The sequence below is a fragment of the Falco cherrug genome, chromosome 9 (assembly GCF_023634085.1).
Source record: "Falco cherrug isolate bFalChe1 chromosome 9, bFalChe1.pri, whole genome shotgun sequence".
Classification (NCBI taxonomy): Eukaryota; Metazoa; Chordata; class Aves; order Falconiformes; family Falconidae; genus Falco; species Falco cherrug.
In genome coordinates this window covers 29,970,085-30,114,263 of record NC_073705.1, presented here as the reverse complement: position 1 = coordinate 30,114,263, position 144,179 = coordinate 29,970,085, and the positions used below count along the sequence as shown (strand labels likewise).

Below are 144,179 nucleotides of genomic sequence, written 5' to 3'. Positions count from 1 at the left end.
CTCTGCAAACTGTTCAGATAGTCACTTTTAAAAGAAATAATGGGGGTGTATGTCTTTTATTATAGTTTACTAGATGTTCTTTTTAAACTACCCACATGACAGTTACAAGTTTCTTTTAGGTGCAGTTGATTGCGTTTAGTAATGACCTTTAAAAGTTCTCATAGTACATTTTAGTCACTGCTTCCAATCCTGCAGAAAAAAAGCTAAGCTAAAAATGTCTGGCTAAAAATACACCTAATATTATTATAAATAACATGAAAGATAACTTTGGCCTTTTTCAAAGCTCTTAACCTGTGAAGCCGTAAGCTGCATGTGGTATTACTATTTAGGAACTCCAGACTTTGCCAGAGTCCTTGAGGAAAATTAAGGAAATAAAGAACTGATATTCTTGGCACTCAAAATTTAGGAGAACTTGGACAGATTATGTTGCTTCTAAAAGGCTTCAGCTTTTTATCTTTGTCAGACAAGAGCAATAAAGAATAAATTGTTCCATTTTTTCCTATTTATACTGCTTATTGATACAGTGTTTTCTGAAATACAATAATAAATAGAGAGGCATACTCTGCTGAGAAATATTCTTGATTATGGTAAGAAGAACATTTCAGCTTATTTTATTAGTTAGAGGTAATTGAACTATTAATATGAGTAGCTAATATTTTCATATCTTTCAGTTGGTAGGCTGCCAATTTGGCTCTTCGTTCTACTTTAAAGTGCAGTTGTTTCATCAATTTGAGTGTCCTCTTGACAACAGAAGGGGTCAGGCTCAACTAGTTCAAAGCATCTTGACACAACACTGCTTCTAACTCAGCTTATGTTTGAAAAGAAAAACATTTCAAGGCCCCTATTTTGAATTCGGACCTGTGTGGATGATGCTTGTTAGGGTATCTGTACTGTGCTGTTTTGCAGACAGAAATCCAGGAATAATAACCGAGAAAGATGTCTCAATGAGTAACATGAGCAGTACAAGTGATGATTGTTATTGAACAACTAAATACAAGTTCTCTGTTTTCCATTTTAAAAGGTTCCACATTTGTGCAATCTGCTTTTGATGATATCATGAAAAAAAAGAAATATGCAAAGTGAACTAAGTTTTGGTTAAAGACAACTGTGAATCAAGTTCTTAGACAAAAGATTTTTGAAAAAAATCTGCCTTGCATTTGATAATCTTAAGGTGTTTGGGGCTTTTTTCAAATTGAAGTTAACAAAAGCACAATTAGAAGTAAAGCATAGGAACAATAGCACCATATATTAGAACAGTATATCTAACGATAAAAGGAAGTCATTCTAGGAAGTGTGTTGAGGATAGGATGAACTTGGTATTACTGGTAGGAGAGGAAATAAGCAGTAGGAAGCATTTGTAATTAAAAGATTCATTGGCAGAACGTTCTTAAGAACATTCTTATGATGGATATTGTTTCTAGTATGCAGCAACCTTGTATTTGAAAAATGATCCAGAGCTGAAAGTCAAGAAATTGAGCAGGAAAGGGGTTAGAAAGCAGCCATGTCTCTTGATGTCTTACAAATCAGACTGTGACCTGTGTATCTGTTAGTAAAAGCAGATGTACAGATGTACAGGCCTGATAGGGCTTCTAATGAGGTAAGTGATAAGGCTCCATTGGTTTCAGTTTAGTAAGGAAGGTTTGGTCTTATACTTGATATTCAGAAAGGTTTTATTTGCAAAGTGTAATTGAATTCTGTCGATACAGTTTCTCTGAACTTTCACAACAAAATTTTTGCCTGTCTTGAGGAAGTTGGGAAAGAAACAGTCCTGAGTCAAGGTCCTGACTGGGTGCTATAGATGTAGTTCTCTCCTGCTTAGGGGAAAAGGGTTCTCAGTGTTTATAACTCCCCATGACCTGAGAAAGACAAAATATTATTTTTCATGCTGTAATGCCTAGGATAGTATGTAATTGGTGTTTGTTTTCAATGTCAGCTCCTCCTTCCTTTTTGCTCCCTCCCTGAAAAGTCTGAATATGCCCCTTCTTTCATCCTGCGCACATTTTCCCTTGTCCTGTTGTAGTGAACAGAATAGATGGGATATCCTGCATTCTTTGGTGTGGTACAGTTTGAAGCCATGGGGATGCAAATTCTTTTGAAAAGCATCACTGTTTTCAAGGGTTACAACACAATGTGAAATTAGCAACTGAGTCAGCTCTGATGCTCCCAAAGAGCATGTGGAGTATTAGGCTCTTGTTATTCCATCTCAACCTATTGTCAGGCAATAACAGGATATGAACAGCTACTGCATGTTCTCCAAATGGCAAACTGCAGCTGCTCTACACGTGGTCAAAGCACTCTTTGCTTTAACTAAAAAAATTAGTAAGCTGGAAGCATGGCACACATGACATCAAATCAAATCAAAGGTGTGAATGATGTAATAAGATTTAAAATTCTTTTCTCAAAATTAAATTTGGGCTGAATTTAGGCTAGGAATGAATGACATAAACGCCATTAACATGAATGGGATAATTTTTTTTCCTTCTTTATCGGCTAGAATTTAGATTTCAGGATCTTATGATCTGCTGTTTCTTGATTGTAACTAATTTTCAATTTCTAGTTATTCACCAATAAAGGCAAATTTATTTCTACTAATGAAAACTCTCAAATCGTCCTTCACAGGTTTTTACTGTAATTTCTTTTTTGGCCTTGGGCTTTGGGAACCATAGACCAAACTGGCTGTAAATTAGCTCTAGAGTAAAGAACAAAATCCTACATCGAAATGTGACCCTGCAATAATTAACAAGATGCCCCAGAGGGTCCCATGTATTGTGATACTCTTTCCTCTTCACGCAAATTAGTGGGCCTTCTGATTCCTTGTAGATTCCAGTATTGTTTTTATGCAGATGACTTTGCAACCTGCATTAGTGGGCCATCTGTCACAGACCTTCCAGTCGAAATACAACATGATTCGAACCTTGTTCAATAGATTGCTTAAGAACCAGATTTAACAAGCTGTTCCCATTTCATCTTTACTTTGAATCCTGGAATGGTTGGGGTTTTTTTTGTAAAATATGTCATTTGAGCATAGACCTTTTAGAAAAATACTTTTGTTTTCTTCTAGACATTATTTTTTAGCTTTTTATGTGTTTGCTTGATTACTATATCAATGAATATTGAATAGAATAAATTTATTTCTCTACATTATTAAGAGATTATGTTCTTGTGAAAGGCACTTATGGCTAGTTTCCTGTTTTCCACTGCTACAAATTCATTCCAGTGATTGTGTATGTAGTGTAACTTTTGGTCATTTTTACTTCAAATTCAAACAATGTGCCATACTTCTGTTAGATTTATTTTGATTTTTAGTTTCCTCAGGGAACCATGCGTAGACTGAACTGATTGTGCTGAAATTAAGATTTTTCCCTCCGTTAGTTTATATTTACTCATAGATTCATCTACAGAAACATGCTTACTTGTAAGACCCCAAGTCTTGTATTTTACATATGAGCATCCTAAAGACATTGTTACACTTAGACATTCAAAATTAAAAATTTCTGAGTTTTGGCCCTAGTTACAATTTGTTTAGATAGTAACTCACTGGTGTTCAGTGATCTGCATTTTAGTTTTTATTTTTATAAAGTCCTAGATATACCAAAATGGGCATAAACCATTTGCACACTGGATATACTTTTGTAAATTGTTTTTTGGTTTGGGTAGGTTTTGGGGTTTTTTCTTTTCACTGCTTATTTTACTTCCTAAGTATGGAGGTTGTCATTTAAATGAATGCATGAAGGTCTCCTCAGAGTTTTTGTCTTGTTTAAATAAATTGAATTGAATTGATTTAGTGTTCGTATTCCAATTTGTTAAACTTACTCAGGCTGTTGGGGGACATAATGTCACTGGGCTTTATTATGGATTAAAAAGGGAAAGAAGAGAAAGAGAACAGCTCAGCAGGTTGTTCTGAACGTTAATTCATCGTTGTATAACATGCACAAAATTCTCCCTTCATAGCAAAATTTTTGATCCTCGGTAATAAGATCTTATTTTTATATTTTTTTCATAAAACAAAAGATAAATTTGTAGTTTTCATACATAGTTCTTACATTTAATTCAAGACTCTTCATTGAGTAATTGTAATAAACATTCTTATTGTAATAAACAATTATAGCATCCCCATCAATAAACTTCTATGATATTTCTTAGTCAATCAAGAGAATCAAATAATATTAATTTCTTCTGTCCAAATGTATAGTCATATAGAAACCAGGAATGCTGGCCCCACCTATGACATTGGAGATGGTAGGCTGGAAATTAGTGACCTTGAAAGTTATTTGGAGCTAGGGTAGAAAACTAGTTGAACATCATAGTAATGCTGAAGTTAAAGGGCTAATGTGACCTAAGACATAAAAGCAGAACAATATGAAAGAGAGGTTGAAAGATGGATACTACCTTGGTACAAACAGGACAATAACAGTTCTTGAAATACTAGGTTTCCTTTTGGAACCCATAATTTGAGGAAAATGCTAAAATATTAGAAAGGTTCAGATTCAAAAAGGTGGTGATAAGATTGGAAACAAAGGACTTTGAAGCCCTAACTGGAATCAGTTCAAGGAAATCCTGTCTATGTGATGCAGAACAAACTCTCTGATTGCAATAATCCATTCTCTGCTAAATAACTTTGAACTATTGATTATTTTTATGATGAAATGTTAAGCTATTCCTGAAAATTCCTGAAGAATGAAACCTTTGAGATCTGATGCAGACATATTTAATCTATTAAGTTTAAAAATTGCTGATTATTAGACTTTGGTATTTTGTGGTTGATAATCTTTCCTGGTTTCATTTGAAGATACCTTGGGTTACAATATTTTTTTAAACTCCTTTTAACTCTGTTACTGTGTTGGAATTATCTAAAAGGCTTTCATTGAGTAATTTTTTTTAAAAGGGTCTAATTTACACTAAATACAATACAAAATGCTTGTTTTGAGTATAATCTTGATAGCATCACCCTGATGCTTTACCCCTACAATCTATTATCACAGCAACCATTCTTTGATAATGTCCAGAATGGGAACAATAAATCTTTGGTATTTGTATAACATCTGAAAAACTGATACATTCTATGGATTTTATTTGGCGGTGTGAGAAGGGTTGTGTGTTGTGTTGGTGTTATGAATTTACTATGTTACATAGTCTGTGAAGAAACAGATGTTTTCAGAAGACAACTGAGATTATGGATGGGCCAGCTTACAGAGGGAAGGTGTCTTTCACAGCAGGCCTTTTGAAGTCCTGGGTAACAAGTCCGATGACTTTGAAATTTGAATTGTAAACCTAAGTTCAGAACCCTTATCTCAGAAGTATTTAGGTAACAAACTTTCATTGATAGATTTTCATTTGGATTCAACATCTCTCTACACACTCTACTTCCCACTCTGCCCCCCCCTCCCACCCAACCCCCCCAATTCTTTCTAATATCTTGTTCATCTAAGAGGAGGATTGTAAATAACTTAATGGTTATGAGCTATTCCTGAGAAAGTATTGCTATCAAAAGGGTTTAGGGATCATAGTGTGGAGCCAGAAATACAAGACCTACCAAAGTAATGCTGTAACAAGCAAAGATCCATGATTTACAAGTAGGCAAATAATGAGTAAAGTAAGTGATGCTGTACTACATTGCATTCATGAGACCATTATAGCTATGCTCTCCATGCTTTAAAACAACGCTGGAAAACTGAAAAATGTTCCTGCAGGAACTACAGCAATGATTCAAGGTCAGGAAACCTGACTTGGAATGAAAGACAAGAAGCTCTGTCTAGTTACTTTATTCAAGAACAAACTGAAAAGCAATTTAATATATCTATTGATATTCCCATGAAGAGAAAACTTCTGATAGTAAAGGGCTCTTTAATTTATCTGATAAAGACATAAGAAGATCTGGTAGCTGGAATCTGAAGCTACAAAAATACAATTATGTACTTTACACACATTACAAAGGGAAATTTGGGAAAGCAGAACAGTGGGTGCATTTTTCACTGCTTCAAATATTTAAATCTGGAGACCTTTTTCAATGTTTCATTTTGATTTTTCATTTTTTTTAATAACGTACAGTAAATTCATAAGGTTATAGCATTGATTATGGGTATATTTGTGTGAAACTGTATGCTATATGATGAAGGTGACAGGTGACAGAATGCTCCTTTCTTACCTTTAGAGTCTGTGACATTCATTTTTTACTGTGTGACTTGCAGTAGCATCTAGAGAAGGCAAACTTAGATTTTTGGGTATTACCCTGTTAGACATTAAACATGTGTATTGGAAACATTGCTTTTGTTCTAGAGATTTTTCAATAGTTAGTAATGAACAAGCTCTTTGCTGCAGTTAAATGTACTGACTCCCACATATTTGGAAGGTTTATCTGTGGAGAAAGAGGGGCTGAGTTTGCTCATCCGTAGCAACAGTAATTCTGGCAGAAATGAAGAGTGCTTGAAAGAAGATAAAGCGTGTGCTTTCTTTAGAACACAGGAATTGAACTCACTCCGAACTGCTGCTTTCTTCACTTAGGTTCATTTGACAGTGATCTCGCTAAGCGGTCTGGTAGATGTAATGTTTTTCTGAGTTCCTTAAACAGCCCAAGGTTTTAAAACTTGCAAATGATTTTCAGTGATGTTGGATCTGTCCACAGAAGGAAGATAGATAGAATATAATATAATGGTATTTAATAAATATGCTTATATCCCACATTATCTAATTTATGGTTTGGAGTATTCCAGCTATTCAGATACTAGGCTACAGGTAAACACGTGTCATTTATATATACTCAACTACCTGCAACTATGGACTGAATTCACAAATTCTATCACTTTCAAAATTCACAGACAATTGAAATAATGCAAATAGAAAGCCATGAATTTCATAATGTTCATGCTGAAATAGGTTAACTAATCATGCAAATCACACTGAGTCCTTAGATGATACTTATTAGAGTACACACAGGCTTAAATTGTTTTCTGTTTTTTCTAGTGAATTGAGTTGTTACTTTTGCAGATCTTCAAACGTTATCTCAGTAATCTGCGAATTATACTGTTAAGTGGCAAACATCATGGGGGTTTTTCTTTCTTTTAGAGTGATGTTGTCTTATGGTTTTGGTAGTAGGAAGAAAGCAGTAAAATTCACCAAGGGTGAAATTCACTTCTGGCAAAAAGACAGAAGAGGGAACGTGTTCCAGTTACGCTGTGTTTGAGAAATGTTATGACATGGCATTATTGAAAAAACTCTGGGACTAGAATTCTTGAAGAATTATTCTCAAATGATTTCTGGTATGCTGTGCTGATACCACTGTAATATCAGAACATCTCAGAAAATCAATTAATTTACAGTCTGTAGCACTCATGAGGAACTATTATTTTCCCAGACAGAACTGAGTGAGATTAAAAAGTTTTCCCAAGGTCACACACAAAGTTACTATTGAGCTAGGCACTAACTAGAGCCAAAAGGAAATAAAAATTTTATTCTATTAATTCAGACTTTTCTTTGTGGAATATAGAATAAGAGCAATTGAGAATTCCTATGAAAAGTTGTTGAAAACTCAGATGTGGATAAAAAGCGTTATGCTTTGTTAAATTTACAGTGTTTTTCTTTGGTCTTGGGTTTTTGCACTTATTTTTCTTAAAAGTACAAAATAAACATGAAAATTCTTATTAAAAAATGGCAAAATTGATGTCTTGCTAGTATATTTTTCCTAAACTGAGTTTGTGCAAATTCATGAAACCTCCAAATATTTCTGTTAAAAAGAAAAATAGGGTTTTTTTCAACATTTTGATGAAACATTTGTGATGAAACTGTTCTTTTTACAGGTCTTTGTGTTTCACGGTCCAGTTCCTTGACTAAAAGTTTGTTCTTATTTTTTACAAAGAACACAGTAAGAGGTATATCATTTTAAAAGAAATGAAACTTGTATGATTTAGGAGGAGAGACTTGGAAAACTTTGGTTTACATGTCATTTTATAGCTGTTGTGCCTATTCCATTTTTCTTTTTATTACCTAAATTCTAAATACGTTAAAGCTGCAAAAATAGGCAATCCTACTGCTCTGGTACAAAGCAGTTAATTTTACATTTAATTTTAAATTATCAAATTAATTTAAAATTATCAAAGATGCGTTCTTTATTGTGGAGAAATAAATTCTTCATACTTAGGTAAGGCAGAAGTGAAAATGACCTATTCGGTCGCCGTTTTCCTACCAGTGCAAGAGGTTTCCACTGAACTGCAACCTGAGGCATATTTTCTTTGTCATTAGAGAGATGTATGCATGCCATGTAATTATTTCAGTCCAGCCCTCTGGGGTTTTATAAATTTTTGACAGAAAAATCTAACAATGCTTAATACAATAACAAGGGATATGCTGACTGTCAGATTACAAATCCTTAAAGAGTTCTGACGATATTAATCTTAAGGACATTGGATTTTTATGCTAATGGAATGCTAAAAGGTGGCAAAGAAAAGAATGCTATGTGATTCTTTGCATCACCTTGTGCTCAAGTTTCTTCTTTGGAATGGAGGTGTAATTCTATGACAAACTAAGCACAGAATAATAAACAGACCTGATAAATGTTTGCCCTATTTTTACTCAGTTCTGAAACACCGAAAGAAGGCAATTTTAATCTTGAGTACATCTTTTATAAGAATCGATCAGAACTTAGTTCAAGATGTTTGCAGACTTTGCAAGCCTTTCTTGTTCCCTTCAAATCCCATCATTTTTTTCTGCAAGTTCACACTGTTATCTGTACAAATCAAATATGTGTGATAATTACAGCTGGAATTGGGAATGCATTTACATTATGCAGTGGAATATAGTTATAATGTATCCTAATTTCAGATATAATGCTGGCTATCTATGATGCATCAATAACTATGAAAGATCAAAAAAATAATAGATGCCAGAAAAAGTGGTATATAAAAGTCTGCTGGGCTTACATGTCTGTATACAAACTTTTTTTTAAAGATCTTAATTACATTCTCACATTGAAAGCATACGTATTTAGCATTGTTTTGCAGCTTTCACTGTGCTACTTTGAATTTTGTACCTATGAACTTAGAGATTGTGAAGGTATTCACAGATAGCAAGGTTTTTCATACATTTTTAATTGATTTTCTGGCAGAGTTCCAGAAAACACTACAACAGTGGTTGACAGGGAGACTGAGAATCTCCTCGTTGGTTAATATGTGCAAACTTCTGCATTTGTCTTCCTGCATCTATTCTCAGAAACGAAGCTGAAGTTCCTGCTCCCATCTCATTGCAATCACAAGGAAAGAGGACAGTGGTTTTGGTTTATACTCCAAGCGACACAGAAGCTAAAGGATGCTGCAACCTAAATGTAACTTTAGCCTGTAAAACGAACCTTTGAAATATGAAGGAACAGATGAGTGAGGTAATGACTAGAAATATGGATATTTCCATGGTTTGTCATTCAGTGCCAATATATGTGTGTTACTGTAGTACATCATTATGGGCTTACTACTGAATACTTGCATAGTGGAAATACTCAAATCCACCTAACTGGATAAAAGTTACTCTTTTTCTCAGAAAAGATTTTGATGTTCAAAGAAGAAAAATATATAAAAATAATAGACATGGTCATAGGACCATGCAGGCAGGAAAAAAAAAAAAAAAAAAAAGTGCTGAGCCAACTGTCTGCTCTCTATCAGCTTTGAAAAATTGTGGTCATCAAGGAAGGTTCCCCATGACTAGAAAAAAGTCAAGTGTCATGCCCCACCTTCAAGATAAAAGGGCAGAAGGCATGGAATTACATACTTGCTTCAGACCACAGAGAAATCCTGGAACAGGTTCTACTCTAATCCATTTCAAGGCACATGAAGGACAAGAAGAAGACAGTGAACATTCAGTGTGCATGTCCCAAGGACAAATTCTGCCTGACCAACCTGATTGCTTTTTACAATGGGAAGACTAGCTCTGTGGGTGAGGGGAGAATATTAATTTATCTTGACTCTGGCAAGGCTTTTCTGACAGTCTCCTGTAGGATTCATCTAGCCAGCTAAGGAGATACAAGCTAGGTGGATGGACTAAAATTTACATTAAAATCTGGCTGGCCTGCTGGGTTAAAAATATTTGACTTCTGGGTGGCCTATTATGAATTGTTTCCTTCAGGGATCAGTACATGGGCTGAGACTGACATCATTTATAGTGGGATGATGTAACGAAGTGCCATTGTGACCCGTGGAGAGCATCAGACTGGGGGAGCAAATCCTGCACCTGGGAGGGAACTCCTTGTATCAGTTCAGGCTGGGAATTGCCTACAACTCTACAGAAAAGGACTCTGGGGGTCCTGGTGGACAAATGGAACATGAATTAGCAATATGACGTGTTAGTAATAGAAGCTGAACATCCACTTGGCTGCGTTAGCAGGGAAGCAGCAGTGGGGTTAGAGAAATGAATATTCCCCTCCCTTCAGCACTTACAATGATATGTCTGGAACACAATGTCCAATTTTGGGGTGTGTGTCCCCCCAAGAAAAAAAAAAAAAAGGAAGAGATTGACAAACTGGAGAGGGGGCCACTGCAAGACTTTAATGATACTTAGGAGGCCTGGAGGATATGACGTATGATATCAAAATGTGTTTGTTTAGTCTGGGGAAAATCTAAGGGAGATCCACTATGTAAAGGTGGATAACAGAGAAGAGGGAATGATACTCCTCTGCGAGATGCAGTGAAAGGACAAGAGGCTACAATTGCAAACTACAGGGCAAATTCCAGTTGCATTTAAGGGGGGGTGGGGGGTGGGGCTGGGCAGAATAAATCACAGTCAGAGTGTTTAAGTACTTGAGTAGTTGCCAAGAGAGATTGTGAAATCCCCATCCTTGGAGAAATTTAGAACTTAATCAGATAAGTGGAGGAGCATACACATTGTGTGTGATTCTGTGATTGGTTATTCTCTGCTTTTAATATCCCTTTACCACCGCTTTTGGTTAAGTGCCAGGTAATTTAACAGAATAAATACTAGCAGTAGTAACTACTGAAAATTTATTTTATTTTCTTGAGAATATTCCATGGAATTGACTGTTACAGATAGCTGATTTTCTAAATTACAGTAAAACCAAATGCTTGAAATAGCTTAGAAAATAAATTGTCAGGAAAAGGTTCCTTTCACATAAAAATTAAATAAGACGGATAGGACTGTTCATATTCAAATACAGCATATTGTAATTAGCTTACACTGTCTTTCTCAAGGGAAAGAAGCTAAAGCACAATATTTCAGATAGATTTAAATTCTCTATGATGAACATAGCTATTCAGTCGCTGACATATAATGTCCAATATTTTTTACACAAGCTTAGCCTGCATGCCTAATGTTATTAAACAATGCTATAATGCTTATTAACATTAATGTACTCATTTAATGCATTGGAGTATTGATCTGTCTTTTTAAAAAATTTCAGTGGAGTTTTACTATAAATCATTCTGCATAAAATCGTAACTGAGTTTTCACTGCATACAGTTCTTATTCTTGATAGACTTAGTAAAATAGTCTGACAAAATACAGTATACTTTCAGCAGTCTTTCAGTGCACTGACCCACATGCTTGGGCTGGAAGTTCACTACCTATATTGTTTTCATGGACTCCTAATAAAGTAGCCTTTATTATTTGAGAAAGATGTTCAATAATAATACTAATTCTGTGGGAATATTACTTGATTAATATTTGTAAAACCCTTTTAGGATTCTTGAGAGTTTTAAAAAAGTTTCATTTGTCTATTCTTCCATTTCCTCTATATTCTTCTATAGCCTAAAATGAACTTTGTAATGTTAGTCAGAAAACAAAATTTAATTAATCCAAAACAGCAATTCTTCTAGATGATTACCATATAGATAATAGATTGGTTCCTGGGTTTGACTGACTGGTCCCTAGACTATCTTGCATGATAGAGTGTATCTAGACAGTTTATCTTATTTTGACGGATTTGATAACTTATTGGAACAACTAGTTTTACAAATACGGGTATAAAGAAGGTGTTCTCCCATTTGATATTCAGAAAATATTCAAAGCACAATGTGTTGAGATTAGGGGGAAAGTTAAAGCAGAAAGGTTGACCAAGGTTTATGTAATAATCAAATTGAATGTTTAACAGTGTGCTAAGTGTCCTTCAATGAATGGCAGCAACAGCCAGCAAGAATGTGTATTTCTATTCTACATCATGTATGCATATGATTCAACAAAGATATGACATCTGGTTTCTACCTGCCCTAGACTAGTCTAGGGACAAGTTTTTATCTAGTGTAATTTTTGTGTGCAATTTTTATGCATTAAGTAAATTCTGTGTAATTTTTATATATTAAATTTATAGATTGTAACATCACATGTAACATTAGAGGTTTTGGAACAAACCTTACATTGAAGTCTTTTATTTGCTAATTTCTTATTGGTTTCTTGGAAACTACCACTTTACAATACTAAGGGAATTCTCTAGGTGTGTATATATTTGGCTCAGCAGCTGAGATGTGTAATATGGCTAAATTAATCCAAGTCAGGAAATTTTCACAGGGTAAGTCCTCATACATAATAATTCTTGTAAGCTGTAGTTTATCCAAATGGTTCAAATACATTTAGATGATCAAGCAGAGCAAAAGGACTTTGCTGTTACAAAATCACTAGTGAAATTCCAAATCCTACTGTTGATCATTTAAGTTGTGCCTTTGAAGTCAATTGTACCTTAATCATAACACTCCATTATGCAGATCTCCTGCTACTCAGACATGGACAAATCCTAGACTGAGGTCTGGAAAGTAACTTAATTTTTGTGTTATATTTTATAATAGATTTGTTGAGAATTAAAAAATGGCATTGATGCAAAGCATAGTCTTTGTTGGGGTTTTTTGTTGTTTTTTTAAGCACTTAAGAATACTCATGAAAATAAAAAAAATAAGAATGTTAAAATTATTGAATAGAGAGGAAAAGTAGTTACATAAACACTCTTAAAACTCAGAAGTACATATTTCTAGAATTTGAGCTTAGGACTTTCTTGAAACTTGTTTTGCTGCTAGGTAAACGTTGAGGCTTTTTGTCTTATACTGTAAGTCCCTGTAAAATTATTATCTTATAACAAGATATCCTGGATTACTGATAGATTTGATTTATATTTATTGATTACCTTTAAAATTATGTCAAATGATATGAGGATTGCCTTTTCTTTCCCTGATATCAAATTATCTCGTTTAAGAATCATACATGCACTTAGTATTTTGGTGATGTGTAATAGAGGAGTCAAAGCTCCTGCAGAAGAATTAGAACATTTTTGCTCTATTTCTAAATATATATCCTTACTGCTCTTTAAACTTCAATTTTAAATTTTAACATTCCCCACATCCTTATATATTGCTACAAGACCTTGAAAATGAAGGATGCTAAATGAATTTAAGGGATTTTTATTTTTATTTTTTTTTACTTTTACCAGTGTAGATACAACTTATGTATTTGCTTTTCTATTTCAGTGGTAAAGGAGGAATCTGACTACAATAGTAGGGCAGAAAACCCTCTAATTTGGAGAAATAATTACTTAAACCCACATCTATTATTTAATTGAAAACTCAGTAATATTACAGGAAAAAAGTTTTATATCCCATGTGCTGTCCTCAAGGAACTCACCAAATTGGCTAACTCGGTATTCATGTATTTATTTGGGCTACATACTAAGTGGTTTTATTAAGAATTACAAAAAATTTAGATATTAATTTTTAAAAAAACTTACAGCTTTTTAACAATACTTTTAGAATAGTATTCATACAGAAAGTCAAATGGATTATAAATTGTGATTAAATCTAAAACTTACAAATCAATATTTTTCTCCATGTATGATATTAGTATATCTTTTGTTGATATAAATAAGTATAATAGCAGAAATCATACAGACTGTGTGATCAGTTCTTGATTGAAATTAATCATTTCAATTATTCAAAATATTTTAATTCTTGAATTAATTGCATCTCTCATGTTGATGTAGAAATCTCTGTGCAGCTGATGAACAATTATATTGAAATGGTATAGAAATGGAATTGCAACATTTTAAACTGATATCAAGTTCTTAACGTTTTTCTCTGGGTCCCCTAAAACCTTGTACTGATATGATATTTGTAGATTTGTGGATGCTGTAAATTACAACAAAAAAAATCAGCTAAGCTTTATGACTTCGTACTTCTGTTACTGACATTCCTCAAGGTCTCTTAGAGCATTAATACCAAAATCTTAACTGAAAATTTGAGGAGGGTGTCTCTAAATTTGTTCTTTTCATCTTCTCTTAATCTGTCCTTAGTCTGTTCTAGTATACCCATCATTGCATTGTGAGGGTTCACTGTTGGTGGTATTAGTAAAGTTTTTCAGAAAGTTAACAGTTCAGGGTATGTTTCTACTCGAAAAAAAATATGGGCTAGATTCTGACCTCAGAAGACTAAGCCTGTTACAGCTAAATTAATTATGTTTGGGCCCCTGCAATATGCTGTTGTTAGTGCATCTTCTAATAGATAGCAATATACCATGTAAAAATTGCAGTCATCTTCACAGAAATGAGAAAACCTGACTGATCTTGTCCCTTTTAAGATAATTTTTAGGAGTCCAGTCTAACAACCACAGATATCAAGTGAAATTTCTATCAAATCCAGTGAGTGCTGTAGCACTCCGAGCTAAGAAATAACCCATGTAACAAAATACAGAATTTAAATGAAGAATTTACTATGTAAAATACAGCCTTAAATAAGTCACAAAACTACCAGAAAATTCCAGGCTTCTCTTTAACTATTGGAGCTGATGAAACTCTTGAGATGTTGGTCATCATTTGATCAATAAATCATTATCTTCTTTTGAAAAGCATGTTGTTCTTGTGTGTCTGAGCTGATGTAAAGTTTCACCATCAGAAAGACAGAGAGGAAAAGATCAGGGATTACTGAATCCCAAGAGGGCACTTTCTCCTGCATTTTTTTCTCAGTGATGTTATTTTGGATTTATATATCTGTGACCCAACAAATCAAATACTTGACTGTGCTTTCAAAGCAGAGTGAAATTCTCAACAGCATGTTGATGTGAATTTTCTGATTGTACTTCAGAAGATGTTTAGCAATTCTAAGTAAGAATAAATCACATGCATATTTTACAATTCTTGAAACAGAATTTTAATGTATAGCTTAAATACAGACATCAGGATATATTTGCTATGTGTTGGATTTATTTTTCAGATATCAATCACAAATTTCTGTTTGGAGAAAAATTACTCAAACATGTAAATGGAGTAAGTTTAGAAGAAAGTATCACATGTCATTCCTTGCTTAAAGAATGAATGGTATTCTTGTTTAATTTTGTAAATCTGTGTATTTATTAAACACAGTTGAATCCTATTGCCATAGCAATCAACCCTCCATAGAAAGAAACTCCCATACATTCCTGTTGTATTTCTTTAAAGTATTTTTGCTTCTTGTTTCCTTCATCCTGATACATTTCAGTTTGTACAAACACTAAAAGTGTTTAGTAAACAAATTCTCAGATAATGTGTCTTAATTTTGATGATGATTACATAGAGCAGCCAAGTTTGCTTTCCTGTTTTCTTTGGGAAGGAAGGGATAGGAATATGGGGCTTTAAAACAACAAAAAGAAATAGGAAATAAAGTCAGTTTAAGAAATGAAGGATAAACATGCAAGATAAAAATACCAAGAAGGAAGTGATTAGAAAGATATTGTGATGAATGAACATAGGAAAGAAACACAAAGGAATATTTTATTAAACAAGAATTTGTAATGTGTTATGACAGGGTAAAAGTAAAAGGGTTTGGTTTGGTTTGGTTCTGGGTTGGGTTTTGGTTTGGGATTATTTTTAGAGTAAGAGGGCTACATGGGAAAGGCAGGCAAATAATACTTTTCTACTGCTTACATTGCCATAGCTTGTAGAATAGTGAAGTAAGTGTTGCATTGTTAGGAGATAGTGCAACATAGGATCATCCCTCATGCAATACTAAGCTTTCATTGTTTGTTTTTTTACATGCAGTGGATAGTGCATTTTGTGAAAATCTAGCAGAGTTGTTCTTAGTGTAAATGTCATGCTAAAATCAATATGGAAAAAACATTACTTCTTATTTTTTTATTAGATAATTCCTTGTGATCTTAATACTGCTAGTAAGTACATTCTCTACTTATAAGTAATAATGTTTCATATGTATCAATTGTGCCTGAAGTCTACTGTCCTTGGTATGTCAAAACTTTCAGTTGCCCATTTCAAGAAATAAGCGTGGGAATATCTATTTAATTAAATCTGTTTATTTCAGTAATGGAACCTCTGTTCCATTTTTTTCTGCTTGCTGTATAATTCTTTTTGCATACTGTTGACAAACAAGTCTGTAATTGCCTAGATTTTTTCTGGATTTTTTTCACCTGTTCTTAAATATAGGTCTCTTATTCGCAATGCCCACACTGTTAGACACTACACTCTTAATACCCTAATATGAGGAATTTGTGTTACCCCCACTATTCAGCTGGAGGTACTGAGCCTAGTTTTGCTTTTATTTTATATATAAGCGGTTTGTTTCTTGTCCTCATTTCTGCTAGTCATCTTCCCTTTGCCCTTACGTTTATAGCAGTCTTATTGGAAATTAAGGTAAGGAATTACTATCCCAGATTATAAGGAACTATTATCCCAAATTTCAAGGGTTTTATTGAGCTGTGCTCTTTTCATCTTCTATCAAAATCCTTCTTATTTCCTTCTAGTTTTAGGTTTCTGCCTGAAAAGCCTCTTAAAGATATGCTTTAATTCTTGGTGCATACTCAAATTTAGTGTGATTTCTAACTTTTTTCTCTGCATTTTTTGAATTCCAGGGTACAGTCCTCTTTGGTGGTAATTCCTTTTCTTTCATCCTTTGTTGTGAGCTATCTACTTCTCAGCATTTGGAAGAGGTTTTTGATTAGAGCTGAAGCATTGTAACACCATTTATAGTACAAGTTTCAGGTTGCTTTTTTCAGTTTTTAAACAAAGCTTCTCCACATTTTAAATTCTTGAGCTTTTCATTTCAGAACACTTCACTAATTATTTCCAGCAATTTCTTAAAGTAAAAACTAAACAAAAACTTAAACTTCAGAAATACAAGAAATATAGTTATTGATCTAGTACCAATTTGTGACTTTAAAGAAAGCTGTTAAGGATATATTCTAGCACCCTGTTGGCTAGTACATTTGTCTTGGATTCTGTATGACACTTCACTGAGTAGAAGAGAACAGTGTAAGAGAAGTTTCTATTTCTGGCTGGTAAATTGTGGTCTTACCACACATACAGTTTCTGTGGAAACTGCTCTGCAGAACCTCAGCAGCTGAGGTTGCTTATGCTGCCTCTATACAGGCATACCAGGCCTTCAGCGACAGGGTGACTTTGCACCCATACCCAGATTCATTCTACCTACCTTTAGACATTAAAGTAAAACCCCTAAACAGAAATCCTTGTTGATGCTTGTCAGCAAGACACATGCTACTAGCAAGGAACCATCTCAAAGGTAAGCACACCCACAAACTTATCTCGGAGCCTTCTCACTCTCTCTTTCCAGCCACAGCGGAAGCCTAGGTTTTCTAGGCTAATATTGATGTCTCAGATAAATCCTTAAATTAAGAAAAAAAAATTATTTATTTCTTTCCTACATTTCTTCCATTTTCAATATATAAGCTCCTTTTTTCTTGGAGGACTAATTGTACAGTTTATGAATATTAGAATCACTGACCAAACTCCTAGTGTTTATATAGACACATATCTCAAACCATTTGCACAGTATAAAAATATAGTTGATGCTTTGTTTACACTACACCAGGGCCACCGTCCAATAATGAAATTACATGGGAACTTCGGAGTCATGTAGTGAAGCAGTGAACAGTTTCTCCTGGGGTCATCTATGCTGTATCAAAACCTTATTTGACTCTATTCCATGAAGAAGATTACTTATCCAGTCCATATCTATTATTTGTATCTCAAAACAAATTATATCTACAGAATCTAGATTAAAATTTCAGGCTTTTTCGTTTTCCAAATAAAATGCTTTTGAGTATATTTTGATTAAATTTTCAAAGGATATAGCTATAAAACTTTCCAAAGGAAACAAAATGGTTTAAAACTTTTAAAATTAAAATAATTAGAAATGTTTTTTGTGACTATCAACTAATTTTAACAGAAGACTGTACAAATTATTCAATTGAATAATGTTTATACCATTTGTCAAATGATATACCAACTATTTTGTCATAAGTTGTCAGATGGATATTACTCAGCCAGATCCAGATAGCTCCAGATTCTAGGTAAATCACTGTCATCTTTGGACAGTGGCTGATTTTAGAAAATCAGCTTTTTACTTGGAGGTAAACCTGGTTCTAAAAATTCTTTATACTTACTATGAGGGATGGAACAATGTCTGGGCAAATTTCTGAACTTGGATTGACTTCAGTCACCTGCAAATTACAGATACCTTCTAGATGCACACTGAAGTGCTTCTTTATGATTTTAAAAATATGTAGCATAACAGGAAGCAGGATGACAGTTCAACTTCACAGTGTTGTCATGAATCTGACACTGCACAAACCACAAGATCACAACAGTCCTTATACAAATGTTCTGTATGCAAGCACATATCTGCACATATTTAAGTGTAAACATGTTGAAAAAATTATTTTTCATAATTTTTTCACTGTTTTTGTATGACAGTACCATACCATCTTGTTGTTTTCAAATAAAAATTCCATGTTTTTTACTTTTCTACACTTAAAGAAACCAAGCAGAATCATATCTCAGTGATTTACATGTCTTGCAATAAAGTTCTGTGTGTTATTAGGTTACTCTTTTATGGTGTAATTAACACCCAGCACTGCACTGTGAAATGTCTTCTCATTGAGGAGAAGGGCTTACCAGGCTCCAAAGAGTGGTATGGCTTTTGTGTGAGTAGCTTTTGTAGTTGGTTGTTTCTTCACTAAATGCAAGACAGAAACAATAGGCTATCTTATCCTCCTGAAATTAATTTCTTTTAGTCTTACCAATGGCGCCATGGAAGTTTTTTGTGTGCTATTGAAGATGTACCGCTGCCTTAACACCTGCTGGTCTAAATTACTTGGAGACACTGGGAGTATGCTTGCTTTCACAGGTATTTCTAACAACTAATTGCCTGTGAAAATTCATTTGGTTATTTGCAACTTGAAATGACAGGAAGTGTTATGAGAGCAGTAGGTGAAATATATTCCCAGCTCACCCACCTCTGGTTTTTAATCATGTTGATGGAACTTTAGTATATAGACTATTTCTGCTCCACTGACTACTATATCAATAATTAAATAATTCAGATTTGATCTCAATATGAAAGTAACTCTATGCTATATTGTATGTAACACTCATGGAATGGTATTCAATTTTATGGTGGAAAAAATTATTCTAGTTAATTGGAAGAAATAATATTAGCATATGCTATCCTGAACTTCCATCATTATCCCTTCATATAATCAAAATTATAGTCTTGTTTCAATTGGCTTAGTTCAATACAATTATTCCCCTGCAAAAAACTCCTCTTGGTTTCAGGTACTTTGTGGCCATGTGTTTCATGTCATCAGATTCCACCTCACAACTTTTGAACAATTAGCCAAGGATCCAGAGTACACAGAGATATTTTTCTCAGTCTGGCAGCAAAGCCACATAGATCTCATTCTTTTCAATTCACAACCTGTGAGAATTAATACCACCTAAGAAAAACACAGAAAAAAACCCAGATAAGATAAAAGAATTAAATTATACAGCAATGTTTAAAAATCTTGAGGACATAAAAAGACTTGATTACCACTGCAAAGAAAAGCCCCGGAAGTGGACTAGATTTGCCACATATGACTCAAGCTTTTCCCAGCAGAGCACTTAAAATAAATATTTGATTTAGTAGAAGTTAAGAGACTTGAGATTACCAGTATTCTCTGTTGTGTGCAAATTACACTTGGCTCCATGCTTTATAAATTTATGCTACAAGATGTTGCACATCTTTAGCATTTATTTGTCCATGAATATACAGATATAGACAAGTTGTTTATTTTCTGCTAAGTATTCTTTCCTAATACCATTTGTGAATTAAATCAGGCATTTTAAAAAGATACTCCAAGCATGTTTTAAATGATGCACAAAAGACTTATTTTCATATAGTGTACTTTCTATTTATATTCTCATTTCAAAGGTGTGTTGATTGCCTGAACTTTACCGTGAATTACCTACTTACTATTCATAGTGCAGTGTTTAAGTAGGCTTTTGGTGTTGTACTAGATCAGTATTTTGGAGGAACTACTTTTGCCATTAAAAAAATTGCTTTCACTCTTATAAAAATTGCCTACAGATTTTTTTTAATACTTTGTCTTACTTTTTTCACTCGGTAACTTTGGCTAGGCTCTACCATCCCTAGTCACAGGGCTTTCATCTGTTCAAGACCACCAGTTAGTCATGTGCACAATTTTAAATTAATATAAAAGTTTCCTCTGAAATGAATCATTCATTGTGACTATATTTCTTCATAACAGTGTATAATATGTGCTACATCCAGGTGTCTTGGTTAATATCTAAACTGCTGGTCTCAGCAGCACCTCACTGCAAATGCAGACATCCATTATAGCTCACCTGCCTGTTTAGGTAAGCTCAGGGTATACCATCCATTTTTCATGCACTCTACTTTCTGTGGAAACATAACCTGCATAAAAGGGCCAGAAAGCAGCTGTGGTACCCTCCAGGCAATTCCTTCCTTGAATGGTTGGCAGGTTAGACCTATTGGTATGGCTGTCTGCCTGTTGTACTATTGAAATGTAGTCCAAGAAACTGTTTTCAAAAGGGTATAGAATATTCATGGTTACTCTCATAACTCTGTCCTGCTTCCAAATCAGAGGTGGTGAATCCATACTGAGCTACACTTTCATTTTATAACTTGGCTTTTTACTGTCTAAAGGATCTTTGAAGCATCATTTTTTATTTTGCTACATAGATATGCTTGCAAACATACATGACTTCTCAGATAATGTGGTCCAAATCTATAGAGTGCTTTGAAGGTGAGCAACCTATTCCTGAGTTTGCTGAATCCATGTATTCAGAGGGAAAACAGCAAAAAGCAGAGCAGTGAACAGATGTGTTGTCATTGTCCTGTCTGGCTTGCTTTGGATTCCAAAACTGATTGCAGCTCAGTTAAGGTGAGCAATGTAATTCTTAAAACAGGGGTTTATAATGGTCTTGGCTGAAGTCTAAGATCACAACACCTGAGTTCACTAACAAGGGTTCTCATATAGATGCTTCCCTCCCTTTTCCCTTTCTTACATAAGTTTGTAGATTTGGCTTGAATTGTTTTCTGTGTCTTTCCATTTTTTATTGCAAAATACATACATAATTAAAAATATCTCCAATTTCATACTTTGCTATCTTTTCTTTTTACCTTATCTAGCTTTTTCTGTACATCACCTGAAAATGGAATTTCTGGAAGCTTTTCAGTGCTCATACTCATATACTCAAAAGTGTATTCTTTGCTTGTTTTCATTACTGATTTCTTTATTGATCTACTATCTTCTTTGTCTGCCTTCCATTTTTAAATTCTCACAAAGAATATCTATCTCTTTCTTTTACTAGTTAGATGACAACGAGAAAATTGTCCAAAATAAGCACAATTGATGCCATTTTTTTGCTTGGAATTACTTATTTGATCTGTCAGTCATCCCACCAATTTCAAACACAGCTAGAAATAAAAGTTGGGCTAGAAAATACAGAATGAGGATAAGTACTTTTTAGCCTTATACACTCTAGGATAAGACTATAAATACAATAAGACTTCTGCATATCAATTCTGTCATATTTTTTTAATACTGAATTTAAACACAATTGATTTATGTATGGTATTTTTGTTCAGTTGCTAAATCAATATCAGATTTGCTTTATTAAAATGTTTAAAAGGCAAAAATATTATTGTATGCAAAGAAAGAATGATTCTGTAAGGAAGAAGTTAGAGACGTTTTAAGGAATATTTAAGCAATATTTAATAAATATGTGAAAGGCAAATAAAAGTTTCTGGTGCCTCAAACTAAGCAGATACATTGTAAATGTTTTGTTAGCTATTTTCCTGAACAATTCCATATTTTGCACCTAATTAAATGCATTTATAGTTTTTAAATGCTTTTTCCATTCCATGTAAACAATAAGCTGGATGGGATTGCAATCATATTAACAGAAATGGCTGTGTCAGAGTTCTAATTTTGGAGGAAAAACAATGGTACATCAAAAAATAGTGAGACTGAAGACAAACAGCTCACCTGTTTGAGCATGTACAGCTAAAAACTTCTATTTTGGTTGTGTCTGCACACCAACTGGTATCATTCAAAGAAGAGGGGTAGCATTAAAAAAGCTAGAGGAGAAAGGGAATAATTATATTTAAAGTATCTGAAGCAATCATTAAAACATGCAAACCATGACACCATCTATCATTCTTGTCTTCAGTTTTCTTCTTTGTCATTGTGTTACCCTGTGTAATATCTAAAATTACACTGTAAATGCCTTTGGGGCAAGTTTTGTGTCTTAATTTATTTTGCAAACTTCCAGCAGTCTTGGGGTGTTGTATAATAATGTGCTGGATCTCGTTAGTTTGTGGATGTATTCTGATACAAATAACAGCATGTGTTTAGTTTGCTGACAAGGTTAGTAAAAAATCAGTTTATTTCCCATTATTTCCTGTTACCTGCTTCTCTCCCTGTGTAAACCTGCGTGCACAGTCACACAAATACCTCTTTGTAGGACCTAAGTCTTGCCTATCTGTTAAAACGTATAGGTTCAGGGTTCAAATGGACAATACTTCCTTTTTGTATTTCAGTGTGACGCCAGCCTTACAAGGAGACACAGATGCTTAGTATGTCAAAGGATGTTCTTAGGGATAAGCAGGCTGAATTGTTAACTCGGGCACAACTTCTGATGAAATCAGAGCACCTACAGACTGGAAGTCCATGAATGACTGCTGTTTCTAAAGTCTTAGATCTCAGCTGTTGGCTCAGTGGGAGTCTTACCTTCTGTGGTACTGAGTTTCTTCATCTCTTATTGTTCAGTGAGAGCTGAAAGGTGCTCAGCAGGTGATGGAAGGTACTAGTAGAAGTTTAAATGTTCAGATCACTTTGAGTATCCAAGTATTAACACTGAGAAAGAGTAATTCTGTTTCAGGAGCGATAGGATGCCCCTGAAATCTACCTGCCTATCAGTAGTCTGTCCTCAAAATGGACAGTTGTGCTGTCTCCTCCTTTCCCCCTCAATTTAGGGATCTCATGGAAAACAAATGTTTCGGGTGCTTTTGAGATATCTTTTTTCTATTAAATTGGTTACAGAATGAGTCCATGTGTGATCATAAATTGGATGGACTGGATCTGAATATTAGGCAAAGGACAGAAAAAGCAGAAACTAGCAGTAGCATCCTGCCATTAGATGTGTTTCAATGTATTTTAAAACTGCACCTAGTGATAGAGGTGACAGAGAAATCTCACCAAATTCTGATGATTTATTTGCTTGACTGCAGATGGGAAGACTACTTCACTTAGAAATTATCAGCACCTTGATGTTCTGACAGTTTTGTCAGACCACTGCCTAGACACTAGATTGGTTTGTATATCTGGAAATTTCCTTTGCTAGTATTTCCCCTACAGAGCTTTGGAGTAATTCTGCACTTTCAGAAATTTTAAATAAATCAACTGTAAATTTGAAAATAGCTGAATATTCTACTGGTAATTCAGAAGGCCTTTGGATCATCTATAAGTTTGTTTCAATTTATTGTGATATTGTGTGAAATTGCAAGTTTTCAACAGTCACGTTAAGGAATTTTGTCATTTTTCCTGTTCTGTCAAATTTAAAAATACTATCATTATCAATGATTAGTAAAGTTATAAGTAGAATCCAAACAATTTCCCAAGATATTATAGATCTCATCCATCAGTGATAACTAAAGAAAGCACTTGCTACAGGACAGTCCATCAACTGTCTTCTCCATTTTGTGGGACTTTCTTTTTTTTTTTTTCTACATTCAAATTAAAGCTAAAATGGATGGTATTGGCAATTACTTTTGCATCAAAATTCTGTAGACCACTTTCTTTGCTTGTAATGAAAACCAGTAATTTGAGCAACTCAGACATAGTGACTCCCATAATGTAGTAAAATTTTCTGAAGACTACATATACTTTTTTGATCTTAGTTCCACATGGTTTTTCTTTTTTGCAATCTAGCTTTTTAAGATTCATATTTTAGACTCAAGACCAAAATATTCTAGAATTAGAATCTTTGTTTAAACTGCACTGCTCAGGGTGATCAGTAAAGAACTATGTAACACATGGCCCAAGTTAGTTTTTCTCCAGCATTTCCTTATGCCTATTGAACTCTCTTACTGAAAACATTGCAGTGTTGTTTCTAATACTGTGATACAATGAATTTGTTTCTTCCCAGGACAATCTTTGTTTCTTCAGAAGCACAGCCCTGAATTTTTTGTAATCATATTAACTTTCATCTATAGATTGTACATTTTCTTCCTAGAAGCACCAGTTCCTTGAAAGCAAGTTTAATTCCTTGTGTAACAGAAGAGTTGGTGCACTTCCTTCCTTTAGATTCAGATATAGCCAAATACTAGCGGAATATGCTCTGCTCTGATAAATGTAGAGTGTACTGTTTGTTCACCTAAATAATACCACTTAAATTCAATTGCATCTTGCAGTACTCTAACTCTTTTGTACCACTATGTCATCTGTGTCTCCCACGTTGAAGATGGAAGATGGTCACACAGATAAATAAAATCAAAAATCAATAGGAATAATTCTTATTGATACTAATTTGACTTGGTGATTGCTGAATAACTGAAGACTGGGGAGGGTTTGCAAGGCTGGATTCATTAGCTGATTTAATTCAGCCATGTGAAAGTTATTTGTTATTCTGTTAGTCACCAAAGCTCCATTGGTAACTATTGGGGAGAAAAAGGAGATGCCAGAAGGTTCATCACTTCCACCTTAAATACCTACAAACAGATCCTAGGCAACAAGCTTAGTCACCCTATTTTAAAGATTCCTACATTGAGGTGAAGAAGAAAACCCTTCCTCTGTTAGTGTATGTTTGCTTTAGAAAAAAAAAAAAAAAAAAAGAGACTTGAAGATTGACCTCAAAAGAACAAGAACTGTGTCTAGTGAGCTAGATCACTGGGCTGGGTTTTTTACTGTTTTAATTAGATACTAACTGATTCTCACTATCTGACTGTAGAACTCTATAGTTAATAGAACTTTGTCATTAGGAACTTCATCAAAGGCTTTCTAAAAATATAAATAAGTAATGTCATCTGCTGTTAAAATTTCCAAGTTCCACTATAATATCCACAAAGTTAGGTGGGTAGAATTTTCCCTATGCTGTACTATGCTAGTTATGCCTTATTAAATTATTGTTATCCCTTAGAGGCATGTTCTGAAATACTTCCTACCTACTTATTTTTTCAATGCTATTTCTCATTGCTAATTACCTGGAAAGATGTAGGTGACATCTGACCCAAATCTTAAGAGTAAAAAAAGTGTTTTCCAGTCTTTAAAAAGAAGCTTGTGGTTTGCTTCTGATCGACGTGAAATTTTATGTTTTGTATGATAGCATCGAAAAATACATGAACCACAGATCAGATCCTCTCAGACTCTTTACAGTTCAAATTGGGAGGAAAAGAAGGGGAAAATAAAGGGCAAAGAATTAATTTAAAAAGTCAACTACTTGCCCTTCTGTCTACAATTTATCCAGGGTCTGAAACAACTTAGAATAGCTAAGATGGTTATGAATCTGCTTTGTACTCCCCAGACCAAGTTCATCCAGAGATGTTCCTTACATGCTAAAGAGGTAAATGGGTAATGGAAAGCCCAGTACCCCAACAGAAACATTATCAAAAAATCCTCTTCCTCCAGTTTTTCCTGTAAGCACAATTCCTTTTTTGTTTACAAAGAGATTGGAGTGTGGAATGAAATTTGGTTGCAAGCATACTTGGCAAAAACCTACTTTTGTCCCATGAGTGAAAACCTCTACACTGTCCAGAGGCACAATAGCAAATACTTCTTTGTTGAAAGACAGAAGTACAGTATTCCCCATCCCTCTCTCAAGAGGAAGAATATCTGCAGTATGAAAGTGACACTTTTCTATTTTAGCAGCTTCCTACTTCCAGTACTTTGCATTCAGAGTTCTGCAGATAACTCGCTAAGTGCTTTAGGCAATGTTGATCAAGAAAGTTATGAAAGAAAAAAAAAAAAATTAACCAGAACTCATCATTTACATCTTGCAGATCTTAAGTGACTTTGAGTAGAATGTCAGTAAATAATGTTCTGTTGTCTTTTAAATGATGTTTGTCTCCAATGAGAAAAGTCAACGGTATCTAAGCACTCTTCAAAAATATACTGTGTTAACAAAGACAAGAAATTGAAGTGAAAGCCTTACCAGTATATAATATTGCTCTGTGCTGTTAGTAATGATGGTCTTTGAAAAACAATCTTTAAGTAATAATTAGTATTTGTAAAGAGTATAAAAATTAATTACATCGCTAAATTAAAATGGGCAAGATTATATAAATCGATGCAATATCAATTGTGGTAATAAAACTACTTAATTTATCGATGACCATTTCAGGAAAAAAACATATGTTCATATAATATTTTCAATTTATTTACAAATTTGAAATTACAAGTTCATTGTATATTTTCATTATCTATAACTTTAGGTTTTAGTCTTGTTCTTGATGTTTTATTCCATAGTTGGCCTAAACATTCAGACAAATACATCACCTTAGCAAATAAGGGGACTTTCTATTTTTATGAAGGGGATGCAACTACTTTCTCTCATCTTCATTGGAGAAATTTGCAGAGAATATTCCTCAAGAAATGATATTTCTAAAACCTGATTTGGACAGAAGTCACCTCAGCCACATCCTATTTTTCTTTCACTATCACACCAGCAAAGATCAGCGGCATAGGGCTTGATAGACATAGTTATGGGGGTTTGGAGGTCAATCATTACCACTAAAGAAGATTTTAAAACTCTAAGACAGATTATTTCCTGTTACTTATATTGTTCTCTGTCCTTTGTGGACTGTGGGCTGGCTAGGGGACAGGGATCCTGCTATGAAAAAAAGCTAAACACTCAGTAGGCAGGCCCAGTGCTTACCGATCCTTCTTATGCTCATCAGTCTTACCACTGTTATATTGGCACTCTGAAATTGTGGTCATCCAAAGGCTGCTTGAATTGAATTATGAGACAATAGAAACTGACCCAAGATCAGAATGGACAGACAAGTTCAACGTCTTGAGCTGAGCTATCTGGTCTCATTGCTGTAACTGGTTTATTAGAAAGCTCAAGATTTTGCCTGGGTAGGACCAAAGGCTTGTTGCAGGGCATGTAAACACTATGTTGTTTAATTTATAAGATGGCAATTTAATAGTGTTTGGCAGATTTAGTAAGGTCTCTAAGTAAATAAATGGATAGCTTCTGATGAATCAAGGAAAAGAAAACAAACAAAAAAACCACAGAAAAACATCACAAAATGCACTGACTTTTCCTTGATTCATTTCCAGGCACCATTTAGTTGAGCATGTAAGAGAAGATAATTGTTTGAGAAGGATGAAAATATTCTAAATGACAAAATCAGAATGTAAGACTCCATGAATAAAGAGGAGGTCATTTGGGGAAATGCTTAGGGTAGCCATTTTTTCCAGCCTGATGAGAGATTTCTTGATCCACATTGTTTTGGAGTTTATTGTTGAAAAAAAAAAATCCGTTTAATATTTATTTACATAGTCACATTTGGTGATAGAAACAGGTATGAGTGGAGCTGCCTTATCATTACTTTAACATGCAGTACAAGAATTAAATTCATTGATATGTCATAAACAAAATTATATCCTCTTCTAAGGAAAAACCCAAATGATACAAGTTAAATATATTAACACAACATTTTACATAAAGGTAACTCATCATATATCATTTATTTTCATGAGTTATAGATGCCTTCATAACCCTGACTGATAGAGCAAAACAGAGCTGGAAGTGAGTTAGGAAAAATTATCAGTAGAAATAAATGTGTATACAGAATCAGCCAGCTCTACAAGCTCTCTTTATGGAACAACAATATGCATTGCATACTGTGAATCGATGGCCTGTAATATTTTATATTAAGTGCTAAAGCAACATTAATGTCTCGGTTGAAGTGTGAATGCCTGGTGGTACTGCCTGTGGTTTGGAAGTAAGTAGTAAGTATGCATGTAAAGATAAGTAAAGGGTTGGATTGTGTTTTTTACCCTTGCTCCTGAAACTATCATTACTAACGCAGGCAAAGAGGAAATAATTACAGATAGACAAGGAGATTAACAAATTGTTCATGATTTTTGGTAAACTCCTCATCAAAAATTACAGAAATCCTTTTCCTCAGAATCTGCAGACAGCCCTCTACAAAATACAGAGGCAATGGTGGAGAGCAGGTACAGCCAAAGGAGAAATGGGTAACAAGTTTAGAAGAATTTGCTTTCCTCCTGCTCATTGTTGAAATTACCAGGAAAGTAATAAAATTCCGAGTACATTGTAGAATTGTCTTTGTGTATATCTCCTAGTCCTACAGTGTTTTATTAATACTAAAGTGTTTCCATATGAAGACCTCAGTCACTCTGTCTTCTCTATGAGGTAAATGGACATAACTCACCTGAAATATGGGTCATCCTATAAAGGAACCTGTCTTTGTGTCTTGATTATATAGGAAACATAGACAACTTCACTGATCTTCAGTGCCTCAAAAGACACAATAGATGTGCAGCTCAATCTGAATTTTGAAATGATGCTTTGTGAAAATGACTAATGTAAAATATACACAACGGGTGAATGACCATGGGTAGAGAAGTAACATTACTTTGACCAGTACAAGAACAGTGGGTGTTGGTTGCTAAAAATGGGAGGGTTCAAAAAGAGAGAAGTTATTAAAGCTGGAGAAAACTGGCTTATAGAGAAGCATGACAAAAAAGAACTTGTTCTGTATGGCTTCCCAAAGAAGTGACTTGCTTATTATCTAGAAGTACAAGAAAAAAATATACTGTGTTAAAAGATTAGCAGAAAAAAATATCTTGTAATAGAACTCCTGGCTGGAAGCTGAAGCCAAACAAATTCAAATAAGAAATAAGGCACAATTTCACAGCAGCAATGGTATTTAACCTTTAGAGCAAAAAGCCAAGGGTAGTGTTTGATTCTCCATCTCTCTGCCTTCAAATCAAGACTAGATGTTTTCTCTGTAATACGTTAAACCTAAACTACTGAGCTGAGTACAATCGAAAATGAAATTTAATGACCTATGATGTACAGGGTCAGAATGGATGATCTAATGGATCCTTCCTGTCTTGAACTGTGTGAAAAAGTTAATGGAGCTGCACCATTTTACAGAGACAAAGAATTTGTCTTTCATGTCCATTACTCAGCACTTCTTTTCCTATTTTTTTTTCAGCTGGCCTATGTAAATTAATTCAGAACTGGCTTTCTTTGAAGGTTTTATTTCATGTATTACTGTACTGAGATACAGAAAGCCTATCATCTCCTTCCATTACAATTATTTTGCAAAATTATTTCAATTTTCTAAAAGCATTAACATCATCCTCGTCACTAGTTCATGCCAAACAAATATGCTTGGCAGTAGGTCTTTGCACTCACATGTTTGTGTCCCTAATTAATTCAGATGTAATCATTCACTACATCTTCATTCCCATATTTCTCCTCCTCTGTGTCTCTGAGGTTTTTTGGTAATTAGAGGGTTGGAATTATGAATTCTTATAGTCTTATGGGTTTTTTTTACCTTCTTTTTCTCACCTCATCTTTAAGCAGAATTTTATTCTCATGTCTCTTCTTGCCCTGGAGGTCTGTACAACCTCCCTAGTGCTGTCCTTATTCTTTTTCCTATCTAGGAGCTTAATCCCAGATTGATTCATTATATTTCTCCAAGGCTTACTATAGCAATTTTTCAGTTCTGATTTTTCTCCTGATACACAGAGCTCTACTTTCCCTCCTGTATCTCTCATGCTTTTGTCTTCCAGAAAGTCTGGAAGCCCTGTGTTTAGAATTAATATCCTTCCTTGGGAATAAATCATGTTTCTTATGTAAGTACTACACTGCCATGCGTTTGATTACCAAATGTTCATATTTTGAATATTGTATTTCTGTAATGGCATCTCCAGAAACAGTATCCTAGTTACACGCTGGATGTAGAGGCACCCCATGAATATTTTATAACTCTGTCCATGGAATATTCTCCTGAAGTGTCTTTTATAGCTTAGTTTCATGGTGAATCAACTCCCCCATTGTTGAGCAAGTTCTTTTTAAACATTATCATTGGTTCTATTAGTTTAAGACTTAGCTCTCATTGCTACAGTATAAATAATTATACACATTTTTTCTTCTTGTGAGAGTACCTGCTAAAAAAGAGCCTTATTGTCACTGTTTTGTTTAGGATCTGAACTTTCTAAAGGACAGCGGGAGTTCTAGTTTTGGGCAATGGAAATTTCGGTGACTGAGTGAACTAGTGAGTCCTTTTAATTCAGCATCATAATAGCAGACAGTGTCAGATGCTTCATTGGAGAATGAAACAGTTGTTCAAAGGGAAAACGTGGGTTTTTTTTAAAAAAATATGCCAAGCACTAACTACCTTACTTTTTGACATGAAGCATATCCATTATTTATACACTAATTTTTTTTATTTTTTTTTTTAGTTTTGGACCACTGAAACTTCTCCTGATGACTTTTCAAAAAGAACATTTCTTTAGTTGTATTCATCTTTGAAGGGTATGTGGAAGGTGTGAACGGACATGCATATCCCAAACACAAGTATATTAAAATTATTTCCTTTCTCCAACAGTTTAGGAGGTATACCTCTCTCCCAACATCAAATTATTCCATTTGATATGAGGCATGTTTGATAGTTTTTCACTGATTTCTTCTTGCTGAAAAACTCAGTTATTTAAAATTGTAGAAGATTTAATTCTATTTATCCTTTTCTCTGAAGTCTAATTATTTCAAAGCCTTCATTCACTGAAGTTTTAGATTGAATATACTTTTAACACCTCTATAAATTGGCAACCTTATTCCTAATTTTGTGTTAGGGATGACAGATTTAATAACTAAAGCTTTCAAACAGTAAAACCTTTAACAGCATACAGTTTGGTTCTGGAGTAAGATTTAGACCAGCAGACTGCAAGGAATGACGGTCTCTGAGGAATTCTTTATTCTGGTCCTTCTTTCAGAACGTTTGGAATTGAAGGAAAGTTTAGCTTGCAAACCAACTGTGGAGTTGAAAATAAAATGTAGATAAATTTCAGATGTGAGCTGAACCCATTGTGGTTTCCTTTTAATGGCTAACATTTAATTAGAATCTTGCTTGTTATCAATTACAGTTGCTACACTTGAATCTGTGGGGGAAAAAGACACAATTTTCCTACCATTAAAATTTAAACTGCTTTCGTTTTGCAGGCTTTTACATAATGGGGTGCTTTTAATTTCTACTAAAATGTCTACAGGTTTTTGATATATTAATCAAAATAATTTCATTTACTAAAATGTTGGAGCCAATATGGTTTTGGTGGAAAAAGTCTTTGTGGAAGTAGCAATAAATGTTGAATTAAAAATTACAATGTTAAGGAATATGTATAAATATGTATATATTTAATATACGTATATATAAATAATAAATACATTTATAAATAACAGTAAATACTGGAAACATGGACAGTTTTAACTAATTTTCTAATTTAACTAATTTTCAGGGAGGAAAAAACCCGTTAGTAGACCCTGAAAACCCTTACATACACAGCAGCAAGAGCAACAGAAAGAAAACTTACAAGTTTGAAATACTCAAGAGTTCACCTAAATTCATAAACAAGAACCATTATAATCCATGAAAAAAGATTAACACCTTTTCCAAAAAGATTATATATTTCTTAGATTTTTTGAAGTTTTATATTATCCTTAGATTTTAAAAAAAGATTTGACAGTAATGCCTAGAGCATCTCAAGAACTCAAACAGAATCAGTACTGATGCTTGTCCAAATGTTATCTCAAGTAGCGAGCTGAGAACTAGGAGTACGCAGGGAATGCTGCCCCCATAACATGAGCACAAGAGTGAAGGGCATCCCCAAGTTACATAGAAGCTGGATCTGCTTATGAGGATGCTTCACGTTATTATATTAAATGACAATATTCTACTTTGTGTATGAAGTTCTTATAACCATCTTTATGGCACATTCGTTGTGGACATTTAGGACAAAGCAGAACTAGCATCGCTAACCTAGAGTATGGATTCTGCTGTTGCCTGAAGCTCTTACTGAAATGTGGTGAAACAAAGATTCAAAGGACTCTGAGTTCCTGGCATTCCTATCCATCCACATTCTTTTAGAGTATCTCTGATCAACATGGTTTGTTGTTGGTTTTTTTCCAAAATGGGGAAAAATCCTTAACCAGATAATCAGTCACATTATCCTGAGAAAAGGTATTATTTGACATATTTATCCTCAGTAATCAGCAGAAGGGAAAATTAAACCATCTCCTTACCAGAATTATCACATAATTTACACCACATAAAAACTGGGTTCCTGGAATGAAGTAAATTCATGGTTTTCCTGATAACAATTATCCCGAGCATCTCTAGTATCTTATTCAGACTTTCATTTCTTCCTCCTGGTCTGCTGTCCTTTGCCATCATTCAGGAGGACAGGTAAAGACATAGAACAGAAATATAAACCTGACACTCAGCTTAGCCATAAACGCAATTGCAAACTTAACATCAGAAAAAAAGTTCTCTTGAATAATATTTTTTTCCCAATTTCAGTGTAGATGTGGAAAGGTATGATTTTGCAAGAATAAAATATTATAATAGAAAAAGATTAAGTGCCTGCCTTTTTCTACCATGCATATGGGTGTAAAGCTAATATTCAGAAATTTAGCACATACATTAGCATTAGGGATGTGTTGATAAAAATATGATATACATTAATTATGTAATATTCCATGTCACTTTTTATATTTCATTTCCCCATAAACATAGAATAGCAGTGCTAATATGACCACTAGTATCAATCAGGAGTCCATTAGCTAGTATTTTGGTATTGTGCATTCAGCATTTTGCAGGAGTTTGAAGGTAGTTAAGTTAAAGTGACACTGATGTTCTCTAATGCAAACATACCTGTTGGATGGTGTGATCTAAGCTTACCTTCTTCCTCAGTCTTTTTAATACAGTAGTAAATCTGAGAGGCTTGAGTATGTGTAGTACTCTGACAATTTTTAGAGAAAGCCTATTTGCTTGAAAAACATTGTGTAAAATGTGCTTAATTCCACTGCTAAGAAATAAGACCAAAACCTGAAATCCTGTATAAAACACTTATTCTCCAGTCCATTTGTGTATGTAATTGTAAATATACAGGAATGGTGAGATAGTCCACTGAAATATATACCTAAAAGGAAACCCCACTGAACATTTCCCAATAATTCTTAGCATTTAATTTAATTTTTTAAATTATATTGGGTATCAAGCTGATGTTTTTATAGAACTACATGTCCAGCAACCACCAGATCTTACTCACACTTGGTAAGATTTTTCTTCCAGCTATCCTTGGATTGTGGGTTGTTGGGTTTTTTTCCTCAGGTGCACTGCTTTACATTTATCTATACTAAATTTCATCCACTGTAGGAGTCTGCAGTCAAATCATCCTCCTGCAAATCAGGACAATTCATGACAGTGAAGCTATCTGAAGCATGTGCCAGAAAAGTTCACTTAAGCGTACAATTGTCTGGGAAAGAAGTAGAGTTCAGCAGCAGCTACTTTCTGCAGTAGGTTTTCCATCTCTGGCAGTGGGCAGTCTTACAGATTATGTTTTTCCTTTAGAGCAATAACTTTTGAAATGGAGTAAGTACTGAGGGAATGGAATTTCACAGCCTGAGATTTTTGCATTTTTTTCCTATTTAAAAAAATGTAAATTAAAAGTACTATTTTCAGCATTTGCTTTTAATTGATAGCAGTTCTTCACCAGGATAATAAATACCAAATTATTTACTTCAGAGGATTGAGAGGATTACTCAGTTAATGTTTTAAAAGCACTTTGAAGATAAAAAGCACTATTGAGCTGCTTAAGACTTACTGAATAATTAATTATCTAAAGGTCCCATTCTCCCCCCTACAGGTTATTTCTACATAGGGGAGAGTAAACTCTGAGCTTCATATCATGACTTTCAAAGCCAGGCTTTTTAAATAATATTGGTTTAAAAACTTTGCTTTTTTAGCTGTCTGAATCTGATTCCTTTGAAGTCAATGGCAAAAGTCCAACACATTCCACTGAAGCATGCTATAGCTGTTCAGAATAAACAAGTTGAAACAATGGTTAGAGCCCCATCTGCAATATTTACATTTTGTCTTAGTGTGTATATATATATACACTCACATGCACATACATACATATATGCACATATATATATATATATATATATATAATATATGTACACACATGGATGGTGGTTTGTGGACAAATAAGATATGTTTTTTAATTTGGGACTTTAGGTGTATGGAACTCATTCCTTCATGAACAGCCACTTCTAGAGATCCGCACTGTCCTTGCTGGGAACCTCCACAGGCAAAATGGATCCCATTACAAGATCTGAACAGAACAGATGAATGATCTTAGCAACAGTAAAGGGAAAAATGTTCTTGAAAAGTCTTCACCTGGCTCCTGTACTCTGTCCATCTCAAAGCTAACAGATACCTCGTATGAAGACATGGAGAAAAAGGAAAGAATTTCTGAACCCAGCATTTGAAATTATCTCTTGTCCACAACAGAATCATTGAAGGTAATTACCAGTCCTTCCTTCAGTATCTTAACTTAAAAACATCGTAAGTGATCACCCTAAGGTAAAAGTTACTCTGTTTGCTGAGGACAGAAATCTCCCTTAAGACTAAATAGTTTGGGAAATACTGTTGCACACATATCAGATCTTTAATTTTGAAGACATCAGTCCTTCAAACACCAATTTTGCAAACATTAAATACATACTTAATTTTACAAATGTTAAATACATCTTGATTCTGGTATGACTGATTAGGAGTCAGATGTTAAGTATTTGTTAATACTAGCATAATTATGGCTTAAATTCATCAATATATTCCGTTTGAGAGAAAGTCATGAGAGTTATATATTTAACTGGAGTTCACAATTGATTCCACCCTAAGATAAAGAATAGCGTAGTATCTCAGCCTGAACTCATTTAAATTTGACCTTTTAATGTGCTACAGCAGCATACTATCTTATGCTTTTAGCTGTGTTGGCTCTTAAATCAGGGTCTAGATGTAAAAGGTCATGCTGAATTCTTGAGTTACATTTTTAACGAGAACCGCTCTTAAGGTTTTTCATTATTAATACCAAGAACATGCAGGGATCATAAGAGGAAAGAGCAAAGGAGTGAGAAGGGATTTGATTAACAAATTGGTCTCTGTATACCCTATTCTGTTTGCAAGCATACACTACTCTGATGACAAGAAGCACAGCTAAAGAAGTGATGGCTGAAACACAATGCTATGAAATAAAAATATTAGTCTATCTTTCTAGCAAGAATGTAAATCTTGAGTTAAAAAAATGAATGTTTGGCCCACGTGTGTCAGATATTTCCAAAGTACAGAAGTTATTGATAAGTTTATGGTTTTATGTTTCTAAAATATTCCTCTCCCACAGGATCTCATGAAATATGTGTGTGTTTACAGGAAATTGTGGAAATAGTGACTCATCTTTTCAATAATTTACAGAGGATAATTTCTTGAAAAGCAAGATCAGCATGGGCTTTTTTTCTTGATTGCAAAGGATTTGGTTAGCTACCTCTGGATACTCTCAAGCAGAATTTTCAAAGTAGAATCTAAGTGACATTTGCTCTTTGGCAATACACTTTTCTAGTTGCTTCAGTCCTCTGAACCATAGCCTCGTATCTCTTGCTAGGATTTTTCAAAACTTCATTTCTGACTGATGTTCTATTTTCCTGACACCATTGTATGTAAATGTCACAAAATGCTCCCAACCCATGGAAATCTCTCAGGTTTCTCCATTTGCATGATGTTTGTACCAACTTTCTGTAGGCCATGGTGTTTTTCTTAAATGTGCTTAGAGATATCGAAATTAAGTGATAGACAATGCTTCTAAAAAGCGATCGAAACTTAAATTATATGTTCTATCCTCAAATACTGCAGAAAAGAATGGAACAATGTCACCAAGGGAAATGGAACACTAAAGTATTGTGACACTGTGAAGTTCAATTTAAGTGGACGAAGCAACAAATAGGCTGTGTCAGAAAAAGCTTTTCACACACATAACACACAATTAACTGAAGCCCACCTCTATTACCAAGCCAGCGAGGCAGCACAGTGAAGCCCAGAGGAACATGGCACTCCCTCTGACCAGTCTCTGCGTCAAACTCTTGGGCAGAGGCTCAGCACCAACACATAGTAGTTCCACCGCAGGCACTCTGCTTCTACGCTGTGTTGGATGTCCACGTAACATTCCCACCAACCCCAGTCTCTACTGCCAAGCGTCAGTATAGCCAGATGTTGATACAAGCTGCCAGTCAGATTGTAGTACCCGCTTCCAGCAGTTGCAGGTACCATTCTGCTGCCAGTGGTTGATACACGGCCCACACCAAGGCTCATTATGCTCAAAACCTCTATGCATGTCAACTATGGCTCATTATGCTCAGGCCTTTTTTGCAGTGTCCTCTTGGCCATGGCTCATTACACTGAGTCACTCAGCCGTCAGTCAAGGCAAAGCCGGGATGATACTGTGTCAAATGAAGGATATTCTCTCCTCCACTCAAAGTAAGCATTTGTTCCCTTCAGATGGTACTTTATGAAACTCTGGGATGGCTTTCTATTTATCATGTTTCTGCATCACAACTACTGGAGCTGCCTGCGGATGGTCTAGTCCATGATGTAGGTTACAAAACCTATTTAGGCTCCTCCAGTTCACAGCTGAAAACCATAGCTCTGAGGGGAACAGGAGTAATGTGTAAGCAATAGAGATATGATGCCATTTTTCCTTGGCTGCATCCCCTATTGCAGGACCTGCAAGAAGAAAGGGCATAGAATCACCACAATAGATAAAACATACCTCCAGTATATTGTTATAATGATGTCAGAAATATAATGAACTATTTCAGGTCTTTCTTATAGACAATATTTTCATTATTCAAGAGCTTTGTTGCTAAAAAATAGAGCAGGTTCTTGCAAATGCTCAAACATACCATGATGTCCAGCATAATGAATATGTTAAATGAATAGCCACAGGTTACAGAATATGTCCTACAAGTCTGCTCCATTAATCTTCTAAGAGAGCGAGAATCTGCTACAACACTGGAATTTTCTAATTTAAAGCTTATTGTAATCTTCATTTCATTCTGAGCCTGCAAACAGTAGCTAATGAAACTTCACCTTATAGACCTTAGAATAAATAATGTTAGTACTCATCAATTAGAAAAGCAAAACCAGTAAGCATGCTTTTTAAACATATGTATGTAAAAAGTACATTTTTGAACTACATGAGTATTTTAAATTCTTACATTGACCTGTTTGACCTTCTTATCAATATGCCCCACATGAATAATGCAGCACCCCAAACTCATGCCATTAAAAATCATAATAATTGTCTGACATGCACATGCAACATTACACTGGGGATCAATTTGGCCCAGAGCATTCCATTAAAACACAAAGTGAGTTTCAAATGTATATGTTAAAATGAAACATCAGCTATAATGAAAAAGGAAGCAGAACAGAGTGGGCTTTAGGTATTAGTATGCATTTTCCTTTAGAGAACATTTTGTCATGCTTGTACTATACATAACGCCATTCCATATTTGATGTACAATCAATCCACATTTTATTTTGCTTTTAAAATTATCCTGTGAAAAGTACAAGGCAATCAATGTACTGTGCTCTAGAGAGACGGTGGTATTATTTGAATTGCTATTGCTATTTAATATTTAGTTTTCAATAAAGCCTTGAATATGGTCCATTGTATTAGCTACCATACAAGTACTTAGGAAAATGTGGTCCCTAATCTAAAGTTCAGCATCTCTGAATTACGCAGCTTTGGTAAGCTTAGAAAAAGACAGGTAAAACACAGTAGAGTGACCTGGTTATTTGTTCTTCATGTGTTGCCCCTGAACATTCAGAGATTGAGATCATTCTACCATTCTCATATCAGTTCATATAGCAGGATACTGAAAAAATCATTCTATTGGAATTAATGTCTTTTAAGTTAATCTAAAGACCTCTGGCATTGCACGATAGAGTATTGGACTTCACATAGCTTAAAAAAGATTGTCTTTGTAATAGTCTGCAGAGTTCAATCCTTTAGCAGTGAGGAATTCAGTCACAACTAGATGAAAACTAAAAAAACTACTAGTGGGTGTGTTTACCTTTTACCAAGCACAGGATCTGCCCCCATAGATGTCCTTGATGTGAAAAGTATATTCCAAAGTGGCAAGGCAAGGGTAGATCAATGACTGGAGAAGGTCATTTAAGACTGAAAATCCTGGACACGTTTTGGCTTGACCAAAGAGTGCGGTTGAGAACTTCAGTGGTAACTTTAATGGGTTACCAGTGAGGAAAGTGGTTCTCCCTGACCCAGATGCACATGGAATTTTTAATGTTTCTGTGAACATATTGTGAGGCAGATTTATTCCCAGAATACAATAAATGTACCCTTTGGATTCCCATGTCTATAAAGCCATCGTGGCTATGGTGTATGTTGGTATTGTTAGATCTCAAGTATTATCAATGCATTTAGTGCATAAAATATAGACCTACAATTATGCTCTGCTCCACACTGTAAGGTACTTATTAGTTGAAGGAGGCAGCCAGTACTTCACAACTTGCCAGTCTGCGTGAAGCTTTAAGGACATCTGTATTAAACTAATGAGTTGACGTCATTGTATGTGTGCTGCAACTAATGTTATGTAGCCTCACAGTTTTATGTTAAAAGCAGATTTTTAGTCCACATATTCTTCATTGACTAAAACAAATTTACTCTTTCATTTCCTTGCTTCCTGCTTCAAATTCAAATGTAATAAACAATTTCTTAATATTCTGATAGAGAAAGGGCAGATTGGTGTAATTGGTATATAACAAAACATTACAAAATTGTTCTTTTCCAGGATAATATGGTACACACCAGATTTCAGCCTGTAGTGAATTTTGTAACAAAGTGGTAAACAGGGATTTGGAAGAGAAATACTGACAGGTCTGCTCCTAGCATTGTAATACTCTTAAATATGAAAAGTTTCTGAAAGTTTCCATCATATATAATTACAGTAACTTACAAAAGCATTTCCCAACATAGAAAAAGGCTAAAATTAGTAGCAGCCAACCTGTCATTCTGCTTCCTTTTTCAGCATTCCTGCTTTTTCTTGGAGGTCATTTTTAATGAGTATGTACAAGCACCTGAAAAATCAGGTGCATAAATTAACTACCAATTAAGGTAGTTTAAAAAACAAAAAAAAGGGAAAATTTAATTACTAGTTTCTATATATAAGTCCACTCATTATCACGCAGTATGCCTGAATGTTTATCACATAGCAATTACCGAGGCTCCAAAGTAAAGTGATGTTTTCACTGTGTTTCAGTCCTGAAACTGGATATAACATGAAGCAAAAGAATTTGCTTTCAAATTTATGTGTCAGTGGGTACAGCTGAAAGAATGTTACCATGATTTAATATAGCAAGTGCTTAATTATTTCTGTATAGTATTTCCCCCCCATTTAATATCATTGTCGGTCTGGAGTGGCTGTTGACCTAGTTTTCAATTAATTGCAATGAGAATACAAAATGGCCTTTAAAGCAGTGAATTTTTTTCACTGGATTACCCATGACAGCTGAAATGGTGAATTTATAATTGATAAACTTTGTTTAGTTTAATAGTGAACGGGCATTATTACCCAAAATCTTACAAAGCAATAATGGCATCAGAAAATATACAGAATGTTAAGAATAGGATTCCGTAGAAATTATCATATTTGTTTGTAAGACAGGAAGAAATTTAATATCTACAAATACAAAATAAAATGTCTATGTATGCGGGTATTAACACACTAATTATCCCATGAAAAATGATTAGGCACTAGCCATGTATTTTAAGCAACTTTGATGGGGTTTGACTGAGCAGCATAATCAACATTTGTCATTACACCCGTAAAACAAGGGAAAATGTTTTTCTTTCCATCAGACAAAGAACAGATGATAAGAAGGTGAAGAAGGAAAATGAGGTAAAAAAGATCCATTTACTGTAAACAATCTTACTGCAACAAATCATAGACTAGGTACAACAGAATGTAGATGCTTATAGCTGTAATTTCAGCACAGGCATTTAGGTGCCTGGACTCCAGAGTGGAATCCAGAAAGATAACTGAAATGCCATGGCTATTTACAAGAGGTAAAAGATAAGCTGTGAGCCTCCACTTGGAATCCTGATGTGATGAGTAAATCATGCAAGAAGGAAATGCTGAGAAGGTGAATATAATTTCTAACATTTCATAACTCTCTACTAAGGACCAACAACCAGTATTCCTCTCCAGTATACAGCCATTTAATCTTTCTTTTGAAAAATTCAGATAGGTTTACTCTGTTTAAAATTTAACCACTGGAGTAGAACAAAAAGCAGATAACAGGGTAGTGGCAATGCCCCTTTTGTATAACAAACTTTGATCCAATTGTTCAGTTATCTTCTGGGAACTTAACACCCACTGCAATCCAAGAGAATTATGTACCTAATTGCTTCTGTAAATATAATGCTTTGAAGTCAGAACACTGTTCAGAATGTTTAGGAACCAAAATCAAGGTCCTCCTCTGCCTAAGGGAGTTCAAACCCTATGCTCTCAAGAGACTGAGCTGCATACACCCAGAGTCAAAATACCAGTCACCCATGTGTAGAGTCTAGCTACCATCAGGTGACATCACGATCTTATAGCAATATTCATTTCATCAATTTTATCATGGTATCTCAAGAATTTTAATGCCAATAAAAAACACAGATGGAAACTAAAGTCAGCAGATGGTAAACACTCCCAAGTACCTAGTGACCTCTCTGTTGTGCATCCAAGTATAATTCCTTCTGCCTTTTTTTTTTTTTTAGAAACATCTCAAAGTAAACATTATTAGAGCAAATGGATAGCAATTAGATTGCTGCTGACATCTCAGAATTCAGGATACCTGCATACAATTTAAGTAATATGCAGACTGTAATATGGTATTAGAAACATTTACTGTATGCATTTAATTCAGCACTGTAACAGCTATGGACTGTATTCAGCACTTGCTAGCAAAATTAGCCTTAGAATGTTATTTGACTCTTTCCATTTCATTATTCACTATCATTTTCTGTTGATACCTACACTATTAGAACCACATAAATCACCTTAAAGTAATTTTATTTGCCAAGTTCTCCTGTCACTTACTATTGGTCAACTCAGGCTGCATTGATATAAAGTAAAAGCATAATTTAGCTTAATGACAAAAAATTAAAGGAGATGATGCCTGTAATATAGATTGCATTCTTACTGTTTGGACTTCAAGTTGGTTGCCCTTTAGTAGGTTTTTTATCCTGTGTAGTTCACATTGATGACAAGGGTTAACAGTGGCCATTAATAGCTATTAGTGCAATACAGCTCATAGGTACTACCCACTGCTAACTCTCAGCCCAGCTATTATTCCCCATAAAATTACTGTTAAGAATGCAACTCAAGCATGCCAGTATTGTCTTGCTCAGCCATGGACAGTCCATTATCTGAAAATACATAATAAATATTCAGGACTTGTTTCCAAAAAAAATCAATGTCTTTTTTTTTTATTCTCGGTGTTTTCCATATAGTATAACAGAAGTACTGAAGACAGAAATATATAAGATCAAGGAATAACGCAAGGTAAGTCAGAATTCTGTACAGGCTGTTAAAATTATAAGATCTCATATGATGAAACTTGTATGTTAGACTTTATTCATTAACAAGAGACGTTATCGAGTTGTTTGTTGGGAAAAAAAAAATGTGAAAAAAGCCCTTAGACACCACACAGCCACACTATGTAATATTTTTTTACAGTTTATTTATGGACTTGCATAGAGACCTGTACACTGCAAAATACAGTGAAAGGTACATACAATTCCTCTCTTTACTTTGACCTTTGATCTATCAAAAAGACAGTGAAAAATGACATTTTGCACCAGGTAGCTAACTCCTTGGTTAGTTTGGGTTGTTCCTGCCCTTTCCGCAGGTGTTGTATTTCAGGTGCTGAATCTGCAATACAGAGCAATTTCTGTTGCTTTTGGCTGCAAAGTAATTGGCAAACAACCAGGCCTATGAAGGGTGGGTATTTCACAGCTATGAGGCATTTTTCATAAATTGTTGATACTTCTTTTTTAATCTTTAAAACCTGAAAGGCAATGTCACAGGGAAATGGGAATTCGAAAGCATGGGGCCATAGATGAACAAAATATACCCCAGAGACATCATGTGGATGTTTTGTACCCATATACATACAGCATTGAAATAGTATCTGTTCTCTGTAACTAACTGCAAATTATTGCGTGATGAACAAAAATGCATAGGGCATCTTTAAAGAGTAAGCTCTGCTGCAGACAGCAGCTTATTTTGTGATTGTTTCTGTCAGGACATTAGAGACATTGATAGCACTTAGACAATTACTGGGTTTTACTTGGACAGTTTAAACCGGGGACACTTAATCTGTGAGGCAATGGGAGCGTCAACAGCTCAGACCCATTTAAATTAATCTAAACAATGGTGTTGCAAAGTCAAAGTGATTTAAAAGACTAAGAAAACCATTTCCTAATAGTTTTCTATGGAGAATGTTTGATGACAATTGGACCCAAACATTTCCTGAGACCGAAGTGTTTTACTTATTATTCCTTCAGAATTTTTTTTGTAGCCAGGAACAGACACGAATGGTCACTTTAATTTGTTTTTCTGTTCCAAAGCTGTCAGTCAGCTTTTGGCGGTAGGGACTGTTAGGCAGACAACTAGCAAGTTCATCGCACTTTTGTGATCAGATAGCAAGACCCAGGATGTTAAAGGGAGGTGAGGCAGAGAAGCTGAAGAGGCATGGCAGATGAGGGATTTTCCCAACAGACTTCTGAGAAACCAAAGTAATAGAAAGAAGCTGTCAGGATATCAAAGTAATTTTCTTGGGTTTATCAGTGTCTTTAGGAATATTCTGATAGTTCTTGTAAACAGAAGAGAAAAACCTGTATTTAATTTATTTCCACATCAGTCCTTCTGCACAGGTAATCCTCTCTGCTTAAGGTTTTTCTGAGGTTTTATGAAATAGTTAATCTTGGTCCTTCTGAACTGTGCCTCATATAAAATACAAATGCAAGACCTCTGTTTATTTTCATGATAGGAAGTACAAAAATCTCTTTGCTTAAGGATGAGGATTTTATCTGTACATCTTTATATGTAGTAACAAAGAAAATTACACGTAGAAGGAAAAAAAAATGAAGAAGATTTGTATCATTCTACTGATTCTGCAGCTCTAGATGGTAAAATACTGCAAATGATGCAAACTCAGATAAAGAATCTCAAAGGGAAGCATTTCCTTACCAGGTATGCCTTTGTATTATACCACAGAGATAGATGTGATGCATACCAAGAACGAGCATACAGGCCAGAAAAGTTGGAGCTGCAAACAGATAGTGTCTGTAGTTTCCTCAGGTATCCCCACAATTAGGTAGTCAGCAGGTAACTAGAAGCAGAAAGGCACTTTCTTCTCCCCCCTAAGTATGGACTCATATCTTTTCTGTTTGATAGGTGAGGAAAGAGGAGAGTGGAAATGTGGCATCTCTGGATGCAATGTCTAGGATAAGGTTTAGTATAGTTATCCATGGGGACTATCTAAATACAAGACCTTTGTAGTTTTTGAGAGATCTATTGGATGGGGAAGCTGATTCGTCTGTTATGCACATAAATTTAAAGACAAAAAATGCTTCTGCCCCCAGTGGAAAAGATGTTAGAAACTTCAAAGTTGCATATTTACTTGAGCTTCCATCCTTCACTCTGAAGTCAACTAAATTAAATCAACGTATCTAACAATATAGATATGCTGCTAAGCAGTAACCAGTGCAAGAAGAGAGTTTGCTGGCAACCAATGAGTAGCAAAACAAGATAAAAGTCCCAGGCAGCACTAATAGTCCTCAAATAGTCATGTGAAACAGAAATGCTGTCAGTAAGAACCTGAACTTTGAGATTTGCAGTTTCTTAACTGAATAGTATTGGGAAATTCTAGAGCATTTTGTGGAAAATAATATAGCAGTTCCATAACTAAGCTTTTAAAAAATTATAACACTGGATTGTTCTCATTCAAAATACTCCATATTTTATATCTACACTCTTGTATTTTGAATTTTCAATTCCACAAAACCATGTAAAATCAAAACAGCTATTTGAAATTCTATGCATATCAAAATGAAACTGACATTTTTGTCTCTGAAAAGAGCACACTTGGGGCAGGATAAAAATATAAATATTTTCATCATTTTTTTCTGGAATCAATAGAAAATTGATTTGTTATATCTGCATAGTCCTCGCCTTATTCCAGTCTTAATGTGTTTATGTAACCAGATCAGTTTTGGAGGTTATAGTGTCATAATATATAGAATATTTGGGTATTGATATGTATGATTGCTGTGCCTTTATCATTAGTTACCTTCTCAAGTCTTTCCACCATCCACAGATTACATTAGAAGGTTTTTTTATTCACTTTTACCTCATTGGTGAAAGTACTGAATAGCTTCAGGGTTAATACTGTTATCTGAAGAACTCCACCAGAAATTATTTTTTTTCTAGTCCTTAAATTAGTAAGTTTTTGTTCTATTTAGTGTAAGATCTATAGACAATGTATTGTACTAATTTAATATCAGATTATCTTACAATACTGATTCAAATGCTGTGCAAAGGTTATTACATCTGTTCAGTTACTATTATCAACTAAGTCAGAAATTTTATTGAAGAATAAAATCAAGTAGTTTGACAAGACAGAATATGTATAAATTCAATCCTGCCATTTTTGTAAATACAGCTGACATTCTTTTCTACCTGTAATTTTTGTCAGTTGATTTCCATATTAGTTTTTCCATAGTTTCCATGGGATTTATGCCAGGCTAACCAGCCTCAAAGAAAACTATTCTCATCCCCTCTAATTTTTTTTTTTATTATTAATATTTTTTCGTCCATACTGACACAGCATTAGCACTCTTCCAGGCATCTGAAATTTTCTGGTAGCACTAGGAACACAGTGATCTTTTTTACACTTTTAGTACATTCTTGTAAGTCCTTTGGGCAGGGATACTCTGGGCATCTTGATTATAAAGTATCAGTTCTAAGTAAATGTTATCTAACATCTTTTCCTACATCCTGCTTAGACAATTTAAAAGTATTGTCAAACTTCTTCCAAAATACAGTACAAACATGTCTACTGAATATTTATACATTTTGTACCACACCTCTAACAATTCCATAGTTTCTGTCTGAAAATGTCTTTTTTTTCTCTCCTAGTATAGATTTAAAGAACCTCCATATTTTCTTTTTGTTTTCAGCCATACATTTTCCTCATGTTTTACCAGTAACCTCCAAATTGGTTTCTACTGCCATTGATAGTTTTCTTTTCCTATTTTTGATATATTGACTTGTATTAAAAATGACTGCCTTTGGCTAGAATGGACTTTCATCGAAGTTGAATCCATAGCTAAAACAATTATTTTTGTGTTGTAGTGATTATTTTGGCCTTTCACTATCTCATTTTATCTTACAAACAAATCATTTTTCTTTGTAGTCACTTCAATCATAATTTCCAGCAGCTTAGGAAAGTTGCTATCAGTGAAGACCAAGGATGTAAAAGCATGGACCAGGCAGCCTGCCTTCCTACATTAACCTTGCCCAGCACAGCATGGGTTCTCTGTCACATGATGGGGGAGAAGCTGAATCCTGGTTTTGTCTTTTAAAGAAATCAGGTGATGATCACTGTTTCCCAGGCAACCACCAACCTCCTATCTTGAGAGTAATCCATTTTAAACCATGGTTTTAAGGACCAAAATAGTTATTTTGAGTTGGGTAAAGTTTTGGGATTTTTGGTTTGGGTTTGGGTTTGTGTGTGTGTGTGTGTGGGTTTTTTCCATTCAGTAAATATTTCTTTAGATACATATACACAGAACTTTCAATGCATAGCTCCCAATTTATGTAAAAATAGGTATCTTTTTTTTTTTATTTGCACACACTATTGACAGACATTTTGAAAGGAACTCATGTCACTTTCTGATCTGATAGCCTGTAATAGATTTCTACTTTGGCACTGTTATCATACTCCTTTAGATGAATTTTAAACCTATACTTCAAGTTTACCAGTAATTCTAAAAGAGACGGATGTAGAATGCCGAATACGTACAATGTTTCTCTTGTCTACTCTTCTTTTACATAGTCTACCTTTCTTGAATATAAAATAATCAGTTATATTAACACTTAAGTTATGAAATATCACATCAAGTCTCAGGAATGCAAGTTATGTCCAATTCCTTTTCCACAATGAGAATTTCCAATTCCTTTCAATTTTTATGGAGTCTCTTAAGACTTGTATATAAGCAACTGAAAAATGTCCTCTTTTTCTTTGCATTTTTGTGTCATATCAGTTCAGTTTATTCATGAGGGCGCAGATTTAAATCTAGTACAGTGATAACCAAGCTAGCTGTAAACAAGCTACCTTAGGTAGAAAGCTGTCACGTTGCAACAGCATAACTTTCAGCTTAGGTTAATATACTCAGATATTATTTGAGAGCTCACATGAAACTGGGATTGTATTGTTTGCCTCCTTACTTCATAGCATTGATTATTTAGTGCCCTCCCAGCTGCTTGAATGTGTCTCCAACTGTTTGTATGGTATCTCACAAGAATGTGACCCACAAAGCTAAGCTTTCTGCTTTACAACAGTTCTTCTGTCAACAGTATGGGTTTTGTATTTTCACTGCTAGGCAATCTTCCACAATGTGGAACACATATCCTTTCCCCATCATGATGTCTTCTTCAAAGACATTTCAATTACTGATAGTTCAGATCAGTTCAGAAACCTCTGAAGATGAAGGAGATTCCCAGCACTGATAGGTCGCTAAGACAGTGAAAGAGACCAGGGCTTAAGAAACAATGCACTGATGCACGGATGTGCAGTGATATTTGAAAAACATGCGCTAACCTTTTAAATGTTAAAAATGTACACAGTATTAAAAAAAATAAAAAAATCGAAAGTCTCTCATTCTTAGACTTTCTCTTGAAATGCATCACAAATTTTTCCTGTTTACAACATTCACTTCAAAAACACTCTTAACTGCTTCGTGCTTATTCTAACCATGAGTGTCAGATGGCACCTGCCCTCAGGCCAAACACACCTTCCATGTCTTGAACGTTCTTTTGTTTTAATGTGCTTTTTGAAAGAATGATATGTTTGCAGAAGCTGCAGCAGAGAAGACGTTAATGCATTTTTCAAAGCTTCTCAGATCCTATAATTTACCCTTTGCTTTCCACTACCTTTACTGAGCACCACGTTGGATAGATAGATGATCCGTGTCCATCTCCTAGCAATCTTTCACTGTTTGTTCACTTCTTGGTAAAGTGAAAAATACGGTGTTAGTGTAGTTCAAATCATTATCAACCCACTCTGATGCCAAGAATAAGTGAAACTATGGAAAAGGAACTCTCATTGTCTGACAGTGACTATAAAAATAATGTTTGATATGTTCTGTTTACTTTGTTATGCAATTAAGACCACGCAGGATAGCAAGTGAAAATTGATTTCAAACAGAACTTGATGTCCTCCAGTCATGTAACTATTTCATTAGTACTACATAGTTCTGAAAACTTCAGTACCTTCCTGTCACCCCTCCAGCCTTACAGAGTAAGTCTTACCTTCAGGTAGAGTCTCTGCTGCAATTGCTCTTGCATTGTCGGCAGTGTCCCATTCTAAGGCAGTCCATGTTCACTGTTATATTTGCATGCAGTGCCACCATGTCTTTCCCTCCCTAGGTGTCTGATCCAAAGCCTGTTAAAATCAGTCAAAAGGCTGTAATCAGCTTCAGTGGGGTTTCATCATTCGTAGCCAGTCTCTCCTGGTTTTCACCAACTTACATAAGCATTGCTGTGACTAATACAAAGAAATTCTATGGAAACAAACCAGAGAAATGTTTATGATCAAATGCTACAAAAGCTTATGTGACCAGTTGGTACTGAGTATTGGCAATCAAAAAAATTATTTTCACCCTGAAGACCTAACAGTTTACCAGACAGACAAATGAAGGCAGTGGGTCAACTTAATATTTGTACAACAGTTTATGTTAATTTAAAGCCACTTTATGGTGTCTTTAACTCAAGTGCAGAGAAGAAATAAAGAACTTTGACCGCTAGCAATTACTCCCTTCTTATATTATCTGTTGCTTTTTTGAGCTCCAGCAAGCCACAGTGAAAGACATTATTGAAATAAAGTTCAGTTGCAAGAAAGTATTGGATTATCTTGGCCCGTCCTGTTTAAAAGCTAGATCCAGGGCCCTAGGGACTTTGCAAAACCAAGCTCACCAAGGTGAGTTTAGTTCTGTGTTTTTTTCTGAACTGATCTTGACTGGTTATTAGGACAACACATTTTTTGTACTTTGAAATGTTTAGAACTTTTTAGAAATGTTTGGAAATGTATGATTTTTAACTGTAAGATTTTTACTGTCTTTACGACCCTAAAAGGTCACATCTATTATATCCTGCAGTCAAAGCAGCCCTGCAGGGAATCTTATCTCTGACATATGCCAAATTATGCAGAATCTCATCCATCTAATTACATATCATATATAGTGACTTTTAAAGAGTATTCTTAGGCCCCGAGACTGCTACTAACCTTTAAAAAGTGCTCAATCCATTTGTTGTGCCACCTCCTATCACCTGTTTAATTTTTGTCTTGTATGACTGTTAAGTCAGAAAAAAAAAAAAAAACCAACTAAAAATACCCCAACTAAACCAACTCAACTGGTTTCTTTGTGTATAAGCACAGAAAAATTTTCACCATCCATATTCAGGTGAAAGGATCTCCTCTCTAAACAATCACATTGTTATGGCTCAAATAAGGCACATCTATGGCTTAATTACAGTGCCATCTTTTACACAAGGTTCAAAGCTATTAGCCCCTTTGTGTAGTATTTCCTTAAAAGATTCCCTTGCATGGCCTCAGTGGGTTCCTGTATTTCTATACTGCTAAATAGTAATTGTAGAACCATGCTTTGCATGGGTATTCAAACTATCATATTGATTTTTTCTCTGTGTAAAAAGTGTTGAAATATAAATTTAGTTCTGAAGGAATCTTCACTGGGATTAAAAGGAGTACATAGTAGATATTGAATTTCAATGGCAGCCAAGTTCTCCACTTGCAAAATTATCTGTAAAAGTCTTTGCTAGTATCCTGTGCTTTTGAGAAATTTGGGAATTAAACTTCAACATGTGACAAGGCATTTATTACTGCAATTTATACTTCTAGGAAAATTAATTGTGTTTATATATTTTATTTGTATAAAATATTCACAGGGAATTGAAAACTACCGTATTTTTCTAACCAGTTTAAATTGACTTCATTTTTGCCAAGTTCCTGCAATACTAAAATTTACTTTTCAAACATTGAATCATTATTCTTCATACTTGACGTTACTGATCAAGACAGATTCCTTAACATAATATTTGCCTATCAAAAATTACGGACTCCTCCAAATTCATGAAGCCAAGCAATGTTTACATGGAATATGATTGCAAAAATTTTGATCCCAGACACAATAAGAAGACTTTGTATTTAAAACAGAGGAAAAATGGGTTTGGATGTATCATTTGTTACCTGTATCCCAAGCCCACCAACATAAATATCTACAGGAATCTGTGAGGATTAGAGTCTAAGAAGCTTGCACAGCTCAAGTAAGAATGTTTCACCTACACTAATTCTTCCTTATTATGCATGACAATTAATAGAACCAGATTTTGGGGAGGTTTATTCCATCATGGCTAGACAGACTTTTTGTCAGTGCAAGTTTAACAGGAGTAGAAATATTTCAGTGTTTGCAGTTTGCTTTTGTTAATCCCTAAAATACTTGTCATCCATACAATGAAACAAAATAACTTTAAGGTCCCCTGTGAAAATACGTGTTTTGATGGTGCAATTTGGAGAAAAAGCTTGCACATAAATCAGTGTGAGTCTCAATATATTCATGTAATTTCATAGGCAGAGTATTGTAGTTTGTTAATTTATAGTCTGACATCTTCAATGGATAAGACACTGTGGAGAAAATGTTAAACATTCTTTTTCCTAAAAAATGATATGTGGTTAACTAGGATCAAATTGCACAAACTAGAATTTGAAACATATGAAAACTCTAGTACATACACCAATTCATACAGCAAGTTCGTTCTAACACCATTTAGGATTTCCCAGTGTTATTTGATTTGTAAGAAGTCCAGCTATGTTCAGCAATTTTAGTTTTGCAGAAGCAGCGGATTTGCCATGTTGCTTCCTGCAGACATGGACTATACAGGGTTCACAGGCAGAAGAGTGTACCGTTCAGAGATATGAAGATGATGAATGTTTTTATGTGCTGTTCATACTCATTTTAAGGTGAGTTTATGCAGACTGCAATACATTTAAGTTCATGATTACATTTTAGAATGACTCAAAAGAAAGATCTTTCCTTTTTAAAGCCCTCCATAAAGAATTTACTACAAGGGTAAAGGGTGACATGATATGGATAATAAATATCACCGTAGGTGTGACTACTGAACATCTTTAAAGGCATACAGAAAAATCCACATTAAGCACCAAGAGTCCCTAGATTCCCCCAATTGCAGTATTTGGTAATGTGATGTCTGAAGTTCTAATCCATCCTAAAAACTAATGAACAAGTAAAGTCTTTTCCTTCCACTTCCAATAAAACAGTAATAGAAAATTATTTCTGTAAGCTCACCTTGCTGCCTAACACCTGCAGGTTTTTTTCACCATCTTTCCATAGCATTGTAATGATGGGTGCTGTATCACAAACACTGAGTTGCTTTTTCTTTTAAGAGCAATCTAAGTGGTACTTTTGTCTCTTAGCAGGGCCATACCCTTCAGTGTGATCGCTGCCTTGCAGCAAGGTAAGATATGCAGGAGCACTATCTGACCTTCAGTAATACATAAAGTATAAAAAAGTTCCACCACCACAGGAATATCTTAGTACTCCACAGTGTTGTGAAGATAAATATGAAAAAAACATTTTGTGTTGTACAGTCTGATTCTGAGTGATGTTACTCTTCCAACTACTCCTAATATCAATGGGTGCTATCCCATGTGTGTTTTGTTAAAGCAGCATTTAACATCAGAATAATAACAGTGTCCAGGGGTGTTTCTATTCCAGACAACTAATATTTTCTACTTTAGGATTGTGTGTGGGGTTTTTTACAAAGTAATTTAATTGTTAAAAACATCTTTTATTCCCATATTAAAACCAGGAGTGACTCTACAGTTTCTATACTGCAGGAACAGCTCTCTGGATATTTTTTTTTCTTTTTTTTATTCACACAAATATAAGTCCAATAGTATTTCAGATGTATATACTTCTGGAAAATAATTGATTGAAAAGATTAATAGTTGTTTATTTGCTTGCTGTTTCTTAAGAAACGTAACACCATACATTTACATTGCAGGAGTTAATAAATGATGGCAAATTCCTCAAGGCATTATCAAACTGTGTGAATCTGTGTATCTGATCAAATATTTATTAGCTGCAGTCTCTTCCAACACTGATCTTTCTTTTCATTTATTGCTCTAGGCCTTACTGCACAACACTAAGGTGATACTCATGGGCATATGCCCCCAAAAGGCAGGCAATCATTATGAAATACCCAACTTCAGAACCACAGGCTGTCTGAATTTTAATATTTTTTTTCTTTAAGTAAACTGCCACACTATTTAATTATCTGTTATAGCTTAGTTAGGTGACCTATATTAAAATTAAACAGAAACAAAATTTCATTATCTAAGATGATAATAGATATTAATTTCTATTGAATTATGTCTTAAGCTTTTTATATTTATGTTTAAGCTCTTCTCCCTGCTGTATAATTCTACAAAAATTGATTTGTTCTAATTCTTTATTCGGGGTTTACTGTCTTGGTAGAGGTCTGCTCTATATTATTTTCCTTTTCCATAAACATGTTAGAGGTGCAACAGATTCATTGCACTGAACTAGTCTGAAACTTTGTAACTACTAAATGTACCAATAAGGCTTGCTGGAGACTGACAGTTGAATAAAAATGAAATGTCAATGAAAAAGCAGGAAATGTGCGCAGATTTCCTAACCACTCTCAGTTTCAACACTGAGCCACCATTAAGTCTTCTGGGTGTAATGCCTTGTTTCACTGCCATTAACACAGAGGAGGCAATCTGTGCTGCTGACCCAGCAGGTACACAGTGTCCACTGTATTGCAGGAGCACTAAGGGATGGTGCATCTCCTATTTTATCCCATGACCAATCCCTTAGCAGCTTTGAGTAAAGTAGAACTCCCTGTTTGGTGGCAGAGACAGACTAACGATAACCCCCTGTTCCACAATGTTCACTTCAGAGTATTATTTATCCTGTCATATTGAATAGGTTCATAGAATAAAGAATGATCTGGGCTGTGATCAAATATGCTTGGCAACAGGACTTTGCTTTTCTCAGGACTGCACAGCAAGTTGTCAGGATCCCTTTCATAATTTGAACATCTGTGTGTCTATTTTAAAATAGATTGAAAGAAAAAAATGTGTTTTGCTCAGGAAAATATTACATCCTTGGGTTTTCTGCATTTCTGTAGGGGCATAAGAAGCTTTGGAGGAACCTGTTTTCAATAGTTTCACCATAGGAAATGGTAGGTATAGAGAGAAAACCAGAGGTATTATCTTCTCATTCCATTCTTTTTAATGTCCCTCATGGATTCTCCATTTACCTCAGAGGATTTATGCCAAAATAGGCCAGGGAGACATTGTGTAAATAATACTCTTTATAATATTCTGTGTTATCTAAAATGCAGACATCTTCAGAACTAAGCTAAATTGGCATACTGCTGCAGAATGCAAACAAATGCACATGGGCAAAATAATTCTGAATTATGGCTTACAAGAATACACATTTTATAAGGAACAATAGGGAGAAAGTCTCATGAGAGCGCAAAGTTGCAGACTTGTGAGATCTATGTATTTATTTAGATTCATACAAATAGATAAAGAGGTGCCTATGCTGAGCCCTAGGCATCCTTGACAATTACAAAAAAGTGTAAGCATCGTAAAGAATGAAGCACTCTGCAGCAATCTCTGCCATCCACAGCACCATATATTACTTTACAGCAACAGGAAATGAAGAGTAACTATGTCTCCATCGTTTCCTTTCTCCCCAGGCACCCTTCCAAAGAGGAACTTAGGTGCAGGACCATATGATGCATGTAATATTGATGTTTGGTTATTTCATTACTGAGATTTTCTTTGCACAAGGTACACAGATAGATAGGTATCTCCTGTGTGCATATATATAGTCTTGTATGAAATGAGAGAAATAATGATTTCCATTTCATTTGTTCTGTAGTAGTGAACATGAAATCTCCAATAAGTAATCACTGGCCAATACCCTGTTATAGATTCATACACAGTGTCTGACCTGATGTGCTGTCTTTAAATGTTTTTTCCTTGTATAATCAATCAAATGTGCATAAGGACAATTGATACAGCTAGAAGAAATTTAACATCAGTCCTAAGATTCTCGAATGATACATCAAAGATAAAGAGCTCCAGTCCACAATATTAAACTTGTTTGGAGAAATCTCAATTTTATAATTTGAAATTGTTAATAAAACAATAGTCATACTTATGTTGTTCCATTAGCTTGGCTGGACACCCCACATAAAAGGGGTGGTATCCTGAATTACTTGGGCCTGATAAACCATTGAAATCAGTGAAGCTTTATCCACAGCACTAGCTAAATATCTAAAGTGGTGATGGTTGTTTTTAAGCCAGGAAGCTGGTTGATCATGTAACTTCATTTAAGTAACTTCATTGGGAGTTTCATTAAAAGAATGCTTCTTTCTTATCAGTTAGTGGCAGTTCACAGTTTACACAGAGCAGAATATTCTGTCATTCTGTCCTGGGGAGTGCTTCTCTATGCTGATCCTTTTCCCCTGTTTGGTCTTTCCATCCACATTGTGAGAAAAGCCATGAAGAAACCATGTGATGTTTAATGTGACTGCATGAGGCTGAGTCAGAGATGTGTCTTTCTATTTGATTGTAAAAGCAGTCAGGTTTGCGGTTTGATGTGCCCTTAGAGAAAAGTAATTACTGACCACATGCTTTGAAAGCGTCTGTTAAGATGAAGATTACTCTTTTTTCATCTAAATATTTATCTGTGTTTGAAAACAACGTAGAGTGAGATTCAAGTTTTTGAAAATTATTATCACCTATTCCGTTAAAGCAGCCAAGTAGAAAAATCTGTAACAAAACTATTAGGACTTAAGAATTTAGTACAAATTAAAATGTCTGAGTTTGAAAGCATCACAAGAAACAATATAGAGTAAAAAAAACCAAAAAACCAAAAAACCAACACAAAAACATAGGCCTCTGTCAACAATCAAGGAGGTGACCGATAGCATTAAGACCAGTAAACACTGAGGAACTGGGGGTTTTGCAGCAAGACTAGAAGGGTTAATTTTCAATAGGGTCACATCGTGGATGAATTGCCGGTCAGGTAACCTTGACTCTGAGAACAGAAGATGGCAACATGGTTACAGCCCATCGCATAAGCACTTCCCCTCTGTTATTCCAAGAGGAAGACAGACTGTACCCATACATACACAAATGAGGAGACTGTGCCAGTGGACCTTAACCTTGCCTCCGAATGATAGAGGTTGATGTGAGCAAGATTCCAAGGCTGTGGTAGAACTGTTTGACTTATAAAAGGTCTAAAAACCAGTCCAAAACCCAGTTCATTGTTTAGCAATTAAGAAAAACCTAGGAGGTGTAGCAAGGTCTTGATATCAGCCATCACTTGTCCATGCTCATACAAAGGATCTTGACCAGACCAGAGATACACACATCTTGGTGCTTCTGAGTTTGAAAATACAAGTATGTGAGTGAGTGAAATCCAAAAGAATGAGTATGAATGACTAGAATCAGTTTTGTTTAAAATAAGTATCACCTTCCCCTTCCACAAGGTTTTATGGAGAGTTTTTGTTACATTAAATCTCTACAACAGCAGGCACTTATTGTTTCCAGAGACCTGTTTGTATTTTATGAAGCATGTTATACTTTCGTGTCCACAAAGGAAATGAAACCAAATTTTGTTTCAATGTCCTCATTTTCTTTCTTTCTCTAGTGATACCAGTGTTCTTTGTTTTTCATACAGAGATGATAACTAAATTACTTTCTCCACCTGTTAACATATGATACCTCATCTCTAGGCAGATTACTTAAGGATTTACAGGAGGAGTTTCAAAGGTAGAAATGGCAATTAGGTATCTAACTCAGCTGAGAAAACTATAAGAACTTTTTTATAGAAATCGATAAACACTTGCCTTTCCACAAGGAAAATGCAAATAAATTTTCTTTTGGTTTTCTTTTCCAGTATGAACCCATGTTTCTAATGAATGCAATGCTGTAACTGCTGTAATAATATTTTCACACTGAAAGTTTACCTTCATCTAAACAACTATAATTACAGAAGAAGCCTAAACAAGGTGAGGGGAAAAATAGAATTTTGGATTGTAAATGCCTTGGGTAAAGTGGGAAAATGCAAAAAGGCAAGAGCATTCTTAGCATTGGCTACCATATTAATTTACAAGCATGATGATAGCATTTGTCACTGTTTTGAGACTTAAATCTCATCTTACCCATGGTGTTAACCTTTCTGAATGAAAACACTAATGATTATGTTATATGAATGGTAAAAATAATATGACTTAATATTTTATATAGAGCTGGGGTTAGATCATTTATGAATGTTATATTTAAACTAAACTAATTTTTTAATCCCATTTGCACTTTTATCAGGGAGCATTTCTGGGAGCAAAACAATAATAAATCCCACTTTTTTTGCTGGAGCTGGATCTTTAGCCTGCAAAGGGAGAAAAAAGATGCTGGAGGGAAAGAACAGAGTTGACTTATGTTTTCTTCCCTGATCACTTTTAACTGAATCAAAGAATATTAAATAGGAAGTTGAGATGCTGGATGAAGCCTCTGGCCACTCACTGTTCCAAAACAGAAGGCTGCAGGTAATTTGGAAGTTACAGGACTAACTATTTGCTTTCCATCCATCTCCCATTCATTTAACAGAATCTCCTGAATGACCAGTTTTCTGATCATTCCTAGAAGCATTCCTAGAAGAAACTGGCTCCAAGACAACAGGATTGATTTTGTACCTTTTTCATTGTTCTGGCAGCAGAGAAGAAATGGAGAACTGAACTAACAGATAACATCCTTGGTTGACCAAAGTTTTGCCAAGAGGTGCTGGAGGTATAACACTTCTGGCAATCCCCAGCTGGTGGTGAGATTGGGGAATAAATTTTCACTTTAAAATTTTAGCTTTGTGCTAAAGGCTGGTCTAGTCAAAGATCAGAAGAATGGGATGACTTAGATTATTTGGTGTCTTTTTCTATATTAAGGTAGAGTTTAGGTAGACGTAGGATCCTTGCCCCAAATCCTTCCTGGGCACCCACACCAGGTCTGTGGACCTGATAACGAGATTGGACTGACAAAGCACTGTCAAAGTAGCTGGGATAATTCAGTGAGTTTTGTTTTCTGTAAGGGAACTGAACTTTATGGGAATAATTGGCTAGAATTCTTACAGCTAAAAGGCACAGAGTTTTGAATAAACATTGAGTTGACAGGATATTACAGATCCTATAATGTATATAATAATATAGCAAAAATCACAGTTACAAGAATGTGCAGAAAGCCCAAGTGTGAGGTAAAGTATTAGCCAGCTTTTGTTCCCACTACTTTCCCCTCTAAAATGCGATGCCTTCTTGTGGTTTGGGCTTTGGTTGTGGTTTTGGAGGTTTTGGTGGGGCAGGGTCTGCTTTTTTAATTTGGGGTTCGGGGGTGGAGTGGGGTTGGGGATGTCCCTGAGGGGTTCTTATGCTTTCTATTCAATTTTACTTTATTTTAATTCTGTAAAGAAGCATTCCACATTAGGGCTTCTGGTAGTCAGTTGAAAGCTTCTTTCTTGGCAATGCATAGATGACTGAGTAATTTTGGTTGAGCCACACAACACAGTGCAAGGCTGCGTAGATATATCTGTGCTTGTTCTGAACCAGTAATCATAGATGGTAGAAGTCCCTTAAATACCATTTATATTCCAGGAAGAAGGCAGCACTATAATATACTGTCCTCAGCCAAGCTAAGTACAGAGTAAAGCAGCACACAATTGTGATTATGCTGCTTTTAAAACACAGGCTACTATCTGTATACTTAAGTATAGTCTAAATGCAGCAACATAGTTTACAGCCTGAGTCTTTACTGTCAGGCATAGTCTAAAATCAAAGATGTCCTGTGGAATATTAAAACTTGTCTTTTTGATGGTGCATTACACTGACTTTGCGCAGAAGTAAATTATTCTTAAATCTTCCAGAACAATACAGATTTGTTCCCGGTTTATTAATTCATGGTGATTTTTGCTTTGATAAAATTAGTCCTGCATATCTTCCTTTGTAAAATTAGGTATACTGTGGCCCCAGGTACCATCAGAGTTCAGGCACTATCACCAAATTTTTCTTTTTGCTTAGAATAACATCTAGAAAGCTAAAAGCTCATATTACACTTTCATATATTCATTATGTGAATGAAAATGTGAGTTTCTGTAATTAGGAACACAAGCATAGTAACCTTAAATGAAGGGTCATATCCTTACAAGGAGATTTATAATGAGGGTGACAAGTACACATATTGCTGAAACATAACCCTCTAAACTGTACTGCACAGAAGTTGTAGTAATGATTCATTGGTTTTGTGGTTTTTATTAATTAATTCAGTGATGAGTGAAATCTTTTATGTCTTGCTTTTATTGTCTCTTTGTGATATTTGCCATGTAATTATCCTCTTTCAATGTTTCATAGGGTCTCCCAACTATCTTCTGTTCTCAGTAAAATTATTTTCACTGTTGGTTTATAGCATTATGATTGATTGTTTAAAAAAATTAGATCATAGTATTGCAGCACAGACTCCTAATGCCCAAAACGCAAAGCTTTAATAGATTAGCATTTCCCAGGCTTTCAAGGGAAAGTCTTGTAGATTAAGGACTGATACCTGGAGCAGTTTTGTGATCTCAAATTTCTCCCTTCATCAGATGTTTAAAACGAATAGTATTCTGAACATCAATGATTTTTTCTTATTCTCAGACAAGAACTTTTGTTTATGTAAGTTTGAAGAATATTGATCAAATTATATTTCTGATTAATTTCTAGTTCTAAAAATTATTGAAAGTGGAAACTCATTGGAATCCTCTCAATGCTCTCTAAAATGTTTGGTGTGCTAGCCATTGATACCTAATTCTTGTGTTATTTATAATTCTATCTTTTGAAATTAAATATATTCCAGCTACAGAAATACATTTTCCTTTGAAACTGTTCCCATAAGTTAGGCAAGATCATGTCTGGAAAATTTTAAAAGGGTTTCTCAATTATTTTTCTAGTTGTATAGGTTTCTATGATATTACATAGAATAGTATGGATTTAAATACTTTATTTTGCCTTAATTTTATTCTGCATTTAAATGTTGTGTACTTGAGGACATTGATCATACTACCATAAACAGAAAAACTAATGTCTTTGGTGAAATGTATGAGCTGTGCTATAATACATAGTTTTCTTAGTGCCTTGCAAAGGCACTATTGAAATAGCTCAGTGCATCAGATAAAAAAAAATTTAGTACAACAGGTTGAAATATTTCTGTTATGAAGCCATGAAAGAGTTAAGACAACAACCCTGAAATTCATTGTTAAGATAATTCAACATAGAGGAGTAAAAATATGGTCCTTTCAGTGGAACTAACAGCATAACAAGAAAGAATGAAAATTATATCAGGTCAGAATTTTCAAGGGCACAGACCTAGCAGCTTTGAAAGGTTCCTCTCGAAATTAAATAATTTCTACTTTTTCAGTTTACTGCGATATAGCAAACAACATCTAAAATCACTGCTTCCCTTAAAAAGAAGCTCTGCAGTGAATAATATTTTGTAAGATGCTTTATTAATTCAATTTGCTACCTAAAAATGCTTACATTCATGTGTATCAGAATACTGATTTGAGTCCTCTAACACTGAGTTACTGTTTTCAAATGAGCTAAATTGTAGTACTAGTATAGTTAGTTTTAGTGAGACAGAGACAGCCATGACACAGTGTGTTTTCTCACAGCAGTATCTGTTAACAGCACATCTTTGATATCAGCTTGAAATCAGACAGATCTAAGACTGAAGGAATATCACCTGTCTGGTCCAAAACCCATGGCACACTCACACAGGGTGTTACTGGTGTCCGCATGTTTTGGTTTTTTGGGTTGGATCCTAAAGGGAAGGATTTTTGCATTACAGTTCAGCACTGCAGAAGCAGCAGCAATGGAGAGAGCTATCCAGAAGTACTGTATGAGAGTGTTCTTTGACATCAGTTTTGACCAGTCTTTAGCTCATATTGTCAATTGTAGACCCACCTGCAAAAGGAAAATCACAGCCCTGGTAAACACAGGTTACCTGTGAGATTTCAGAGCCTACATGTTGTGGAAGATCAATGCAACCATATGACTGTAGCCAGCAGGGCCCTGTAGTAACATGCAGCTTCCAGTAAAAAAAGTGAGCTGTTAAGGGCTACTTCAGATGTCTCTACATAATTTTTCACTGTGTGATATAGACATCTCAAGCTCTTTTTTTTTAACAGGAGTTTAGGGTTTGGCTTGACGAATGGAAATGGTGCAAGTGTTGCAGTTTTAAAACTTCTCGCTCCTTTTGCTGAGAATTATTGTTAGCTCACCGAAGATTCAGCAATGAAGTGTATGTTTTTCATATCCTTTCAATGGTTTGCTTAAACTGAGGTGAATCCATTTCACTTTGCAGTGAAACTAGTGAGGAGCAGTCACACTGTTATTTTCTGCATCTTGCCTGAGAAAGTGCAATAGCTTCCTTAGTTTCTTTAACTGAACCGCTTGTGATTTTCTTATCATACCATTAATTGCCAATGTCACTTAAACATTTTTGAAAATGTGAATGTAGGCTAATCACAGATGTACCTCTGCTAGTCACGTTTTTCTCCTTTCCCAGCAATGATTTCAGCCAACTTCATCTTATGAATTCCATTTAACTTTCATTTAAATCACTGCTTCCGAACAATTTAATTTTTTTTCAGCACTTTCATAATTCACTGGGAAGTTCTAATTGCTGTGGTACTGTCCTAAATTTGCAAAAGGTGAGTCCTTTCAGATTCTTCTTTGCTGTTTACAGCTTCACTGATATTAAATCTTTGGGAAAAGTATATTCCAATTTAAGTTTTTGAAAATGGTCCAAAGAAATTAAAAAGTCTGAAGAGAATAGTGTGAGAAGTAGATGTCTAATATAAAGGCATATTAAGTGGCAAAAAGATTAATAAAACTTAGCAGACTTTATTCAGCAGAAGGATGTTGTGAAGGTTTATGGATGTCTTCTATACTTGGCAGAACTAATGGCTAGGAGTCAGGCCTGGCTGTAAGGTATTGTGCAAGTGCAAGATTCTTGGCGAAAACCAATCGAGAACGGAAACTTCATTAAAATGACAGGTTTTTTTAATCAGTCCCCTTCACAGCTGTCTTATTCAAAGGGTACAAGAATGATAGCTGACCTTCTGGATATAAAAATGACATTTAAAAATATGAATAAAGTACAAATTAATCCAGTTATAGAAGGAAAATACATTATATCATTTCTTTGTCTTTGGTATTACTGTTTTGCAGTGATAACCTGTCTCAGTTGGAATCTGTGGGAATTTGCAATTGATTTTAACTCAGTAAACTGTGCCATCCGACACTGGGAAAAGACTGACTGAAGAGCTTAAGGTGTCTATTGTACGGTTTTATTTTTGGAAACTATGCAAATAGAGTTCCTGATGTATTCTAATCCAAATGTAACATATACTAGGCCTGATTTTCATGATTGCTATAAGCAGCTTTCCCACGCTGTGGTGGCTAAGTTGTACACTAGGGAAGCAGGAGGCATATATTTGATTTTGCATAGGCTAAGGAGAACAAATTCACAGTTTTTATGCATTTGAAGAGATTAACACAATTGGTGAGATGTTTTGAAAAAGGCAGGTATCATCAGCCAGCTAAGTTCCAGAAAAAGGGAGTCCCGACTAATTAAGAGCCTCTCTTCAGAAAATTATTCCAGTCTGTAGAGGCTGCATACATGGAGGTCCTTAATAAGCAGTGCTGTCACTGGTATATTTGGTGGGGTTTTAGGCTCATTGCTATGTTCACAGTGGTTTATCGGTATCCTCCCCCACTTGCAGAAGGGTTTTTGTGGGCCAGCCTACTGAATTTCTTATCTGTCTTTATTTACTACTGAGTAAATAAAGTTGGGTACCTGAGTACCTAACTGTGACCCCCTGGATCATCCTCTTAGAATCAGCCACCTAGCTAGCAGTTTTTGCTGCTGCCTGAGTTGGACATACTTTGTCCCTTCCTCTTCATCCTAAGTTAATACTCTTGCTTTAAGGAAACTCTTATGTCACTGTTTATTACTACATTTTTTGTTCCCCCCAAAAATGGTCTTTCAGGTACTAGTATTCTTGCAAGTGCTGGAAGTCAGATCAACTGTGATAATCACAGCTGATGGGGTAGTAATAATTGTCTTAGGCCTAGACTAAGAGTGGGAGAATAAACTGGCATCAGTCCTTTGACTGTTGTCCCTGCCACGTTAGCCACACTTGTGCTTTCACAAATTAATTTATTACACAGACTGAGACTGTGCCTGGTTAGAAAATCTCTGATGGAACATTTCTATCAGAATGCATTGGTGTGTCAGGGAAAAAAATGGAAATGTGGTAATTGTGATCAATCTTTTGAATGAAACCAGGTAAATTTCTGATAAAGTCCAGTTTAGTTTCCCAACAGCTCACCTGAGCTCACTGGCTTCTTGGTAGCCCATGGGCAATTGCAGATCCAGGGACTATGGGAAAGCCAGGGACTGTGGATTATCCAGATTCCCAGATGGCAGACTAGTCTGTTTTCCAATCATAAAACCACAACCTCCCACTTTTTTTAAAGTCCCCAGTAGCTTTAATGCAGAGTACTTTTTGGAGCCATTTTATCAATGGTCTAGGACAAAAGATTCCAAGTTGTAATCTAAAAGCCAGGGTGGATAGAAGTGGCCATGGAATTGCACAACAGAATTCTCACCTAAAATCTTCTGAAAAGGATTTATTCCAGTTTCTGGAATATGAAATCTGCTTACCTAAGAAGAAAAATGAGGAAGGTTTCTGATTTTTTTTTCCAGATTCTTTAAGATACAGAAAAAGCTGTTCAGTTTTTTCCTCTCTTACAGGTAGATTTTTGGTTTTGACAAAGCAATGTGCTAACTCAGTTATCTTAACGGAATTTTATAACTAACTCTTTCGTGCTGTCCTTGGTAATTACAATCATCACCATCGGTTTTGTGAGCTTGTAAATGTGCAGGGATTCATGCTGTATCTCCTCCCACTAATTGTGTCACTAGTATCTTTAAGAAGGCATTGGAGGAAGGATGAGGTAGCAATCTCCCTATACAGAAATCTGTACTTTGTTAGAATATGGTTTAACTAAATTGCAAAGAGCATTAACTTTTCCTCTCTTACTTCTGCAGCATAGTCTTCTACTAAGCTGATGGTTAGTAAAAAAACTCTGAGACAAGCAAGAACTGCTCTTGCTTTACAGCTGCAATATCTGTAAGAGGAAATGGAAAATCCTGCTCTTTTCAAGTAATGTGTGTTAATGACAAATGCATCACTTATTGGTATTGAAGGTTTCATTTCAGTAGTTAAATCAGCTGATAAACTATAGAAAAGTTGGCTTGTTACAAAAATCTGGATAGAATTGTAAGCTTCTATGTTTAGAAAACATTCTATGTTATTTTTTTCTTTCATGAAACAACAGTAGAAAATGGGGTGGGGAGGCAGGAATCTAAACCTACAAATCTTTAAGTCATAGTTCCATCAACTTGCACTTGAAACAAGTTTTGATGTAATGAAAATCAGTGTGTGCAATGGAAATTACCCCAGTGTGAAAACAGTGAGCTTGATTTTTTTCATGTCCTCATTTTTCATCAAAACCATTGTACCAGTGCAGAATATAACATGTTATTGTATTGATAGTTTCCCTATTACCTAATCAGCCACAAGCCAGCAGTGGGTTGTAATGACAGCTGGTCAGAGCATCATGTACCCATGGTTTCCAATTCTCTCTTTTCTAAAAGAAGGCCTATTTATGCCTATAGCAGCAGATTCACTCATTTTTGCTAGCTAAACTGTATTGTTCAACTAGTGCTTTTCAAACTCCTTATTAATAAAAACTCTGGAACATCGTTTGAAACTAGATCAAGTTTCAGATAAACATTTTCTCATCTTTTTGCTGATTTAGGGATACAAACTGCAGTCATTGTTCTTTTTCCAGTAAAGTGCAGGAGATAATTAAGTGGAGTATACATGTGTGAAGTACTGAGTACAGCTTCTTAAATGTCTTAATAAAGTTTATTTCACTGTGAGGCATTTACTAATCAAATGCAGATAATTTAAACTTTTCTAGGTCTATCTTTAGATTTCAAAACAAAAATTAAAACAAAGAGAAAGGAGACATGAAGTAGTTTACACCCAAAGTGTGATTTGCCATATAATTAGCATAACAATTTCGGATTCCCAACACTTTCCCACTCCAAAATCTACCCATTTATTGCAATGAAACAATTGACCCTATTTACATAAAAGTTTCAGCATCTCGGATTGACACGTTTTTCAAACTAACAAAGCCTTTCTCCATACAAATTCTTTTTCTATATAGCCCCCATTTTGCATAATTGCATAGTAATTAATGCCATACAAACACACTACAGTAGCTGTATTCATTGCAGCAGAGATGACAGAGTTGTGTTGCTGAGTTTGGCTTTTTAGCCTAAAGCCATTTAAAAATAGTTAATGGAATTTCATTTTTCACCCTGGTATTTAATCCATGATAAATTTGCCCATTAAAGAGCCCTGACATTCTTATATGACAGTAGATGAAGCTGAGTGACATAAGCCTCTGCCCTCTTGTGGCAGATCAGGTTGGTGAAGTAAGATACCGAGTACGGAATATTGCCTTTAACTTCAGCTTCTGCAGGCACCGAAATCTTTGCCTACTCTCGTAGTTCCCTAATAGAGCAAGGCCCATGGGGAGAAATGAATGACTGGCCTTTCTGATTCAGCTCTGCTATTCAAACTCTGCTTCGAACACAGGTATTTTCAAATGAAAAAAGGGGTCCCTGTGCAGTGGTGATGGTTTAAGTTGTGCTTGCAAAAGATTGCTCAGACATTCTGCAACTTCTCTACTGAGACTAACCAGGCTGGTTTGTTGTGGTAAATATCCTGGCATACCCTGTTTACAGCAGACAAATCATCAAATACAAGAATAAACCATAACAGTTCAGTGCAATCTTCTATAGATACCAGAGAGAGTTAACTGAAGGGATATTGAATCAAGATGTACTTCATTACAAACGTTACACAGAGAAAGTTAGTGCATGAATGTACTCATATTACAAGGAGCCTAAGGAGTGTGATTTGGACATTTGGGCAAGGAATAAATTTTTTCCTTCTTTGTTGTCCTAGCAGCAAAGTATTTTTCAATTGCATTTTTCAAGACACTTGCTGATGCAGCAAACTCTGTTTCTTATTTTGAGCTTCTGACATAGTTTGCGGGTGGTTCACCATGAAAAGAAAGGGTATAATAATAGAAAGGAGGGGCACATTTGTGAACAGTAGTAGAGGGTCGTGAGAAATTTGTGGAGACAAGCTGAAAAGCTCTGGGTATATCAAAAGCCACAGGGGGTTACAATAAATGAGTGATAATGGTTAAAATGTAGAAGTAGAGAAAATCATAGCTAAGGGAAACTGGAAGTCAGGTTTTGCTTACCTGTGCAGAGCTGCTTTTCTAATGAACTCTTGGAATCAGATCAGAGGGGTTCTTCTTAGCTCTGTAAAAAACCCCCACCCAACCAAACAAACAAAAAAACCAAACAAACAAAACCCCCAAACCAAAACAACAACAAAAAAACAAAACTCACAATTCTCCAGGTTCAGCAAGTAGAAAAATAAGCTTGCTCCAAGTATAATGCTGTAGTAATGTATTTACTGTCTTGGAACTTTGTGATATAAATTAATAGTAGATTTGAACTACTGCAATTAGTTCTTGTGTTCAATGCTTTAAAATCAGAAATCCCATCTATTTAACTTAATGAGAAAAATATGACGATCATTAAGCAGTTGGCTGTTTTTACTTTAATAGTAATATGTACAGGTATAAGGGTCTGTCTGTTACCTGGGGGTTGAGCTCTCACACAGATGCCTTAATGGCCACAAAGTACTATGACGTGCTACATATGTAAATGCTTGCAAACGTATCCACCATAAGCAAAACCATATGGTATTCAGATATCAGATTGCCAAAGAAAACTGGCTGTAAACAAGGTAGCACAAAAAACAACTGAAAACTACAAGAATAACAAGTAAAGATGGGAAAGTAAAAATACCAATTCTTTAAAGTTTGTAAGGCCAGATTACCACTGTAATAACATCTGTCTATCTGTTTGTAATGCAATATCTGCTGAATGTCTTAGCTAGTCAATACCAGGCAATATTCTAGGAATCAGTCAGCAGAATGCTTTTGATTTGGGGATGTATCAGGAAAAACAACAAAAGGGGGAAGAGAGGACAATGGAGCTTTCGCCATGTGTTTGGCAGAATCTCAGCTTTAGTACTTCTGCAGTTGTCTGTAACGGATGGCACCCTTGATGCCTTCCTATCCAACCCTGCTACTGCACCTTAGACAGTTTAGGATATCTTGAAACCAAAATTAGTCTCTCCCAAACAAATAACAGAAAGAAAAAAAAAAAAAAAGAAAGGATGTGTGCACAGAGACTGAAAATACACAAAACCCTAGCTGACAGAAGAAAACAAGGGATGTGAGTGGATGGATGTCAGGACTGGGAAGGCCCTGCCCTGGCATGAGTAGGTAGAAAAGCCACACAAAGAAGTGAATGGGAGAACAAAGGAAAGCCAAAAATTACTGGTGTCTGCAGTGAACCTGGCTTTACAAAAATGATTAGTGTTATTGCTGCTTTACGCATTTAATTGAAAATTAAAGAAAGCAGCATTGTGGATTAGCATCCATGTAGTTGTGAGCATATTTAATCCCACTTCCTCATGTCCTTTGCGTACTGCCACCATGAGCAGACAGCTTACCATTTCTCAAACATCTGTTTTGAAAGACTTGTGAATATTTGCTTACAGTAGCATGTATTTAACATTTAAGCACTTTCAGCAATTCTTTGAAACAATTAGCTCATAATGAGCAGCCTCCATGCTAGCAAACTAAACTAAAATGCTTATTAAAAACTTTAAAATGTTAAGACTCTGACTTTAACAAGAAACAGGCCACACAATCATCAGCTCACTCTCAGAAGTCTTTTCAAGGTCCTGTTTCTACAAAGCAGAAAAAACTGCTGCAAGGAAGTTCTATTTCACTGTAAGCTTTTGTGCCAGGACGATGTCTGAAGGTACATCAAAGCCTGCTGAAGTTGAGTGCTTTGTGGCAGATTCCTGAAACATCATATGAACACAGCTTTGACATATCATAAAAGTTATTTTGGAATTTCCTGTTTCTTCATGAACTTTTGTCTCACTTCCTTCGTCACCAGGCCCAAGGTGCTACCTTGCCAACCTAGCTCTAAAAACTAGAATTTCACAAGATACTCAAGCCAGGAAAAAAGGGAAGACAGAAAGTGTTCCCTGACACCAGCTCTTCCAAAGAAAAGCACTGACAATGAGGTCTTGATACATGGGTAGACCAACAAAAAGAGGAATTTGGCTCATAAGCAGGGCTTTTCTATGTGTTTCTTGACCATGGAATAGTGTGGCCTGTATTTAAGAACTCCGACTTCTTGAAGCTGTCCTTGAAGAATCACCACAGTTTCTTTTTGGAGATTCCTCACAGAGATCCCAGGAGTATTAAAATAAATAAATAAATAAATCCAGATTAAAGTTCAGCCTTGGAACTTGAATGCTTTAGTTAGCAGAACCTCAAAGACAGAAATGGAAACAAACAAAAAAATATCTTCTCCTTTCCCCTAAATTTTAGGACTTTATTTTTGCCTTGAGATGTAAACTCTTTTCATCTAAATGAACCTCATCTGTAGTTTGCAACTTCTTGTTACTTTGCAAAATGGAAAAATACCTAACAGGGATTTACCACAGTTCATTTCAACTATTCCATTAAAGATATTGTTTCACATCAAATATGCATAAGAGGGAGCTATTGTGAGGTTATTAGAAATTTAGAAAGCAACGGTGCTATGAAAAATATATGAGGTACATGTGCATAACTGTTTAAAGCCTACATTTTAATTACATTTTTTTAATCCATACCTTTGCATGCTTAGAGCTGGATGTAAATTTTCAGGACCTCAGTTCTTGGGAGACTCATCTAACACTGTTTCTATTATGCTGGCGACTGTGCAATTGCATAGAATGAGATGTTGCATACCATGAAGATCTGATACTTTCAGTAGACAGAAGCAGTGAAGAAAACCTTATTTAGGGATTATAGACGAAGTGAGGGTCAGATAGAATAAATGTCCTTTGTAAGACCACATGGCATTCTAGACAAAATAAGATATAACCCTTGTTCACATGCTCTGTCTTCTATAAATGTTGAGTCACTTCAGTTGTTTACTCAATAAGTCACTCAAAGCGTTAACAACAGGTATGAGGTGTCAGCATTCTTTAGCAGAATGTACAGCTTGGTACTTGTGCCTGATGTTTCCTGGCATAATCAAGGGGAGTTTTATCATCCTCTGAAATAAGAACAGGATTTTAGCCATTCGGTTCACCACAAATGTTATTAATGTGTTAATCTTTGAAAAGATTTTCCAACACAGAACTTCGCTGATTGTTCAGGGTTTGAGATACACCTTTGTTAATTATGTACCTAATACCTTGGATCCAAACGTCTCTACACCCACACAGTAATTCTACCCAGAATCAGATCTTATTTTCTTGAGAATTCAAGCATGCCATATACAACAGCTTCTAGTAGGATGTGGAGACTCAAGACCATTAATCTATTATTGATAGGCCACTTTGGTCCAGAACTAGCCACAGTGCTCCCACTAACAAAACAATTTTTGTCATTTCAGTGGCCTTGTACATGTAGCTTAGACTTTTCACTCCAGCACCCTGTATCTTGGTTCTCTTTGTCTTATGTATGTGAACCACAGTCCCATAGATCGTATTCTGTGCTATTGAAAGATATCACGCTTATGAGGAAGCAATGAAAACTTAGAGACGTTAATTTATAAGAAAGACTTGGGGTGCAGATATTTGGAAGTACCTCCCTTTTTCTTTCATGCTTAAACACATTTGAAAAAGTTATAAAATATGCGTTGAGAATCACAGTGATAAAATGTTCCTTCACATTCACTAAACAGACAAAAGAGTTCTTGCAAATTATGCAGATTTTAAAGACATAAATCAAATAACCAGTGCATCTTCAGTGTACCGTGTTTTCTGTGGTTATCTACATGATTACCATGATTGCCCATTGTATTCAATGCATTTTAGTAATATTCTAATTGCTGTTATGTTCCAAAAATGTCATATTTCTAGTTATGTTCAACAGTCAACAGATGGCATATGTGCTTGGCATCATAAATTATATATCATATCAAAGAAAAATACCATTTTATCCCTTGCTAACTTGGCTGTTGGGGGGGTAGGAATGTCTACTTTTTAAAAAATATTTTAAGTATCTGAAGTATTGCTTTAGATCATGGTTTTGTATACATCATGAAATTAACATTTGTGAATAAATTGAGCAACATGACTCAAATTAGAACTTCGCCAAAATGCCATGCGAGTATATTTACTTTCAACTTTGATGCCTGCTACCACAGCAGAAAAAATAATAAGGAACATAATAATAATTCTAAAAAACATAATAAGAAAAATAAACGTTGGTCATATTCAGCAAAAAATTCTGAGGTTAGTTCTTCTTCCACTGTTAGATATATATATGAGCATTTAAAGGCAAATATGATTTCTGCCTGCCCATTCTCTGAAGCAACATAAACCAGTTCTCACTAAATATGAGCCATCCAGCAGCTATATAGCTTCAGTAGCATAACACTAAGCATAGCTACAACACCCTATATCACAGCAATCTGTGGCTTCTGTTTTGAACATGATTTCCTCTAATCAGCTCAAAATGTAGGCAGGCTGAAGTCGCATCTGGTGGTAAAATACAGTGTACATATATCTTCTGTTAACAACATCAGATTTAGTGTGTCATTCAGTAGGCCTGGACTCAGTCTTTTAGTTAGTTCTAATTAGATTTCTACTTACCTTGTTGGGGATTTTTGATAGAGTCCTCTGGATACCTAGGACAAGCCCACATATCCAAAACTCTCAAGTATCCAGAGGAAAGAAACCCTAAAATTAAGCATTACTTCTTATATTTATAGGTTTTAAGTATGTTCACTATAATTAAACCATCTATATTAACAATTAGCTAACAAATTACATGCAAAGCTATCATTGCTACTAGTGGCAGATCTGATGAATAAATGATACAGCATAGAACGCTTGTAGATTTTTGTTGGCTTGCTTTGAAATTATTTTAGAACAATTACTGTCTAAAAGAATGCTATGATATAAAAGTTCACTAAAGTTCCAGAGGATGTACCACTATTCTGCTCCCCAAACCAACTCTGAACTCTAGTGACAATTTTGAATCCCCAATGACAACTGACTGCACATACATTTTGGAATCTCCAGAATGTTTTCTATGGAGGATTGTTCTGAGTAAGAGTGTGGGAACCATTTCTTGGAAGCAAACTCAAAAAAAGTTAAAAAGAACATTTTATTTAAAACCAGAAAAACTGAGCTAGGGAATGACTGAAGACACTATTTAGGAGGTTGGGAGTTTTCTTGTTCTTGTTATATCTTACTTGTATAATGGCATCAGAAGACCCAGATTATGTAAATAGGTTTGCTGTACCAAACAAAATTTTGAAAAAGTGCCTCTGGTTTTGATGTCTTAAATACTGGATACTTAGAATAAGATTATTATATTTAGTTATTATACTTATGTTTAGTATATACTTAGTATAAGAATGGTTTTAGGAGATGAGTACCTACAGTTACCACATCAACATCAGCTGGGTTTTGAAAGCACAAACCACTCTGAAAAATTGGGTCCCAGTTTTGCATAGGTTGGCCACATCAAATTTGAAGGCATATTTTAAAAGCTTTGTAATTATCTCTACCTGTAGAGTTAATAACCAATTAAGCCTATCTACAACAATTTGTGAGGCAAACAAATCTATTTTCTGTGTTAACGAGCATGGTAGCCTTTGTCTACAAAGCATTATGTCTTAATAGTGAAGGGCTTATTTTTCTTATATGGCTTTTGTTTTGTTTTTAGAACATTATGTTGTACCTAAAACCACAGGAATACAATTATTCTTTGAGGGTTTGGGAGAGGGAGGTCTAATTAAGCAGGTCTCCTCTGTTACAGGCGCACCTGTGAAAAGAACTGACTGGGACATGAGTTATTTATACCAAACTGAAGGCGAGATTGCTCAATATAAGATTAAGTTTATTATTTGAGAGTAGAATCCAGAACAAAAGAGATAATTAACATCAGAATAATACAAATACCATTATTTTCTTGTCTTTGGTGATTTCTTTTTTGTACAACTATGGTAAGTTCTTTTAATGTCAGCCAGTTCTTTTCAAGACTAAAATAATTACTGAGTAAGCTTTGATGGGTTAGAGTCCAAGAGATGTGGATTCTATTTAGTTAAAATATCCCATAGTGTTCTGATGTGTTAAAATGACCCAATTAAAGTATATACTTACCAAGAAAAAAAGCTAACTGAAATATTATAAACTATCACAAAGAGACCAAATATCAAAACCTAAATGAAGTCAAGGGCTACCCTTTTTTGTTTTAATTACTGTCATTTCTTCAGTTCCTCATGTATAAAAAGTGTGTATTTCCTTGTTCACCTTAATTCTGATATTTTGTAGTTAGGCTGTTCCAGGCAAGGACAGCTTGCCTCAGACAAAGAGCTATTGATCTTGATTCTGTGATGCAAATCTTAAACACTTCAGTCGAATATTTTCAGCTTCCTCTGTCATGGGTCAATGGCAAAGTCTCAGCCGACTTCTAGAAATGTAGGCACGGATGTGAGAGGTCCATTTCACGATACACATGTAAATGGCTGAAAACGTTTTCAACTGGAAAGCAGGAGTTGCTGAGAACTCTTAATTTTGAAAACTGCTATGTATTAAGGGAGCTGTAGCACATTCAGGCTACTATAAAATAGACTCAGTCAAAAAATAGTTTGGGAGCTGAACAAAGTGTAACTAGCTCACAAGTATTATTTTTTATAATTTTATGTTTAGAACTTTCCACATTTCCTCAGATTCATTTAACCCAGAATGAATATAGCTACATAGGTGAAAATGAAGGCCCAATGATTTTATACATTAAATTATTTGTATTTTAGATATATTTCTTTATTTTTAACCTTAGGCATTTACCTCAAATGTTTTCCCCTTGAGACTTATCTGCTACCAAACCTGTTTTTCAGCCAGGGACTTCAACATTTGAGGCCATGGAGCAAAACTGCTGATTTTTAAAAAAGTAATTAAATAACAGTCAGCCCAACCATATAGACAACGGAACTTCAAAAGACCTGCACTTTACAGACATGGAGAAGTAAGCAGGAGGAAACACATAAAAGATGGAGCGAATAAAATAAAGGTATGGGGAATTATTATTGTTAACAACCATCTATCGGTCTCTCACTTGGCTGATCAGCAAGACTTCACATTTTGCTTTGAAAATGGTGGATTTACTTTGTGTTAGTGTCTTCATAATCTCTTACTGTATTCTCTTAAATCATAGCAAGATTTTATCCTGTTAAAAGAATAATGGCCATTCCATGATGTCTGGATAAATAAAATCCCCAGCCAACATTTTCTGAGCACCTAGATAAACAAAGCTAATTTTAAATGCAAATTTCAGGGAAAAAAAACCCCAAACAAACAAAATTGGTATTTCTTAACAGACTACTTTGCTCTCATTTTCCTTCTTACAAAAGAAGAGAGAAAATAATTTGCCAAAAAAGCCTAAATTGGAATTGTGCCTTCTTCAGTGAAGCTGTAAAGTTCTGCCTTTTTTTACAGTCCTTATAAAGGGCCAAGTACAGTCCTTCCACTACAATCCCATAAGTTCATGGGTCACCCTTTGCCCTCTCCTGTATAATGAGCTTCTCCACAAGGTAGATACATTTGGAGCTATGAGCTTGTACCTGCTTCCCATACGCCACTCAGAAAACTTTACCTGATTGATGGAGTGTGATCCCCCATTGTAAAAGTGTATGCATCTGCCATAGTTGTTTTAGGATCACTGAAGAGAACGTATCTCCTTTCCTTCAAAGCTTCATGTGAAATGATGTCATGCAGTGCTTATGAAATGGACTGCTCGTATCAAGACAAAGGTTATCCTGAAAATTACTTTGATATGGATATGTTTCTTCATATTTACTGTGATGTACTTTAACTGAAGAATCTTCTGGAACAACAGTGGCAAGGATAGTAACTTTTTAACCATGCTATCTGAATCCTGTTCAGAACAGATTTAAGAATAAATGACAAAGTTGTAATAGTCTAATGACTTATCTACATGATTATTACTACTATTGGCAAAGAACAGAAAACAAAAAAAATCTATCATGGATGGATTTAATGAGCCAGCTAAGGTTATTCAGTGTTACCACAGCAATCCGACTGACTGTATAAAAAACACTTCTCCATGAATATTTTTCAGCCTGAAGAATAATCAGTTATGCATCGATGTAGACTAACCTTTCCATATATCTTGCACTACAGACTAAACATACTGTTTTAAAGCTTTGTCTTTAAAATCATTATTGCATCAGGAGTTCAGTGGTGTAGTAGAAGACAGCAAATCCCAGGAATCAAGGGACTGAAACTCTTTACCAGTTGCTTCAAAATACAGGAGTATAATATAAAACAAATGGCTATTTATGGTTGTATAATACTATCGGTATGAATAGTAATTTATTCCTTAAAACCCAAAAGGTTTTTACCCTGATTTTCCAATGTGGTGCTGAAAACAGTAGTGAGGGTCAGTTTCCTTCTCGACTTCACAATATTTATAGAATTGCTGTAGTATAAGTGATTGGCAACTATGAACTAAACAGAAATAAATACCTTGAGGAATTGTGTTGACACCGTACCTAAGAGTAAAAATATTGATGCAGAGTGAAAGACAGATTTCCCTGAAGCCAATGAGGATTTTGCTACTGGGTTCCACATTGCCAGCATTTCACTGCCAGTACACCGAGTTTGGCTATTTTTACCTTGAATTAATGTGCAGTTCATCTGCTTTCCTATCCCTCCCCGCTCATTTTCTCCTCTTCCTACTCTCCCTCCCTCCTCACCTCTCTTTGGTTCCTGTTCTATATCTGCTGCATCTGCCAAGCAGTTAAATTTTAAAATAGATTTTCCCTTTGAAGTGCTAATGCCAGCACTGCTATTTCTATAGCAAGTAACTTCACTGACTGTTGTGGTTTGCTTTTACTTGTTTTATTTGTTTGTATGTGCCTATGTAGGGTGTTATATGTTTTTTAACAGTGAAGAGCTGGAAAAAAATGGAAAGAAAGAAAAAATCTCCTAATTAAGTTTTATAAATAAAAGTTAAATCCCAGATGCTCCAACTCAGGCTGTGATTTTGTCAGATCTCACAACCTAAACGGGTCAAACTTGGTGAGTAATCAGACAGGAGACCTCTGAGGAAAACCCAGGGTGGTGTATGTGGTGGCACTGAAGATTCAGTAGCTGCCACTGTTCCTTTTCAGTAAGTGTTCAATCATTGCTTATGTTGTTCTTTCTTCATTCAGTCCAACAGTGGCTATTGAACGTAAGACTGTACAGAACCTCTGTTTCAGAAGACCTTTACACTGTTTATTGCCAGAAGGTAGGAGGATGTTCCTCTGAAAGGACCAATTTGTACGCACTCTTTTTATAGTCTTTAACCACCTGCTAGTGGCCAAGGATAGGAAAGTAGATGAACCGACAGCTGGCTGAACGCTAGCTGGCAGTGGGCCCAGGTGGCCAAGGCAGCCAACAGCATCCTGGCCTGTATTAGAAATAGGGTGGCCAGCAGGACTAGGGCAGTGATGGTGCCCCTGTTGCTCAACACGGTTGAGGCTGCACCTCAACTATCATGTTCAGTTTTGGGCCCCTCACTACAAGAAAGATACTCAGGTGCTGGAGTATGCCCAGAGAAGGGCAACAAAGCTGGTGAAGGGTCTAGAGAACAAGTCCTATGAGGAGCGGCTGAGGGATCTGGGGTTGTTTAGCCTGAAGAAAAGGAGGCTCAGGGGAGAGATCTTCTCGCTCTCTACAGCTGCCTGACAGGGGCTGTAGGTGGAGTGGGTCGGTCTCTTCTCCCAGGTAACAAGTGACAGGACAAGAGGGAATGGGCTCAAGTTGTGCCAGGAGAGGTTCAGATTGTGTATTAGGAAAAACTTCTTCAGTGAAGGGGTTGTCTAGCGTTGGAACAGGTTGCCCGGGGAAGTGGTGGAGCCACCATCCCTGGAGGTATTTAAAAGACATGTATATGTGGTATTTAGGAACAAGGTTCAGTGATGGACTTGGAAGTGCTAGGTTAATGATTGGACTTGATAATCTTAAAGGTATTTTCCAACCTGAAGTATTTTGTGATTCTATGATTCTATAACTATACATTGGAAACAGACTACTGGACCTTTGATCAGTTCCAGCATGGCATTCATTTCCTTTTTTAATAGTGAGATTTTTTTGTGTGTATTGAGCACTTGAGCAATCACTGCTGTATTCTTCAAGATGGTTCTTTTTGCTGTTGAGTAAAATATGCATGTGTGTGCTTATTTTAAACATCTATACTTCCCTTATTTACAGTAATGACTGACTGCCCTAATGTGACCATTGCACAATATGCTGTACATTTATGTAGCAAAGTAAAAAGAAAAAAAATGCATTCCATACTTAACTGTTACCCTTAAAGAATATGGGAGTCCTTACTGATACTGTGAGATTTAGAAAGCGCAGAGGTGTCCATTTCAATATGTTTCATTCTTTCACACACGGAATGTTTCATCCATGAGTGTGTTGCACCTTCCACATAAGTTCTTTCATTTACCTACAGGTATAGAAAAAGCCCAGCTGATTAATAATGAAGTCGACAGTTACATGTGCATTGAGAAAATTAATCATTTGCATAATCTGGATTATTGTCAAGGTTTGCTTTGGGAAACATGATTTGAGATAACTGTTTCCTGGTCTGGTTAAGTCAGGAATGTACTCATACTTTACTGAGTTGAACCGTGGGTCTAAGCTTGATGGGTTGTCCTCTCGTACAGCTGTTTCTTTGAGCTGATCCTGTTTGTCTACAAGAAACTACAAAATCTTATTTCCCTGAATAAGGCAACAGAGTATTCCTTCACCACTTGCTCCAAGCTACTATCAGCCCACTACCCAAAAAGCTCTTTCCTTTTCTAAGCTTTTTTCAAGGCTCTGGGGAACAAATTCAGAAAACACATGCTTACATACTCTTATTTTTTCCTAGATTTGCTGGGTGTTGGGGAGGTTACAGACACCTAATCTTCACATAAAAGTTGAGAATTAAAAACTTTTTCTCCTTTATAGGAATGTCTTTTTGATTTAGCAGGTCTTTGGAGTATTTGAATGATAGCTAGATATACCAGTTTCATCTCCCAAAGCATAAATAATTCTTATGAACACCTTAAAGGAAGGTGTACCTCTGGAAATGTGAATTCTGTAAATCAATTAATAACAATATGTATATTTATATCTGAGATTTATCACTTTAATAATAGCATGTATATTTACATCTGCGATTTATCACTCTGTCACACAGCTTTGTTATTATGCCCAACGGCTGGTCAAAATTTGGAGGTTTGTAGACTATTCCCACTAGAAGGAGGAACTGTTAATAGAGATTGATCTTTTTTCAGAGCAGTCTGTTTCTAAAAAGCAACATTAAAAAAATCCTGTTTCCTTGAGAACAGCAGAAATTATACATATTGAAAAAACATATTTTTTACAGAGTTTCCAACCCATGTCAGTCTGTGCCAGCAGCCCAAAACCTTTCCAGGTTTTCTTCTGGCAGTAACTGGACATTAGCTCCTTCTACACTTTGGCTGCTTCTACATGTTTATGTATGTCCTACATACATAGCCCCTATTTGTTTCACTTGTATTTATTTCCTGCTTAAAACAGCAAAACCACTCCACCCACTTCACTCACATTCTCATCTGGCTCTTTCAAGCTTTTGTTTTGTACAGAGGAATGTAATTGTGTTTGGGGTTTAGAGACTACAGTCATTCCAGCTACTTGTTTCTGCAAAGCAGCATAATGACTTCTTACACCTATCTTAAATGAAGAGGGACAGCTATACCCAAGAGCTGCAGTGAGGTTTACCTGACCTATAATTTTACAGTATTATAAACCACATTTCAGCTGAAACTTCAGGGCCAGCAAAACAATAAAGTCTTGGTTCAGCATTGTGGCGTAGTGAGTTTTCCTTCCAGTGATCTCATGTCTTGCTCCTTCAGAAGCCGTAAATGCATCGAGGTTCTGAAGGGAAAGTCTACAACATGCTTTACTCTTTGGCTAACTGCACAGCTTCAGGAGAATGTTCAGAGGTGGTGTACCTAGACACCAGCCCTGTCTGCAACTTACCCTAGCGGTGTATAGATAATTTTAGGCTATTTTCAGGGTAAGAAAACTACAAAAGCAATTTTACTTTTAGTTATCGTCTGTTCTGAGTCTGCAGAAGGTACAACTCAGCTGGACTAGCAATTCGGACTAATATCTTTTTTTGGATCATCTAACTCCTTGCTGTGACTGTTCATTCACCCTTCCTATTTTCTCTCTTTTCTTTCTTCAGAGCACTGCCTCTGGTGACACAATTTAGAGTAGTGCAATGGACATATGAGTGAGGGTATTTAAAATCAAGGGTAATTTTTAAAGTCAGAAATAGAATATATGGCAAAGTGTTTCAGCTTAAAAAATTATCTACACTTGTTTGGAATGCCCTCAGTCACCCTTCAGGAATGACAGAATTGCCCCATTTTTGGAAAATAAGTTTGTCATCTTTCACCACCACTGATGTCCTCTCAGTACCTTGTGTCTATCACTTTACTGTTCATAAGGATTTCTAACAGTCTTCATGACTTTAGTGAGAAAAAGAAATTTAATGGTGATTAAGATGTCAGGAATTACAATACTCAATCACTAAATAAACATGAAAGAAGAGGCACTTCTCTGGAGTATTTCAAAGGTTGGTACTGTATTGAATACCAGACACTGCCTATGTCAAGCCCTGAGGTTTCATATGATAAAGTCCTGTAAGTTTTATGCAGACTGAAATCCATATTTGTCTAGATAACCTCACTTAGTTATAAAGCTCCGAAGAAAAGGTCTTTGGAGAATGAGGAAAAGTTGAGTCAAATTCACTCTTAGTACAGAAAAGTAGATCTGCTCAATTACTCGTCAGATGTTTAATTCACTTGAAAAATAATTGCAAATCAAGGCAAAAGACACCCTTTATGCCTTGAATTTCAGTCTGTGCTTCAGACTGAAACAAATAATCATAATTCAACTGAAACCACGGTTTCTGTGTAGTGGCCAGAATTAGTCGTAAATCAGACCAACTCCATGAACCTTAGTGGATGAATAATTGTACCAAACTTTGAGTATTAAGCCTTGAATCAAGCAAATGTCATATGGCCTTCAGGCCAGGGATATTTCACATAGCTGTACTACTATCATTTGCTTTTAGTTTTACTATATCAGGATTGATCCTATCATAAAATATTCTTTCTTCTATATAATTCATTTTCTAGGAAAAAAATCTAGAAAACATCTATGTTTATATTTTATATAAGCTACTGTAATTAGGGATTTAATCTCAAACACAGTGAACCCTCTGAAAAACGTCAGTGAATGAAATCCTAGCCCTGATGAAGGAACTAGCAGAATTTCTTTGGTTTTTGTGTAATCAAGATTTCATCCAAAGTATTTGATAGAGATGCACCAACTCTAAATGTCTAGATGTGACAGCACTGAAACTTGAAGTGATCCACAACATGAATACACATATTATTTGAAATATTGCCAATGAACCCATGCCCATATAAATTCAGATGTTGCAGTACTGGAACTGTGCATCCATATGTAATAAATCTGTCTATCTTTTAATACCAATAAGGCATCAGCAAGGATGTTAATCATTTAGTAGAAACATAAAGTGGTACTTCAATAAATAAAAACAATATAAGAAATCCAGGCTTTGAAATTTTGGATACTTTTATAGGTACATATCTCTACAAAAGTAACCAAGATGATTCATGAATGAAACTGTCCATGCAATTGAGCTCTGTGATAAAGAATCTGGAGAATTTCCAAAACCAGAAGAAATAAGTAAAAAGCATTGAAAATAGGTCCTTTCTCCCCCATCTCTAGCAACGGTGATTGTTCTTTGAGTCACAGTCCTAGGCCATTTTTAAGAAGGGATTCTAGCACAACAGATACACTGGACTTTGGACTTTCACCAGGCTAGCCATACATGTTTTTCTCCTCTATCCTTTTAATTATACTGTACCTTTATCATGCTACCACAAACAATTGACACCGTATCCACTATCTCATTTAGCACCTGTGCTTCTTCCAGAGTTTAACAGTAGCCACCTGCAAGCAGCAACTATTTAAGTGGAAGAGATGAAAACTAGCACAAAAATTGTGAAGCGGACAAGGAAAAGGGTTTATGTTGAAAAGAGATCAATGCGAATTCTCTAGAGTTTTTAAGAATTAGTGTTATTACTTCAGTACAGAGGTCCTCAAACTAGGGCCGGATACACCCCCCCAGGATCCTCAATCCGGCCCCTGGTATTTACAGAAACCCCCCACACACACCACCACCACCACCAGGGGTTGGGGGGGAAACCAAGCAGCCGCAGATGACTGCCTGCCACTTCATCCGCGTGCCGGCCCCCTGGTTAAAAAGTTTGAGGGCCCATGCTTCAGTACCTCTTAGTAATTTCATCAGTAATCTTAGAAAAAAAAAGAAAACATGAAATTTACTGTCGATTCCCAACTTGTCAGCAGCACACACAAGACACTGGATCCAAGAACTGGTGTTATATGATAGGATAACAAAATTCAAGAAGAATTTGGGTATAATCTGGTAGTTGGAGAATCAGAAGTTGTACAGGATGAGAAAAATATGTTAGTACTGAGCACAAGACAAGCTATAAGCTATCAACACAGGAAAGTCATGAAAGAAAGGCCAATCCCATCTTAGTGTTTAAATGGAGATGAGAGGCTTAATTCTATTACACACATTACTAGTAAGAGTTTACTAGAATGCCAGGTATAAAACTCTATCCATCAGGGTTTAAGACAGACTAATTCAAACTGTAATAGGTCATAGATGTCATCAGGGAAATACAGAACTTGTTTTATTAAGAGATTAAATGAGGATATGGTTCAATTAAATAAAACCTGCCTGTTGTATATGGATACATCAAATGGTGAACAGAAGAGATTAACATGTAAGACCACTACTGAGAGAGAAACCAGTGAGACAATTTCTAATCAGAAGAGTGATGTTCAGGTACTGCCTTCAGTAGGAACAGTGAAACGAACTGATGTTAAGATGAACAACTGCATTACAGAAGATATTAGATAATGTACTCTTCCTGAGAAGCCGAGTTTTGGATTGGCGATTGAGAAGTTTTAGGCAAGTCCCACTTTTTTTTTTACTTTTTCCTGCTAAAACTGATAAACTTACCTGAAACTTTTGATTCTGGCAAACATTTGTGTTGGTTTTTTTTCAGTAAAAACTAGATAGAACAGTTCCACCAAATATTCTATAATCATGTTGGAGCACCAGTACTAAGTGTAGTGAAGTAATATGGCGGATATATCCAGAAGCAGTCAGAAAACAATGAAGAAAATGAAATCCACCTGAAAAACAGGCACCAGAATTAAAAGAAAACTTCATCAGAATATTAATCCAGGACACACACTTTTAAAAACAAAATCAGAAGCAGCGCTCTCTGACAAATCTTTGCCAAATTTAATTGGGCTGTGACAAATACTGGGATGAATTCATATGCTTAATCTTAAAAGTTCAAAGTCAGCTTTACCTGTGTTCTTATCCTACAGTAAGAATGGCTTGCAATATACATGGGAACCTTCAGAATTCACGAATGTGACAAAAATGTGAACATTTTGAAAAAGAGGACAATTGGGATTTTTCTCTATAGAAGCCAAATAAATATGTTTAAAAGAAAATTCAGCTGTAATTATCAGATGCTATTGTGCCAAATGTGTAGTCTAAATATAAGCATTCAAATATTAAGTGGAGAGATTTTAGTCCTGCTGTAAGTGCAAACCACAATGCAACCTCAGCTGTGGAGTTACAATAATTACTGTCTTGTAGACAAGTAACACAAAAATTCACAGCACAATGTGAGAGGAAAAACAACAATAAAATATCATGTAAATGATTTTTTCCCACAAAAGTGCTCTACCTTTTCAATTTATTTTCCTCTTCCTCTTTACACAGCTTTAATCCTTATAGCCTATGATTATCCAACCAAGGGCTTATGACAATTTGGGGGATCTATGTAAAGCTTATGAATTCTGTTTGATTCTTGGGAATCTCTATATATAGCTGTGTCAGGCTGAAAATTCTTTGCTAATCTAAAATCCTCAAGAGGTGACAGGAGAAACTTTTGCTCCTGGCACACGATCAATAAAGAATTGCTAAACCTTGATAACATCCTGTTCAAACACAGTCCCTCAAAGCATGATGATGTTACCAGGTAGGCAAGCCTGGTTTTATAGATGAGGTGAAGAGGTAATAAAAAATAGGTGATAAATCATGTTCTACACAAATTTCATCACCTGATAAGGGAGCTACCTGACTGAGATTAAAAGGTGGCTGTACGGGAGAGTGTCTTTTGCTTGGTGTTGTAGACTACATCTGGTAGCAAGTACTGGAGGGGGGTGGTGGACCTGAAGGACTTCTACTTATGTTTGAGTGGAAAACAAAAGCAGAGACATGGAAAGGGGCTCCTGCCTTCAACAGCTGTTCTGAAAGCCTAAACATCTGAGTGGTTGCTTATCCCTGCTGGGAAGAAACGCCAATTCCAGCGTACTGCAGCTTCCAACAGAGAGTATTCGAAGCGGCCCGCGCTGCCCCGCAGCAGAGGTAGTAACGGCCCGGCCGAGGCCGGCGCCGCCGGGCCGGGGCAGGGGTCGGTGCTGCTGCTTACCAGGGCACAGCCGCTCGCGCGGACACCGGGGTGCGTAGCACGGAGGAACCCGGCTCCAGCAGCTGGCCAGCGGCCGAGCTTTTAGCAGGGCTGGTGCTGGCGATGGGGTAGACGGACGCCTTCGTACAAAGCGAGCCCTGCCCTGTTAACGTGAGCACGGCCACAGGGCTGCTGAGCCGCCGCTGCCCTCGGGGACGCTTGTGCTGCCCGGCCGACCCCCCGGTGCCGGGAGGCGGGCAGCGCGGGCTGGGGCGCTTCCCCGCGGACGAGGCACCCGGCGGGCCGCGGGCAGCCGGAGGACGAGAGGGGCGCAGCTCCGCGCCGAGCGGGGGCCCGCGGCGTTCAGCCGCTGCGGAGCCTTTGCAACTCCCCGCGGCCGCCTCGCGCCGCCCGCCCGCTCCCGCGCGAGGTTCCGCGGCCGGCGGGCTGAGGGCGCGCGTGACGCGCCCGTTGCGCCCTAACGGCTCCCCGCGCGGGCGGCGCGTGGGGCGACTCGAGCCGGCCGGGCAGCCCGGGGTGCCGGCGGCGCAGGTGGGAGGGCGCCCGCTCACCGGCCCGGGCGGCTTCCCCCGCCCTCAGACCCGGCAGGGCGCGGGCAGCCTCCCCGACCTCCGCGCCGGCGGAGCCCCGCGCCGGGGGCGAACGCGGGCAGGAGGGGCGCTCCGTGCGCCCCCGCCTCCCCCCGCTCCCCGGGGCGCATCCCCACCCCGGTCACCGGGGCCGGTGAATTCACCGCGGTGCGGCCGCCGTTAACGCACGTCCGCGGAGCGGGCTGTGCCGCCGGCTCGCGGCGCAGCGCGGCGGGGCGAGGGAGCGAGCGGAGCGCCGGCCCCCGCGCTCCGGTGCGGAGCCGCCGTCGCCAGCCGCGCCGAGCCCAGGCCGCGGCCGCACCGCTCTCCATGGCTCCGGAGGAGGTAACAGGCGTCGGGAGTCGCTCCCCGTTCCCCCGGCAGCCAGGGGAGGGGTAGGGCTGACGGGTGCGGGGGGGGGCATGGCGTGGCAGGGCACTTCTAACTTGCGGGGAGGGGGGAGAGAAACGCGCGGGCGGGCGGGTGTGCGGGGGGTGCTCGCCTCACACCCTCGAGGCTCCCCCCGGACCCTGCCCGCGGTTTAAGAGCTGCGCTCGGCACCGCTGCGCGCAGCCGGGCTCGCTTTCACGGCCCCGGCGCCGTCCGAGGCGCGGCGGCTCCGGCAGCGCCCACAGCCGGGCCCCCCCGCCCCGCTCCGCCTGAGGAACCCCGGCCTGCCCGTCCCTCCGCTGCGCCTGCCCCGCCGCCGCCAGGCTGAGGACGGCTCGCTAGTCAATTTACATAGGAGGGAACGGTCTCTGAAGGAAGGGAAATGTACCCCGTTGCACCTGCTCCGCCGAGACTCGTCGCCTGAATCCGGAGGGGCTATAAATCATGTGCAGTGTGCGCGGCGGGTCGGCTGCTGAGCGCTGAGGATTATGTACCCGAATGCTGAATTTGTATTTCCCACTAGGAAAAGACTGAAACTCAGGTCAGATGTAAACTATGTAATTTCATTTAAAACTAAACTGTAGTAATTTATTGTCATTGTAGAGGGGATTTTTCTTCTGTCCTGATTAAATGGAAAGTACTGTTAGAGCACGTAGTAATGATTTACACGTTATAGCCTGAAATCTCTTGCAAGTTGGAAGTGGGCGATAGCGTAAGGATGATGCTTTAGAATCACATATGTCCTCCTATTTTTGCAGCACATGGGAAGACTGAGAATGACCAGGCTGTCAAATTTTACTTTCAGTTTTTAGTGTGTACAAAACCGTATCTTCTGAGATACAGAATAGAGAAAACTTGGACTAGGGAGACCACAAATTCCATTGAAAAGGTTGACTTTCTCAACTACAGCAACTAAAATCTGTATGATGTCTGCTTTACTGCCACCCTTTAAAAAAAAAAAATTAAAATGTGATAAGCTACTTCCAGGAACCTAGCAAGCTGCCTCTGAGGCAGTACTGCAATAGTTCTTGACACATGTGTGTTAAATGAGCTGAACTGGGGAGAACTACTGTTCAGAATGATGTTTGTGTTTAGGGATATTTATTCCTGTAGCAGGTGTTTCCTCACAAAATAGGAAATGAGGGTTTTAGGCTGCTAAGATGATGGTTTCATATTGTAGAAATGATTAATACTTTAGTTTTATGACATCAGTGAATTTTCATGTATTTGACTAGTTTTGTTGCTGGCAAAACTAGACTTAAGGTTTTGTCACTTCAGATGGAACCAATTTACATTGGGGTTAATTGCTTTAGTAGCCTAACATTTTTCATAATACTGTAAATGGCAAACCTTATTAAGTTCTTTTGTTCCAATTATGTAAAAATACTGTTTTCTGGTTAAAAAGATGTGTGTTATAGATGGAGCCTGTACATTGCATTAAGTCATGTCATCAGAATGAGGGAATTAAGGAGTTTGTGTTCTACAGTGGCACATATGATTTGCAAGTTCCATAAGTTGTGAGCTTATTGTAAAAGTGTGCATATGTGTGTGGCAAGAGAGCTATACAAGTAGAATAAACTAGTAATAATCCAGAAATCTATGAGGTAAGCAAGAACATATGAGTTAGGCTAACCACTCAGTATGCTTACTTTGAAAACAAGCATGTATGCAGTAGTTTTCATGTGACTGTCTACAGCAACAAAATAAGGGAGCCAAAAATAAGCACAAGCCAGAAATAAAAACAAAAATTTAAAAGGAGACTAGTGAGAGGGGGGAAAAACGTTTTGAATTGGAGTCTTTCTGTCAAATCAAAGACTGCATGTCGTTGTTGAACTAAATCATACTCACATATACAGCTGTTTATGACATTTAAGGTGTCAGCCTCAGTCCATAAAAAAACAGTTAAAAGAAATTTTGTTGGTGAGGATTTGGTTTATCACTGAAAAAAAGATGGTAGAGGTCAAATGACAGTCAATAATGGTTGACATCATCTTTGAACTTTAAACAGGAGGGCAGTTTGTTTTCTTGGATTCTTCTGTAACTGGAAATTGTCATGAACAACATTCCCTGAAGTGACCAAAGCACGCTAAGTGGTGGATGTTTATCAGTCTGATATAGCACTGTGGTAGAAATACTTTTTCTATGTATCCAGCATTGTTCTGGCCAGTGCTTTGGCTATGTAGGTCATACGTGGATAACGTGGAAGTTCTGAAAAATTAGGGGTTTGAACAATTTCTGTCACTGCTTAAATTTCAGCCCAGTGTATGTTTTTAAGTAAAATTTATGTTTGGCTGCCCAAGTGTGGATCAAGTTACATTGGAAAAGCATTTGCTTATTTTCTAATCTAAAATGAAAAAATCGTTTGTCAGGCAGAAGGATGTAGGGAAATGTGTTTACAGTCACTGGACTTTGTTGTGTGTACAGTAATGACTTGATTGTGTTTGATACAATGGATTGTGGACTTGGTGACATCAGCGAACGACAGTCCCGCCTGCCTCTTCAACATTTGCAACAGGTTGAGCATGCTTTTTGAATCATGAAGACATTGCGCTGCATGTTTCTTGATAGAAGTAGCTTTGAAAGAAGTGGAATGGAGAAGAGTTGGATGTCTGCAACACTGCTTCATGTTCTTTTAATGCTATACAAATAATTATGTAGTAACTGGTCCGTATTGGTAGTCATGTGAATATGCCCTTGCTCTTTTCTGTAGCTGTTTTTGAATTACGCACTGCCATAAGAAAACTTTTGAACAGGTTACTCGATGATTAACATAAAAAATAGTCTGTCATGAGGAGTGCAGGTAGCTGTATGTCCTAGCAGAAGCTTATGTGAAGTTCTCAGATAGCAATATCAACATAGAAAGGGTAGTGCCAGCATTTGAAATGTATATGCAGAGTACAATTAAATTCCTTTTTTGGCTGTTCACGTAGTAAGCAGGAATCCATTAAACTGGCAAGGAGGACAAATATTTAATGAAGACCTAAAGAGGCAATATCATTTCAGTATGTTTGCAGTGCACTGCTCTGTTTAGTTGCTGATTAAATCTTTTGATCTCAAGGAGAGCTTCTAGTCATCTGCTTTGATGCAGTAATCTATAAAAACAGGCAAGCTAGATTGGTAGGGGTTTAAGTCTTAAGACTGTTTTCTCTTTAAGATAAAAAATTGCATGTAGTCTTCTCACAGCCCCAGTTGAACTTTAATGGGAACAAAAATACTGGGAAGTGGGAGAGCAGAACAGGGAGCAGTTCTTCACTGTAGTAACTCAGGGCTGAAGAAAAGGTCTTTCTGAGTTAGGCAACAGTCTTACCCAATCCCAGTCATAAAGTCACTGCAGTCTACCTGAAAGCCAGTGAAGTACTTTAGCCTGTTGCTCTTTCTGGAAAGATGTTTAAAAATCTGTCTCCTAATGCTTAAAGCTTGAACTTTGAACTTTGAATAGTCTAAATGCATTCTTTTGGTTCCTGATTTTTAATATCTCAATATTTTTTGTTATTTATAAACAACTCCTTCCTTGGTGTGTAGCCCTCAATGAATTATAAGCATTGATCATGTGCCTTCCTTGGCTTTTATGTGCTAGGATCAAGCAAGCAAAGCAAGCACCTTTCAGTTTGTCTAGTAAAACAGGATAAATAGGAAGATACAGAGCCTAGTAACTTGATTCTCCTGAATTCTGAATGTACCTCACCTGCATCAAACACCTCACACCTGAAGTGTTTCTTCAGCCTTGAGTAATAGTGCTAATGTTCCACTTGGTCTACTGAAAATACTTTATCAGATATTGCTGAAGATCAAGTTTGTTTTAAAGGTATGCCAGGTTGGCTTAATCTTCTTGTAGTAAATTAGACACGGGTATGTGATTTCTCTTTTCCTATTGCTCTCAAATGGTAAGACACCATGTAATCACAGAAATTCTGCTGTTTGTAATCATGTGGCTTTGAAGAATTGCTAAATATTTTCCCATTTCTAATATGCCTATCTCAGTAGTCCTTCAATTTCTTCTGTAAGTTAGCAAAAGCCTCCCCTGTATCAAGGGGACACAGCTTCCTGTAACCAGTTTTTATCAAAACACCTCTACTTTTTGCTGTATTCACAGACAAGAAATAAGGTGAGTCTGAAGAAGGATTTTAAATAAATCTATTCAATATGTCACCATTACTCAGTTTTATGTCCACTTTACACCCCGTCTTTTCCAACTTAGTAAATAATTGCTGGGTGATACCGTGTCAATTTCTTTGCTGAAATCTGGAAAGATTGGACTCTGGATTTTGTTTGCTTTAATATTTGCTTTTAAAAGTTAAATTATTTCTTCCAGACTAATATGTGTTTTTGAAGTTATGTTGAAATTATCCTGATTTTTTTTAAATTGTCCTCCTTATGGTTAATTAGCTTTCAGTTGAAAAAAAGAAAACCCCAACTTTTCATATATTGAAGTCAGGATAACAGTTGCCTAGGTGACTTGCCTCTCTCTTACCTAAGTACCACTTCTTTCTACTCTCCAATGTACTCTCCACTTTGATCTTGCTTTTTTTTTTGCTATTCACTGTTTAAAAGTGGTAGTACGCTACATATTTCTGTTGATGGTAGTGGGTTCGTTGTAAATTTCCAACCCTGTGGCCAATCCATTCATAATCTAGGGAGGAGGCATGATTTAATAGTTGAGTAGCCATTGTGCCTTAGTTGTTGAGAGCAGGGGGCTGATCCAAATACTTTTTTTTTTTTTTTAATACTTGGTTTAACATTCTAAGTCAGCTTTGTGTCCCTACCGCTTCTTTCTTTCCCCATTTCCCCCCCTTAAAATTATTGTCCATTGTGTTCAGCTGCTCAGATGGTGTTTTCTTGGGACTTAACAATCAAATGAGATAGAGGTGGAATATAGTGGGATTTTCATGATGACATGGGCAACACTTGAAAATTGAGTCATTGAATTACTACTGAAAATGCACTAGAGAAGTAGAAAGTAGTAATTGTGACTGCATAATATAAAATTTACTTAGGTTATTCAGTTAAATAATAGACTGACCTATGTTTGTGATGAGTAGTTTTTTGAAATTATTTAAAGATATTGTAGGTCTCTGTATATTACTTCAGAAAAACAGCTGGTTCATGTGGCTCCACAGAAGACAATTACATCTTGCTGGTGAAAGGGCTTTGAAGCCCTCTTCTCAGTTTTACATTCAAGTTTCCTTGACCTCAAAAGTAAAGAATCTCTCCAGGATTCATTTGCTGGGGTGTCTTTCCTGCTTTTGTAGACATTTCTTTTCTGTTAAAGCAGGTTCCTGTTTTCAATCCAGTCCTTATTTCTACTGGGATGTGTGAAACAAGTGACAGTTACCAGAGCTTTATCAGGCTTCCTGCTGCCTACCAAGTTTTGAATGGAAACTAGAATCTCTTGCTAATATTGCTGTGGGACTGCACCTCCACCTGTAGCCTCAGAAAGCCAGTACCCTTTCATGCACCTTTAGAGGTTTAGCTTTTCTAATTATTAATCTAAGAATCTATTCTGTTCAAATATTGAAGACATTTCTATAGGGGAAAAAAAATGCAGTTAAGCCCCCTTGGCTAAAACTAACAAATAGATTTGGAAGTTTTTAAGCCTGGAGAAGAAAGCCCTTTGTATTAATGAAGTAGGTATTTCTAACTGAAACTTGAAGTAAGTGGAAAAGCTGTTAAAGGGGCATATGTGCTGCAATGGCTTGAAAAACAAGCTGGAATAGGAATATAGGTACATTTCATTAAGTTAGTGTGGTTTTGAAACAACTATTTTTAAAATGTTTCATTTTTAAAAATATAAATAGTATTTTGCATTAGTCTTATTGCGTTTTGAGATTGCAACATTTCTTTTAAACTTTCATTAGTGTTGATTTTGCTTAATTCCCAAAGTGCAGCAAGATTTCCATGGAAATTATGGTGTAGTATTATTCTTACTTCATAATTGAAATTTTCAATTGTAGAGAGGAAAGCAGAGTAGGTCAAGTGATACATTGAAAATTCAGGATAAGACATTAACATTATCATGCTAAATAACTGTAGTCTGCCTTTATATGTGTAATGGAGCTATTTACACAGAAGATCAGATGGATATATAACCACAGAATTGCAGAACTGGAAAAGTTGGAGGGGACCTCTGGAGATCATCTAGTCCAATCCCCCTGCTCGAAACAGTCACCTAGAGCATGTTGCCAAGGGCTGTGTCCAGTTGGGTTTTGAATTATCACCAAGGATGGATACTTTACAGCCTCGTTAAGCAACCTGTTTCAGTGTTGGACAATCCTCACATGAAACATATTTTTTTCTTGTGCCAAAAGGGAATTTCTTGTATTTCTGTTTATGCCTTCAGCCTCTTCTCCTTTCACTGGATGCTGCTGAGAAGAATCTGTGTCTTCTATTCTCCCTCCTATCAGGTATTTATACATACTGAAAAGATCCCTCCTGAGCCTTCTCCAGGCTAAACAATCCCAGCTCTTCCAGCCTCTCTTCATATGACAGATTCTGCAATACCCATGTCATGTCTGTGGCCCTTTAATGGATGCACATCAGTATGTCCGTGTCCTTCTTGTACTGGGGAGCCCAGAACTGGACACACTACTCCAGATGTGACCTCACTGGTGCTGAGGGGAAAGATCACCTCTCTAAGCCTGCTGGCAATGCTTTTCCTACTGCAGGTCAGGAAGGTGTTGGCCTTCGTTGTCGCAAGGGCACTTTGCTGGCTCATGCTCAATGTCTTGTTGACCATGATCCCCTACATCCTTTTCTGCCCACTTGCTTTCCATCTGGTTGGTCCCTAGCCTGTTAGTAGTTCACGGGATTATTTCTCTCTGGGTGAGGAATGTGTGTATCCTGTTGCTGAACTTTGTTTCTTCAGCCTGTTGAGGTCCCTCTGAGTAGCAGCACAACTACTCCCAATTTTGTATGGTCTGCTAGCTTGCTGAGGGTGCGCTCAGTCCCATTATGCATGTCATTAAGGAAAACATTGTGTGTAACAGCATTGGTCCCTCTGGGTGCACCATTAGTAATTGGCCTCCAGCTGAATTTTGTGGCACTGATCACAGTCCTCTGAGCCCAGCAGTTCCATGAGTTTTCATTTCCCCCCACTTCCACACTTCATCAGTAGTAATGTAGATTACTACTGCTGTGTGGCCAGGATAATTTACAGGTAAAAATGTCTTTTCACGGTCTTGTTCTGATTTAACAGCACTGGTATGTGTGTACACACACACTGACAGTTGTCCTTTTCTCTATGTTTTAGTGTATATGTCAAGTATAGACACTGCATTTTTTTGCATTAAATTTATTTCTCCTCCTCATTTGTAAGGGAGAAGGACCCTCTGGGTTTTATATAGCTACAGAGATTTTGAAATGTGTAGTCTTGAAGTTGATTGTGAAATGGAGGTGAATTAAACAAGCTATGGTTGAAGTTCATGAAGCTTAAACAGACTAATTCAGCTGAAGCAACTGTGTATCATGTTAGAAAAAGGCAAGGGCTTTTAAATAGATGCTTGCTTCAGATGGTGGTGAAAAAAATTTAAAATTTCTGAATTTTTCTGATTCAAAAATTGCATCTCTATTCCACATTTTCTCTTGCTATGTCAAACTCACCTTCTTTGCCGGAAGCAGCGAGCAAAAGACACTGGACTACCCTAATTGTAAGCAAAGCTTAAGATTTCCAGGGTGATACTCAGTGCTCTGTTTGAGCTTGGTCTAGTATTAAGCTGTTTTGTCTCAGGAAAATTTATTGTCTTGCATGAACAGAAGTTTTCTGTTGGCTTATCAAGTCACTGGTGCCTTTTTTTTATTTTTTTTTTTTACTAAAAAACCTGTATTTTCTTTGTGTATGTGTGTGTGCATAGAAGAATGAGGAAAAGGAACCTTTTCATCACATGAAAGCTTTCCACTTACAGAATACTGCAAAAGATAGTACTTAAGATACTGAAACTGCTGATTCTCTTTTTTTTTCCCCCTCCTCCTTGAAGTGGAGATAACGGTGTCCTAGGGACACAGTGATGAGCTAACTAGCTAACTACACTTTCAACTCAATACCTTGACACTGATTTCGAGGAGCAATCTAGTCTTTGCAATTTGGTTCTGAATTCATGTTCTGTAGGAACTCTGTTAGAAAAATTGAAGAATTTTACTTCTCTGTGTGACTGAGGCACCTTAGAATGCCTCCAGAATTTGGAGAGAAATGGCTCTTGGCATCTAAGCAGCAGTGAATGTGTGGGAATCGGAAAAAAGTACTGATGTGCACCGGTGCAAGTATGCAGCTCTAGCCTTTACCTTTATTTCCAAAATCAACATAAATTCATATGTTTGTAATCTGAATTTCAGAAAAATAATTGCTTTTTTTTTCTTCCTTTTGTTGTCTAAAATTTCCTGTTAAGTGTACATCTGTTTAACTTGTAATCCTTTTCAACTATAGAAGATGCAGATAGAGTTATTAGGTAAAATGTTACACGTTACCTGCAGAACAATGGAGAAATTTATTTAATATTTTTTTCCCTACTATGATTCTTCAGAGTGCTAACCAACCATTTTGAGTATTACATTTAAGTCTCTGCAAGTAAAGCCTTACCTTTCTGTCATCTTAAGAAATTTTTAAAGGGGAAAAGAAGGTCCCCAATTAAACTTTGTATAACCTGCAAATGGAAGACTTTTTCCTTTTTTTGCAGGAATTGTCCATAGAAAATGTGTTCTAATAATTCTGTATTTATTTACAGAGGGATCTTAGTGGATATCTGAAAAAATCTGAAGTAAGATAATAGGTGGACAGATTGTGTTGATACGGCAAAATACCAGTTAATAGAGATGGTGGGTTTTAGACATGAGTGAATAAAGTAACCCAAATATTGAGCATAACTTTTTAGTTTCTGGATAGAGAGAAAATGGGCTACTTTTGTCCTTTATCATAATTTAACATTTATGTAGTGGTTGCTAGGTACAAAACTATTTTTATAGTCATTAATGGTCTTCATTACACGGTCTGAAGCAGGTAGGTGATCTTCTACAAACGAATGGTATAGGGCAAATATATTCTAGACCTAGAAATCTGATAGGAGTTTGAATTTTATATAAATCTGTTTGAAGTTTATAAAGGGCAGACTATACCCCTCAGTATCCAAAATCAGCTCTTTACAAGATGTGCCTTCGTTTTTAAGGAACAAAGATAAAAGGTTTCATTCTGAACATTTGAATAACATCGTATCTCTTTGATAATGGAGTCTAGTCAGATGTAGTTTTTTCTGAATTAATGTGTTGGCTACTATACAGGACAATTTTTTAAAGGTTCATACAGAACAGATCTTCAGTTTACAAAGATTATGTCAGATTTAGCTTCCATTTTTGTAAAAAGGTGGTAATACATGGAAAGAGTGTCTTCCCTGTCTCCACCCTCCTTGGTTGACAGACTTTCCCTCCAGCAGTCAGTTGACAGCAATCAGTTTGAGGATTATTTCTGGAAGGAAAAGGTTTACAGCTTTACTTCAACAGTTAGATTAAAAAGAAAGTAGCTGTCATCTGTTTCCTTGGCATAACTAGTTAAAAACATAGCCATGAAAATGCCATATTACTCAACTAAGCTGTTCTGTGCATTTTATACAGTAAGCGGATCTTACTAAATGAGAGGGTCATCAAGCCTTGTAAACAATAGTTTGTAACACAAAATACAAAAAATTAAATTTTGACTGTAACTTCAGAATTTGTTATTTATTGTTTCTATGTAAACTAATTCTTTAAAATAAGCCTTAGACAGATATTGTAATGAAATATTTTATCTTGTGACCTTGTCATATATGAAAGAGCCATAGATAATTCTTAGGATAAAAAAGTCCGTGTCTTATAATAGCTGGATTCTCAAGCATCTTTGAGACTTACCTCACATTAATTCCTACACCACCGTGTTTCCTGCTGTACCTTTTGTAGAGGGAAATACTGTCAAGTTTAAGATGGAAAATCATTTGCAACTGTCAACTTTGACACTTTTTAGTGATAGATTCCTAAGATGCAATATGAAAATAAGCATTTAAGATTTTTTTTTTCCTGGGTTGCAACAGTTGGACATCTTTTAGACCTAATCCCCAAACATTAGGTACTGCCAGTCTCAGGAAGATCCGACTCTGCTTCCTTTGTATCACATTACATTTAGTTTATTCTGTAAATAAATAGCTGTTCAGTTAGATGGTGTTTTGTTGGGGTTTTTTAATCTGTTTACTTAATTTACAGAATTTCATTTTATGGCTTTGATTTTGTTCTGTACTATAAAATGTTGAGTCTTCCAGTAGTTTTGGTAACCTGTGCATCACTGATTTTCCAGCTGGGATATTTTTCCCTCCCCTCCTATAGTAGATTAATGAAATACTCTTACAATGTGTAGACTTCTTTTGTGCTTCTAGGGTTTTCTAAATTCAGAATCTGACATGTGCACTGGAGAATGAAGAAAAAGAAAAGGCTTGTTATTTTCATACTCTACTGCATTCTTATGTTAGCTCCAAGTTTCTGGATCATAAAGTAAGATCCATGCCTGTACACTGAAAAAATCCCTAGAGATTAGGCCTCTTTAGCAGGTTAGAGAGCTGAATGTTTTTGTTGTTTTCACCCCTTTTTTTAATCTCCCCTCAGCAAAATTATGGAAGTTTGGAACATTTATTTGCATGTTGGATACCTGGCTTTTTATGCTCGTATTTTATCTCCTGTATCCTGATAGCATAAATGGTGTCAGTGATAGAAAACAGAAATTTCATAACTAAATGTATCTTGAAAAGAGTGCTGTTACGATAATTACTTATGGAGTTTTAGAAATGGAAATAATAAAAATCTTAACCTAAGAGTCGTTCCTCAAAGTCAGGTAATCAGGTATTCAGAAAAGAGCATTCTCAAAATCACTTCTCTTTTGAATCCTTGTATGGCCATATGCACAGAGTATTGTGCTTTAGTACTGCAAGGTATTGTTCTACTTTGCTTCTATAATGAATCGGTTCCCTTTAATCAAACAGAAGCCAATAGAAATACACAAGCATCGAACATAGCTCTATATTGCCTGCTGGGAGATATTTAAATCTGTGCTAGCTTGCACTAGAAGGAAATGCTGTAAAAGCATTTTTGTTTTGTTTCTGTAAAAAATCTAATATTCAGTGTGTAAAATTCCCATTAAAAAATAATCAGATAATATTATATATACTGATTAAGGCAATTAACTGTTCAGCCAATTAACTGTTCAGCCAATTGTAAAATAATACTATACATGTTTTAACATGTTATTCCTGCACAAGCTGATCATATTGCTTTACACTGTAGATAAAGAAATGTGGGCTGCTCTGCTGTCTCTAATTTACTTGTGAACCTAGGGTACTCTTATTTATTAAATGGAAATAATAATTTGTGTGTGTATATATATCTATATATGTGAGGAAGGAAATAACTGTCTAAGTCTTAAATTGCAAGTATTTGTTTTGATGGAGATGATTTTGCATTTATCCATAAAAGATTCCTTGCTAAAAAGGTTCAGAGAAAAAAGGATGTTAGGATTGCAGAGTAATTTAAGAAAATTATGAATCTAAAAATATCAATTGTCTCTGCACATAGCTTATTATATGTGCATTAGTATTTTGACACGGTCTCTGCCATGCAGTCATGTGCTGTTGATCCTGGTCCCATGAAATGCGCTCATTGTGCATAGTTAATAATAGCAACAAATACTTTATAATTTTTCATTTGTAGATTTTAATAAGAATAATAAGATTGTAACAATGTTTATTTTTACAGTCTTATTGTAATCTTATTTTTTTAAACAGATGGAGCAACCAAAGCATATACAATGATTCGTTATATAGGAAGCTTTGGGTAAGGCTCTTCAGTTTTTGGTTTTGAAGATCTCTTATCTATTAATGAGAGTTAATCACTGTAGGTCTTCACTGAATAGTATGCCTCATGTAGAGTGGTTTGAATCTACTGCAATGTGTGATTGAGGTGAGCTTTTTTTTACCACTTAAACATACATAAAGGAATCCTAGGTGTCAGGGTAGGGCTGGTAAGAAACTTTTGGAGGGAATGTATCTGACACACTACTTCAGCTTAATATTTAATGAGAAAATATTAATTCTGTCTAATAGAATTACTGTTATTCCTACTCCTAACTGACTTAAAGGCAACTACAGGTCCCAGGAAACCCAGGTGTAAGGCAGAGCTTACCATGCTGGCAGCAAGGAATCTGTATAGCTAGGAGAGTTTGTTTCACCTAACTTAAGGAAAATCTTTTTCGTTTAACAAAATGCTTGGGGAAAGCTTCTTCCCTTTCTACAAATTATCTAAGACACTTCACTTAAGTAAGTGAAATAATTTCTTGTACTACTGAAGCTTCAGAACTTCTTAGAACATGCATTCCACCTTCCACATAACTGAGTATCCAGGTATAAAATATCTCATCTTGACCTCTTAATGCCCAATTTATTTTAATCTTGATGCTGAGTGAATAACTACTTAGCTTTAATACAGTCCTGTTTAATGTGGGATGGCTCTGAAAAGTGAATGTTGAATATTGCAGTCTAATTTGTAAGGTTGTAAGGAAAACATTTTGTTTATTTGATGTTTTATAATTGGTCCCTTTTTATATAATGTCAAGCAATGAGTTCAGGAAGGCTGAGGGAGGTGGGAAGGGCTATAAGTGGTTTTCCCCCAGAATAACTAGACAATCCTTCCTAAGGCCCATTCAGCGTTATTCAGACAGGTATGGCAGAAGAAGGTCCCAAGCAGCTCTTTGCTGATAAGTGAGAAAAAAAACCTTGAATATATAATGCAGCTATTTTTTAAGAAGACACTTTATTCTGTGTTGAAGAGGGAGGAACATTCAGTGGAATTTAGTCATGTTTTCTTTTTAGTTACAGTTTTTACATTTCTTACAAGTTCTGGTTTGTTGTTCATTTGTTTCCTGTTGTCTGTTGTTAAGTATAATCAATATCTAGGGCAGAGTTCTTTTTATACAGTCTATTTTTTCAGATTTTTTTTCTTCTAAATCTGTGGTTCCCTTGACACACATTTATGCTTTATTTTTCTGGCTTCTCTGGTGGTTTTTTGTGTTTGCTTTTTTTTGTGGTGGTGGTTTTCTGTTTTAATATTTTTTATTTTGCTCACACTTCCTTTCCACTTCTGTTTTTGCTCTCTGCTTGTCATTCTTCACCATCTTCCAATCTCTCAGACTTGGTTTTGTGAATTCTGAAATGAAACCTGAAACTCTGTTGAACTGCAGGTTTTGATTAGTGCTGTTGGGATGGAATTTTCTTCTGAAGTATTTCTCAGTAGATGACACCAGTTTGTCAGAACTCCTCCTGTTCACCTGCATTTTGACAAAATCAATAATTCAGTGGTTCAGTGCAGCAGGTATTTGGATTGCAGTAAACTGGACAGAATCAGGGCTTTGTCTTGCCACATTTTGCTTATACGTTGCACTGGGTAAATACATGTCTTTTTTTTTTTTTTTTTTTCCTCTTTTTTTTTTTTATTTACTGTTGAGAAACTTGTCTTTATTATGATGCAGCAGAAACTGTTTATAGAGTATCATATTTCTTGGCGGACAAATCTTTGACTCACCAGCTTTAGATGTAAATGAACTTTGGATTTGGGACTCTTGTCACATCTTAAAGTAAAAAATTTTGGAAGTAACTGGGTGCCAACGATATAGATGCCTGTAGTTTATTTTTTCTGAAGGGATCTTCAGTATATTATTATTCACTTCTGTGTAGTAGCAATGGGCTATGGCAGTGAGTATATAATTTAGTAGCACAGCGTATGCGAGCATAGGACTTATTCATGATTTGAAATCTGAGTTGTCTCCTACATGCTTTTGAATCCACATCTTCTACCTGCTGGGAAAGTGTCCACACTGTTAGTTCATGGGATGTTTTGTGGTAGAATGTTGAATTCAGACTTTTACACTGAAACTGTTATATTATTTTAAATATTAATGAGATGGAGAATACAGCCGTAGTGCCCATATCCCTCCCGTGAAGAAGTGGACTGCACCTCAGGTATAGATTTAATTTGGTTTAATATTCCTGGGTTTTCTTATATGGATGTGACCTCAGATCCTGTCTATAAGGTGTACTGTGTGTTTGAGAATAATTACTTTGTGTGCTGCAGTCATAGAGTCATATTATCTCCCAGTGAAAATGCAGACAGGTTAAAAATACTGTTGTACTTTCCTGCCAATTAGCAGACTTGACCTGCTGCATGTGAAACTGTTATTTTGAAGAAGATAGTAGAGAGTAAATAAAATATAATAAAACATTTGATGTATTGTTCTTTCTGGAAGGAGCAAAGAATATGAAACACATTGAAAAATAGGCCATGTTTTAATGTAGTCTAGGTAAGAGGAATGTCTGGGATTAACCTGGTGATAAATTAGGTTCTAGCCTACTCTTATAGTCTGTGCTCATTGGACTTGTTATTATGTGGTAATCCAGTTTCTCCATAAGACACCAGTGTGAAAGAGGACTGTCTTTGCCTGCAGAGCCCAGTGCCATCCATTTTCCTGCCCTTGGTCTTACAGACCAAAAAGTGATTGTGCATTGCACTCTATTTCAAAGTATGGCCGCCTTTGCCCTTTATCAGATTCTGCATTTGGTGCAGAAAACCTAAGAACTGAGAGTCAGTTTTGTATCTACTGGGCTTGATTTTGTTGATGAATCAAAAAGATGGGGCTCAGGTTGGCTGTCAGTGGAAAAGCTGAGCTTGCTGCTGTGAATAACCAACAGCTGGTCAGCAGCCGTGTGTGGAGGGGCTCAACTGTAGAGCCTTGTGGAAAGCTAGTGTTTTATCACACACATAACTGGTGTCTAAAATCCATCTGCAGCCATGTGTCGACAGAGAGCTGAGGTTAGAAATTAAGTCTGTAGCACTAATAGCCAATTCCTGGATGCTATAAGAATGTGATAATGCTATAGTGTTTAGTGCAGCATTGGAAGTCAGGGGCGGGGGAGAAGGACAGAGCCTTAAGCCAATGTTTTAGTCCCAGAACCTTGGCCAAATTCTAGTTTGTCTATGCTGTCTGCCTACCCTGACTGTCTTACTTAGAAAATTATGTAGGTTGAAGAAAAGAAATTGTAAAATGTCTGTGATGCAAAGGCGCAATTCTAATTCTGGCATTATAAAAATCTGAGACACCCAAAATTAACCTTGTGAAGTTAATCTTGCATGCCCCCCATACTCAGTTCTTTAACATGAGAAGATGGGGGAGGTTGTGGCAGATGCTTACCTTTTCCCCTGATTTTTATTTGTGCCCATCTTAAATGAATTCTGTGTTCAGTCACTTCTGAGGCTAGTGTAAGGAAGTAACATCTGTTTGGCTCAAAATTCTTGCTATTTGCTTTTAAGTAAAATAGCCAGTTCCCTTTTATCCCTCTCTTTTTTTATTTATTTTTTTTTCTTTCCCAAGCATGGTGAATGTTTTTTCATGGAAGACAGCAATGCCCTTGAACGTCACCCTGCCATTCTAATTCTTAAATTGAAACCTTTGGTTTTACATTTATATCATCTTGGTGTATATACTGTCTTTCCTTCTGTTTGTCAGAAAGATTAATGTGAGAGTAGAGTATTAGCATAGCACGGCACAGGATTGTGATAGCTAGTTCTTGTCTCTCTAGAAAGGACCCCTATTCCTTTAACCTTTATTGTATGTTTTGTTTGAATTTTTTGACAGTAAGAGTAGGATCCCACTGAAGGGAAGAATCACCTCTTTGGAAAGCTAACAAAGGAACAATTCCATGTAACAGAAAGAGTCACAGAAGAGTGGTTGTAGTTTTCATTGCTCACACCTTTAAAGTAAAAAGCAGAAATTGATCCAGTCATTTAGTGTGATTCTTGAATACTAGAATCACACTAATTGAGAGTAGTTGTGTAAGTGGACAGTCAGGAAAATGGTAAAAGCACTTTAGTTTTTAAGGGTATATGCTGTTTGAATTCTTCCCTGAAGAACCATGAGGTCACTATTTTTCACACTTAGGTAGGATGACAGAATAATTTAAACTCGTATTTGTAACTATGCTAACTGAAGCTGGTGAGCCACTGCCTTTCATTTAAGAAGCACCAAATCAAAGGTATGTCACTCGGTAAGAACAGTACATGTAGCCTGCAGGTTTTGCTGAGTAATTCTTGGGAGAAATGAGGAAATGACATGAAGGTGAAAATGAGCCAAATGCTCATGACCTTGCGTAATGACTACTTGAAGTGTGAATACAGACACTGCTTTGTAAGAGCTCTTTAGATATAATAGTAGATGAAGGTGAGTAGTAAGAAAGAGAAAACAATTGCCTGCTTGCAATTTGTTGTGCTAAGAAAAGTGGAACTTAAACACTCTCTGTAAATAAACAAGATTGCATCAGACACCAAGTTCCATCATGTATTTCTTTCCTTAATCAGAAGAAACCTTGAGAACACTGTAATTTAATGTAGCTGTTTAGGTTAGCTGTAGTTGAGTTGATCCCATCTTTAGCAAGAACCAGCTCTTTTCCTGCTAAAATAATCAAGATAAGAATGGAAAAAAACCAAGTTCATCGTGCTTTGAAGCCTTCCATCTCTGATCTGAGTGATTGTCCCAAGGGATCTCTAGAGAACTTCAGTTTTCTCATTTATTTTTTTAGAGCACCAGGAGCACTTTAGTCTGTTGGGGAAGCAGTTATTAAATCTGCACAGTGCACTCTAGCTCACTTTTGAGAGACTTGCACCTGCTTCCATTGAAATGTCAGAGAAGCCAGCCTAGGTATTGGATGAGGAAAGGACTGAATGTGCCTCTGCAAGACGCATCTGACTTGTTACACAACTGCCTAGTAACAAGAACTATAATTGAAAAAAAAAAAAAAAATTACTCATGTTGAAAATCAGGAGAAAATGATTCTTCCAGAATGGGATGTTGGCTTTTTATGTTGTTTTATAAACTTGGATAATTTTGAAGCTGTAGGTAATACGGCCTTTTATCTAGGGTGGCTTGAAATTATGAGAGTCTGTAATCTACAGCATAGGTAATGTGTAAGATACTGATGTATATCTACTAAAAGTGTTGTTTCCTGTACCATTTTGACTCTTGCTGTATGCCTTGGTACTTAAAACCTGTTACAGAATTAGCATTTAACATTTATTTCTCATACTTACCTCTACTTTTAAAACCATTTTTCCTATTCCAGAGCAGTTCTTGCAGGAATGTGTTATTTGGTGCACATTGTGTGTATTTCCAGAATGTAGATATTGGGTGTTTTGGTTGGATTTTATTGGTTTCACAGTGGTAGAGCTAGCTCAGACCTTATTCAATTCCTTAAAAATGAATTGTGAATACTTTGGTTGTAGATTATAGGGTCATACAATAATTGAGGTTGGAAGAGACCTCAGGGGTTATCTTCATCTAGCCCTCTGCTCAAAACAGGGTCAGTGTTGAAGTCAGGCCAGGCTACTCAGGGTTTTCCCAGTCTGGTCTTGAAAATGTCTGAGGATGGAGACTGTACCACTTCTGGTGGCAACCTGTTGCCTCTGGGACAACTGGTTCCAATGCCTGACTGTCCTTATAGTAAGAAGGCCTTTCCTTACATGCGGTCAGAATCTCTCATGTTTCAGCTTAGATTGTGTTGTGTCCTCCCACCATGCAATACTAGGAAGAACCTGGCTCCACTGTTGTGATGACATCCTTGTAAGCAAGCTCCTTTGTTGTTAACAGTAGCATTACATATGTTCAGGTACTCTGCCTCACTTTAAAAATGGGCTTCCTGGTTTTGTAGTTCTGATACCAAAAAGGTATTGAAGGCAATTAACCCTATGTGTCTAATCTGTCATAAGTGTGCGTGCTTAAAGAGAAGGCTCAGAGAGACCTTATCAGTGTTATAAATACCTGATTGGAGAGTGCAAAGAAGATGAACCCATACTCTTCTGACCAGTGGCAGAATAAGAGACAATGGACATAAACTGAAACACCTGAATTCAGTCTGAATGTAGGAAAACAGTTTTTTGTTGTGAGGAGAGGTCTGGAGTGGGAGGCTTGGGGTTTGGGTATTTTTATTATTTGAAAATAATCTCAATCTCATATAGGTAAGTAAATTTTACAGGATGATAAAGAGATGAGATACAAGTTAATGAAAGCCAACTGAACAATAGCTAAAATAATGTTGGAAGAAAAAAATTTTTAAGCACGTTCTTAATTAATTGCCTTTTATTTAGAAGCATATATCTGTTGAAATGAGAATAAAAGATCTTGATGTTCCTGGTGCCCTCTGTGAATGCTCTAGGTCTAATCACTTCAGTAACATTAAGCATTTCAGTAAAGCTTGTAGGTTATGTCTCCAATCAGTTCCTATTGTTCCAGTAAGAAAAAAGGTGACGTATTCTGAGTCATCATATAACCAAAAAATATTCTTTTTTTTTTCATTACATATCTCTCAGATTTTATAAAGCAAGTAAGGCAGGTAGAAGTTTATTCTATTAGGTCTACAAACCAAAACTGATTTTTCTTTTTTTTAAGCGAGATATTCCATTTCAGCCTGAATTAAATTTTCCACAGAATAAATTAATTCAAAAATGCACTCAGATTTTTAGGAGCATTTTAGGATTTCTGGCTTGTAACTGAAGTTATTCAGAATTACAGATTAATTACTAAATTGCAAAAATAGTGTATATTGAGGGATTGCCAAACATTTCTAAGATGGTATTTAAGTCCTTTATTTGCAGACAAGCACATTTCCTGAAGTATCAATGTTCTGTGCTAGTATTACTACTGTGGTTCACCACTAATGCACTAATTCATCTAGAAGGAAAATTTCTGGAAGATCATCTGACTGGAGCCAGTGTTTTTGTTGCTTATAGACCATCCTTCCATGCTACCTTGATCAGCCAGAACTCAAGCACAGAATGTGTCACCCGTGTTATTCTCCTGTGCCACACAAAGCATGAGACGTAAAGGAAATAAAGTGTAAAAAATAGCATCAGAGTTAAAATTTCTGACCACACTTAAAGTGTTTGTACTGTTTCACTCTGTACACAAGCAGTAGGTGCCAGCAGAGAGAAAAGTATACAAAAGTTACTCTTCTCCACCGCCCCGAGTTGTTTCTACTGCATTTGGTGGTTTTAGTTGTTTCTTAGTTCATCAGCAGAAATCCACCAGTACCTTGGAGGTGAACTGATGTTGTTTCTTTATGTCTCAAAGCTTATTTGGGAAAGGCAACTTGAGGAGTTGTATCTCATGCTAGATTCATTTGGAGCTGATGATGCCAAGAGCCATATTTAGGTAATGCTGACCATTAGAATTCAGAATGTTGAAGCCAACTAGTTAGATAACCACTTCCATCATGTGATTACACAAACATCCCTCTTTGTGCCCTATAACTTTGGCACCCAATAAAGTTAAAATTAGGAGTCTAGGCTCTCTAAAGTCAGTGGTGGCTTCAGAGACTGATTCAACTAAGATAGGAATACTATCTGCATTGCTTGCACAGAGGGTGCTAATTTCATGCAAACTTAAAACACCTAAAGAACAACTCTTCAGTTGAATTGTGGATCTAGGGAGAAGGGAACTTTCCTTCTATTCCCATCTGTATCTGTCCTCTCCTTACAGAGGAGCTTCTTGCCCTCTCAGAACCTGGGAAGGAAAGCAGTTTGCAATAGACTGTGCTTCTAGTTTTGGTGCATGTTGGTTTTTTAGTGTAATTTACCTCCACTCCCCTCAGACTTAGTTGAAGACAGGTCCAGTGTTCCTTCCTCTTGTCCTAGTAGATAGAACTTTTGAGTATGAGACTGAAATTTTTTCAACCCTATGCCACCCAAAGAGGTGATCTTAGCTTTTATAATCTAACAAGTCTAAAATGTTTTAACTGATAAAAATGGAAGAAGAGAATCAGTGTGAATAATTTTTTTAACCTGTAGCCTTTTCATATTATATATATATGTATCAATTAGCGAGACAATATTGCACATCACTAGTGACGTGTCCTAAGGCAAAGCTCTGTGCAAGAAATACTCCTTGAGACCAAGCTTTCTCTGCTGGGAGATCACTTCTGCACCTGTGAAACAGTCCTAGAGAAACTAAGGAAATCAATACGAATGCAGAGATAGCAGAGAGAAAACCTTACATGGATTTTCCTATCATAGCATGTCTGCCGTGTAAGTTTTTACACAGAGGTTTTTAGGCTTCTACTTTTACTTTAGGAAATGTGTCTCCAGTAGATTGGTTGGCAGGGTTTTATGAGGACTTTATTTTTTAGGAACAGTGAAAACAGAAATAAAAGCTTTCTTTCAGAAGCTAAACCTCTAATCCTTGATTACTTGGCTAGGAAAGTGACAGTTAATCCACTGGTACTATTAAGAATTACATCTCTGTTAAGGTTTTTATTTTCTTCTTGGATAACAAAACCCAAAGAATTTAGTACGCTTGCCATATATCCCTCCCCTGCCAAAGTAGTAATCATAGAATGGGTTGGGTTGGAAGGAGCCTTAAAGATCATCTAGTTCCAACCCCTCTACCATGGGCAGGGACACCTGCCACTAGACCAGGGTGCTCCAAGGCCAGGGTGGATGTGGCTTTAACACTTCCAGGGATGGGGCGTCCACAGCTTCTCCGGGCAACCTGTGCCAGTACCTTACCACCCTCACAGTAAAGAAGTCCTTCCTTATATCTAATCTAAATCTATTCTCTTTCAGTTTAAAGCCGTTATCCCTTGTCTTATTACTCCATGCCCTTGTAAGAAGTCCCTCTCTAGCTTTCTTGTAGGCCCCCTTTAGGTGCTGGAAGGTTGCTCTGAGGTCTCCCCAGAGCCTTGTCTTCTCCAGACTGAACAAGCTCAATGCCCGCAGCCTGTCTTCATAGGAGAGATGCTCCAGCCCTCTGATCGTCCAGAGGTCCATGTCCTTCTTATGCTGGGAGCCCCAGACCTGAACGCAGTACACCAGCTGGGGTCTTGCAGGAGCCAAGTAGAGGGGGAGAATCACCTCCCTTGACATGCTGGTCACACTTCTTTTGATGCAGCCCAGCATCTGGTTGGCATTCTGGGCTGCAAATGTGCACTGTTGGGTCATGTTGAGCTCCTTGTTAATGTTAGGATAGCTGCCATGCCGAGTAGACTGTTTTGCCAAATCTTTTATGTAGATTCAAAACATCTCGGTAGCCATAGTATTCTTCAGGGCTTTTTTGGTGTGAATTTTTGTTCTTGCGTTGTTTTTTTTTTGAGATGCACTTCTGTGTATGGTTATATCTGGGTGGACTTCACATTGTCTTGACTGGGAGTATGCAACATCTTCCAAAACCAATTTATTTTTTTTTTGCAGTTGTGCACGAAGTTAAGCCAACTGCTTAGGGAAACTATCTGTAAATAATACTCTTCAATTTTACTGGAACTTCTGAAAATGAGGTATTGTACATATTGACAGCCTAGATTATATTTCAGAAATGAAACTCATGGTTAGAAGGGTCTAACTTTTGGGATTTAGTTACTTAAAAAGGCATCAGAATCTGTATCTTTAGTGGAGTGATTTGATAAAGTTTGTTTTGGGGAAAAAAAAAAAGGAGAAACAATCTTTGAATAAGAACAAATCTGGCTCAGAAGCATTTCTGATACCATCAAGTTTCCTCTGTCAGCCATGAAAGAGAGAATCATGCTCTGAGATAGAAGATTGCCTTTGGATTTTAGAAATTATTTATTTTCGTGCTTGTTCTTTTATTATTTATCTGTGGTGTCTCTGCATTAGGTAAGGTGTTCTCTTGTATTGGTAAGCTTTGCTAGGAAATAACTTGCTGATCATTCCAATTACTAAGTTTTACAGCTTTGACATCCTGGGCATTAAATATAAATGATGTTTTATTCAAGCTTTTCAGTTTCTATGCATTTCCCAGAAAATTAACGGCAAATGCAAATCAATGTACTCAGGTTTAGAGACTGGTGTATAGAGAGAGGTGGCTGTTCTTGAGGAAATGAACCTAAATGTAAATTTTTGAAATTTTTTTTTTTGAAATGTGATTATTCTAGTTGTTCCTTCAAAGAGAGAAGAATAAGGTATTGTCTCCACCCCCAAAGCCACTGTCATAGAAGCACCATTCAAATCTTCCAATTTTTTTTTTTGTAAACATACTTTTGAGAAACAAACAAAAAAATTTCCTGGGTTGAAAAACTAATTTACAGTTTTCCCTGTCTCTTATCATCCTGATTATTAAAAACAGAGTTGTGGGTATAATAATAATAATGCTTTAATTCGATCTCATCTATCACTTTAAAAATGATACATTTAAACTCTCTCCAGATGTCATCATTTCCTTTTTAAATTTTAGGATTTATTTTCAGGAAAATATACATATACAATAATACTGCAGATATGCTGCTTCCTACCGACACTGTGTAAAATCTTACCAGATTGCCATCTGTTTCAAATAGATTGTAGGAAATATTGGTTTACATTCTATATTGACTTGGTTTTAGTTTGCCCCTCTTTTCCTCAGATTATCCTTTTGGGATGCTGTGTATGGCTTCAGGCAGCACCTTTTTAGCATTTGCTAATTGGTAACACAGCAATGAAACTGAAAATGCATTTCTTAAAATGAAAATCAGGAAGGACAGTGTAGAGCACAGATATGAAGTACAGCATACAGTATTACAGAGCACCTGCTAGTTGCTGATGTTTATGTGCTTGAGCAGTTGGCGATACTTAAAACCAGCACGGCACATTGAAATTCATCAGTTTAGTAGCAGTGAGTCCCACGGTCCATGCTGTGGGCTAACACAGACACTGGTGAAGTCTAGTCAGGAATGAAGTACTGTGACTCTAACTGTGACAGACAGTCATCCCTACCAGTTCTCTAAGTAAATAGATACATAAACTTCCTGTTATGCAGCTTTTAATAGCCTAGATGTAATATAGTTAGGCTCTTTTTCCTTGTCTCATAGATCTAAATTAGAAATTATGTAATGTTTTTGAAATTTTCCTTTTTCTTCCTTAATCTTTTCTTCAGAAAAATGAGCTACATTAAAGGTGTTGCAACCGTATCAGAGTATTCTGAGCTGCTTCACTTAGTGATCTGTTTTGAAACACAATATACACACAAAGGCAACAGTTTATAACTTCAGGGAAGTAACTGATTTTGAATAGTAACTTTATTGCTAAAGTGATTTAGTAGTATCAGCAGTGGTAAAGAACAGTGCTTATTGTTTCAATAAACAAGGATACCCTCTAGATACTCCACCATAATCTTTTATTTATGTTTATATATACACCTTCACTTACCAACTTTCAAATTAAAATATAGTTGATGAAGATGCATGAATACATCGCTTTTGCTACAGACTAAAGTATTTTGCAATGGGTCAGTGCAGGGCTAGATAGAAGATTGCTTGTTTTAGACATGAAATGATACCAAGTACACTTTAATTGCACATTCTTCATTACCAATCTTCAAGATTTCTTCCACCACCACCCCCCCCCCCCCCCCGGCCCATCTATGGTGACCTGTACAGATACTGCTGTGGCACAACAGAGCTCTTAAGATGGTTATTACAGATACTGTAAAGTAACATGAGTCAATATTTTTAATGACATCCTAACTCACACCTGTAACTCTTGTTGGTTATTTTGAAGCCCTGAAGATGTGCCACAGAATAGATTATATACAGTAGCTGTTATTACTGGAGCTGTCCATATTGTACATTGTTAGAATTATAGACTAGTGTACTTTTAATTAGTCAGATGTAAAGGTTTTTCAGCTGTTCTGAGAAACTTCCAATGCTTTTACCACTTCTCATAACTTTGATCTCTGATTAAAATTAAATAATACTAACAGTTGTTTTCTGAAATTCTTGCTGCTTTATAATTGTTTCTAAGAGCATCAAAGACTAGAATGAAATTAATATTCTTATAACTTAATTAAAATGTTGTTTTACTGCAGAATACTAAGCATAACCTTCCTGATCAGACTGTGCATATGAAACAACTCATTATTAAACTGCAGAAAAGAATCTGCACACATTTAAATACAAATAGAAGATGCAAGCCAGACTTAACTTCACACTTGAATGTACAACTTCTTTCCTTAAGCTTATCTGTTTGCTCAGATGTCTTGACATTTGATGACTTTTCCATGCTGTATTCACAAATGTGTCAGTTCTAACAACAAATACTCTATGGACAAGTATACTTCATCTCATCCTGGGCTGAGGTCAAATCAAGTAAATCCCTGTGCCCGAGCATGGGCCATGGAAGTCATAAAGCTTTATATAAAGATGTAAATATAGTTTGCTCCTCAGAGGGATAAGACTTCCTGTGTGTGCACTAATGAGTTCACACATGAGTAGTAGCTCTTATGTAGGATGCAGTGAAGCTGTTGCTGGTGCACTTTGCAGTTTGATGTGAGCATACTTCATGTATATCTGCTACTGTTGCTATGATTGTAGCTCTTACATTGGCTCTTAAGGAGCTGTTTTGTTTATAAACTGTGTCTTATGCTGGTAGATGATGTCAATTTTCAACAAGCCCAGATGTTGAATAGAAGTGTAATCCCATGCTCTCTCCAGAGATAATGCTGTCTGAGAACTGTAAAAAACCAACTCTTGAATGAATGAAAGTGAGGAATTTCATATATTTTTAAATGTATTTGGGTTTATGCACATTATTAATACTTCATGGTTTTTTACCTAGCAGGACGTTTTTTTCATATTTTTTTTTTTAAATGATCAGGAAATGTTCCATAGATAAACAAATACGAGCAATGCCATGCCTTCACAGCAGGTAGAGAACAAGGTAAGACTTACAACCAAACTGTGTTTGATGAATTCTGTGTTAAATAATAACTTTCAGCAAAGACTTTTCCCTTTTAATTATATTCAGTTCCTGAGTATCTGAGAATGCTTAGTGGTCACTGTAGGTAGTGTTCAAATTAGCCCATACTGAGCATCTAAGTGTTTGGTATTTTTGGTTTTGGATTGAATCTTATGGAGATGAGATGATCTAAACTTCTTAAAGCTTCCTGTTATACTTCTTTCGGGGAAAACTTAGGGGAAAACAAGTTGATGCTTTGATATCTGTGTTTTTGAGGGGGTTGGTTGGTTGGTTGTTTCGTTTTGGTTTGTTTGGGGTTTTTACTATGTTCTTGCAACCATCTGTTCTTTTTAATTCAGTTTTATGCCAGAAGGTTCTTACTCAGGGTAAAACTAGCTTTATGCAAAACACTGTGTGTTTCTCACATCCTAGTAAAAAGGTGTTGGATTCTTGCACAGGAATAACATTCCTTTGTGCAACAGCCTCAAACAGGAAAAAAAATGTTAAATTTAACTGATGGCTTACTTGTGACCTTTTTCTATTGATACATTTTTAAGAACATGGTTGGTAATATACTAATATTTAATAAGTGGCAGTTGGTGTTGCAAGGAGCTCAAAGGCTTTTGTTCTTTGTTCACTGATACAGGATTTCATGTGTGAGGCTGTTGATGGACAGCACTGCTTGCTGTAACATTTCCTATCCCACTTTTGTTTATGGTGTAGTTTAGGTGGATCTTTAGACATTTCAGCAGGATGCAGACAGAATACTTTATGGAAATTAGCTTCTTCCATTTTTTATTTGTGTGTTACTTAAAGTTTACCTGTTTCAACATATATTTTACAGAGGACAACAGTTACAATCAACCAAGTTTGCTGATTTAAGAAGTAATCCTTGGAAGCTAAAAATGTGGCATAAAGTTAGCTAAATACTTCTTGAAGAGCAAATGGCATAGTTAAAATTTTTCTTGACATTTTGGTGTTGATTAATCATGCTTTACTTCAAAAACTAATCAACAGACCGTATGTGACATGATGTTCTATATGTCCTATATGTACCAGCTTTATAATCAAACAGAAACCACATTATATTAGAAACCCTTGTAGTACAATTGTTAGTAAAATTTTACCATTTTCTGTTTATTACAAATGCTCATTAAAAATACAAATTAAATACTACAAGTTGGTAAGGGCTTAGTGGAAGTCCTGCTGCCATTCATACAGAGCAAACAGTGCTTTAAACACAAGGGGGCTGAAGCTGATACCACCTTGCTTTTGTCGTGGAGGTGGCTCCTTCCTGCTGATGTGTCCTAGCAGAGAGACTTGCTGTCTTAAATGCATAGAGGCAATAGGTTTTCTTCAGCTTCATCTCTGGATAATTGCTGTGGAATCTCAGGATCACAAGGAGAGGCAATGCTCAATGAGAGGAGGGGACATGAATGGTACATGTCTTAAAAGGGACCATGGCCTTTTCTCATCTAGCCAGATAAAATTCTCCTGATTTCTGAGAGCTGGGCTATAGGGTAAGGAAAGTCATAGAGATTTCATGAAGCTGTGGCTTTTCCTGTGTTATTCAGTGGGTGTAAAAGAGTCTGATCTGAACAGAGAGGAAGGAATTTCATGGAGACAAATACCAGGCTTCTAACGCTAACTAATTTGTATCAGACGGGTTCTGAAAAGTGGCCCTCCTCAAGCCTCTTTCTTAAAGGACCATTTATTTACCCTCTGACGGTTTATTTGAATTCGAGTTCTTTAATCTTAATAAACAATTTCTGGATCTCCTCCTCACCTACCCCAACATTTATTTCACTGCTCACGTTTTCCTTTGAGGTGACAAATATTTGAGGAAAAGGAGTAGCAAGGCAACTTCTCTGTGGATGTTTCAAGTCATTTTACTTGCAGGCAAGTGAAAACTTGAAGATTGACTCTCAGCATGGGTGATTACTGGCAGCACGCTGCCAGTATTCCACAGCAGAAAATATTTTATTATAGGTGCAGCCAAAAATCTCAGTCAAGAGGTGCATTTCAAAGAGTAACTAACAATTAAGTGAGAAAGTATTAAAAAAAACCCAACCAAACAAGCAAACCAAAACAACAACAACAACAAAAACCAGCAAAAAACACCCATTTACAATGGAAAGGTGAAATAAAATTATCAGAAACAGGGAGAGCTCCCTTTCAGTACAACTTCATCAAATTGAAGTTTAAAGGCTTTCTAACTCTTCTGAAGACTTTAATTTAAAAGTTCTGGTAGATATTTTTTAATGTATTTTTCACTGTGTCTGGATTTTGATTCTTTATTTAACACTACCATGTATTCTCTCCAGACAGCTTAGTAGCTCAACCTCATTTATGATTAAGAAACCCAAAAAAATGACCAAAGGGCAGGGAAAGAATACTAGTCTTTAAAATGAAATCTTACATATTTTTTTCCTGAAGTCTTTTTATTCTGTTATCTGTCCAGGGGATCTCTAGTTTGTCACTAATGGGGAAAAAATAATTAGGCTTCAATATAAAGTCTATGTAGTTTTTAAAGTACTGTTTACTTCAAAACCAGGTGTACAATAACACTGTCAGATCTTTTTGCCAGCAGAAGTATATTGTAGATCTCATGCTGAGCAGAGTAGACATTAATAGCACTAGACAGTGCCTGGGCAGGAGAGCTACCTCACCACCTGCAATATCCGAACTAAAATCAAGACTATTTATAGTGGCAAGGGGTACACCGCAGTTACTTCTTAAAAACAGTGTGCTGTGGTGGACTGAGGTCTCTGTGTGCCTTGACTTGTCACCCAGTAACACTGTGCTATTGGAACAGGACCCATTGTTGCCAATAGCAGCTGTGGATCCTTTTATTACCTTAATAAGGTAAATAAAGCAATTAAGTAGCCAATAGAAGCTTCCTGTTTCAAGTCCAATCTCTATTACCGCAAGTGTGGGAGAGTCCTTTCAGATTTTTAAAGTACTAGATTTTCTAAGATTTTTTTTTTATGTCAGTTGGCTTTACAAGCAGCATCTTCTATTGCATTCTTGTCTTTAGGATATTTTAAAAATTATATTTTATTGCTATATTTCTTGTCCAGAATTGCAGAAGATACATTTTTTTACAATAATGTCAAATTTTCATTTTTAGAGGAGATTAATATAAGGCATAGGTGGACAAGAATGTAAAAGTTGCAACCACAAATCAGAAACAAATAAATGTTTATTTTATTTTATTTAAATAATTTGGACATGACTTTTAAGTAATCAAAAGCATGCTTGGATGTGGTACTGTTCCTTGTGCAGTGAGAAAAAGCCTTTCAGTCACCTCTGGTAGTTCTACTAATGGCTTTGCCATCTGAAGATTTCTTTCAAAACAGATTCACTTTTACTGATGTTTTCTATTTCATTACCTACTCAGATTAAACAGCCTGTTATTAACTAGTAGTAAGATTTGGTTACCAGCCACTCCAGGTTTGTCCTCCAGGCACACAAGGGGCTTTACAAAATAGTGAAATCTTAACTGTTGGAGGAAGACTAATGTGGCTTGGAATTCACTTGGACCACTGGGTTGGGCTGTACAAGTGCCAGAGACTTCTGCCTCCAAGAGTTTATAATCTAAGAAGGAGCTAAAAGACAACAGACGGACACAAACCAAGGAGGAGTAATATGAGGAAACAGTGAGATGTTAGAAGGAGTCATTCAGCAAAGGAGCAACGGGCTTTTGAAGGCTAAGAAAGGAAACAGTTTAAAATGGGGCAATGAAGTAGCTTTGTTAATAATTTCTAGGATGTTTTGTGTGCAGAAGAGCACCATAAGACAAAACTCTGCAATCCTTCTGCAAGTAAAGGAATGGACAACAGAAATAAGGTGCAGTTAGATGATGATAAATGAAGGATAGTAACAGAAAAGGTAGATTATGAAGCACTGAAGAAAATGAGGAGAAGCAAAAGACAATGCAGATTTTTGGCCTATATTGTGATAGCTTCAAATAATTTTAACACTTTTTCTTTTAAAGAATTATGTTGTGGAGCATTAGAGTTAAAGTATCCATCCTACATATCCATCCTACATACATGCATTCTATACATATGTATAACATATATAAAGTATGTTATAATTTATCAGAAAAGTTGCATGTTAATCTGGCATAGTTTTTTCTGTTATCTTTCAGTTGCAGTAACTACAGAATCCAAATGATTTAAAGATCGAAGCCTTCTGAGAATACATCTGATTATTTCCTTTTGTGTGTCAGGTTGTTGAAAATGTCACTATGTGTAGCTACTGCCATGCTTAATTAGCAAGCAGATCATAAGAGAAACTGATTCTTCACCGACTGTGACCAGCAGGTATTGACAAGAAAGCCATGTAAACTCTACAAATGACTACTGGTGTGCTTAAAGCAGCAGAAAAATATGTTCACTTCAGTGTCCCTGGGGCATTTAGCTTTGTATATTAGACAGCAGCTTTTACTGGAAATGGGAGCACAGCACTTGTGAACCTGCAAAAATCTATAGATAATGTTCCAGCTGTTTCAGAAAGCTCACACACACTTATTGATAGAGTATTGTCAATATTTAACTCGGCAAGTTCAAAACTTTTTTCTAGGGGACATAAAACCAAAAAAGAGATAGTGAACTATTTCCACTTTTCAAAATGGTTTTTGATCTATTTTTGGTACCTTTTTCTTCCAGGTATCAGGACTAAAGCCTTAAAGCAGTCCCTTTCCCATAACAGCAAAATCTTTATCTATCTACCACCATGAAAATTTCAATTTGTCTAGTAAAATTATTCTCATAAAGCAGAAAGAAAAAAGAAGGGGGAAAAAAGTTAGAAGCCTTTGTTAATCTCTATTAAATTCTGGAAAGAACTGATACCTTTACAAATAAAATCCTGTTGTTATGTTTTTAGTAGATAATTAATTCTACATCCTAATTACAAGCAACTGGAATTCCCAAATCATGCTTGCAAGTGAACTGTTGTATTGAGCCTTCACTGCAAGTCAGGATGCAGACAAGTGTCAGGAGCCCACTGGCTTGACCATAGAATCCTCGTTTGGTGAAGGCGCTAATTTATCATTAGATCCTTTGCTTCAACAGACCTAGACCCACTGAGAATATTTTGCATTATAAATCTGTTTTAAACCACAGCCCACCTATGGAGGATGTTTCTATATACATATGTACATGAAAGCATCTCAATCCTTCTGTATAAAAATAATACTAAAATACATAAATTTATTTAGCCCACAAATTACACTATCGGAGAATGCAGTGTATTTTTACCTTGATTAATTATGAAGTCCTCTGTAACTTAAGAGCGCTCATGATCAGCTATGCAGAATTTCTCTTTTTATAAAATTGAAAACCAACACACATTTTCTAGACCTAGTCAGAGAGATGTGTGCATTGTCTGTATGAATTCAGGAGTGCCATATTGTGCATTAAAACTGGCAAAGAATTAATCCTGCAGACCAGTGTCAGTAAGAACTGTTTGCTATATTGAGCAGTAGATACAATTTGTAACGGTATTTTTGTAGATTGCCTAAGGAAGCTGTGGAATTTCCATCACGGGAAATTTTTTAAGATTGGGTTTTGCACACATCTGTCAAGAATGATTTTAATATAGTTGAATCCTGCCTTGGGGCAGAGGCAGACTAAGTGACCTCTGGAGGTCCCTCCTACCTCAGTTTTCTGTGATTCTGTGCCATTGTAATGCCACATGCTGTAGATACTTATACAAAAGCCACCCAGTTATAAAAGTTTGTTTGTACTATTTTATCCCACTCCTATTTCTTAAGCTTCAGGGATTCGTATGTGTAATTAGGAAGGAAAGGAGAATGGTTCCTAATTAATTATGGAAACTTGAAATACCATTTAACTGGATGCTGCATTTTAAGATCTACCTTGAGACTGATCAAGAACAGAGTGCAAGGAAGAGATAAAAAGCAAAGCAGCATAGATCAAGACTTGAAAGTTCACTAAATCAGCCTTTTTAAAGTATGTTTTAAATGGAATGCTTTCGTAAAGACAGGAAAGAGTATTCTTATGACAGGTTTGAGGAGGAAAGACTAGCATTGCCTGAGAGGAGACTGAAATGTTGGAACCGACAGTGGAGAGATGAATTTAGTGTGAAGTCCCAAACACGCAGGGTGCTGGGGATTCACAATTAATGTTAAGTTTAGCACAGTCTTATGGAGTGTAAGAGTTACAGTGACAAGTACGCTTTACACAGTGGATCGTCTTGTGCCAGTGATTCTCTGTTTGTGCCTTTATGTGGATGAAAGCTAGAATTCAAAAGGTAGACTGCTTCAAGGAAGTAACATTTATTGAAGAACATTGCTTTTATTTCTTCCAGACAATGATGGTGTGTTTGGCAGAGTTGTTAGCTTTTATTAATGAATTGGTGATACAAATAACATGCTTGTTCAGACTGTTCTTCTGTGAAGGTCATCAAAATGCACGTTTGCAGCCTTTTACTTGTATGCCTTGTCCTGTTGATGAAGTGAATGGTACAGTTACCTTTAGGACTCTTCAAAACTATATATGGCAGCAACAACGTTTATGCCTATGCAGCTATGCCTGCAATTTATTATCAACTTCCCAAGCTCAAGAACTGAAAAGCCAGAGGAGGTGGGAATTAAACTGGAGTTGAAAAAGTATACTGTTCTGTAAGATGTTTCTCCTTTGAGAAAAGGATGGAAAAGCTGTGGTAAGGAGGAGAAAACACAAGCATTATTCCTGAAGTGGTGTGGTCTAATAGTGGAAAATTAGTTCTCGATCAGGCAGATCAAGTACTTGACTGTGCTTCCACAAGCCCAGATTAGTGTCCTAACAAAGACTCATCAAAATACAACTTTTGTTAAACATTGAAGTGTTTCAGTTTTGGTTTTTCTGCAGAAGGAACATCAATTTGAAAGCTTTGGAATTTATATGGCTTTGCAGTAGTGATCTCCAGTACATGTTGTAGCTACAATTAAGATAACTTAGTTGGTGCAAGAAACACAATGTGGCTTCTTTCATCCAAACTAGGCTAAGCATGCTAGAATTAATTGAAATTAAACCTTTTATGAAAGTACAGCAGTGGTTTCACTGGCAGAACAGAATTCTGGTATGTTGACTCTTGAAGCATCCTTAAGCGTAAGTCATCTTTCAAGCCGAGTCACAATTTCTTTCTGTGCATATGCACGTGTGTGTCGTTTTTTGGTCAATTGTAGACATGTATTATTTTGGGTGATGGGACTCCCCATGAGTATTACTGTGTCCTGATTTTTTAAATTAGCATTATTTGATGATATTATTTCAAATTTGTCATTAAAATACACATCTACTATTAAACATCAATTCTTGAGAATACTTTTTAAATACTATTGTATACTAATGGACTGCAGGTATTTAGATTTTTGCAGCTGACCCATTTTTAGAAATTTTTGCAACATTTGCAGGTTGAGAATACAAACAACTACTTCCATTTATAGAACACTCATTAAAAATGAAGTAGCAATTTAGTATAGGAACAGTTAAGAGGTCAATGAAAGTCCCTGTGGCGTGGGACTAGAGAGTTTCATTTTATTTGTCATACTCCATACCATTTTCCATCAGTAAGATTCAAAACTGGTAACATGGAGGTAACATGTTAGTTACCTCAGATCTATGTGCATGATTAACTTTCTTAATCTGACTATAGATATTAAAATAATAAGTACTGATATTGGTAAGCAAATAAGTGAATATTCACTTTCAAAGAAAATCCTATGAGAAAATATTTTCTGTTGCTTTGAAAAATATTTAACTTACATTTTCTAAAGTACTTTAAAAAAGTACTTTGTTGACTTCATGTGTCTCTCTTCTTAGCTGTTTGGTGTAGTTCTTATCGTGTGATGTGTACCTGGCTGCTCTTGTTAATTTGGGCCGTATTTGTAGAAGTCTTGCATTTGTGAAAACTTGGACTTTGATATTAAAGGTTGTCTATTTAGAATGGAAAAACTGAAATATACTGGAAGTTTCTGGAAAAGGTGCCCTGTTCCCATCTCTATGGAGTCTTGAAATGTTGTATGTATATTTCCGAATCTAATTTTTATTGAACATGACTAGTTTGAGCCTTTTTCCTTCTTACTCATTTGTCACAGTTCATCAAGTCTTTAAGGATGTGTGAGCAATTCCAATGGATCTTGAAAGGGAGCTCTTAACATGAGCCTAAAGGTTTATACTTGCTGAAGTGACGTCCAAGTGCGTGATACAACAGTGTAGTTAAAATATTCCAGGAATTGATGTGGAAGATATGCCAACTGAAGATGTTGCTGAAGCTACAGCATGATACGGAAATAATTATATACATATTTTGCTTGGTTGTCTTTGTTAGGGGGTGAAATCTCTGATAACAAAATAATGTAAGAAAACAGTTTTAGAGTTAAGTGTGGCTTTTTTACCTCAAGGGATTCTAATGTGTGCTTAAATTCAAGAACATGGCTAAGAGCTTTATTGGATAACTCTCTTCAGTCTTGTCTTTGAATAGAGAGAAAAAGTGAAAATGTAGTTGTAAAAGTTAGTTGAGATATCAACAATTGATCTTAAAGAAAAAAGTTGTAACTACCAAATGGTCTTTTGTGGATTGTGCTTCAAATGTGTATTACGTTAGAGAATTTTTATGTTTCTCTTCTCATGCTGAAAAGGATTACAGCTGTACACATTTAAAATGTTACGTGTCAATAGGTAAGCACTCTCTCTTTTTTTTTTTTCTTTTTTTTTTAAGTCAATATTATGTTAATGCTTTTTAAAACACGGTGGAACCCAAAATAGATTGCAGTACTCTTGACAAAGGCATAAACTGCTAAGATTCTAATAGCATCAAAACTATTTTATTCTGGTTTAGGAAAGGAGAAACAAAGCTGGTGATATTTATCATTTCCTTACTTTCTGAAGAACCTTGAATTTCAATGCATCAATTTACTTAAATTTTATACATGAGCATTTTAAGCAAACTTTACCTGTGATCAGTATACCAAACAGCGTATTTCACCGATATCAGTTGCTGTAGTTCGTGTATTATATTTGAATATTCAGTGAAGTTTGTTAGTGGAGCAAATTACCAATGTACTACCATTTAGATTTTTTTTAAAAAATGAAGTTACGTTGCATAGAAAAGAATAAAAACTTTGTGAAAGAAATAGTAAAGTCCTTAGTTATGGCAGATAAGCTTCTGGGGTTTTGGGGAGGAAGGGTTCAGTGCAGGTGTAATTTTATTTGCAACATAAAGAAGAATCAGTTTACAGAAATTTGGTTTGGGCAGTTTTTGTTAGAATGGGAATAGAAACAAAACCTTGAAAGCTTCCATATCAAGGTAGAAATGGCAGTAAAGTTGAGCAGGTTTAACAATATTCAAAGTTGGATTAGATGTCTTCTTTCTTCAGAACTGCAAAAGGACAGCGAGAAAATGAGAAGGTTTGCTGGGCATCAGATACTAGAGAGACAGCTAAGACTTTTTTTTATCTTTAAAATGGAGTTTCCATGATGTCATGTCTTGGAAGTGGCTTCTGGGTAAGAGAAATCTTGAAACTACTCCTGCTACACAAGACTACCACCAAGAAATAATTGTTCAACTTTTATCTTTTTAGGATATATTCTAAATTCATACAGTATGAGTTTTGTTGTATGGGCAGATACAGCAAGCATCTTCACCATTATTGCCGGTGTATGTCTCTCGTGTAGGTGTGCTCCACCCTTTGATTGAGTTCTTGTGCTGCATATTAACTAATTCTCTGAAGCATGCTCTCGTCCTTTCTTGATTGTTCTGTAAAACTCTTTTGGACAGTAACATACATTTTTCTACAGTCTGCTAATAACCTGTAAGTACGCATATGTTACTCTTACACAGGTACTTAAGGGAATGTGGGGATGCTGCTGTCTATGCAATCATTTAAAGAAATGCTAAATTGCAGCAGTTACCTATAATTTGGGTGCAATTTTAAAGTTAAAATCTCAAACAGTTGGGTAGCAGAAATGAAAGACAAATTGCTTTTTGTAATTTGTTGTTTTGTTTTATTTGATGTGACAGGAATAACTTAGACTATTAGTCCTTTTGCTCTCTTTGAGTTCTTCTCTTGTGCCTAGTAGTACTTGTTTCACAAGTATTGGGTTTTTTTTGTGAAGCTTTAAATATGATGCAGCTGCAAAGCTGGCAGTCTAAAATATAACCACAGTGCCATAGGTGATGGAGGCAGCCAGTGTAAGTAGAGAGAGAGGAAGGAAAGCTCAGGATGAGAAAAGTAGAATCAGGGTACCATTCAGACTAGAAAGAAACACATCGGTCAGTATTCAGAATGCAAAATTTGGCAGTTCACATGTTACTACAGATTTTTCCAACGACATGATGTGCAGGCATCCTGTGTGCAGTGAGTTTCAATATGTATATTAATTATTGCTGATACTCTGATAATTGCTTTCTTCATGCACAGAAGAGAAGGTTGTGCATTCAGGATTTGCAGATATCAATGGACTGGCCAAGGTAGTAGATTCACTTAGAAGCCTATAGAAGACTCAGAGGGTGGTCAAATAAGGTGTTTGCATGGACAGGTCTGTAAATGTTATGTACAAGTTCCTGTCTTATAGAGGAAGCTAGAAGTGGTGCCTGTATTTCATGTTGCATATTAATAACGTCATTTTTTCATTTTTTCATAATGCAGCAGTTACCAGCTATTAGAGGAGACCGTTTCAGGCAAATCATCTAGCTCAAGATGAACGTTTCTCAAAATTAACCTATTTCAACTGGATCGGAGAATTGTTTAAAAATAAAACAGGGAAAAATATGGGTATAACCTCTTAAAACCAGAAAGCTTGAAACCTCTGTTAGTTGTAGAAAGGGTTTCCCTCTATTGGATTCACTTCTTGGAGTCTAGGGAATGGACTGTAAGTGATTACAAGCAGCTAAGCCTCTAGCTCCTCTTTGGTCCTGTAGTATTGAAGCACACTTGGTCTTCCTTTCCAAGTGCCTCATCCCTTTCTGTCTCTCTCTTTTGGCTTCTTCAGCACCCTTGTGGCTTTTATGCTCCCTTGTACCATGCAGTTTTTCATTGTGGTGGGCTCGAGTGTGGCTGCTGCCGCACAGCCTGGGTGCACAGTGGGGGGGTCCTGCTGTGCCTGGCAGCTACTGTGCGGTAGTGGGGCAGGTCTGAGGCGAAAAAAAGCTGTGGGAAGGTGGAGCAGGCTGTGTGTAGTGGGTGATTCAGAGTGTTTTGGCATCCAGGTTTCAAAAAAGATGGGGGGCGGGGGAGATGTAAACAGAAGTTAATAGAAACTCTATAACTTGGCCAAATTTCAGTGAAATTTTCATGGGCTCAGTAAAATGCTGACAATTCTTTGCCATATTACAAAACCCCGTTTAACGAAACAACACTAAAGCTTCTTAAAGAGCAAGTTGCTTTATATTTTTCTTATTGTAACCTGAAAAGACAATGTGATTTTCCCCAGCTTCATTCTTGGAAGCAGCTCAGCTCAGTAAGTTGCCATTTTTAAGAAAAAAGAATCACCTTGGGCAGGCACACAAGTGTGGAGAATTTCAGCTGACAGATTTTTGGCAAATTTGCATACAACTAGAAACTAGATTTGCTAATAAACTGTGTTGAGGAGCATTGGTGTAAGTCATTCTAAATGTAATTAAAATGGCAAAGATGGGCAAGACTAGGGAGGGGGAGAACTGAAAAAGGAGGGAGGAATAAAGTGCAGGAAGAAAAGGAGAAAGGTGAAGCTATGAAGGTAAATACTGAGTGCAGAACAAGTTAAATAGGAGAGATAAAGATCATGGAGACCATACAATAGTTGGATAAAGGTAGATGATAGGTATCATTTTACTGTAGACAGGTGTCTGCTTAAGTGTTTTGGAATGAGCAGTGCATAGAGTTGTTGCTCAGTTTCAGAGAAGTTGCATAGTGTTGACCAAATAATAAAATGTCAAGAGTAAAAGCGTTATAGGTTTATTAACATTATTTAACCCATTTTTATGAACTCTTCCAAGGCTATTGAATTCAGTGCAGGTAATTCTTACTGACAGGTGGGGTTTGTATCACATACTTATTGTAGAGGACCTTTACTGCAAAAACATCATCAAATCTCAACAAGTGAACTGCAGAATGCTTTCATCTAGACCACTTCCAAAGCAGTGTATTGGCATCTTGAACCATCTGCTTGGTTTTGGTCTTGGATTTAAGTACCAAATCGAAATCCACTAGAATGCAAAGAGGTTCCACTGAATTTTTCTAATTCACTATATATTTGAATATATATTTGAAGATATTTGACTATATCTTAAATGGCTTTATTCAGCTATTTTTGATACATCTCTAACAGGTGTATGTTTAGTCTGTTCAACAATTCAGGTTTTGGCTAAACCTTACAAGGAGGCACCAACAAATCAGTATGTAAGAAATGAAGACATGCCTGTCAAATAGAAACATAAACCACAATAAGATAGACTAAGAAAGAGCTTACTAAACAGTTTGTTAAAGACCTAAGACTAGCATTGTTTCAAATTCACCAGGAACAGGAAGTCTGCTTTATACAGAAAAATTTGCAGGTCATACTAAATTACTCAGAATACAAGAAATGAAAACCAACTGAAAAGAAGCACCTCGGTGATACTGAGTGATAAAGTGACAAGTGAGGTTCATTGTAAAGAAATGTAAAGTAGTTCTCAAAGGGGAAAAAAAAAAAAAAAAAAAAAGCCTTTTTGTGCCCAAGAATGGACTTCCAAATGACACTTACTGTTCAAGAACTTCACTGTGAGATTATATATTCACAGATATGTGTATTCAGTGTGAGCTATGAAAATAGTAGCAGTCAAAAAAAAGCAAATTTAACAGTAGAAATTTTTAGAAAGAAATAGAACAAAGTAGAGAACATCATAGTTACAAGCAGTGTCAACGGTGCATCTACACCTTGAAAAGCTAAAGAGAAGAATGAGTAGGATGAGTAAAGGATGATTAAATCTTTTAAACAAGGAACAAGTAGAACTACAGGTTTTCATTCTGGGAAGAAGAAAATTGGAGAAGGCTATGACAACTTTATGCACTCATGAGTGGTGAGTCAATAGATTATGAGTGATTGTTCAGCAACTTCTACTACAAGGACATTGGGCATTAGATGTAGCTAGTAGGCGGTATGTTTAAGTTGAACCAAAGGAGGTATTTTTTTCATGTTTCATATAGTTATGCCATGGAACTCCTTGCCACATGCTGAGTTTACATTGATTCAAAAAGTAGGAAGACTGGTTACCAATACTATCTGTTAAGGACTACAAAGATGACAATTCTGTCTGAGAGCCACTGAAACTCACTCACTGGAGGCTGGGAAGGTCTGCTTGGATGTTTCCCTGGACTTTGTACACTCCCATATATGTCCGTGTTGGGCCACTGCTAGAGAGGGGGCACAGGACAAGTGAAATGTTTGGTCTGACCAAGTATATCCTTTCTTAGATTAATCTTAAGAAATGTTTCAGTTAAAACTGCTGCCAAGATGCAAGTATGCTTCAATTTGCATGTAGTTTCAGAGACGGAGCACTGGCTTTGTTTCTTTTGTGTGTTTGTTTTAATTTGACTTAATCTGAAATTAACATCTCCATTGAGATGAATGGGATAGCATTTCTAGATCTTTTGTGTTATTGTTACATGAAAGTATGTTCCCTTCATGGCTAATTATATTTTAACTTACTGCATATATTCGTATATTTTTTTCTGTATTTAATCACATGTCAACTGTTGCCTTATATTTCATTCCTATACTTTCTTTTTAAGACATCTTGAATGAGAGTTACACTGTGTCGTTCAGTCTTTATTGGCAGAAACCTACATCGGAGTACACGGTTTCTGAGCATAGGAAAAACAATATGCAGTATCTTTTATTAATGACCTGGATGATGGAGGAGACATAGGTGACGCTAATTGAGGAAGGGTGAAAAGTCACTGGAGGACAGGACTGTGTGTCAAAATGTTGTTGCTATACTCAAGATATGGTTTGAATAAAATAGGCTGCCGTTTAGTAGGGGCAGATTACGAGTGAAAATAAACAGAAATGTTTAACTGTACAAATCCCAGGTTTGGAGTTATTGACTAGCTAAGAGTGCTGCACAGAAGAATGTCACATGATTTGATGGATTAGAAACTGCCCAAGAATTAATGCCATCCAAGCAAAAAAGCAGGAAGAATGTAAGGATTAATTACACAAGCCATAGTCTGGAAGACAAGTGATGTGTTTGGTTGTTCTATGTTAGTGAGGTCTTATCTGATGAGAGAGGCCTAGGGGTTCAGTGTCACCATCGATGTGGATATGAAGCAGCAGAGTCTAGAGATCAGTGGGAATGGTCACAAGTCTAGAAAACATGACTCACAAGCCAGAATTAAATGAACTGTGTCTGTTACTGTGTACCTTCTTAGGTTTTTCTTTGCATAGTATAACATCTTCAAATTCATTAAAAGCTGATACAACACAACTGTTTAGGATTCATCAATTGATCATGTTACTTTGTGCCCTGGCATCTAAAATATGTGGGAGGATCTGAGTTCCTAACTTTCTGTTAGCTTGCTTTATTGTTTGTATTTGCAGCCTCTTCTCTGGGACACGACTCTAGTCTGTCATGCTGCTGTCCTTTTTCTTGTCTTCTAGAAGTCATCCAATTTTGCTTATACTTTCAATATCAATGTTAGACAGTATGCTCTAATTGTATAGTTCCTGGTCTTCAGTAAAGTTAGTGGAACATTAGAAGCTGTGCATTGAGCTATGACAGTGGAAACTATGGTCATTTAGTCAGAATTTGAGAATTTTCTCTGCCCCTCTTTCCACAGAACTCAAAACCCAAACTCATCCAAACCTATTAAAATTATTTAGTCTTTATTATATAAAATTTCTTCAGAAAATATATTAAAATACGTTATTATGTATTTTATATGATCTACCTCTTAGTTATTATAATCCCAGAAGTGAAGATTTCTCAAATTGAAATCTGTTTCCCCTTGAGCTCTTGTAAAATCTATTTTATGGTAGATTGCTTAAGACACTGTATACTATATTTTTCAAATACAGCTTAAAATGTCTTTGTTGGCTGTTCTTGCCTTCTTTTTTTATTTGTGTTACATAGGTCTTCAGTAATATTTAGTGGCAATGACACTCCTAGATTAATTGTGCATTTTTCAGAGCATATAACTTTGTCGGGTTTAATTTTGTTGTCTTTTTGTTTCACTGAACCATGTTTTTCATGAACTTGAAAGGGATGAGTAAGGGTTATCCTAGTTCATTTATCTAATGTAGCAGTCGAAGCACAAACTCCTGAGAAAGTCAAAAGATGTGTGTATTTTTCTGTCTCCTTATAATAACAAATTATTTATGCTTGCAACTGTCTGTTGACAGCCGCCTCTGAACTCCCTCTCTTTTGAGAGAGATTGACCAGAATGAAATTCACTGTTCCTAGTCACTCTGAACCATTATTTTACCAAAATACATTAAAATTGTACTGACATTTTCTCTCACTGCTTTTGCATACTAATAGTGTGCTTGCCATTGTCCACTACTGTATATCAAGCTGAAGTTTTCATTGAGATTTTAGAGTGTTTCACAAAGAATCCTAAGGGTAGGGCTTTCCAGGAAGACTGAGGGATCTAGGTGTCCATCTCTAATTTGAAATTCAAATTTCAAATGAACGAGTAACTGAAGCTCCCTTAGGCTCCTTTGAAACTGTCAGCCTGTATCTTTTTGTGAAGAGATGCATGGTGCAAGGTTCTGAATTAACTGGATGCTAAAGGTTGCCTGTGCATTCCTACATTTTGGTTTCTGAGCTATTTTTTTAATCCACATTAAATCTTTGCTTTTTACCTAGAAACTAACAGTGAAGCACTTTGTCAAAAGATCAAGTAAACTATGTCAGCCTGTGCTTTTCCCTGTGCTATTTAGCTTGCATGGTGAATGGAATTTAAAAGCCATGTAAAATTTTGCTCAGCAAAAAGGGGTATGTGGTGGATTATGAGGGGTATAATCTAAATAAATTGATTTAATTTTAGCATATCATGGTTCCCTTCCTTTAGCATATAAGATTCCCTTCATGTTTTTTCAATGTAATTTCTCCCATTTTATTTCAATGACTGTGACTTTTTTTTTTTTGTTACTATTGTTGGTAGCTTTAAAATTGTTATCTTTCAACATGGGGGCTGATACTGCTTGATAGTTTGTCAACCCTGTAATTGAAAATCCCTCCAACATGCTATATTTCCAAATCTGCATGGTGATTTAACTTTTCCTTTTATCATTCAGCTGTAGCAATGTAACTCACCATTACAATTTTAAGGAATCCATTTTATGGTTGCCTCCACGTTTCCGTCACCTGGACATTCAAGGTATTTAAATTTGCCTTTATAGTATCACTGCAAGGTGAAAAACACAATTCTGAGGAGCATAAGGTGAAGAAGAAAGTGGAATATTTCAAACTTCCATAATTTTCATAACTTTGCTACTAAGTAAATTATTCCATGGCTGACTTCTGTGGGGCTAAAATTAGACTAGTGTAAATGCTTCTGAAAAGTTTCACACTCGAGGCTTGTCTTCAAGGGGCAATCACCGTGAGAAAGCTCAGGTGTAAATTTTAAAACGTATCAGCCACTGAGCTCTAACTCTCCTTGTGAATAGTCTCAGAGTTTTGTGGAGGTTTCTCTGCTTGGAGAGCATGTAACCAACTGTAAATTCAAACTCCATCTCACTTTGTTATAGCATCTGCTGTCCAAGGTATGTTTGCTCCAGCCCCCATGGGAAAATGTGGAAATTGAACCTGGATTCATTGTCTGCACTCCAATCACAACCACAATGCCATCCTTACCACTTTTGCCTTCCTACAAACATGCACTATAGTAAAGTCTAAATTTTCCTAAGCTTTGTTATGTGGTAACAAATCTAAGGCCTTCTGTGCTTGAACAGCTGTTCATGTTTCCAGTGTATACACATTTATCTGTTTGCAATAAACTTTTATAACCCACATTTATCATGCATTCCTCATGAACCCAAGTAATTTAAATTCTTGAATCTGAGTACATTATTTTATATTACTGTTCTTTATTTCTCTGTATGCTATATGTGTGTGTGTTTATTTGCACAAATATAGAACCTAACTCTGGCCATTAATATGATTAATAACATGGTTTTGCCTATGGATGCTTGATATTTTGCTTTTTGTAACTTCCATTGCTTTCTCTACTCCTTTCCTCTTTCACTACCAGTTTTGTGGTGGTTTTGGTAGAAGTTGGTTACATGTTATAGTTTAAAATCCTTCACATTAATTTTCTCTTGCATACTTTAGAACACAGTAGATCCACAATGCTTTATGAAATAGATCAAACTTCATGATTTATTTCTCCTGGTACTTCTAAATTTGACTGAAATTTTGTTTCTGAAACAATTCTCAGACTGTGAATGACAATGATATCCATCATTTTATTAAAAAATGTCAGGGGAAATAGCTTCATTTTATGAATTTTTTTGATGTGCTACTATCTCATTTCCTATATAATTTTGGTGAGCTCCATAGTTTAGGAATTGACTCTTTACATTCAGTAATTGAACCTCTTTATTTCTCACACACTGGCACTTCAGTAACATCTTTGATTGTAACATCTTGATTTTGATCTCAAAAGTTTGCTCTGAACTGTTTATTATCTATAAACTCAAAGTGACTTTGTTCTTTTGACTATAATTCCCTTTAAGGCATCAGTAGGTGTGACAGCTTTCTAGGTACATCCATGTCAGACTTTCCTCCCTGGACAGAAAGGTTTTGGAAGAAACTTAACCCACTCTTAATATTACTGTTCTTTTTGCTTGAAATGTATTTAATTAAATAGGTGCCATAAAAAATGAGTGGGACATGAGTGTGAAAGTATTTTAGCTAAGAAACATCAAACTACAAATCTAAGATCAAAATTCAGCATTAAAAATGTAAAATAATAAATAAAATTTATAGTTTCTAGAAGAAATACTGTCATCCCTTGAGAGGAAAAGCTATTACCATTGCTGTAAAACAGAGCTGGCATCAATAACCGGTAGCTTACACTGCTTACTTGCATTACCTTTTTTAGCATGCTATAAACAGAAATAACTATTCCGTACTTTATCGTTGCAAATTAAATTTAAAATCCAGATTTATTTTCCCCTGTGGGCACGTTCAGTCCTCTTACCTTAAATATTCATAATCAGAATGCAGAAAAAGTCCTTTATTGCCACAAAATTAAACATGATGTTGCTTTAAATAGAAGTGTACATTTTTCACAAACCGGACTGGGGGGAAATAGTATTATGACTATGCTTTGCAAACCACTTTATGTAATGACCAAACAGTGCGATACTAAAAGCTGAGAGTAGGAGGATGGATAGGTTGTAATAAGTAATTCTGGGATTTCAGCAGAGATCCTCTTTCCCAAACTAAATTTCATGTTAATCTTTCTGCATTACTGCATGTTTGTGAGGCTTTTTTAAAAAAATGTGAAGTTCTTCTGAAATGGTGTAAGGTTTGGACATACATCATAGGCTGCAGATGTTTGCTGGAGAATTGTTACACCTGTGTTTGAGTATGTTTCTTGTGTCTTGCTGAGTTGGAAAATGATTGTATTGGTGTCTGAGAACAGGCGACTTTTTCAGTGGAGTTCTCAGCTACAAAAGCATCAGATGCTGAAAGAGCTTTAAAGATTATAACCACTATTTACGCAGGGAATTAAGATTCTCTAGTCTTGCATTCAGCACTGTCCAACCCTGTTTTATTAATGGAGTAAAGTACTCTTCACCGAGTAACGGCAGCAGAATGTCTTTCTGATTTTCTGTGCTTTTAGGCAGTCTGATTTGAAAGTGTTGGTTTGGCACTTTGCTTTCTGTTTTTTCTAGGAATCTCACTGGACTTGCAAGTTAACTGGTATTCAAATGCTGACATTTGTTCTTCAAAAGGCTTAAAGTAACTTCTAAGCTACTGATGAAGGATGCCACAGAAAACCTGCTGAAAATAATTCTGTTAACACTCCAGAAAAACTCATACTGCATTGAAAAGGGAAAAAATCATGTACGCAGAAGTAAAATGTACAGTGAGCTAATTTTTTTTTTTTTCATTGCACCATGCATAGAGACTTCTGAGTGTGTTTATGAGGCAAGAGAAACAAGGATCAGGATGCACAAGACTGTATGTGATGGTTTTAAAAATAAAATACACAACACCTACATCCTTACTTTATATAACAGTGCTTTAGTGGTAATGGAGAACAGGTAAAAGAGAGAAGAAATGATGACTGATAATCAACTTTTCTTTTTTAAATTTCCTGAGAAAAAATAATATAGAATGTATGGCTGTAAACTATATAGTAAGGAAAAAAAATTAATTGTGGCTAGACAATGGCAACAATAGATCACAAAACTGATTACCTGCTCCTACAGAAAGTAAAGGCCTTTTGCCAGTCTGGAACTGAAATAACAAAATTTAGTGCTTTGTTTTCTTGTCTTTTTTATTTGGGAGGGAAGGAAATTGAGAGGGAAAGGGAGAATGCAAGATAGTGAAAGTACCTTTTGCCTTTATGTCATGTTAATATTGATCCTTGGGGAAATGTCCCATCGTGGCAATATAAGACCAGTCTGCTGTCTTACTGTATCTTTTTGAGTAGCTGAAATTAGGGGTTTTACAAACAAAGGACATATCCCATACAGCCTACCCACTGGTAAGAGAATGACTTTGAACATTCTAATGCTTTATTGCTCTAATTAATATGCAATTAATTATGAAAACATATCAGAACCCCTCCCTACTGCTGCCTCTTTCTCCTCTGTTACAGGAGTTTCTAGCACCTTGCCAACTACCAGAATACTGATAACACCATTCATACTTAATGACCTTTTAATATATTTCTCCTTATAGGATTTCTAGGTGCAACAGATGTTTTCCAGATTGATACTACAATTTGAAATAAAAAAAGTACTAATTGCAAATTTTAGCATCATAGCCAGCAAACACAATATTTTAAGCTAGGAGGGAATCATACCATGCTCCAACCACATCTGTTGTGGCTCCTCCTAGTCAGGGTTTGTGACTCTTTTGTCACAAGTCTCACAAATTTCAAGTCTTAAAGTCCAGATCCTGAATGTATGTGATGGCTCCTAAATATGATTTTACCTTAAAGACCTAGGTGAAAATTGTCAGAGCTTAAAGGTTCCGAAGAATTGCTTAAGGCACTCTCAGCCATCAGGAAGCCTTTCTGAGAAGTTGTAACTGATTTGAAGTGAAGCAGTATTAAATGAATAGTGCAGAAGGCTTATCTGGGTGCAAAGTAGCACTGAGCTATGGGGGAGAAGCGATGCTGTATGGCAAGGAACACATTCTGCTTGAATTAACCATGCTATTTGATGCAGTGCTACTGCAGGTATTTTTCCCCTGGGTTTTCAGATGTAAAGCACAACCACAGAAGGTGGGTTTTGTGGGGTGACCTTAAACTTGTAGATTCAGAGATTGGTTTTGCACAGGGAAGTTGTCACAATAACTGGCTGGAGAGGGAGTTGCTTTGTTTTCTGCTGAAGTTTAAGAGGTTTTGACATGTGTATGTATATCTTTGGTTGGACTACTGACACGTCTACAGGTTCAAGCTGTACATCAAGGTTTGAAAGATTGGAACTGTGGAGAAACTTACTCTTAAGTTCTGTCATTCCTAACTAAGAAGTGCAAGGACCCTTACTAAATCTCCAAAATCCTGGAGATATGCATAAGAAGTGTTTGGTATTAGCTATCTGCTCTCAGATTTTTCAATAATGAGTATTCTTTTACTGTAGTTTAACATACCACTTTGGCGGTGGGAACAGATCTGATAAAGAACAAAGAATCTGATTTCTGCTTTTCTATGATATCCAGAAAATAAACTGTCTTCTATTTACTCCATGTTTTCAGACTGTCATCTTTGACTCTCAGTTTTAGCCTAAGGAACAGTGTGAAAGAGGCGTGAGTTTGGCACACCTATTTTCTGTGTCATACTCTGGTTATTAGGTATTTTCAAATGTTTCCTCAGTTTTCATCCCTGTGTCTCTGCAGCTGCCTGCTGGGTTGAACATGCATGTAACTCAATAATGGATATGTATTGAAGGTATTGAGTTTTAATTCAACAAGAGTATTGTCTATTTGTTTCTTTTCTAACGTGTTTACCTGTTCTGTATCGTGATACTATATTTACCTTTGCAGCAAGGATTTGTTTACCAGTGTAAGACAGAATTTTGCCTTTTCACTACTTTCTGTGTTAATCAGCTTTAAGGATTGATAGGCGGTTGCTCTGTGTGGTCTCTGACTTCAAGTTCTGCATGTTTATTTACTTTGAGGAAAGGTAGACTATGAGGAGGTTTTTTTAATGTAATTTTGGATTCTTTGATGCCAAAGTCTCTCAGCATACCTAAACTCAGTGTAGACTAGGCAGGTTTCTTAGTTTACAAATCCTGTTATTGCATCAAACAAGCATACTCAGGTCTTTTGTCTCTGATCGTTATCTTGATCTTTTCTCTTATCATGGCCTATGCTAGTACCCAAAGTTTCAAAATTAGATTTTCAGCTTTAAATCAGTTGTCTAGATGATTTATGTTTCCAATATCTCTATATTCCCTCACATCCTGTTTTATAGTCACTCTTTAAAAAAAAAAAAAAAAATTGCTCCTGAGCTCTTTTCTATTTTTCTTCGCAGTACTTTTCACAATCTTGGCTTAACTAGAAACTACCAAAAATATCAAATACTTAAGAAGTAGCTGTAGTCAGAAAAATAAATATGCTCTTTGGCTGCATGCAGTAATGAAGTACTTCCTAAACTTTGTTCAGTCATCCTTTATAAGGCCAGATCATTTGAACTCTGATGGGCCTTTCAACTGCTTTGTTTTACTGTGGATGAATTCTCAGCTCACTTTTTACAGCGATGCTTTTCAGTATATTCCTGAGCCAAGAAGCTGGCTCCTTCTCTTAGTGTCTCAATTTGACATTAGAAGGTCTCCAATCTGCTGACTGTTGGATAGTAGGACTTACTACCGAGGGAAGGATCAATTTATTTCATACTTTGTACAGTGGGTATATACAGCAATTATATAAGACCCAATACAGCAGTATTTATCAGTCAACATCATGTAACTACTTCCCAGAGACTAATGCCAAAGCCTTGGAAAAGTTCTCCAAAAAGATATTATAAGCAGAGAGTAAGGTACTGACCTTGGCTCTGCAGACTTGGCTGAAGTCCTTAACTGTGTGAGAGCATTCAAGGTGGGGGACAGAGGAGCCTCTTTGCCTGTAAGACTAATGCGTCGTGGCTTCTCTTCCAGGCCAGCTCATCACGTGTCACTCCTGGCTGTCTTAGGTCGCTCCCCATGCAGCTGCCAATGTCTGGTGAGCTCTGCCTGGACTGCTCTCACCCTGCAATAGGACAGTGCTGAGAGCATAAGGTTTAATATTGGCAAGTTCTGCCCAGAACTCTTCTGTGAGACAAAGTCTTCCCTTTTTTGGAGTCCTTGAAGCTGTAATGCTTTCGAGTACCCACCAGTTCAATCAGGGGTTTTTTGAATGTCAGGAAGCTCTGCTTCTTATAAGACAGCGTAACGGTTCTAGGGTCACCTGTCTGACGTGGATCTTCTGTGGGAGTTTGCTGTTTTGTACAACAGAGCACTAACTTGTCGTCATCCCTACTGAACGCTTCTGTTGCCATCTCTCACACTCTGAGGAATCTTTCCCTTTGAAAGACAGGTCTCATAAACCCTCTGCAGCAAAATCTAATTTTAATTCTTAAACATCAGTGAGTATTAAGGTGTTATTTATGACAATGAGTGTGGGCAAATGAATAATATTAAATTAATTATACCAGAGGGAGAGAGGTTGAAGTTTTACCTTAGTAAGCTCTGTAGAAATAAAACAAGAGCCAGTTATCAGCCACACATCATTACACCTTGCATCTTTGTAATTACACAGTTACTGCTTATTTGGCTGAAGACCTGGCGTGGCATCTTTGTTACTTCAGTTACTTTAGTCCTGATGCATAATTAACAATTAGAGGTGTAAGTTTAATTCAACTAAATAATAATGTGATTCCATTTGAAATATGCCGGTGTGATATACAGAGTGATTAGACATACAAAACTGGCCTTGTCATCTTTATTAATCTGACCACTATCTATGCTTTACATTTTAATAAGAACAGAAAAAGATTTTATGTCTTTTTAGAGGTATGCTTAGAATGTACCTGCCGTTATGGACTAAACATATTAAGGGTCTTTATGAAATTGTAATTCAGTAAGTTTTATGTGGATGGTTTGAATGTGGTATTTTTCAAAGATAACGTAAAACATAACTGTGCAGGCTACAGCTGTAGAAGGCTTATTTAGCTCAGAAATGTATTAGTGTAGTTATAATGTATATATTACTGTATATAAGGTACTGCTATATATTTGCAGTCATATTATCATCAGGGAATTTTCTATCTTGAGTTATCAGAAAAGGGAATTAGAAAATGTAATGCTAGCCTTAGGGGAGCAAAGTTTTTTCAAAACTCATATCTACTAATATCACCTGTCAATGATTTAATGTGTTTATAGTTTATGCTAACCTTTCTTAGCTTTCGTTTTTATCTGTTATAGTCTGTGTACCTGGTAGAAGGGAAGCCTGCAGCCAATTGCCATTACTTTGTAGCTCCTATCTTTACTCACCAAATTGCTACTTTCTTTTTTATTCCTTTTTTTATTTCTGTAATGTAGTAACTGTTGGCTGTTATAAAGCTGCAATGTCATTAGCAAAGGTTCATTCAAATAAAGTCACTGCTGATATTAGGACTTTAAAATGTTAATGTCTTTGTATTTCTTTGGGATAACATATGTTTTTATATTGATGCTTCAAGAGACACATCTAGATTCTTTCATTTCCAGAAGAGTGGTTGTGACAGCAAGACAGAATATTGGAACAGTCTGTGGGATCATGCCTTTTAGGTAGTGCCTCATTTAAAAATTCTTAGTACATCTCCCTATTAAAAATATGTCCATAGTTTTAGGAAAATGAAAGCAAACAAAATTCTTAAGTGCATACAAGAATGTTAATGTTCTTCACGAGCAATACAAACTGCTGCGATGTTTGTTTGACTCTGGGATCTGCGGTCCTTTTCATATTTTCTTAGTCCTCTGCTCCTTGTATAACCAGACACCACTGGAGCTCAGACTGAAGCTCTGTTACAAAATGCCATGTCATATTTTACTCACACTCAACCTTTCTTGCTTTCTCCAGTTTGCATCTGACATTTTTCACAATCACTGGTGGAAAGTATTCTTCATGTCCGATCTGTGCATATTCATTCATGAAGACTGCCTAACCTCTCCTAACAGACTTTGATAAAGCCCGGTAATGACATCACGGGAGTGTTATTTAGTTATTACACTTAATCTGGTAACAGAATGTAGAGTAAATGTCTAGCAGAATAGTTTCATGCCCTATCTGAAGATAAAAGGTTATCATGTGCTGGGATAACTGTCTTTTCACACAGTCTTTAGTTTCATGGAATAGTTAATTTGGGATTCTTCTGAATCTGACCTCACTGGAACTTTTAGGACACAGCTCTAAACATATTCAATCGCACCTATTTCTAATTGATCTCATTCTAACGTAAACCTGAAGTAATTGCACTGCTTCTAACAAAATTAAGGTCTACTCACAATTGTTTCTATGTAGGAAACTTTTCAAAATTTTAAGTATTTTTCACACTCATAAATGTGTTCTCATTGTCTCCTTAACTCAGTCTAGGTGTTTCTGACCTGTACAGATAGAAGCAGCTGAATTTTGTTTCTTTTTACTTCATACTAAAGAGGATACATTTTTGTTCAAATGTTGGACATGTGCCAGGTATTTTTCAATGTCCATTATTTCACAAACTATTCTACAAAGCAGAATTAAGGTATTATGAAGAGGACTTTTGATGTTGTATTACTTCTAACATTTAATGCTTAGAATTAATAGAACTAGTCATTACTTTATTGGATTTGAACAAATTGATATTGGATTGTATTAAGCAACATGTCCCATATGCACTGGATTATTCATGTGCCTGTTTTTCAAAAAGGTATAAGTCATACTGAGAGCAGATTTGCATTTATTATGCTATGTAACTAGCTCTACTTTTACCAAAGGAAAAAAAAACAACCTAATTTCAGATACTTGAAAACTTTTAGAATTGTGGTGGCGGCGGTGTTATTTAGAATTATTTTTTACGTAAAGGCAGTCTGTATATGGATACTTTGCACTGGCATAACTGTCATCAAAGTGTGATTTTCTTTTAAAAAATTCCTGAAAAAGTTCACCTTACATGAGCTTTGGTTATGAATACAGTTAGGCTGCTATTTCTATTTATATGGTTCTTTTATATTGTCAGCGTTAGAGATGTACTTGATTATAAAGATAAAATTGAGCTGGTACAGATTTGAGTGCCAGTAAGCCTTAAAATCTTTGAATTATACTCTTCTCAATGGTTGATCTCAGTGTTGGGATGAATTGATATATAATAGGAATAAACAGGAAAAGCAGTACACTTTTTTAAATCCAAACACATTTTTAAAAATAAAGACAAATTTGTGTTTTGTTGTACTTGGTCTGACCACTTCCCATTGTTGTAGTTTTCAGTAGTGGACAGAAGTATTTCTGCATAAATACCTTGAAACAACAAAATCCTGAGTTCATACCTTGTTTCAATTTGCAGGGGTGAGCAAGTAGGAAGAATCTTCCTGTTCCACAAAATACTCTAATCTTATGCTGAAGCATTGAGGAGTCTTTGCTTTTTAGTTTAGCATGTAACCCAAGCATTTTTTTTTACCGTAAGAGATGTGAGTGGCTGCCATGAAATGGCACAAAGTTGGAATGGGAATTGGAAGCCCTGAGGCTTTTATTCTTGGTTGGACTATAAACCTGTTATATGACCTTGAGCAGATCACATTAACCCTGACTTTCCAAAGCATTTGCACTGCTGAACTGGATCTATAGGTTGGTCAGTTGCAATTTCCTGTAAGGTGAGAATGGTACCTTAATAGGGTGTACATAGATCATTAACACAAAGTGCTGTGAAATTCTCCAATGAAAAGCATTACAGGCAGCGGAAAGTATTATTAGAAATTAATAATATTATAAATTAGTAATGATAATCCAGTTAGGTTTACCCTATGATGTACTTTACCCCAAAGCAAGATAAATCATAAGCTGCTTAGAAGGTGGGTTTTTTTACAGTACAATGCAGCAGTTAAGGGTCTTTAGAACATTTCTGCAATATTAAAATGATTTTTCAGCCAGCATCTGAGCTTCTTCAATCTAGTCTAAGGTTTTAAAAAAGTAAAACGAACAAAAGCCCAAGGTAGTATCTACCTAATTAGTCCTCTCTGCAGCATGAATTTCTTTCTGAACTTCATTTCTGCTTAATAAGTATCATACCTGTTGAGGTTCCTTATGTTACTAAGCAACACCAACACTACCAAATAATGGGGGGGGAAAAACCATAATAAGGCACTATAATTCTGATCATGTATCATGGGGTTAATTTCTTAGGAATACTCTGAGATTCAAGGAGTGTGCAGTACAGCAATGTAAAATATATTGTTTTCATTACAGAAAGCAGTTCATATCTTCTAAAACTGTGCATTTAATTGCATAAAGGCAGAAATGCAACACAAAAATTATTCAAATAACATTCCAATTATATTTGATAAATCATCTTTAAAACCTTTACATTTATATAGCAATTATAACCTAACCACAGGATTTAACATCTTAGAGCTTCATCAAAATCAATCAAATATCTTAGGCTGAAGCTGGAATGTTGTTCTGATGGAATTGCTCCCAAAGGCAATTCTGATCTATTTAGGCACCAGTTTTACAGCACATTCTGATTATTTCTGGTAGTGTTTCCCGGGTAAGGTTTTCTTCTAGCAATGAATCTAAGAAATTTCCACTATATAAAACAACTACGCAATTGTAAACTGGTTAAACTAGTATAATTGTTTTCAAAGATGCTACTAATACATTGGTCCATATAAAATGCAGAATCTCTTCTGTTACTTGGCTTTCTACATGTTTTATAGAGAACTGCTGATTTCAGATGGTAAATTAATTTAGACACTCACATCACATCTGAACCTGATAATATTTTGGAAGACCAATTTTCTTTAGTTCCAAGTATGGATTTCTCATTCAGGTTACAGGCTTCTTTGACAGTATTTGCACCTGATTCTTAGGTACATGAAACCAGATAACTATCATTTAATTAGGGATAAAATAATATTAGTGTTGAGGTTTTTAAAATACATTTTTTTAAATAATTTGAACATTTTTTTATCTGTCATTAGGTCTAGGAAGAGCATACCTCTGTCTATACCACTGCAGAGCCCCCAGTCTCAAACACTTTTGTATCTTATTTTACACTAGTTTTAGTTGATTTCAGAGAATTTCCTTCTTTCTTCTCTCCCTTTCTATTTTTTGTTTAAGCTGTTAACCTAGTTAGTCTCAAGAATACTTCTTCTCAAAAACTCCCAAAATACTTTTCTTTCTGGTTAAATAAATATGCCAAATCTGCCAAAAATAACTGTCAAGAATCAGTTCATAAAACTGTTTCAGGATGGGATACTTCCAGAATTTAAATTAAATAATGAACTATATGTCTCCACCTTGGTATTTGCAAGGCATCCTTTGATTGGCAGATATTCAGGCTGGTCTTGCCTTAGTTTCAAAGTTTGTGTAATCTAATGTATGCAGGTGTATACACGTTATAATGTATAATGTACTGTGTGTATAGGCACAAAAAAAGATAAATTAAAAACAATTTTAAAGTGTTTACAAAAACAATTCCCCAATCTTCCTGAAAGAATTTTAATTTAAAAATGAAGACAAATAGAATCTAAATTAAAACCCAGTGGATTTCAGAATAGGTTAAAAGAATGATTAACTGCTCCTTGCTCCCTTGCCCCCCGGCTCCCAAATCATTGGCTACTGGCTAGCATTTTCCAAACTTGCCATCCAAAAAAGAAGTCAATCTGAAAAATGTAGCTACAAAGCTACAAATGGTTTTGGTGTAAACATATTTGTTCTTCCGTCCTGTAATTGCCACAGAAACACTTATATTCCCTGGTTTTGAGAATTTTCAATAGAATTTCACACAGAAGTTCTTAGTAAAAAAAACTTGTGACCTTTCAAATTAAACTTCCTCTCAGGTTTGTAAAGGAGAGCAGTATTTTCTCCAGTCTCTGATTACAAAGCCAATTTGTACTTGGACTTTTCCAATATTTAATAAGTGTATGCTCACACATTTTACTGGTTGAAACCCTGCTATTTTTGAAGAGGCAGTTGCCCTTTAGGTCTTGCTTGGACATAACAGGGAATGTTCTCCACAGATTTACTCGCTAAAGGTCATAGTTTATTTTTAAATGGCAATTTTAGGGTTAATATTTGCTATCTATCTGTGAGTTTAGAGCGCATTCAGGTTAACAAGAGTCATTCCCTAGATATCCAAAAAGCTGGAGTAGCTTTTAATAAGATTTAGCAAATACATTTAATGAGTCTGCTGCATTGCCTAGACAGTTGTTATCAAAAATGTTATGTTAAATGTTTAAGTCTGTAAAGTAAGCCTCAAAGTAAACAATTTTTAAATAGAAATACTGAGTGCTTCTCAGAGCCATGACAAATGGGAATTGGCTGTGTTTTCTAAGGTCGTTTCTAAGAGGTGAAGTACTGTGACCAATATATTCAGAAAAAGAAAGACACTGGCAGTGGAACCGAAAAAGAAGCTACAGATGTAGTATTTCTGAGACTACTTTACTTTAAAATATGAGCCGCAATTCAAATAGATTCCAAAACCAGTTTTGTTTTTTTTAAATGACTGCTGCTTCACTATATGCAAAACAGCTTGTTTCCACACTCTGCATTGAAAACAAATCAAGTTAAGGATGTAGATGTATCCTACAAATCTTTAAATGTTATAACTGCTCAGAAATGGAATAAAGTCCAAGAATCCTCTCAATGAGGATTTGTCCTGAAAGATTTTTCAGACACAGAAGCAGGCAATATAAGCATAGTGGTTCCAGTGCAGGTGTTGCATTTATCTGATTTTTTTTTTATCACTGCTATCTGTTAGTGATCTGTTTCAAATAATATCCGTGCTCTGTTTTCTGTGTCCAAGTAAATAGAACTTTTTTTTTGTATGATCCATAGCTCACTGGAAACCAAATGGTTGCACCACCATCCAGTGCTATTATTTAGATTAGTATATATACTATTCTAAATTAAGGGAAAGGCACTGACATTCAAAATGCTTTGGAATTACTATTAATATCATACTGGGTATGGTATATATGGCAAGAGAAGTATATGATATATGTAGAAAAGAACTAGGGAAATCAAAGCAAGCAAATAATAGTCAGGAATTTAAAATCTGGTAAACAATTATAATGTTCTGCTTAAAGGAAATAAAAGCTGTTGGAGGGTTAGTAGCCATCATTACTCACCTGTGGTTAAGGAAAAAAAGCACGCAGGTTTTTTCTGGTTCTTCTGAAATAAAGTCAGGGAAAACAAATAACTTTGGTATAAATTTTCTGTTGAGATCACAGATTCAATTTGTGAATTGAATTGTGAGTGCAGTTTCTAACTGGTGATGGGTTTAGGAATACTGACTTGTCTTATTTTATTTTGTAGATGCTTCAGAAACTTGCTGTGTGTTTACCACGGGTTCTGCCAGCCAGCTCGAGAGGGGACTTACCTATTCTTTCATTAGTCGAGCATAACATTATCTTGAACTAATTACTCCTCTCCACATGGCCTTCCTACTAGTGTCAGCTTATCTTCTGCTGACTCATGCTCAGGGTGCTCCTGTTGAGGATGGGGCACTGTTGGAAACACTGAAGTCACAAGTAGGATTATTCAGCAATAAAAGTGAACACTATTCGGCACAGGTGAGACCTCCTGGCACAAGCCGGCAAATACCTCAGACAATCATCATAGGAGTTCGTAAAGGAGGGACAAGGGCTTTACTGGAAATGTTGGATATTCATCCTAATATTGTGGTAGCAGCTACGGAAGTCCACTTCTTTGACTGGGATGAAAATTATGTGAAAGGAATAGACTGGTATAGAAGTCTGATGCCATTTTCTTATGGAAATCAAATTACAATTGAGAAAACACCAGGCTATTTTACATCACCACAGGCTCCAGGAAGAATTCATGACATGAATAGCTCCATTAAACTGCTGCTTATTCTAAGGGATCCCACTGAGAGAGTTATATCTGACTATACCCAAGTATATTACAACAGAGTAGAAAGTCACAAGCCTGTTCAGCTTTTTGAAGATATTGTTATTAAGAATGGAGCACTTAATACCAAATACAAAGCTATTCAGAGAAGTCTATATGATGTTCATATGGAAAAGTGGCTTAAGCATTTCAGTTTGGATCAGATTCACATAGTGGATGGCAATACTTTAATCAAGGACCCTCTTCCTGAATTACAAAAAGTTGAAAGATTTCTAAATCTTCCTTCCCGAATTATGTCTTCTAATTTTTATTTTAACCAAACCAAGGGATTCTACTGCATTAGAAGCGACGGAAGGGAGAGATGTTTACATGAATCCAAAGGGCGTCCCCATCCTCTTGTTAACAGCACTGTTTTAGAGCAACTGTATTCTTACTTCAGAGAGCACAATGCAAAATTTTACAGAATGGTTAATCATTCCTTTGACTGGCATTAATGCATTTGGAATCAATGTTTCTTAAAAAGGGCCTGAAACAAACTTTTTCAAACGGATCTTTCTAAACTGTAGAGAACAGTATTATGAGAACTTAACATCCTGGTTATATGCTTCGTTGGAATAACACCTCTAACTCATGGAAATGGTACCCTTTATGTTGGGGAAAAACAAGTTTCACATATTTGTATGATTACTGTGAGTCAAATTCTGATCTTCTTTCTCTCATCATGCAAATACATTAACTTCAGCAGACTTATTTCAGATATGTATGTTACAAGATTTGAGCTGTTTTGGAAAAATGACTACTTTGAACAGTGTAGAAAATGTAAATGTTTGAAATGGTATTATTCTAACTGTTCTGTATTTTTTGTTGTTAGTATTTTTTTTATATCACACAATGATAGTGGCATTGATTTCTAGAATTTTTCATACAGTAAGTTAAATTGTATCTTAAAACAGGGGGCATATATAGTGGCTCCAATAAATAATTCATCCGCTGATAATACACTGAAGTACTTAATTAATAATAGAGGGAATCTGTTTCACTTGTGATTTTGAATAGGTGAACTAGAAGCTCCCTATCAGTATATCATTAGTATTAAACCACACTCTTACCATCTTGGGTTTACAAAAAAAAAAAATCTCCAAAGAATATAACTGTTTGATGAAGCTTAAACTGAGTCTCCTGAATGTAAAGAAATTAAAATATCCCAGGCAACCTCAATTTACACTGTTATTCTGTACACTAAAAACAACAACAACAAAAAAAAACCCTTAATGGAAAAAATAATTTATATCAGCAACTGTACAAATATTTGATTATATAAATTATGTCACTTTGCTCTTGAATGGAAAAGGTATCCGTTAATACTACCATATTAATCATGTTTGCATTCTGTGACTAGTTAACTCTCCCTCTCCTGGCTTTAGTTTACATATCTCCATTGGTACATTGATTCTTGCTGGGGGAAAAAAAAAATTGCTTGCCCCTCCAAAGCATCGAATATTTTTATTTTGTTATTTCTAATACAGATCTTGGGATGTTCTCAAAGTTAAAACATCTTGTTATACTGTATATCTCAGGCACAGTGTTAAGTATGCTAGGTATGACATACTCAGATTATATATAAAAAACATCCAACTATACAACTGCATTATGCATTTTTTTGTTTTTAATATTTTCTTTGACAGTATTGTTCTTCTTTTTCATGTAAACATTTTGTTATATATCAATACCAAAGAAGAAAATCAACTTGAAATGTTAAATGTGGTGCCAGATAGAACTACAGGTGCAGATGTGCTTGTTTGACATTGTACCTTGCAATCCAGACACTCTGGTGCACCCCCTAGTAGAAGGGTTCACCAGGCACAATCCCTTTAAGCTTCTCAGAACACTGGTGAGCTGCAGCTGTGTGAGCCTGCTCGGAGCATCGCAGCATCAATCTCCGCCTAACCCTGGTGAGGTTCCTGAATCTGTGTCCTTCTCTCTAAGCCACTGCTCAAGCCTACAGGAGTGTATGTCCCTAACATGGGATTCAGTCTTCCATTTCACAGGCTAAAAGGTATGTATTGCAGCGCTAATATTTAGGCTTGTAATACTTCATGTGGGGGCTACTTAGATGTTCGGCAGGTAGCAGTGTTCCACTAAAGGTGGACAGAATCAGACCCAGCCAGATTATGTGGAAATAGCCTTCATCAAATATTCCCTCAAAAATGTAAAATGTTAAAAATAACATAAAAAATCTTATTCTTTATCTCTTCTGCTATTTCTATGTGTATATATGAGAGAAAATTATATTTGTCATTTTATAATTAACTTCTGAAATTATCTTTCTGAAGCCTGATTTTTTTACTACATATCTGATTTCTACAAAGGGCCCAAATGGTTATTTATTTCTTCCACCTATCCTGAGATTGTGGCTTCTTCATCATTAATATTGATCATGTGGGGACTACTCAGAAGTACAATGTTGATCTGAATCAGGTGCAGAAATACAGATATATTTCTTTCAAATTAGCCTAAGAACGGGATGTTTATGCTGGTTTTGTATCGTCTCTACCAGGACACCGGATAGGCAAACTGTAATAAATACAGCTGTGTAGTCTTCCAATATCATCTTTGTCATCTGTCAGGTTAAAAGTTAACTGAGAAAAATTCTGAACTCCAAATAAGCAGGGTGATTTTATATTGGACCAACACTTTGCATTTTGTGGGCACAACATTTTTATCTGATAACGGAAGCCCGAAATCCACATTCTCTGTATCGTTTAACCGAGCCTGTTCTCTCTGACCAATGCAGTCTCAATGATGAACAAAACTCATCCCAGTCCACTAATTTCAGAAATACAGTATTAAAGGTAGCAACATACCTGCAGTTCATATCATAGATGGTGGCTTTCTTTCAGCATTGCTTTCTGTTTCTCATACATTCCAAAACTTTCCATATTCTTCTTTTGCTTCTTCTCAATGATGATTCCATTTAATAGTACTGAAAATAAGAATAAGGTTGTGTTGTTGGTTTGGGTTTTTTTGGCAAGAAGTTAATTTGAAAACAATGCGTACTTTAACAAAGGTTTCAGGTAGTTGCCAGTAATTGAAGAGTTCACTGTCTATATGTCACATGCAATTTCATGGGCCTCCTCTGAAGCCTATGAAAAGAAAATAACAAAATAGAAATAGAAAAGAAAGAAAAATCTAATGTCTTTATTTATGCTTTCAGGCATCAAGTCTTTCTCCTTCTTCTCTGAAGTTTACAGCTAATCTTTAAATGAGTTGAATGCAGCAACACCAGTTGGCAGAAGCTGTACACATCTTTGAAAAATGCAGGTCCCTTTGTGGAATTTACATTTCAAGGAATGCTGATCTGTATGGATTAGTGATGCATATATCTACTTGATTTGCTAGCACTCTTCACTCTTGCTCAGCATTTTTGGGAAGGACGGAGTTGATGGGATGAGTTCAATGATCATTTTAGAGTTTACTAATACTGGAAGAAATATATTCTGCATAGTATAATTTGGGAGAAGGGGTGGTTGTTTTGGTTTGGTTTTACATAAATAACAAACCTCATGTGAAGTTTTGTTTTGGTAAATAAATGGTCTACAAAGATGCAACTTAACCTCTCCATAACAGAATTCAATAAATATAGTAGACTAATTTAACATTACAAACTGTTTCCATAAGTTTCTCATTTTGTGGTCTGAAAAATATTATTTCATGCAGTCTTGACCTTCTTCATTCTTACTATCTTCAAAAGATAACCCTCCTTCCCTCATTCTCAGGAGGGGGATCAGATCAACTTAGAAGATCCACTGAGGCATACTTTAGTAATATTGAAATAAAAAGCACTGAATTTTTGGCACTTGGAGTTCAAAACTAGTAAAATTTTTGAAAAAACTCAAGGCTCACGATCTGTTTAAAGACATTATTAACAAGTCAGTTCTCAATTTAAGAAATTACAAATACCTCTTAAGATTTTCCATAATTGATAGCAAAACATAAACTATTCTTCTCCAGATTATTCATTAAAGGACTTTCATTATTTGATACTCGAGGTGTTTGCAGAAATTAATTTCATGTGTTAAGGGTACTTAAAGAGATCATGCAATTGTTTCAAAGGTTTTTTGGAGCATCTGAAACAGATGATAGAGTCATGTGTAAGAGTACAGCAGAATTTATGATGGTTTGAGCAGCTCTTTGATGATGTTTTGCATTCCACAAATATTAAGCTTTAACTTTAAATACTGTTCCTTTCCTTTTTAGTTAAAATGAGTAAGTTATAGCTGCTTTCATCTAATGTCACTGAGAATTAGCAATGTCAAGCAACTGCAGCTCTAACTGGATCAGTTTAGCCTTTGCCACTATAAGCAACGCACTCATACTTAATACATAGATGAGTAATATTACTGGGGTTTTAATATGGGCTACATATATTACTTGTAGTACATAAAGACAAAGTGCTGGGAAGCTTAAGTGCTAGATTTTTGCCTCAAAAAGCACCTAGTACTTCACTAATGGGAAGAAAACAAAGAGGTTCTACTATTGCACTCACCTCCATTCTTTCACCAGGAGGAGCGGTGGATTTTTCCATTGTATCCTTGGTATCCAGCTGCTCAAAGGCCTTGGGCTGGCTTCTGGTCTTTCCTTTCACCACTGAGCCTTGATAGAGCACTTACAGTTCTTCTTAAAGAATATCTGTTAATGTAGAGACATTTTTTGGAATATCCATAGACAATATTGTGGAGAACTTTACAGAGGGCATATACTTCATGCATGTCGTTGTATGATGCTACACAACATCAACTCCTTCAGTATCCTTTTGATACAAAGCCAATAGATAATCCTATAAAATGCATCAAAGAAAGATTAGATTGACTACTGTAGGGAAGCATATCTGCATACAGTTTTCAGTCTTCACGCACATTTCAAGAGCTCATTAATTAAAAATTGGGTTGGTTCCAGCAAGTTTGGCTGCTTATTGCCTTTGTAAATTCAGATGTTTTCATGAGTTGGACAATAATTTTAATATTGTCATAATCCCTATAGTTTCTTGTTTATGTGGTCAAAAACTAAAATAGGAGTTATTACTTTGCTTTGTAGGAGCACAGTTGGGAAGAAAAAAAAAAGACACACACACACACACCCCTCAATACCTTGATTCTTAGTGAGAGTTGCACAGTAACAATACTCACAATAACATTTCCTTGCAGGGAAACGAACATTTAAATTATTTCAGTAAAAATTATACTCCTATAGATTATTATTTTCTGTACTTCTGGATTTGATACTTCATTTCCTTCAAAAGCCTGAATTTTGTTGTAGAAATGAACAGACACATTGTAATTAAAATCAGTAGTAATTTGCCTATCACATTAATCATTACCAGCAGTTAATGGCCAGATAATTTCCACTTCAATTACTTCACATTTCAATATACTTACTAAATTGTTTTGATATTTTATAACACAAATCTAAAATTTAGAACCAACAGTGGATAAAAAGACTTTGTAATGTCATTCTGTGATTACAGAGGAATTGTCATGTCTTTAAGGTTAATAAACAGTGATATGAGCTTACCACAATTCCTGGAAAAATTTTGGAAGCCAAGATACTAACACAACTGCAAACTATAAATTAATACTTGAAGTTGAATCTGCTACTTAGGGAAAATACAACAGATTAAAACAGACTGACAAAAATCATACTTTCCTGGTGAAATAGATGTCATGTAAAATGTACAGTATCATGCATTAGCTCCATGTAACAAGTACTATGAAGTCTGTTTTCTGATGCAAAATGATTTTATGCTTTTACGTTGTATATTCTTTCAGTTGCATTACAAAAACCTCTCAGTTAAGTGTTTAAAGAAAACCATCTTAATGTAAACTTTTTGCCAGTGGTACAGTTTTTCTCTGAAATGACATTTCTCCGGTTTTGTGTTTTTTCCTCCAAGATAAAAAGGTGGATTGAGTCACACTCCAATAAAAGTAGAGAGTTATCGTGCCAGAATAAAGAATATTACTTCTGTTTATTACAGTCCTTAGTGAAGAACATTTTTATGTAGGGACTGATAATAGTTTAACAATCTCTTTGTATTTTCTCTCTCTTCATTAGAGAATACAACTATGCCATAGTTTTTCTTATTCTGAAGAATGTTACTGTAAACTCTTACATTGCTACTCTAAAGCATTTACTTAGAGATTTAAATCAGGTGGCAGTAATGAAAGGGAAGCACAGTAATTAAGAATCCATTCCCTTTGCCACTCAGACTGGCTAAGATTTTTTTAATTTTTAACTTTTTTTTATGTGAACATTTTGATCCATCATAAATGTTCTATTAGGAATCAACCAACTTGCAATAGGAAAAAATAAGGCAAAGGCAAGTAGAATGCAACAAAACCTGAGCTGAAGGCCCTCTTCTGGTAAACATTTGTTCACGTAATATGGCACAGTTAAAAAAGATTACGATTGG

General features: G+C 36.1%; 1 protein-coding gene and 1 long non-coding RNA gene across 7 annotated transcripts; both read left to right on the top strand.

Annotated features, from left to right (window-relative positions):
- The first annotated feature begins 70,780 nt into the window (after window positions 1–70,780).
- LOC129736806 (uncharacterized) lies at window positions 70,781–76,074 on the top strand. The gene is made up of 3 exons (XR_008733886.1): window positions 70,781–71,081; window positions 71,976–72,148; window positions 72,828–76,074. It is a non-coding gene; the product is annotated as an uncharacterized LOC129736806 (long non-coding RNA).
- A 6,252-nt stretch (window positions 76,075–82,326) lies between these two features.
- On the top strand, window positions 82,327–143,738 carry LOC102054204 (heparan sulfate glucosamine 3-O-sulfotransferase 1-like). Of its 6 annotated transcripts, none has more exons than XR_003558418.2 (4): window positions 130,017–131,433; window positions 131,726–131,839; window positions 137,159–139,769; window positions 140,928–143,738. XR_003558418.2 is itself a non-coding variant. In XM_005435167.3 (2 exons), exon 2 carries the CDS (start codon window positions 137,278–137,280, stop codon window positions 138,205–138,207), a length of 930 nt encoding a protein of 309 aa, XP_005435224.1. In that variant the 5' UTR covers window positions 82,871–83,261; window positions 137,159–137,277; the 3' UTR covers window positions 138,208–140,318. The 6 variants fall into 6 exon arrangements, 1 of the variants encoding a protein (XP_005435224.1); XR_003558419.2 differs by lacking the exon at window positions 130,017–131,433 and adding an exon at window positions 132,234–132,337 and having other exon boundaries at window positions 131,455–131,839; XR_008734006.1 differs by lacking the exons at window positions 130,017–131,433; window positions 131,726–131,839 and adding an exon at window positions 82,327–82,675.
- Window positions 143,739–144,179: the final 441 nt, after the last annotated feature.

What these genes read in the sequence shown, in the direction of transcription:
- LOC102054204 (XM_005435167.3), top strand. Translation starts at nt 137,278, where the DNA reads ATGGCCTTCCTACTAGTGTCAGCTTATCTTCTGCTGACTCATGCTCAG.